This window comes from Aplidium turbinatum, chromosome 1 (assembly GCF_918807975.1).
Source record: "Aplidium turbinatum chromosome 1, kaAplTurb1.1, whole genome shotgun sequence".
NCBI classification, from domain to species: Eukaryota; Metazoa; Chordata; class Ascidiacea; order Aplousobranchia; family Polyclinidae; genus Aplidium; species Aplidium turbinatum.
The window spans coordinates 21,316,887-21,461,065 of record NC_137472.1 but is presented as its reverse complement, the minus strand read 5'-3'; the positions used below and the strand labels follow the sequence as shown (position 1 = coordinate 21,461,065).

Sequence of the window (144,179 nt, the reverse complement as noted above, 5' to 3'; positions counted from 1 at the left end):
TCTGGTGGGTTTTGAGGCTTAGAGATCGCAACTACTGAAGCTCTTCTGCAGATTTTTGGGGTTGTGAAGTGATGCAAGCAGGAAGAAAGGAATCGACGTACCGTAACCAGGTTTGAGGGCACTGCCAGCATGGAGCACAAGCTAAGGGCAGATCTTATTCGGCCCTGCAGACTTGTGTGGTTTCATTTGGCGAAGGGCGATGGTGAATTGTGCATCAAACTTTTTTTTTCTTTTTTTTGTGAATTTAATTATGCTTGTTGTTCAAATTGCTTTTTCATCAACTAAACGATTTCTTTGTTACTCATTCTTGCTAGGCGAAACTGTTTGAACAAGTTAGGTCTTAGGCTATAGTCACGATCTTCTTTAGGCTATATAGAGGCCAGTGGCGTAGCCAAGAGGGGGGGGTTGGGGGTTACAACCCCCCCTTTGGCACGCGTGTGACGCCACGATATTGAGAATGATACTTTCAGTCTAAAAATAAATTGCCTAATTTTATACAAAACTGCATCAAAAGAGCTAGTTTTGCCAATACCAAACATTCAAACATTTCAGCCAGGAATTAGCAACAAGAAAACATAGAGACTTAGCTTTATTTCCGAAAAATGCCGAAGAAAACATGATCTTATCCTTTTGCTATGCTTCCGGACAGCACCATTTTACAGGAATATTCATACCTACATTTTTGTTGAAACTGCTTTCAGAATGCACCAAATTCAAAGCAATTTTTCAAAATTTTCAGGAGGAGGTTCCCCAGACCCCCGCCGCTGGGTCGTCAAAACCCCCCCTTTCAAAATTCCTGGCTACGCTACTGATAGAGGCCTTGTGCACGTGCGATTGAAGGCAATGACTGGAGGCGTGTCACAATCAAGGTGCAATGCCTCGCGATGGCTTGCTTTGTATCTTCAACGAGCGTGTTGTTTTGGTTGTAGAATTCTGGTGCGATGTGTTATTATCGGTTATGACCTGAAGTAACCTCTGATGACGAAATCTGTATTATGTAACGTGTTTTCTACAACCTTCGGTGCTACGTGACATTCTGTAGACTTCTTTAAACTTGCTTGTTTATGCCGCTCAATGCTACGTGACCGACGATGAGTTCGTGTGATGCAACACTACGTAACCTTCTCGAAGTTACTAGACCGAACAAACCTTTTATAAATAGTGGTGTAATTTGCGTAATGGATTGTTATGATAATTATTATTGAGTTGGTTATGAGAGTTGTGCTATGAGTTGTGGATTGGTAGTTGATGCAGAAATTATTGGTGATTGAGACTTGAAGTAATTGAATACAAGTAGATGAGAATTGGTGCTGATATAAATTGTGTTCGAATTTAGAGTTATTGAGAAGCCGTTCGTTAAAGTTCTTCAAGAAGTCAGATTATCATTTCACTAGTAGAATTATTCGACATTTAATTGACTGCTTTTCGGTTTGACCCATTAAACTACGTCATTGAATCTTTCCAAGTCTTTTTCCTGGTAAGAGATAGAAAGAAATCGTGGCAAGGCGAATTGATTAAATCTGACACTTAGCAGAAACTGTGATGTTATAAGCATTTTGTTTCATACACGAGAATTTTATATTTATTGGTCCAGGAATCAGGCACCCTTTGCTTGATGATGGCTTCAACGAATGGCTAAGCCTATCAAGTTTACTTGTTAACATTCCTACATTCCTGTTAGCTTTTTATCATTGATTATGGGTCTTGAATTTTTGTTGCATAGGCCTATAGTCGTATATCTTTTAGCATGCATGTTACTTGCATGTGTGGTTTCCATGAAAGATTTTCATTTTGTGTTAGATCACGAAGCGTAAGCTGTCAACGCGGATCAAACACGATGGGTTGGCAGCTTACGCTTCGTGATCTAACATAAAGTTTTCGAATAATTTTACCACAGCTTCAACAGACAGGCGGTTCTGGTACCCAACATTATACGATCCTAACTTACGGTAGCAGTATACATTACAACTTATCACTTTCAAAAAATAGAATCCAGTCAGTTTCTGTAATATACAGACATCCAAGCCTAAAAAACAGTGGCGTACCGTGACCACTTTAACAGGGTGTTCAGTGACGGCAAAGCAACAGCGAGGGGTCTGGGGGGGCCTCCCCCAGAAAATTTTTAAAATTAACATTGAATTTGGTGCGTTCTGGGAGCATTTTCAGCACAAATTCTGAACATGAACAGAACTGACAAAAATAATGTTGTCGGAATGGAGAAGAATACAAAATAGATATTTATTTGACAGCGCCTATTGAATGATTGACTTAATAATATCAAACATTAAGTTGCATTTCTAAAGTCACATACTTCAGTTCAGTTTTTATTTCCGACCATCAAAACGAATAATATTACTTGCCATAACACAGCAGGAGTCTGAAAAAACGCGAAAGTTAAAGTGTGCTCGAGATGGAAATGATTTACTTCATGCAAGGATTAGGCACGGTCGCAACACCTTGAGAAATGTACAAGCGAATTTAAAACAAACATGTAGTAAAAACGGATGTAGTCTAAACACAGCTTTAGCCACTAGCCAATTTTTTTATTATCAGTACCGGTATCATTTTGTTCATTGGCTTCACATTTTAATATATATATCATATACCGTACCGGTGGTACACCCAAGACGAAACGAACATAGGCAATAATTAATGTGAGACAAACCAGGAGACACAGAAATCGACTTTGAGTCAGCTGGCACCTGCTACATAATTAAGGTGTTTCAGCAATAAGGTACAATACCAGTAACATACAAACACTCTAATTACAAAACGATTAGATGTGTTGTTTTAGAATGGTGCATCAATGATATTGGCTGCTGCCATAAGCTTTGTTGCAGATTCAGACAAGCTAGTCCTAATTTACTGGCACTTGGTGCATAAAAAACATTTTATCTTATCTTGTTTCCACCTCTGATCACCTCAAACTCTAATCCAACAAGCTAAAACTTGCTATTGCCTGGGATTCCCCCAATGACGCGCCAAGGTGTGCAGATCAGCGAGTGCACAGCCTGGCTGACCTAAAACCATTGCTTTTTTTGCTGCCTTGTGACGTCATTTTTCTTAATTGTTTATTTTAAATAGCACTCGCCAAGCTGTCAGTGCACACCCAGCTTAAAGGTAATGACCGAAAAAAAATTAAAGGCAATCACCTCAAACGTTGGAGTATTAAAATTAGAAGGGGACGAGTTTTGCAATTGAAAAGAAAGCAATCACCATGCAGCAAGATGTTCATGAAAGTAAAGAACATCGACAACCGATGGAAGTTTTCTTTTTTTCTGGATTTCTTGGGGTGTGCAGTGCACACCTTGAACACCCTGAATATACGCCACTGCTAAAAAACAGTAGCACAAAACGACTGCTGCAGTTGCCAAATGCCGCAAGAAAGACAGAAAGCCCGCGAAAAATAACTGCAGCCAGCCAAAGCATATTTATGACGTTACAAAGCCTTACGTATTACATAATACCCTGATACGATGTAACATTCAGAGTCAGGCCAAGGAAACTGATATTTTGTACTCTCTAGACAACTCTAACTCTAGGACAACAAGTTAAGCATTGCCTTTGATTTTTCTTCATCGGGGAGCAGCTTCATTAGTTTCTCACTGGTGGATAACCACTTTGTTAGTCTGAAGCCACCCATACCGAGAAGCTTTCGTAAATCATGGACCAATTTGATTCCTGTTCTTCGCTTTCCACCGTCACCAAGCAGTCATTAACGTAGAAACTTTTCATCACCACTTCAGCAATATGCGGGTCGAAGTACTTCCCGTGCTCTCTAGCGGTTTCGCGCAAGCAAAATGTTGCACAACTGGGGGACGACTTTGCACCGAATATGTGCACTTTCATCCGATAAGCGGAAGGATCTTTGGATAGGTCTCCGTTTGGCCACCAAAAGAATCTCATGGCATCGCGGTCACGTGGTGAGATCCTGACTTGGTAAAACATTGCCTCCACGTCTGAAATTATGGCTATACGTCCTTTGCGGAATCTCAGCAGGACGCCAACAAGAGAGTTCATGAGATCTGGGCCTTTCATCAGAAAGTCGTTCAGTGATCTTCCGCATGACGTTGCAGCACAGTCGTAGACTATACGAAGTTTGTCTGGTTTCTTTGGATTAAGTACAGGATGGTGAGGTATGTACCACTTGCGGCCGTCATTGTTGATTTCATCATGAGGAATGATCTCAGCATAGCCCTTGTCCAAGGTGATTTGCATTTGTGCTGCATACCTTTCATGAAGAGCGCTGTCACGTTGTAGGCGTTTCTTCAGGCTGTCTAGTCGTCGTAGAGCCATGTCACGACTGTCTGGAAGCTCGACGGTGTCATTACGCCATAGCAATGGTAAGCGATAATGGCCGTCTACATATTCGAGATGACGAGACATCATGTCATAAGCTATGGGATCTTCCCTCGAGAAATTCAACCCAAATTCTAGCAGTTCCTTGTGGGTTCGTGGCAGATTTATTAAACCTTCCTTGTCATAAAGGTCCGTGTCAGCTGTTGGAGAAAACGTTTCTCCTTCATCAGTGATTATTAAATCAGACAAGTCTTCTACATCGGTGGGCCACTTCATGCCACGGACAAGAAAATTTGAAATGTCAGATTCAGCACCGAAATTGCCTACGCCTGTCTCTTTTGGTCGAGTACCTCTAAGCAACCAGCCTAAGGGTGTCCTGACTGCATCAGGTCCTTGCTTCGGGTCAGGTGCAAAGCGGCTTTCAATGCACCGGTGGGCGACAGCATGGTCATTTCCGATCAACAGTGTAACTGTACCATGGTCCAGTTGCATCAAGTCAATGCCTTGGAGGTGCTTGTGCGTTTGCAGATACTCCGGAGAAGGCGCTGGAGTTGGCTTAGTAGGTATCTTGTCAACGACGATCACATCTGTCAGTTCTTGCACTTCGCCGCCAACTGCTGGTAGAACTTTCAACGATACAGTTGAAGAATTAAAGGAATATGGTCCACTCGAAGACAGTGTTTGCACCTGGAAGTCACCAGATAGCTCAGGTTTCAGTTCAAGCATCTCTACAAGTTTTTGTTCACAAAAGGTGCGGTTTGAACCAGAATCTAGGAGAGCATAAGTATGTATTACCTTTCCTTCTCCTGTCACACGTACGGGAACGATGTCCAAGTAAGTTGCCGAGTTGCTGGTTCTGGAATGGAAGGTTTCTACAACTTCATTTGTGTTCCTTTCTGATGGTCTTCTTCCGGGATCATCTGGCTGGCTATCATTTCTTCTATTAGCAATGGGGTTGGGGTGTCGTCTCTGGATTTGTTCTCCAGTTGTGACCAAGTACCGATGTAACAGAGAATGATGTGATGAGCTTCCGCATTCAGTGTATTTACCTCGGCTTCTGCAGTCGGCACGTATGTGATCTGGTCCAAGACAGTTTAAGCACAATTTGTTCTTCCTTACAAATTGCTCCCGTTCAGTGACGGATTGGGCTTTGAACTCTTTGCAGTGTTGCAAATAATGTGTATTATCGCACAGGATACATTGTATGAGTCGCTTGTTGCCAATTCGGAGCTGTCCAGATCTTTCAGTAGGTTTTGTCACTACGTTAAACAGTGCAGCCTTTTGTTTCCCTTTGGTGTCAGGCTTGTTAAGTTTGTCGACATTTGATGAAAAGAGTTTCACGCCATAGATTGAATTGGCAATCCTAGATTCGTTCGTTATGAAGTCAGCAAAGTGTTGGAATCCAGCCACTTTTCCAGTGTCATCATTGATTTTCAGAGCTTCAATCACCCACTTTTCTTTCAAAGACACTGGCAGCTTATTCGCAAGGCAGGTGATAAACTGCACGGTATCCAAGTTCGAAGCTTCGGTGTTTGAGCTCAATGATGAACAACATCTTTTTAACAGGACGGACAACTTCTCCAATTGTTCGGGTTCGTGGTGAGAAATTCTGGTAACAGCTCTCAAGCGTTCCTCGCAAGCATGCGCAGTAACGTGAGGTTGGCCATACCTCCGTTTCAATTCTTCCCACGCTTCATCATAGCAGTTGTGACCTTCGCTGCTGTCGGCAAGGTGCCTTATTTGTTCACAGACTGCATCACAGCAGTGCTGCATGAGGTAAGACATCTTCCTGTCGGGTGTCAACCAATCAGAAATATGGGACTTAAAACGGTGCCAGAAAGCCCAGAAATCGAGCGGGTCACCAAAGAATTTCTTAACATCTGGTTTAGGTAGAATTCGTTCTGAAAGATCAGGTTGTCGGCTAGTATAATAACAAGGGTAATTTACCTTTTGGTCTGGCATTCTTGCAGACGTTGCAGTTGGTTCTTGTTTGTGCCGCTCATCACCGTGATGCAGAGGTTCCAGGTGTGTGTCTTTGTAAGTGAAGGTTTGCTGTGGCAATCGTACGGGTGTCATTGATCCAACATTGATAATCGAAGAAGAATCATCTTGCCAGAGTGCGGCTTCAGTTTCGGCAGCTTTAATTTGACGCAGGTCTTCAGCTTCGGCTCTCTCACGTTCAAAGCGAGCTTTTTCCTGCTCCAACCGAGCTTTATCCTGTTCCAACTGAGCGAACAAGCGAGCTTTATCCTGTTCCATCTGAGCGAACAAGCGAGCTTTATCCTGTTCCATACGAACTAGTTCTTCTTCCTCTCGTCGCCTGGCATCATTCTGTTCTTTTGTCAAACGAGCTAGTTCCAATTTGGCGTGTGCTTCACGTTGACGCAAACTATACATTGTACTCGATGACCGAATACTTCCGGATTTGGAGCGATGGGAATGGGTACGCGAGGACGAGTGATGTGAGCGTAGTGGAGGAGTTTTAGTGTCTGTCCTCTCGCATTCCGTGAACCACTGTTTGGCTCTATCAGCAAATTCTTCTTTACCTTAATGTAATCCCGTTTGGTTGAAAGACCTCCTGGAATTTGTTCATTGTCAGGAACATCGACACAAAGCGCCATTAAAGAAGCATAATTTTTATCAATTTCTAACAGGATAATCTGTACTTCTGTGAGGTTTTCACGTTTGCTCATCAGCTGTTCACCACGCTTGTAGCTGTCTCTCAAAGTAACAGCTGCTTGGTGAATAGCTTCGGCTTTGGAATCCATAACTGTGTATGCAAATCCGCTTCGTAACAGCATAAGCTAACTTCAGCAAATGAGAGATGTCACATGACACTGATGGGAACTTGGTAAGTAAACGCAAATTTAATCGTCAGGTTGGTGAAGATCAGCAGTTCTGTACAATTGACGAAATCAGCTTCAGTTCAAAGATGGTTAAGCTTTGATGTCAAATTTGAAAAACGATGTTGTGTGCGACGCAAACACAACAGGTACGGTAGTTAATTGCGCCGGTGACGTCACGATTTTCCAAATCCACCCGGCATGACTGAGCACTGTTAAAGCACGCCAACTTGAAGAAATCACTCGGTTTCCAATGACTGCTTCGCAGCAATGAAGTTTATACGGTTTTTCTGTCAAGAAATAACACAACATAAGACACTAGTCACAATTCAGCAAGCACAACAGTCGAACTGATAAATGTACCAAATTTGTTGACAAACAGTTCTCAATCCACTGTACGGCACACAAGTTCCACAGGTTGACCAATGACGCACTGAATAAATAAATTCGCGATGTTACCTTTCACAATTATTACGTAGGCTACCGTACCGTACAACCATAACGCTAGGCCAATAATCATTAAAAAACAAAGAAACGTGGCAATTCACTTGGCCTAGTTAAGATCGATTTACGAGAATTAATTTCCATTAGGCTGACAAATTATTGGTCAATAATTCAGTAGAGAACATGAATCCACAATTCACGACACAAATCAATTGATCATACAATTCAGAATAACAAACATACAGGTAGTATGACCGGATCAGTAGCCTAATGCCAAATGATGCACTTGTACGCGAAGGATTCTATAGTGATTGACTCTGCAATATTTAAGTTTGAAGTATTAGCCTAACAACAATTTACGCACATCAGAGATACGTTACGTTTGTTTACGGTAGACAGTCAACATTCAGTTATACAAAACATTATTACATCACAAGTACGCTCACCAGTAAGTTGAACTTTGAGAGATAGCAAGCTGCAAATATGGAATTCAACCTACACGCAAATAAGTATTACCATAGCAGTTGTCAAACTTAAGCCCTGTAGAAATACATAACAGAGAAGCAGCTAACAAAGCATAAACATCAATCAATCAACTTTCAGTCACAAACTACAGTAACTAACAAGTTCGGCTAGCTAGCAAACTAGCAGCAAAAACGAAAACGTCTCGAAAGTTCCATAGACAATCTCGTGGTGAGTGTTGCCATTTGCAAATCAGCGATAACAATGAAGGGGAAACGACGCTAGGTGGCGAATACACAAATCAACGGGAGTAATGCAGTAAAACGAAAGGCAGGCTTTTCAAAGACCTGTTGAAAATCTAACATAAGTTCTAAATTCGACAGTTATGTTCAACTGATTCGGTGGCGCGTAGGGTAAGTCTCCGACTGGTGTTCCAAAAGGAATGAGTTCGATACTACGCGGAAGCGTTCTTTTATTTTTAATTTTTATTATTATATTTTTGCGTTTTACATACATTTTTTATTTATTTTTAACTTTTATTATTACATTTTTGCGTCGTTCGGCAAACACGGTCACATCCTCATATGACGAACGGAAAATTATCCAGAGAAATTCTTAAATTCAAGAAAATTAAAAAATAAAATTAAGTAATAAAGTTAAGAGTTTTTAATTTTCTGGAATTTGAGAATTTTTCTGGGTAATTTTCCGTTTGTCATAATTTTCCGTTGGTCATTACATTTTTGCGTTGTTCGGCAAACACGGTCACATCCTCTTATGACGAACGGAAAATTATCCAAAGAAATTCTTAAATTCAAGAAAATTAAAAAACTCTAACTTTATTACTCATACCGGTATCTGAAAAGACATAAAAAATTGGGCTGTAGGCTACTCAAATTAATAATTGACCACAAAAATGCAGAAGCCTGACGATTAGAAGCACTTCAGGTCAAAATTTAGTTAAAAATTTAAAAAAAAGCTTCCGATTAGTATCGAACTCATTCCCTCTGGAGCACCAGCCCGATACGTATCCTACGCGCCACAGAATCAGTTGAACCTATATGTTGAATTTAGAACTTATATAGGCACTCTTCTCGTCTTTTGCTTTGAAAAAGAAAAAAATGCTTATATAGTGACGTCATGACCGGTCAAATAATGTTTCAGATTCAAAGACCGGCGCCGGTCAAATAACCACTGCCTTTTAAAAATATTGATTTGGGTGATGAATTTGGAAGATACTTGGAAAAATGATCAGCAGAATGGAGAATTTTTTCAAGTAATTTAAGTAATTTTTCTGCCACAGAAGTAAAATATTCATTAAAGTGATTGCATTTTTGTGTAGCATCATTTACTACCTGACCATTAATGCTAATGGGGTATGCCTAGTATGTTATCCGCACAACGAGCAATCGTTATTCAAACGCAACCACTTGACGAAGCTTTTTTCCAATGCAGTCTTGAAGACGATTGGATCATTGTTCATTATAAGCCGCACCCCGGTTTACTGTGATCGGTGAATAGTGCCTCCACCAAATGTGCTGTAGCTTTCTCATTTCGGCTCAGATTTTAACAATTTTACTATCGTCTGAAAAGCACGATGCTTCATCTACCCGTATAAATTGATTGCTAGTCCAACGTATGCATTGTATTTATGTAGCACTAACTTAAATTTTACCATTTTGTACCAATTCTCAGCCATTTAATTTTTACAATGAAAATACCAAACCAACTTGAATTAAAAGAGTATGTCTTGCTTTATTCATCTGTTAACTTTCAGATTTATATCTATTCCACAAAACGAGCAATCGTTATTCAAACGTAACCGCTTGACGAAGCTTTTTTCCAATGCAATCTTGAAGGCGATTGGATTATGGTTTACTGTGATCGGTGAATAGTGCCTTCACCAAATATGCTGTAGCGTTCTCATTTCGGCTCAGATTTTAACAATTTTACTATCGTTTGGAAAGCACGATGCTTCATCTACCCAAATAAATTGATTGCTAGTCCAACGTATGCATTGTATTTATGTAGCACTAACTTAAACTTTACCATTTTGTACCAATTCTCAGCAATTCAATTTTTACAATAAAAATAACAAACCAACACAAATAAAAAGAGTATGTCTTGCTTTATTTACCTAAAAACTTTCACGTTCATATGTTATCCACAAAACGAGCAATCGTTATTCAAACGTAACCACTTGACGAAGCTTTTTTCCAATGCAATCTTGAAGGCGATTGGATCATTGTTCATTATAAGCCGCCCCAGGTTTACTGTGATCGGTGAATAGTGCCTCCACCAAATGTGCTGTAGCTTTCTCATTTCAGCTCAGATTTTAACAATTTTACTATCGTTGGAAAGCACGATGCTTCATTACCCGAATAAATTAATTGCCAGTCCAACGTATGCATTGTATTTATGTAGCACTAACTTAAACTTTACCATTTTGTACCAATTCTCAGCAATTCAATTTTTACAACAAGCATACCAAACCAACACAAACAAAAAGAGTATGTCTTGCTTTAGCCTATTTACCTAAAAACTTTCAGGTTTATATGTTATCTACAAAACGAGCAATCGTTGTTTAAACGTAACCGCTCGACGAAGCTTTTAACCAAAACAATGCAAACACAAAGCGATCAATTTCGAGTGTTCATTATAAGCCGCCCCCCCGTTTGCTGTGATCGGTGAATAGTGCCTCCACCAAATGTGCTGTAGCTTTCTCATTTCGGCTTAGATTTTAACTATTCTACTATCGTTGGAAAGCACGATGCTTCATCTACCCGAATAAATTGATTGCTAGTCCAACGTATGCATTATATTTATGTAGCACTAACTTAAACTTTACCATTTTGTACCAATTCTCAGCAATTCAATTTTTACAATAAGCATACCAAACCAACATAAATAAAAGCTGTGAGAAACATCAGTTTGTCCCATTATGACATTTATACTGTAACACTTTTGTCTTGAACGCGTTGCGACAACATAGCCTACTGTACAGACAATGACACATCACAGATGTAATACAACAAAAGCGGAGACATATAATTAGTACATTGACAAGGAGGTCTGTTTTTTGGACTCGGACCCGAGATGATTTGAGGGTCCCGCAACCCTTCCGAGAGGTCCTGGAAATTGAAGAAACCAAGTCGTATATTTATACAAAGCGCGTTTTTGTTAGAAGTGCTTTGATTAGGGGCCCGCGAATCTCATGGGTACCGAGCAAGGGCTCCGAGAGGGGGAGGGAAGTCGGCAACTTTCTCCCCTAGCAAAGCACTGTAAACGAAAAACGAGTAGTTTTTCGTTTATTTAAGTTTGAGGAAAGTCGCATTTTTGCCACAAAAATAATAGTGTACCAACTTAAAAAATTAACAAATTTTTGGATGAAATAGGCAGTTCCAAACATTTTTCGATCATGGTAGATGCTACTTCAGATGTTTCTCATCAAGAATAAATCATTCCGTAAAATGAGTTGACATTGGCCATCAGGGGTGACTTTGTATCAAACAAAAAAAAGGTTACTGGTTAACTTAGAGCAACTTGAAATATTTCTGCAATATTTTGGTCATTTGCATAGGTTTGTAAATATCATCTTTTGTGTGTTTTCAGAATTTTTTAAGAAAAATGTGAATTCAGTTGTTCACTCTGGAGGATCCAATATGGCCGCGAAATAACACCAAAAAATAACTTTGCAAATTTTTACCTGGCACGCCAGTGTCTGACCGTACTGGGTATGCCAAACATTGACAGAAAGTAGGTCTTAGCTCTAGGTTCAGTATTAATTATGTAATTTGACTGCTGGGCATTTGCTTCTTTCACTTAGGTGGCTATAATAGTCACCCCTTGACATGTAGAAAATATGGGGTGACTTTGGCCACTTTTGTATGATGTTAATCCACTTTTCATCGTTTATTACAGGATATTAGTTGTGTTAGTGATCCATTTTCTTCAATTTTGGCTTGATAGAGTGCAGATTAATATTTCAAAAATTGACATGCCTAGGAAATACAAACGGAAACCAGGTGCCAGGCCATATATTAGTGGTATATTTTCGTTCGATTAACATGATATTTGATACATAATCACGAGTGCTGATTGTTAAAAGTATTTTAAAAACTCTAAAAGGGGCCAGTGACACCCCTATTTGGGGTTGGCAATGAGCATGTCTTGAAAAAAGATTACTGCTTAGGCCTATAGTTTTTTTTAAAACACTGGAGTGAAAACCACTTGTAGGCTACTTTTTTTTTTTTAAACTGTACGCATGGACCAAATGACTTCAAACTTGGTAATATGTATTATGTACGGGCTCTTGATAGCCCTCAATATGGGTCATAATTAAAGATTTCTCCCAGAACCATTGCAAAATTAAAGTAAGCGGTGTCTCATAACTGAACCAAAGTCACCCCATTTTACTTCTCGTATTAAGATAGGCGATGTTAAACTGCTTCAAGACGTGAAATTTGATGCTGTTAAGACTACTGATTTCTGCATCATTAAAGGGTTTCTAGCCTATTGTTTAATCTTGAAAACTGGTGCTGCTGCGTTTGGCTAAATGTGTAGCCTACTATTTTTGCTTGACCAACTGAACCTTGACTTCAAAAACTGCGTAGGCCAAGCATATTGATCCAACATGTCTGGAATAATTGAAAATGTTCAAGCAAGATTCAATTAAAGGAAATTAGCAAACACTTTTTGCGTATTGTCTGCTTATGGATATTACTGCTTTAAGTCTGTTTGGAGTTCATGGTGTTGTCCAAATGTCATATCACTTTTGGAGTAATTGATGTCATAATAGCAAAGTTTAAGTTAGCGCTAGATAAATATACTGTATACCTTGGACATGCAACCAATTGATCCGGGTAGATGCAGTATCGTGCTTTCCAACATTAGTAAAATTGTGGAGGCACATTTGGTGGAGGCACTATTCACCGATCACAGCAAAATGGGGGGGGGGCGGCTTATAATAAACAATGATCGAGTCGTCTGAATGCATTGGAAAAAAATTCGTCGAGCGGTTACGTTTGAATAACGATTGCTTGTTTTGTGAATTAGATATAAACGTGAAAGTTAACAGATGAATAAAACAAGACATAACCTACTCTTTTAATTTGTGTTGGTTTGGTATTTTCATTGTAAAAATTGAATTGCTGAGAATTGGTACAAAATAGTAAAGTTTAAGTTAGTGCTACATAAATACAATGCAAAATATGTTGGACTGGCAATTAATTCATTCGGGTGGATGAAGCATCGTGCTTTCCAACTATAGTAAAATTGTTAAAATCCGAGCCGAAATGAGAAAGCTACAGCACATTTGGTGGAGGCACTATTCACCGATCACAGCAAACGGGGTGCGGCTTATAATGAACACTCGAAATTGATCGCTTTGTGTTTGCATTGTTTTGGTTAAAAGCTTCGTCGAGCGGTTACGTTTGAACAACGATTGCTCGTTTTGTAGGTAACATATGAACGTGAAAGTTTTTAGGTAAATAAAGCTAGACATACTCTTTTTATTTATGTTGGTTTGGTACTTTTATTGTAAAAATTGAATTGCTGAGAATTGGTACAAAATGGTAAAGTTTAAGTTAATACTACATAAATATAATGCCTACTTTGGACTAGCAATTAATCATTTCGGGTAGATGAGGCATTGTGCTTTCCAACGATAGTAAAATTGTTAAAATTTGAGCCAATGAGAAAGCTACAGCACATTTGGTGGAGGCACAATTTATCGATCACAGTAAACCGGCTTATAATGAACAATGATCCAATCGCCTTCAAGATTGCATTGGAAAAATGCTTCGTCAAGTGGTTGCGTTTGAATAACGATTGCTCGTTGTGCGGATAACATATGAACGTGAAAGTTTTTAGGTAAATAAAGCAAGACATACTTGTTACGGTCAATCTCTATACAAATCAAACGTCATATAAAACCGTTCAGGTCTACTGAATCTTACGTCATGGAATTTTTCCTAAAAATGAGCCAAAATTGCACCATCGTTCGTAAGACTTGTGTCAAACCTGTTTAAACATGAAATATTGCATCATCACCTTTGAACACCTGTTTGAATTGCGTGACAATGTCTTTCACTATTACGTCACAGTGCTGCGTACGTGAGTTTGAGATATTGATATCTATTCTGGTCATTCATTTTAAAATTGTTGCTTGAAGAGGTTGGTCGCATGTTTAACTGTTTTGCTTAGTGCTTGTCAGCTGGACGAAAATTTCCGTCTTTTATCCAAGTAATCTGTTCTGTAGTGACAAGTTTTTAGTGGTGTATCGCGTTGCACCCCATTTTCGACAGCTTTGAGGCTATTTTTACAGAAATACAATTCTCGAATAGACGTTTCCTGAAGAGTGTTTCTTTTCGGTCATTACATACAGGCGAACGGATCTGGGAATCTTGTGTTACAATTTTCCCACGGAGAGATTATGGTTTACCGCTGTGACCATAAAGAATAAAAGACGTTACTCTGTCTAGTGTTTGATACTGAAGCAAAAAAATAAAAGACGTGACTTGTTAGCTGGTAAGCCAAGAAGCACTAGAAGCACATAAAAAATAAAAGACGTTACTCTGTCTAGTGTTTGGTGCAGAAGCAAAAGAAAATTAAAGACATTTCTTCTCAGTTGGTACTGAAGAACTTTAAGCTAAAAATTAAAGGCGTTTCTTTGTTGGTTCTGAAGAAAAAACAACATTGACATTTATTGGCAAGAAAAAAGATTAAAAGACAATCCATCTGTGCTTGAAGATTCAAGTGGAAGAATCCAAGCAAGTTTTGTGGAACTTTAAGACTTCATTTATATACCCCAACAACTACGGTATTGTGCATTTAAATTCTTTTTGTATTTTTTACGGTCATTGCAGTTAAGTTTTTTACAACTACTGTAATAATTTTGTGTGTTTGTGTAACTTAATTTTTTTAATTGTTAATTTAGCCCCAACATTTAATATGTCTACACTCGGTGGCGACAAGGACTCGACCGCCGTCGACTCGACTGAGTTTAAGCCTGATGATGTTCTTTGCGGTCGGGCAGGCCATTCTGGGGAGGGACTCAGTAACGATGAGGCTAAGTCAATTCGAGAGGCCCGGCATCTTCGAAGGGATATTTTGACTCAAATTGGGAAACTTTCTGTAGCCCTAGGTTCTTTGAGTGATAAGCAGGAACTGTTAATTTTTCGATCTAACTTATCTACTCTAGAAGAGGAATTAAGGCATTTCCATGCTCTCTTGAGTAAAATTTTTAACTCTGCAATTTTGGTAGAACTTCGTGATAGGGTAGATCCCGAATTTAACTCGTTGAAAAATAACTTCGAACAAAAAGTAAGTGAGTTCTCAGATATGTTGGATGCTGACATACATCCTGAGGATAGCGCCTCAAATGTAAGCACTAGGATGTCTAAGAGTTCGTCTCGGATAGTGGCACAAATTAACCTACAGCTAAGACGAGAGGAGCTCCAGATCCAAGCTGAGGCCGAAGCAAGAGCTCCTAAGGCCATCGCAAGAGTTGAGGCCATACGAGCTGAGGCTGCTGCGAGAGCTGAGCCTGACGCGAGAGCTGCTGAGGCCGCACGAGCAGAGGCTGCCGCGAGAGCTGAGGCCGAAGCGAGAGCTGCTGAGGCTGCCGCGAAAGCCGAAGCTAGAGCTGCTGAGTTCGCACTCAAAGACGCTCAGTTGAGGGCTGAACAACGTAAAGAGGTAGTTTTAGCTGAATATCGATCAGAGTTGGGCTCCCGGCGTAGTTCTAAGAAGGGCTCTTCTAGCCATTCCAGAAATGAACATCAATCGCAGTTTAATTTACATAACCTTTTCCAGACGCCTGTTCAATCCGTGGGTGGACCAGGGCAATCCACACGTTTTCCAGCTGTTTCGGGAGGTCTCGGGGCCGCAGCTAAGGGTCTTCCGAAGGCTGTAGAGTAGGGTGTACCATTTTGCAAAAAGTTTTTAGAAATTTGTGCGGCTATGTATTACGGGTTTCCACTTCTATTAAAAAGTACTTTGGTAGAGTATCAGAATTTTCCCGCCAAAACTGTGGTTCTGCCGCCGTTTTTTCAAAATGGCGGCCATATAAGATATTATGAAAATCTACAGCCTAAAACTAGCGTAATGTGATCATATAATATGTCGATTATGGGGTTTTTGGGGTCACAGAACACGAATTTGGAGTCAAAAATGCTCTACGGCAACAATTTTGTAAAGTAAATTTTGACATATAGATGTGACCACACTGTTTTGGACTGCAGATTTACATAAAAAGAACATCTTATTGTCATTTTAACCTTGAAATGCATGTATGCATAAACTTTTCTAGTCGGTGTGGTTATATCAATCAGCATGAGGGGAAAATTAGCATGTACTTCACATCCGATGAAAACCTACTAACTAGTCCACAGTAGCCTGCAGCCTAGCCTACTTAGTTACTAACCTACCTACTTACTAACTAATGGACGGCAGAAGAGTTCCCCACGGCAGACCAAAAGGGTCGAAAAACCGAAGTGAACTCTCCCAACTGGGTAAATGCTGTACTTCTACACGACGAAGATCATCATTAGCTACATTGACTCGAAGAGTATAGCTAGTGATCGTAGCCTACGCAAGTTACAAGATTCGGATCCGTTGTGCCACTGAATGAGACGGCCGGTGAAGCACACCGATCATTGGCACAAAGACCAAAAAGAAAGTACTTCCTCATTGGGAACACTAGCAAAAGACTAGGAGTTTCTAAGCTTTCTAAAAGCTCCGACGTTCTTGCTAGGCTGTTGTTTCTCAGAGACGAAAGTCACAGAACGACCAACCAATCCATCGTGATAGCAAGGGAGGAAATTCGCCAGGCATGGAAACATCATTTTAGCGTGGATTTGGTAAGCAAAACGAGAAACAATCTGAACAGAGAAGGAATCGTGTAAGGTTATTGTTAAAAATGCGGAGAAAGACCGGCATGTGAAGAATTTGTATGAAACTTGGTATCAACTAGAACTTGATTCCAGGCGTGAGAGGAATAATAGTGATTCATTTAAAAAACGTTTGCATGATATGGAAGAAAATCTCAAGGATCCTCTGGATATTTGTAAGACTACTTGGTCAATTCTCATGCATTCTGGTATCATTGACTGGGAGACAGATCTGGAACATCTGAAAAATTAGCTCCAGCGAGATCAAGTAGGTTGCGCATTGGGACGAGATGCTCTGTAGAAGAGACGGGACAGCTAGAGAAAAACGACACAGCGCAGCTTGCGAAAGGAAACAGAAAGAAGATGTTGCTGACAATCTGAAAACAGTAAAGTTGGACTTAAGTACAGATGAAGAAACAGAAAGTGACAGTGACAACTGGAAAACTCCTGAAAAGAAGATAAAGAAAATGGATATTATGTCGCCTACAACTTTAACATCTGGTCGACTTGGATTGAGCTATAGGCAAAGAACAATGTTCGTGGCTGCTGTAGTTCAAGCGTCCGGCATACAAGTCGAAGATACTAATATCTCAGTCACAACAGCTCATAGACTGGCTAATAAGACTAGGTCCTCTCATTCCCAAAATGTCAGAGATGAGTTCCAGGCCCCTGATTTGGCAATAATTCACTGGAACTGGAACATTCTGAAAATGAGAGGAAATGTTTCATCAAAACAGTGCTGTGTATATGTGTCTGGCGTTAGTTTTGATGATGAAGGTAATGCAGAAATAAAGCAGCTGCTGGGGGTGCCTGAGCTACCATAGACGGCACCGGATCATCTCAGGAACAGGCCGTAATAAAGTTGGTGAAAGACTGGAGAGTGAAAGGTGCCATTGGTGGTAGGTGTTTGATACGACTGCCACCAATTCAGGGAAGTGGCAAGATGCTTGTAGCCTACATTGCTGGAGGCAGCAATTGGGAAAGCAATTCGGAACTTACTGATCAAGAGTGGCAACAAATACCAGTATCAGAATGGGAAAAAAATCAGTGATTAGCTATAAGAAACTAAACAAATTTGTTTTGAACGTAAGGGTGGTTAACGGTAGGCTATTGCAGAACGCGGGATTATGCTAATCACTGATTTTATAGACAAGTGTTCTGACAAGAGCCACCGGCAAGCTATCTTGCTTGTCGTGCAAAGGCACAGAGAACAGTTCTCTGATTACAAAAAAGCTACCTTAGCCAAACTCAATTGTTAAAGAAATGCATGAAGAATTCAGTGAATTGAGTGTTTGCATAACTGTGGTAGGCTATAGTGTTGATGAAATATACTGGAAAGTGAAATCAATCAGGACTGAAGAAACAGGGATGGATCATATTTGAGAGTGATTAACTCAATTTGTTTGTAAATGAATCGTGTTGTTATTTCAAAAGTTTGACAATATTTAAAGATTATTCATTCTGGGGTGAGGTATTCTTGGTCAGGTTGTGTCCATGTCATAGCATCTTTTCACAAATTGGGACTAGGTGGGCAAATTTTCAAAAAAGGGCACTTTTAGGGCGAGAGTTATGTTAAAAAGGGCACTTTTCGCGCGTAAATGATGAAAAAAGGGGCATTTTTTCCCCGAGGGTAAAACATGTAAGCTTAAAAATTTAGATTACTCAGGAAAATTGTCCGTAAAAGGTATATTATAGCAGTAGCGTAGCCAGGAATTTTCAATGGGGGGGTTTGACGACCCAGCAGCGGGGGGTCTGGGGGGCCTCCCCCAGAAAATTTTGAAAAATTACTTTGAATTTGGTGCATTCTGAGAGCATTTTCAACAAAAATGTGGGTATGAATATTCCTGTACAATGGCGCTGTCCGGTGGCATAGCGAAAGGATAAGATCATGTTTTCTTCGGCATTTTTTGCAAATAAAGCAAAGTCTCTATGTTTTCTTGTTGCTAATTCCTGGCTGAGATGTTTGGTATTGGCAAAACTCGCTCTTTCAATACAGTTTTTTGGCAATTTTTTTTTAGACTGAAAGCATCATTCTCAATATCGTGACGTCACACGCGTTCCAAAGGGGGGTTGTAACCCTCAACCCCCACTCCCCCCCTTGGCTACGCCACTGTATTATAGCCTACCTAGACTAAACTTTTGAGAACCATAATTGATTCCTATATTCACATTCCCCGCCCACAATATTTTATAAATAATATTGTAATAAAATTTAATCTAGCAACATTTAGTTGCAGAGGTCTCTTTAACTAAAGTAAAAAAAAGCAACTACGATAATCTATAAAACACAACTGCTAGTCTGCTAAGATATTATAATGAGTTGAATCTTTGCAGAATTAGATGATTCTAAATAGCTGGTATTTTATTTTGATGAAAATCAGGAAACAAACTTAATTTAGAATCGCACACAAAGTTTGAGGTACTCACAATACAAGTTGCTAATTAATCTGCTTGAATGGAACATTAAGGATATATTATAAGTAAGGTCAAAGGTAGACTCATAAGTTCTAAATGTATGCTGAAGCTTTCCATTTAGCTGTTCATTCTTTAACTTGGATCTAACTTAAACAAAAGTTAAGTCGTAAAAATTGCCCACCTAGTTTCAAACTAGGGGGCAAAGAAAGGGCTAGGGAGGCAAGAAAAAGGACTAGGTGGGCAATTGCCCACCTAGTTTATATGTGAAAAGATGCTATGGTCCATGTCTGTAGAATTTCACCATAAATTTCAAGTGGTAAAATTTCACTTCCCAAAATTGTTGTCGTAGAGTATTTTTGACTCCAAATTCGTGTTCTGTGACTCCAAAAACCCCATAATCGACATATTATATGACCACGTTACGCCAGTTTAAAGCTGTGGATTTTCATGATATCTTATATGGCCGCCATTTTGAAAAAATGGCGGCAGAACCACAGTTTTGGCGGGAAAATTCTGAACCTCCACCAAAATACCTTTTAACAGAAGTGAAAACCCGTAATACATAGCCGCACTAATTTCTAAAAACTTTTTGCAAAATGGTACACCCTACTGTAGAGCCAAGGCTTGCGAATTACAACAGAACTCCTCCCCCAGAGCGTACAGGTCACGGGGCCGCCATTAGCAGTAATGTTTTGCCCCCTTCACAGTTTTCTGCGCCGCTAGGCTTTGATCGCCCAGCTACACGTAATTTGGGTGGTTGTGAGAGGCGTGTCGCGTCTACTGATTTTAACTTGTGTAAGGAGCGTGATCAGGCTGTGCATGTAACTGAGCCCCCTCAGCCCCTTAAGGGATATAGCTTGTCTTCTCCCGTTAAATCGAGTTCTCAACAACAGGATTGCTTTTTTGAATGCCAAAATAGTAGGACATTTTTCGATAAGACGGCCTTGATTGGTTACGATGGTAATAATATGCCATTTATCTTCTTTAAAAATCGTGTTACGGCCTTAATGGCAGCTTCGCCCTTTAAAGGAACTCGTTTGACTTAGTTACAAGCAGCTTGTGTTACAACAGCTGCGCAAACGATTGCTAATTTGGTTTCCGACACTCCTGGTTTGTCAGAAGAAGACAGGATAGAAATGTCGTTAGCTCGCTTGTCCCAGCGTTTTGGAGTTTGTGGAGGTCTTTTCGCCGAACCAGAAATTAGAAAGTATCGCTATGGTAGCAAATTGACTTCGATCGTTTCCAGTGATTTGAAAGAGTTTAAAGATGAATTGTCGCAGTGTCTGCTTGACGCGCAAGCTTATGGTCAGCGTGACAAATTGGAAGGACGTTTTGTTTTGGATTTGGCTAAGCAACTCCCGTTTGACGCTAAGCAGCGTTATCTTGACTTTTTAGGTGATCAGTATGGTGGCACTGATGAGCCTACTTTTCAGAGTTTGTTTGAATTTGTAGTACGGGAAGAAGCGCGCAAGTCGACTGATTTTAGCATTATGCTAATGGGCGATTCTGGTGAGTCGCAGCATTTTAAAAAGTTTGGCAAAGGAAAATTGCCTTCTTGTCGGGTTAGGCAGACGTAGGTAAAACCCCATCATAATGTGATTTCAGGGAGTTCGCAGTACTCGACTGCTGTTGGCGCACCGCGTGGTGGTGTGGCCAGACGTAGTGACATACAGGCATGTTTTTATTGTTTGTCACGTGGTCAAGTTGAATATCATTTTTTGTCTAATTGTAAAGAATTTTTGCGCTTGACACCTAAAGATCGGAGAGATGTCATTGTGAAAGCTGGCAAATGCTTGAATTGTTTGCGCCAGCATATGGTTAGGGATTGCGTTCGAGCAAACAACTGTCGTAAGTGTGGCCCTAACAACGATAGGAAACACTATTTTCTTCTGCATGATTTTTATGTGACGTCACGTGATTTTCTGGATTCGATCGGCAAAGGTGATGCTGGTGCCAGAGTTCCTGTGCGTAATGTTAAGATTGGAAATGTTAAAGCAGCTTTTAACCGCGTTACTGCTGCTCGTGTTTTGAATCCAATGACTGGCAAATCGAAGTTGGTGTATTGTCAGCATGATCCTGGTTCGCAGTTGACTTTTGTTTCGAGTGATTTGGCGTGTGAACTTGGCCTTAAACCGTATGACAAAGCGTCGTTTAAAATGGATACTCTGGCTGGTCAGAAACCTACTTGTGCTAACCTTGTAAAACTCAACATCCAGTCGTTAGAGACAGATGAACTGTTTTGTGATATAACTTCGGTGGTTAACCCAGCTTGGGCTGACGATGTTAAAACTTTACCGCATAAACAGGATTTAAGTGGTTTCCGTCATTTTCATGACGTGAATATGTTTCATTTGAATGATTGTAGTACTGTAGATGTACTGATTGGCAACGACAACGCTTATTTGATGTGGGCAAAAGAAGAACGTGTTGGTGAAAATCGTAGTGAACCGCATGCTTTACTCACTCTTCTCGGTTGGTTGGCTTGTGGTAGTAAGTCACCCTTAGATGAAAGCGTTGCAAATGTGTGCAGAGTGCAGACGTCTTCAGAGTCGGATGTCATCTCTGGCTTTCAGCATAAAATTGAGTCTCGTGATATGGAAATAGCAGACCTGAACAAAGTCATTCAGGATTTGACTTTGCAAAATGAAACCTGTGATATAAGTTTTCCTGCCTTTTACTAAAGTTTCTGTAATTTTCCGTGTAAACTGCTCCCGAAGTAAATAGAAAAAAGGGAACAGAAAATAAAAGGGTTTGTTCGCCCTTTGACGAGAGCTCTATCAAATTGGACTAGCTCACATCAAACCAGCTCAGTTAGACCAGCTCAGCTCTCAGAAAAACATTAAATTGATTGTTTAATTAAAATGTAATAACTCGTGATAATGTTTCACGATCCTGTAATCTCATTATTCTGTACTGTTTAAATTCAAATTGTGTTATAGACCTACAACATTATACGAACACCTTCTGATAACTTGAAATTATAATTCGAATAACAATTGTGTGGAAATTAGATAATGAAGTCAGATATATAACTTAGACAAATGAGTGTGAATATCCTTGAGACAAACAGAGTTTCATCAGACAGCCAGTTACCTAATAAATTAACATTTTAAACCATCGCTTAACATTCTCACGCGTAAAATAGGTATAACTACATTGGTGACCCCGGATGTCAGTAGGTTTTAAAACAGAGCATTGGTAAGTACTTGTTTTCCTTATTTCTGTATTAAAATTGTCGCAATATCTCTTGTTGTGTATCTTATAATTTAATTGTAGTTTTAGCCTTGTATAATCTATATTATGGCCCCAAGAAAATCTCGACCCGAAAGCGAATATCGCGAACCCTCTGCTCAAAAAATTAAAATCTCTCCTGGCGAAAAGTTTTGCGACACTTTTTAGAGAGATACCCCTAGGTTGTGGTTTACGATTTTAGAAAATAGATTCACCACTTATCAGATTGATTGCCAACGTCTGAAAACAGACAAACTTGTATCGTGTCTGCCTTACGATATTATTGTAAACATACAAGACTTAATCAGCGCCGGGGCAGACTATGATAAATTAAAGGAACGCTTACTTCAGCGTTTCGAACCGACGTTGAACGAACGTATCGCTGACGTCATGTCACTGTCTGAAATCGGCGATCGACTGCCGTCCGAAGTGCTTGCCGAGATGCGAGCAAAACTTCCTCAAAATGTCGCATCGACGGAATTAATTCGGGAATTGTTTGTAAATAAACTCCCGAATCAAATCAAACTTGTTTTGGCCGGAAATCTCGAAATGTCATCAAACGAATTAGCAAAAGCTGCCGATCAAATGTCAAAACTAACAAACGTTTCCCATGCCACAGCAAACGCAGTGCAGCATACTACAGAACAAAATCCCAATGCCCAACTAATGCAACAGATTGATCGCTTACAACATCAAATGGAACACTTGTCAGCAAGTGTGTCTAATCTTCAGTCTGACCGAAGCCGTCAACCTGTTAACTCCTTCCCAAACCGACATCGCACATCATTTCAGGCGCCCCGACCCAACGTTCCCCAAAGACAACAAACAACTTGCTTTTATGATCAAAGGTTTAGCCACGCCGCCTTTAAGTGTCAATGGCCATGCTCATGGACCACAGCACGTCCTAACAATCCCCATTTGATGCAAAATAACAGACAGAAACCAAAAAACGAGGTGTCGGCCCTAAGGTAGGTATATCACACGTAGGGCCAGGTTTCAATAACAACATGCTATTTCTTGAAGATCTAAATTCCCAACAGCTATTTCTTTGCGATACCGGTGCTGCTGTGAGCTGCGTTCAACCTACTCGATTAGAAAAAAATTCTATTTCATTTTCCAACGACATCTTGTATGCAGCCAATAATACTAAAATACCGACTTACGGCAGACGTACCATGGACATCAAAATTGGGTACGTTCAAATAAAGACTTGGACATTTATAATCGCCAATGTAAAACAAAATATTATTGGTCTAGATTTTTTACAGCATTTCAATTTGTCAATTAACCCGAAGAATAAATGCATTATTGATGAAACCACGAAACAACGTCACGCACTGCAACATTTACGCAAACAAGCTAGTATCGCACCTATATCACTGACAAAGTACAACGAGTTTTCAGCAATATTGGACAAGTTCCCCGAGCTGACAGCACCACGAACCTCTGAATATGCCGCACGCGTTCCGGTGAAGCACAAAATTGTGACGTCGGGATATCCATGCTTTGCGAAGTGTCGACCGCTACCGCCGGAAAAGTACAATTGGGTGAAGTCAGAAATCAACAAATGGATTACAGATGGAATACTGGAGGTAAGTGAATCAAACTATAGCAGTACACTTCACCTCGTTGCTAAACCAGCCGGTAGCGCTGATCCTTCTAGATTATGCTGTGATCTACGCAATTTAAACAGGCAAACGGTCCCCGATCGCTACCCTATTCCAAAAATAGAAAATCTACTTCACCGTCTTGGAGGTTCAAACTATTTTTCTAAATTAGACTTTTCCAAGGGTTACTGGCAGATCCCACTCGACGAAGAAAGTAAAAAGTACACTGCCATGATTTCACCTTTGGGGTTGCATCAATTTAAAGTGATGTGCATGGGTTTAAAAAATGCTTCGGCTACTTTTCAACGTTTCATGGATTTCATTGTTCAACCTCTACCCCACTGTATGGCCTATTTAGACGACATCATTGTGTTCTCGAAGTCTAAACAAGAACACGCTCATCATTTGCGTGAACTTTTCGCTCGGCTGAGCAAGTATGGTGTTACCCTGAATCAAAGCAAGTGTGTCCTAGGCGAGTCTGAAATTCAATTTTTGGGTCATAAAATAACACCAGGCGGCATTTATCCACTGAGTGAGAAAATTGATGCTATAAACAAGTTTCCCTTACCGAAATCCATCAAACAACTTCGAGGTTATTTAGGATTGATCAATTATTATCATGCCCACATACCCAAATTAGCAGAATGCCTTGCTCCATTGACAAAATTTTTAACGAAACATTAGTTTACCTACTGTATGAAACAACCGCATGGTTTTGAATCATGTAGGCTACTGCATCTTTTTTATTTCTGTGTTTTATTTGCAGTTGCCGAACGACTGTTCAGACTAATGAACATTTACGATTTTGTGAATGATATTTAGACGTATCGAAGCGTATGTTCTTTTGTTACGTATTAATTTTTTTTCCGTATTACAAATAGTACCTTCACATTTCGTACAGGTCGACTAACAAACCAAGTCGACAAATATTTCTATAGTCGGACGAGTAATTGAATGTATTTTGCCTTTCTCAGAAATCATCATGAACAACCAAGATCAAAAACGCAAGTGTTCTGCCCTTTTCATCGCCTGCAACGAAAAAAGTGCTTCAGAGCCACTTGCAACCGACTCTCTAGCGCCTCACAGCGAATGCAAAGGCCGAATGTCAACGAATGTCAATGATCTCCAGCTGCGTTGATCTCTAGCAAACAAAAAGGAGACTAGGCTGCTGCTGCATTTGCATCAACTCAATCGGCATGGTCTGGTTTTCAACAGAAAGAGCCAGACAAACAATGAATGCCTGCTACGGTTTTCAACGGCGCTTACAAAACAATTAATTAGGCCTAATGTTTCTACGAGGTGGACTCTTCAACACAGCACAAACTCAGACATTCCTTTGCGGAAGGCGGTGGAACCACGCAGAATCACTTCGCGACACGATATCACAAACACAACACCACATTATTATCATAAACACTAAACATACCTATTTCACACTATGTCTGTTACAATTGTGTTAACGTTTTAACTCCTTAAATTTGAGCTAAACTTGGTACCCATGGTTCCAATTTAGCCCAAATTTGGGGGGGCCTCTGTAGCGATCAATTATTTCAACATATAAGTTTTCCTGCCTTTTACTAAAGTTTCTGTAATTTTCCGTGTAAACTGCTCCCAAAGTAAATAGAAAAAAGGGAACAGAAAATAAAAGGGTTTGTTCGCCCTTTGACGAGAGCTCTATCAAATCGGACTAGCTCACATCAAACCAGCTCAGTTAGACCAGTTCAGCTCTCAGAAAAACATTAAATTGATTGTTTAATTAAAATGTAATAACTCGTGATAATGTTTCACGATCCCGTAATTTCATTATTCTGTACTGTTTAAATTCAAATTGTGTTATAGACCTACAACATTATACGAACACCTTCTGATAACTTGAAATTATAATTCGAATAACAATTGTGTGGAAATTAGTTCATGGAGTCAGATAGCCAAATTAGATAGATAGAAATTTCATCAGGCAGTTATAGACAGCCTTAATATCAATTCAAATATAAACAAACCATTCTCATACTTAAACTCATACTTAAATAACCTAAATATAAATATAACCACAAGAGAACTTGTTGAACCGAATATTGAGTTGAAAGATGGTCGATTTGAGATACCCGTACCGTTGAAGGAAGATATTGATTTACCTAACAATTTTGTGTTGGCGTCAGATAGAGCTGCTGCTTTAAGGAAGAAGGCTTTAAAACAACCTGAACTTCGTCATTTCCTTACTGACACCATGAAAGAGCTTAAATGTAATGGCTATATTGAGCGTGCTGGTGAAGCAGAAAATGTCAAGGGATTTGAATGGTATTTACCATACTTTGTGACGTCACAATTAAAAAAGCGCATTGTTTACGATGGCAAGTCTGAATTTCGAGGAACTTGTGTTAATGATGTAATGTTTTCGTGTCCTGATTTGTTAAACCCTCTGGTAGATCTCTTGGCTAGATTTCGGCTGAGTAGATTTGGTTTCGTGGCAGATATGACCAAGTACTTTTTTCACATTTTGGACTCTTCAATACATAAGCCCAATTTTATTGAACTGCTTACGTACACCAGCAGTGCCGTTCGGATCGTGAACGAACACCCTTTGGTACCTTTGAGTGACGACCCTAGTGTAGAATTTTGACGCGAATTCTACGTTAAAGAATATCTTTCTCACTGGCGCCAAACAGTGGATTGGATTATTATATGCGTCGCTCAGTTAATACGGTTATGCTCCTACAACAGACAGAAAAACAAGCCAAGTAGATTGAATCTGAACGCGGTCTTGAGTTCTGTTAGTTTATTGTGGCAGATAGGTTGCAAGATTACAAGTCAGAAGATCACAAGGTCACAAGATCACAAGTTGCAAGTCGAAGGTTCAGTCACATAGGTTGCAGGTCGCAAGGTCGGCCACAAGGTTGCAGGTCGCAAGGTCGTTTAACAAACTTAGTGGGATATAGGCTACTTCAATTCTAGATAGAGCTGGTGATTATAGTTCAGACTCACCGAGACAGCAATCAGGGCTTGAAGTGATAATCCGTACAAACAATAATCCAATAATAATAGTCGTAACAGTCATACAGCAATTGATTCTACTAGTGCATCTTATTCAAATAGAATACAAAATTTACAGTTAGTAAATGGTCAAGAAATATTTAACATAAAGTTTCTCAATTTATGCTTTAAGAGTTAAGATTTAAACATCTCGTTTTACCAAATGCAGCTAATACAAAACTCAAAGAGAATTTCTGGTCTACGCTCTCAAACGTTCGCTTTGCTAAGCCTTTTATGCTGAATTGCTGATATTGCAAAACACAAAGAAGATGCGCTATATAAAGACAACGATAAGAAAAAATAGCTTCAGTAATATGCCTTGGTTGAAGAAAGCAAGCGGATAACAATCGTTCGCTGACGTTCATACAACATCTTTCAAGATGCGGCGAAAGCTTCGAAGAAATGTTGTGCTACACCAAGTATTTACAATTCACATACAGACAACGACATTTAGACGTTGAATTACCGTTGGCCGTGCTATGCCAACGTTTAAATGGATGATGAAAAACAACGATTAATTCTCAGCCCACAAGATGACATAAATTGTTTTTTAGAGCAATAGAAGTTAAAAATAGCATTTTAAAACAACACACTACAGATATTCTGGTGCCGTTTCATGAGTCACAATCCCTGCAAGCCCAGTCTCTTGTCTAGAAACTGACAGCAATTATTTAACTTGTTTTTTCGGGAAGAATAAGGAATTGCTAAAAATGTAAATTGTTTTTGTACAATTCGATAGACAACTAACTCCGTGGAAAGAGATATATGGATTTAAGTAAACACAAGCTTTATGTCTGTAAAAGTAACGTAATAATTCTATCAACACGAAAACACGATTGACGTTTCAGAGGTTTTCTTAAAACAACAAAGAATAGAGTGGCTGCTACTTGACATGTTATTCAAGTCGATTATAAAATTAACACCTAGGGATTTTACTGTCATCACCTCTGCCTCACTTTTGACCCCATACTTAGACCCATACTGTGCTGTTGGGCAACCACATGATCGTGACCAACTAAGAAGGGATTATCGGTTCAATTTGTCACTTTCTCAGCAGTTTTGGAGTAAATGGATCGATTTTTACTTGCCAGGGCTTCAGGGCCGGAAAAAATGGTTAAAAATGGCCGAGAATTTGGAGCCTGGTCAACTTGTAGTGGTGGGTTCTCTCCAAGACATTGGTAAACGTGGGAAGTATCAACTTGGGAGGGTGCATGAGGTAGTTCCACAAATTAGGAACGACATTTAGACGTTGAACTAGGGGCCGCTATGTTACGGCCAATCTCTATACAAATCAAACGTCATATAAAACCGTTCAGGTCTACTGAATCTTACGTCATGGAATTTTTCCAAAAATGAGCCAAAATTGCACCATCGTTCGTAAGACTTATTAGGACTTATTAGGAACGACATTTAGACGTTGAACTAGGGGCCGCTATGTTACGGCCAATCTCTATACAAATCAAACGTCATATAAAACCGTTCAGGTCTACTGAATCTTACGTCATGGAATTTTTCCTAAAAATGAGCCAAAATTGCACCATCGTTCGTAAGACTTGTGTCAAACCTGTTTAAACATGAAATATTGCATCATCACCTTTGAACACCTGTTTGAATTGCGTGACAATGTCTTTCACTATTACGTCACAGTACTGCGTACGTGAGTTTGAGATATTGATATCTATTCTGGACATTCATTTTAAAATTGTTGCTTGAAGAGGTTGGTCGCATGTTTAACTGTTTTGCTTAGTGCTTGTCAGCTGGACGAAAATTTCCGTCTTTTATCCAAGTAATCTGTTCTGTAGTGACAAGTTTTTAGTGGTGTATCGCGTTGCACCCCATTTTCGACAGCTTTGAGGCTATTTTTACAGAAATACAATTCTCGAATAGACGTTTCCTGAAGAGTGTTTCTTTTCGGTCATTACATACAGACGAACGGATCTGGGAATCTTATGTTACAATTTTCCCACGGAGAGATTATGGTTTACCGCTGTGACCAATACTCTTTTAATTTGTTTTGGTTTGTTAATTTTATTGTAAAAATTGAATTGCTGAGAATTGGTGCAAGATAGTAAAGTTTAAGTTAGTGCTACATTAATAAAGTGTATATGTTTGACTGGAAATGAATTTATTCGGGTAAATAAGGCATCGTGCTTTCCAAAAATAGTAAAATTGTTAAAATCTGAGCAGAAGTGAGAAAGCTACAGCATATTTGGTGTAGGCACTGTTCACCGATCACAGCAAACTGGGTGCGGCTTATACTGAAGTGAACAACGATCGAATCACTTACTGTAGGCAGGGATATCTATAACTACGGGATTGGAAACTCTATCCAGTGCTATACATCAGTAGGGTCATCACATTACTACGACTACAGAAAGATTAACAAAATACAATACCGACTAAAAGATATACAAAATTCGATTTTACAATAATAATACGAAATGTACACTCACATTAAAATTTAATTGATTTATAAAAGTGCAGTTACGCTGCTAGAAAAAAAACGATGAATCCAAAAAATGAATAAATGCAATGAGTCCAAAAACCGCTTACTGTTGTTCTTTAGCATTTTGCGTACTGCAAATCGGATCAGAAGTAAATGAGGAGTGTTCAGCAATCAGTGAAATGTGCTGTTGTATCATCAACTTGTTCACAGACCAATCCAGTACGAAACCAATACGTTTACGATGTTATCAGAACAAAAACCAATAGCTAGTCATTCTGGAAAGTTTTTAAGCATCAAACAAAATAAAACATGACTGCACTAATGGAATACAAACAAATAAACAAACCAGGCAAGCGTATAGTTCTTACAATTTACAGCAGGTGAATTGATTGTTACACTTTTGGTTGTTCGTTTAGCCTACCACTTGCTGCCCTTTGAGGTCAATTTATGTGATTATTTATCACAGCAGCGCACAAAGAAAAGTGACCCTACTGGTGTATAAAATGGTTTTCAGTTCCACAGAGTTTCCAATCCCGTAGTTATAGATATCCCTGACTGTAGGCTATTTGGAAAAAAGCTTCGTCAAGCGGTTACGTTTGAGCAGCGATTGCTCGTTTTGTAGATTAGATATATACGTGAAAGTTTTTAGATGAATTAACCAAGACATAGGCCTACTCTTTTAATTAGTGTTGGTTTGGTAGTTTTATTATAAGAATTGAATTGCTGAGAATTGGTACAAGATAGTAAAGTTCAAGTTAGTACTAAATAAATACATTGCATATATTGGACTACCAATCCATTTATTCGGGTAAATGAAGCATCGTGCTTTCCAACAATACCAAAATTGTTAAAATCTGACCATCCATTCCGCTTTCACTTCTATTCCTTTTTTTTTGCACCTTTGGCAAAAGTAGTTGCGTTTTTTCGCATGACGTCACATATTGTCATGATGATGTTCCTGACCAAGGCGCAAGGCGGCCGATCCTATACATACTACAGTGTTTCTTAAACAGGTGAATGGTTCACCCCAGGGTGAATAAAATTTTTGCAGGGGTGAACCAATCAAAAGGGGTGAATAAGGGTGAACCGTCAGAAATGGATGATAGCTTGCGAGCAGGGCGGACATTCCGATTGTTTCACCTGTTCAGTGAACAGGTGAGAATTTTCAAAAACAAAATCAATTCCAAGTTTTTCATTTTTTAATCAAAACTAATTGTTTTTTATAAATTTCAATATTTTTTATTGTTTAAATCTTTTATAAATTTCAAAAAACTAACTGAAAACTAAAAAGAGAAATGCACTGAAATGTGTGAACTCATCGATGAGATTGGCATTAGAACAGGGGTTCTTAAACTGGGGTCCGTGGCCCCCAAGGGGTCCGCGGAGTAGTTTTTTGAAGTCTATGAAGGCCCAATAGAAATCTTAGTGTATATATCATATAATTTCAAAAATGGAATAAAATTTTCAAAAGAAAAGAGATTAAGTTCAAACAACGCTGATGATTTCTAGTTTAGCGTTTCCAGATAATTGTTATAGTATTGTAGGCTACTGTTTTTTGTTACGTAAGCTACCGTAGCCTACGTTTATTAGCCCATACGTCACTTTACACATTGTTGTTTTTTCCGCTATTTGAACATTGCAAAATTTTATCAGTTGCAGCTAAGCTAGATGTCAGCAGGCTAGGCTAGGTTAAGATTGTGAAAGGTTTATGCAGATTCTCTTTTGGTAAAGACAGCCTATAATCTGCTATAATCTATAAAAGCTGCTATAACTTAATCCCTTTTGCGACTACATATTTATGTGAGTCAGGATTTTCATCCTTGATTAGTATCAAAACAAAGAGTCGAAACCGGTTGGATGCAAAGAATGACATGCGTGTTGCCCTATTAAAGACGAAGCCACAATTTCATGTTCTTGTTGAAGACAAACAGCAGCATCCTTCACATTAATGAAATTAAATCGAAGATATTGAAAAACAATCTGCATTCGCTATTTCTTAAATTTAATAAAACAAAAATTTTGTTACCTCAAATCAAATATAGTTACTACTCTCTGAACCCTTGACAGCCTGTTTCACCCTAAAAGGATGATTATCAGGAATGCCACCGATGTCGTCCCCTGGACATGTCGTCCCCCCGATGTCGTCCCCTGCCGATGTCGTCCCACGTCGATGTCGTCCCTGTTGCCAGATGTTCAACTTTTTTTGTCCATTTAAATGTAGGTAAAAATTATGGTTTTTCGAAACGAACTTATTCAAATCGAAACAAAATTTTTGCTACCTTTTTCTTTTGTTGGTTTTGTTCCTGTACTCTATTGTTAAATTTATCATTACTGTTTTACTCGTTACAATATTGTTCAACTTATCATCACTTATACAAAGAAAAATAAAACTAAATTGAAAACAAAAAAATCTTTCTTGCCCTGTTCTGATTCCTCATGAATTTCGCATTGCTTTTTTGTCCGAAGAACATGGATTTCATGTTCTTGCAATCAACACTGTGGCGTAGCTAAGGGGGGGGGGGGGGACAGACCGCCCCGGGCGGCACGTCTGGGGGTGGCACTTTAAGACTACGATTTTTGATTTTGATTATAATCTGATAAAAAAACGCATTTCATTTTCACATACTTTTTCTTGAAGGGGTGGCAAAATCTGAATCCGCCCCGAGCGGCACATTTCCAAGCTACGCCACTGAATCAACACTCAACTTCTTTTCATGAACATTTATTTTCACATCGCTAGCGTAGCCCACTGCAAATTGTTGGTTTTGAATCTTTATCCTCGGACTGATAAAGCCTTGATTGGTTATTCCTGGTATCGTAGTTACGCGTACTTGCAGTGGCTCTTGACGCAGGGCCGGTCACCGAGATTGGCAGAGTGAAGTTTTCCGATTGTTGATGTGTTGTTGCCGAGAAATTATTCCATTCACTGGGGCCCGCTGAATGGAGAGCAGTCCTGAAATGCGTTGCTCAAGCGCACATCCCGAGCGTCGAGCTTGCGCTGCGTGATCTTGAGCCGGCGCATAACTGAGCTAACGGGGCGGACAATAAATAAACGCAATAAATGGCGAAAGTAAACATATCTAACCTACGACAAAAAACACAGAAACAGCTAGCAAAAACATTAACTATGACATGCAACAAGTGTGGTCCTACGTTATCTGGTAATGTAGATTAGAGATGTGCTCAACTGTTACTTTTTAATAAGTAGCCTACTTTGAAAATCTGAACTGCTACTTTGAAAGCTAAAACCATGAAAACAGAAAAAATCTAGGCTAGAGTAAACCTCAGTTAACCCTTTGCTTTTCAACGTTTTTTTGGAAGTTAACTGCTCAAGGGGGGGCCGTTTTTGGATCAAATTCAATCAGCTGTTACGAGTTATCCGCTGATGCTATTTCAACAGAAGTTGCACTGGTGTGAAAGCAAATCATTTGTCTATAAGTTTGAAAAGTCATTATTTTAAAATTTTATATGTTAAACTTGATATTTCAATTTTTGCAAAGGTACCCAAAAACGACAATTTTGATTTAACTTGCCGCCTTTAATTAACCGTGCTAATCCGATTTCATGCAAACTTCTAAATAACAAAGAGCTCGATCGAACGCACGAAGTGTGTGTGCGGTGTGCCGAATCATTGCATTGATTAGAATTTACGACTTGCGAGCAAATCTTATTGTAAGCTACTCACTGATTCTAAAATAGTTACAGTCAGAGTAATATTGTTACACGAATTTGAAAAAAACAAAACTGCGTTTGTTGTCTTACATTTTTATCCTAAACTAATGCATTCCGAAACTCATGGCTAGCTTCTAGTTTTATGGAACCAAATTTCTCATAAGTAACACCTTAGCCTGCTTGAATAGCTGTTTACATCTTCGTTTGTGTATTTTAGGTCTACAATTGAGTTTGTAGTATGAATATTTTTAGTAGAGAGAAGACAATTGAACAAGTTGTTGAAATAATCTGAAATTTCTAAGTTCAAATTAGGTGCTTTTGAAATTGTGGATTTGTGTCAAGTCGCATCACAAATATCATGCAGGCCACATCATAAGTCATTTCGCTTACGGGTGTTTATAAACATGACTCATAAATTACATCCACAAAAAATACAGCATTTACATCAACAAAGCTAAGTTCGAAGCTCACTTTTTATTGAAGATTGTGTCAATCAATTTGAAAATACATTTTTAGTCAGCCAGCGTCGAAATAATGCAACAGCGAATTGAGGAACATGCGTAAACAAAGGAAATGTGAAATAACCCACAGTCAGCAAATCTACATAAATTTAACGTTTACAAATGTTGAATCAATGTAAAAGGACTGGATTGCTGACTGGGTCCTTATTGTTTGAAGCACTAAAAATACGCGTAAAAGCGACAACGTCAGCAAGGCAGTGATTATGTTTCTGGCCAAAAAAAAATAACGTTTGACTTCAAAGATAAAAATGATTATAACGAAGCTTCAAAGTTTGTCGTAAAACATTTTACTGAGATACAATAAACATAATCATTTTGTGCCAGATTGTGAGAAGACTTCCTAGATTCTTTCCAACCATTTGCATGATTGCAAATTATTTTCTATAACTTTACATTGCTAAAAAATGGCTTCTTTGTTGAAACAACGTGGCTACAATTCTATAAAAAATTCTTAGGCCTACTACATTGAAGTAATGAAATGTTTTTTTGTGATTTTGCTGATGACGTTTTACAATATCCGAGAAGTAAAAAATAATAATGATGAATTATTTTACAAAACCGTGGTTTGCAAGTGCTTCACAAAAAATTGTTGGGGGAAAATTTACTATTAGACGTAAAATGTTTGTAAAAGAAAATTGTCGGTTTACGTATTTATAATGTTTATTGCGCTGTTATCGAATTATAAACTGCCTGTAGGCTATTGTCTACCTTTGTGGTTGCCGGCCAGCTTAGAGCAGCATGCAAACTAAGCGTTTATGGTATTTGCATCGTGTTATGATTCTCGAAAATTTCCCACAAGGTCTTTATTTTTATCGTGATATTTTGTGCCTCTTCTGTCCTAAACTTGAAGTTATTGTGCAGCACTATCCACATCGGTTTTTAGACTCAGTCTTCATTGAAAATCTTTTGTGTGGTGCATCATTTCAAGTAGTGTCTTCCCCTAAACTGTTACACAAATCGCCCAGAACCAGGTTGATTATTATGTATCTTACAGCAGTTGAGAGCCCGTTATTGTATGTGTGGAATTATTACTGTAGATGTCTGACTAAATTCATGCCAAAGTCGAGCAAATTCTGCTTTCGGGATCCTTGCCGTTATTTACTGTATTTTTTGTTGATAAGTTTAGGCAGCATTTTTCCAAGATAAATGAAGACATCGGTATTGTTCGTCACTTAGATTTAGTTTTCTCAGCATTATTTATTCATTCTTTGATCCACTAGTTTGTCCCACTTTTGGTATAATCGGATCGTTTATAAATGGCGGGTCTTCACAATAGCCGGCCTCTTATACATTGGCGCAACGTATTCAGATGTTGAATCAATGATGAAGAAAGCTGATTTGTTGTTTGTCTTATGTGACGCCTAAATTTATGCCTCGTCTACAGTACAAAATATTTTGTAATGTACATTGTGTACATTGTACATTTTGTTTGTAGGCCTACATTACAAAATATTTTGTAATGTAGATGAGGCATTATCATCTTTATTTTGCGCTCTTTGGAACAAAACACAGTGCACTGTGAAACAAAAATACAGGACATAACAACAAGTAGGCGACATAAAGCAGTGAAGGGACGCCATCGAGTTAGCTGCTACGTGTAAATGGAGCCTATCTCATAATTTTGAGTGTATCTCACAATTACTGTTTGCAAAAACGCTATTTCTCCGGCTTCTCCCAAAAGCATTTGCAGTGATACATTTCCTCAATTGCAAGTTTTGTCAATAAGAGCATTTCCATTGAACGTTTATTTCGAAACCAGGTTTTCGTGTCTTTATCCAAGAGAAGATTTCTTATTGTAACGTTTTTTATTCGTCAATGAATATTATCTGCTTGAAACAACTGTTTTGACTAGTTTGTGGCCTCCATAGCCTACTATTTTGATCGTGGATTGCTATTCTTCTTTGTAGTGCTGATAACGCAAAAAAGCTTGCTATTATTGTTTCTAATTAACAGCTTTGCGATCACTGGCTTTTCTTTGTAGCATAAGAAATAACGCGCTTTGTATTATTGAGGTCAAACCAAACAAAGGAAAGCAAGAGGATGTTTCTCTCTGCTCGCGCATATCGATGCACGAAGCAATTATGAGCTTATGGCTTGTTATCGCAATGTAATCCATTTCACGCTTTGCTGGAAGTTAGCTAGAAATAGCAAAAATTCACCAAAATCTTGAATTTACAAGAAAACTACACAACTTTTAGCATCAAATTTAATATCATCAGATCCGCCTGGCAATTTTAGGAAAAGTCAAGAAAAACCAAGTGCATGGCGTTACTGTGCTTCAAATAATTAAAGGAAATATGAGGGGGGGGCCAAATCTGGCCTCCCTTTGAGGAGCAAAGTGTTAACGTGTGACTAAAAAAACAATTGTGTAAACCAGGGTGGTCCAAGACTGCAAACATGAAGGGCCACATTAGGGTCTGAGAAAAACTCCACGGGCCGCATAGTGAGAAATGATAACGCGTTGTTGAAAGTAGAAACGTTGTTAAATAAAAGCTTAACTGGGTTGCAATTTTGAAATTATTTTCTATAGATTTCGATATGTTTTAGCTATATTCTTACTGTTAGGCTTGACTGGGCTATTTTATGTCTTGATTATCATTCAAAGTATTACTTTTTTGCATTTGGCCTATTGCATGATAGCGAATCCAAGCAAAGAACATAGCGCTTCTGCTTAACAATAATGTTGAAAAAAGGTGCCACGTTACTGCACTGCATCGATGGTTCGCATTTGTTTTCTATATAGTCTATACTGCTTTCTATTTCGCTTTGTATTTCGCTCTTATTGTATGTCCTTTTACGCATCCCAGTTGTGGAACAAGTTTAGATCTTCTAGTATAAAACGATTACGTGTTGCTTACAATGATTCTTTTAGAATATTGCACAACTTGCCTCGTTATGTCATTGCCCGTGAATATCAAGTAATGTATAATATAACAACGTTTGATGCTTTATTGAGAAAAAACATGTTTTCGTTTATCAACCGTTGCATTCACTCCTCCAATCGCTTTATATCAGACCTGATGTCATCTGATTGTTTTTATCGCTCTGAATACTTTCAATTCTTCCAACGCTCATTGCATATAAATTTGTAACAGTAGATAGCCCATTTAGTGAGCTTTTAAACCGACGGCATCCAAGGTGGCTCTCTGTGATCTTTGTGCATTTTCAGTTTGTGTATTATTTCGTTGTTTTTGTTTTGGATATGGACAACTTTGTTTGACGCAAATAAATAATAATAATATATAGTCCGCCTTGTTCGCAAGTCAACATGGGTCTAGGACTAGCCTACTTAGAAAACAAAGCTAACTGTTGTAAGCAGACAGGTATTAGCTTGAAATTTATGCTGTAGGCTAGGTGAAGATATAAACACATAATGACTGCAAACTAATTTTAGAATTTGCTCTTCTTCATTTCTGTGATGGTAATTTTCCATTGATAACGTATTTTCAGACACACAATTAAACGGAAGTGAACAGAATTACAAGCCACATTTTTACGACTTCGTTCCCCTAGAGGCCGTAGCACTGCAGTGGTGTAGCATACCTAGGGTATGGCAGGCATGGCTCGAGCCTTGGGCGCAAAAATCGGTTGGTAAAAAATAAAATTTGTGAGTTATACTTTCTTCAAAATCTAATTTGCGCCCAACAAACATCAAAAAGGGTCACTTTTTACTGTAGCCATTGTCAATCAATGGACGTTGAAAAAGCAACATTGTGCCTCTCCTGGCTCACTTTACGTTCAGTCAGCAACAATTGGAATCAATCAATCAATGGTTTATTTGTCAGTAACAGGAACATAGTACAGTAGGCCTACATGTTGGAAATATGCAAGTAATATACACAATGCAAAAGTTACACAAGTTTCCATACCGACAGGGAGACAACGAGACGACCTAGTCATTTGCCACCCTACGGAAATGGCGATTTTGCCATTTAAAAATTGGAAGTTTAGTAAAGTCGCTAAGCAGCGATTAGTTGAAGCTTAGAAGTAGCTCCAGTACTTACTTATTCATTTTTATAAGAATTTATAAATCCAATCTGTTGTATGACTTCAATTTGTCCTGACCAGAGCACTCAGTCTGTTCTAGGAAGAAATTAGCATTGAAATATTATTGAGCCTATAAGCATCATTATGTGAAATTTTGAGACCAAGAATTATGCTAGGTATGATTTCTTTTACGTGCTGTGCTGGCACTGCCTAGCACTAAGCAGTCTGAAGTTTTGAGGTTCATTGACAACTTCACAAGCTGTGCTTTGTAAATATACGGTACCGTACTTTTACCTAACTTCCTCAAGTTGTCAAACGGATAAAATGAACGCAATTCTTAGTAGCTAGTAGCCTACACACAGGGATGGGAGTCGATAGTGAAAAAGTAAAGAATATTCCGATATTCGATAGTGCCAAAAAAAGTAAAGAATTAACCGATTTCGATACTAGAAAATAAAGTAAAGAATAAAGAATGTAGCTTAGTAATCGATATTGTGAAAAAAAAAACAATTATTCCACCACTTTTTCTGAATGCTCAAGGCAGTAACAAATTGAAAAAATTCAAAGAAGTAAATAATACTTCCCACTCAAAGGACTAGGAGTAACAAAACATAATTTTAGATGCAGTCATGCAATAATAATCCTTCTGAGAAGAGTCACAAACACAGTTTAAATCGATCAACCAGGGTTTTCCCCGCAAAAAAAAAATTTGCTTCTCCTTTCAATAGAATTTCAAACTCTGCCTTAATAAAATTGTGGAATTCGGTTAATATTTTACGTTGTTTATTTGTAAACTTTACAGAAAACTACCGAATATCGAATATCGGATTCAACACACAAAAAAGTAAAGAATAGCAGCTAATCGATACTTATTTGAAAAAGAAAAGAAAACACGGATTCGATAGTGACAAAGTAAAGAATAACGCTATCGAATATCGATTCGTAATCGATAGTCCCAACCCTGCCTACACACCAATGTTGGGATTGATTCGCTATCAGTTTCTTCAATCTCTAGTTAGCATAGGCTATAACCCAACGGTTACAAAACCCGCCGACATGCCAACAAATGTCGGCGACAAATTAAATTAATTAATATTAGTTTTTGAAAAAATCTGCCGGACTTGGGTCGTTTTATTTTTATCCACAGTTATCAGACAAAAATACCCCTATCTACAGGTCGGTCACCGCCGGTTGCATCAACATAGTGCTCTATTGAGATGAATTTTTAATTAAGTTGGCTAGGCCTACGTAAAAAACTAAGAAAACATTTTGCGTATACCTAGGCTATATATTGTAATTATCGACCAAGGATTTTTTTAATTTAACTTTTACTTGCCCTTTTAGACTCTGAAACAAACCAATACAAAGAAAAAGGAAAGTGGGGCTGAAGGGCGAAAGAGACGAGACTTGCAAGCAGCAGAAGCTGAAAAGTCAAGCAGACAAGCTTATGTCCGATTGATTTTGTCCAATAATTCACTTGGTAGTAGGTTACAGTAGACTATACACACACAGCGTCAGATGAAAAAGTAATAAGCCGCGTTGGCTAGTTTTTATGTTAGAAATAACTTGGAAAGGCGCAATAGCGCAGCATTCTATCAAATTGATTAGCTCTGCAGAGAGAACAAAATTTGCATGACGAAACAATCTCTCGTGACTGCCTTTGAACATTATAAAACGGCAATAATACATTGATTTATTTTCTTCACGATTTGTTCATAAAAGACTTGTATGCAATATTTAACTTAAATTGTTAAAAAGGGCGCACATTTAAACTTTGCCATGGGCGCCATTTTGCATAGATCCGCCACTCGTAGCAGTGGGCTACCGTGTCCGTAGGTTATGTTATTTTAAAGAAATAATAATAAATAAACAAACTGTTTACTCGTCAGCAACAAAATAATTAACCCTGGCTAGCGGACATTTGAAAAAAAATTAGCCTAGAAATTAATTTTTATTTTTGAAATTAAAATAATTTGTTTGTTCATCTGAACAAAAAAAAATTCTTTGTTCATCAACTAATCCCACAAGTTGTACCAAACTGAAAGAATAACGTGAGCATTGACGCTCGAGCTGAAATGGAACAGCCCGCCGCATTTTGAAGTCTGTTCGGCAGCGTGATTCATGATCACTCACTGGAGACGACATGGGCATTGACGCTCGAGCTGAAATCCAACAGCGCGCCGCATGTGAAGCTTTTTTTTGCTGGCGTAAATTATTGCTTGTCCCGATGTATGAGGGTACGACATCGGGGGTACGACATCGGCAGGGGACGACATCGTCGCCACCCGATTATCAGAAGGTCCTTATTCGAATAGAAATAAATTTTGTTACCAATTCATTTTAATTTTATTGCGTTATGTCCAATTCATGCTGATCAAAAATGTTTCTCGGACTAGGCCATTAAGGGGGTCCACGCAAACCAATTTTTTTTAAGGGTTTTGCGTTAAAAAAAAGTTTAAGAACCCCTGCATTAGAAGGACTGATTCAGCCGCGATTTGAAAAACTACTTGCGAAAGTTCAGGAGCATCCTAGTCACCAGTAAACAATTTTCTGCTGTAAATTGACTACTGAACTGTTGTTATTTTGCTTATTGTAATAGTTAAGTTGTTTTGCACTGAGTGTATAAGTACAAAAATTTGGTGACTGTGTTTTGTAGCTTTATATCTCTGGACTCGAGAAATTGTAGGTTGCAATGGTAAAACCTAGCTTGAGTTGATCTTAACAAAAATCGAAACAACCTTACTCATTTTCTGCTGTTGTATATAGACGAGATAGTTTTATTATATCATGAGACAAGGGTGAATGAAATCTGGACATAGATGCTAGGGGTGAACAAAACTAAAAAAGTTTAAGAAGCACTGCAGTATACTAGCACCAATAAGCCTACCATCATAGGTGAAACATATGTATTTGGTTCTGAATTTTTGGTAGCCTACAGTTGCCTGCCAAGAAACATTTGTTGATTAGAAAAGTATTCATCGTTATTGTGGAGGCAACACCAGTGTGATTAGCAAAGTACAATGCTCGCTGTTTTTTAGTGAGTATAAATGTATGATACTCATCCTTGTATAAGGTATCTCAGATAGATTGTTCCTTCTATATAGGCTACAGGCATACGTTATTTTTGCATCAATGAAATCCAACAATATTATCTGTCGACGACACTTTTTTGTTGATTGACATCTTTAAAATATCGTTTGGCATTTTCCGGTTTCTTTCTGATTTGGTAATTTTTAAAGTATATCATATGTATAATATACATATTACATATGATATATATACTTTAAAAATTACCAAATCAGAAAGAAACCGGAAAATGCCAAACGCCAAATATTACCGCCAAATATATTATATTTGGCGGTACCTCTAAATACCCATTGTCAGGCATTGTAGGCATTGTCAGGCATTGTCGGGCATTGTCAGTCATTGTCGGGTATAATCGGCTTTTCGGGGGGTTGTGGAGCATTTCTAGGGGTTGTCGAGCATTTGCAGGGGTATTGTTGGGAATTTCCAAGCATTGTCTAAGATTTCCAGGCATTGTCGCTCATTATCAGTGGTTGACAGGTTTGTTAGGCATTATAGAACATTTTCAGGCATTGTCGAATATTTTCAGGGGTTGTCGAGCATTTTCAGGGGTTGTCAAGCATTGTAGAGTAGCTACTTTCAGGCATTGTTTGGAATTTCCAGGCATTGTCTAGGATTTCCAGGCATTGTCTAGGATTTCCAGGCATTGTCGATCATTATCAGTGGTTGACGGGTTTGTTAGGCATTATAGAACATTTTCAGGCATTGTCGAACATTTTCAGGGGTTGTCAAGCATTTTCAAGGGTTGTTAGGCATTGTAGAGTAGCTACTTTCAGGCATTGTTGGGAATTTCCAGGCATTGTCTTGGATTTCCAGGCATTGTGTAGGATTTCCAGGCATTGTTGACCATTATCAGTGGTTGACGGGTTTGTTAGGCATTATAGAACATTTTCAGGCATTGTCGAACATTTTCAGGGGTTGTCGAGCATTTTCAAGGGTTGTTAGTCATTGTAGAGTAGCTACTTTCAGGCATTGTTGAGAATTTCCAGGCATTGTCGATCATTATCAGTGGTCGACAGGTTTGTTAGGCATTATAGAACATTTTCAGGCATTGTCGAATATTTTCAGGGGTTGTCGAGCATTTTCAGGGGTTGTCAGGCATTGTAGAGTAGCTACTTTCAGGCATTGTTGGGAATTTCCAGGCATTGTCTAAGATTTCCAGGCATTGTCGCTCATTATCAGTGGTTGACAGGTTTGTTAGACATTATAGAACATTTTCAGGCATTGTCGAACATATTCTGGGGTTGTCGAGCATTTTCAAGGGTTGTTAGGCATTGTAGAGTAGCTACTTTCAGGCATTGTTGGGAATTTCCAGGCATTGTCGATCATTATCAGTGGTCGACAGGTTTGTTAGGCATTATAGAACATTTTCAGGCATTGTCGAATATTTTCAGGGGTTGTCGAGCATTTGCAGGGGTTGTCAGGCATTGTAGAGTAGCTACTTTCAGGCATTGTTGGGAATTTCCAAGCATTGTCTAGGATTTCCAGGCATTGTCGAACATATTCAGTGGTTGTTAGGTTTGTTAGGCATGAAACGGTTTGAAAATCAGATCTGCCTCAGACTAAGATCATGGAAGCCTTAAGAATCAAACGTAACAATCCATCTCTCAACCGGCAGTTATTCGCCTGTGGCTCATCGTTCCTTTTGTGTGTGTTCTAATTGTTTTGTCCAATGCCTGTAGTCTACACCTCACGTGATCTGTTTCCCACCGCATAATTTACTCGCAATCATTCTCGTATCATTTGGTCAGTTTGTGCTTTTAGTCCAGAGTGTCGTTACAGTTACAGTGCATAGTCAAATTTATCTTACGATTTTTCATTTTATGTATTGCAGATTTAATTCCTGATGAGGACACACGTACGTGTCGAAAACGTTTGAGTTTATTTTATTTAATGATGTTATATTTTGTGTGAAATAAAGTATGCTAAACCCGCTAAAGTTACTATGTTTTATTTCTCTATGGTTCAACAAAGCAAACTCTCTACCAAAGCTTTATGTATTAAAATCAATAAAATAGGATTATAGCATAGCTTAGTGAACATACATTTAAAGTGGTGATCAATGTGCTGAGCTATTCAATATTTACTGAGAATACAAACTAATTGTCCAGTACAGTAATATGTCAATGAGACCAGAACAAGGACTGGAATACTTAGAAAAACATGGCATTCCACACTTTCTTGAGGTAAGTGTAGAATGTAGATAATTACAAATCTTGTTTGATTTGGACTAAATATTAAGAAAGTGAAATGTGGTTTGGTTAAATTTGCATTAAAGCAATCATTGTAAAACAGCAACAAAAGTGCATTAAATATATACTTCATAAACAGAAATAGAAAGTGTGCAAATATTTTTCACAATTTCTCATTAATCTTGAAAGTGACCCTGATAACTGTGAAAAATGTTTGTACGCTTTCTAGGCAGATGCTGTATTTCCCGTATATATATATATTGTAAATATTACCTCAGAATATATTCACTCGAGCATGACATGCACAGTAGTGATGCAAGCCGCGTACGCGGCCGCCGGCCGCTTTTGACTTTTTTGTTGCGTGCCGCGTGGAAGGTTGAAATGACAAAGCTGCGCCGCTCGGTCCCACGAATTACCCATAAGTACCCATAAGCACCATAAGTACCCATAAGCCCCATAAGTCGCGTCGAATTACCCATAAGTACCCATAAGTCGCGTCGAATTACCCATACGCCCCATAAGTCGCGTCGAATTACCCATAAGCCCCATAAGTCGCGTCGAATTACCCATAAGCCCCGTAAGTCGCGTCGAATTACCCATAAGCCCCATAAGTCGCGTCGAATTACCCATAGGCACCATAAGTAGCATTGAATTACCTAGAAGTAACGTCGAATTACCCATAAGCCTGTATAGTGTAGAGTGTAGTCTATAGCCGTCTAGAAGCCTAGTAGTCGGTTGCATAGCCGAGTGGTGAGGAGCACTGGCTGGGCGTTCCAAAATATAGTTCTACACCGCTCAAGAGCAGGACACTTGAAGGCATGCCTAAAGGTGGACACAAAGATTGGCTTCGTTGCCTTCCCGTCCGCTTATGTGTAATCTGCAGTTTGCTGCAGCAGATGGAGTGTTTTGTCCGATAAAATACCTTAACATTGGACAATTTTCCCTATGAACCAGGTGACTGCAGCATAGCAATCGTTCTCGCACTCAGCCAAAGACTTAATTCTTGCTTTAAACTTGATAATTAAAGAAAAAAAAGAATAATGGCAAGGGTGGGAATCAAACCCGTGTCACCAAATTCAATAGCCTTTGCCTTTACCACTCAGCCACGCAAGAGCTCGAGAAATCTTCGCTTAATTTGTTTATATGCGTAATGTTTCGAGAACGCTCACAATATTATCAGTTTAGTTTGTTTTTATTTCTGACCATCACAACGAAAAAACAATACACGACAAACTTAGCACAGATCTATAAAAGGTAGAAGCGACAAAACGCGGACGTTATAACGTGCACAATACCAAAGCCTGCAGATTACATATACGCTGACATGAGGCGTAAGTAATTCCACGTTGCTTATGGGTAATTCGACACGACTTATGGGCCTTATGGGTAATTCGACTCGCGTCGAATTACCCATAAGTCGCGTCGAATTACCCATAAGCAACGTGGAATTACTTACGCCTTCATGTCAGCGTATATGCAATCTGCAAGTCGCTGTTGCGACTTGCGATCGTGTCACTTAAACTGATTGTCCTGCTTTGGTATCATGCACGTTATAACGTCCGCGTTTTGTCGCTTCTACCTTTTATAGACCTCTGCTAAGTTTGTCGTATATTGTTTTTTCGTTGTGATGGTCAGAAATAAAAACAAACTAAACTGATAATATTGTGAACGTTCTCGAAACATTACCCATATAAACAAATTAAGCGAAGATTTTACGAGCTCTTGCGTGGCTGAGTGGTTAAGGCAAAGGCTTTTAAATTTGGTGACACGGGTTTGATTCCCACCCTTGCCATTATTCTTTTTTTTCTTTAATTATCAAGTTCAAAGCAAGAATTAAGTCTCTAGCTGAGTGCGAGAACGATTGCTATGCTGCAGTCACCTGGTTCATAGGTCTATAAATGGTAGAAGCGACAAAACGCGGACGTTATAACGTGCATGATACCAAAGCAGGACAATCAGTTTAAGACAAACAAACAAACAAACAAGTTACACGATCGCAAGTCGCAACAGCGACTTGCAGATTACATATACGCTGACATGAAAGCGTAAGTAATTCCACGTTGCTTATGGGTAATTCGACGCGACTTATGGGTAATTCGACCCGAGTCGAATTACCCATAAGCTCCATAAGTCACGTCGAATTACCCAAATGCCCCATAAGTAGGGTTGCCAGATATTTTTCCTCAAAATAGTGAACATTTTGAAAGCGCGTGACCGCATCCTCAATGTTCTCAAAGCAGTGGCGTAGCCAGGAATTGTGAAAGGGGGAGGGGTTGACGGCCGGCGGGCGAGGCCCGACGGCGTCTTCGCCAAAGGCGACACCCAGTGGCGGGAGGTCTGGGGGCCTCCCCCAGAAAATTTTGAAAAATGACTTTGAATTTGGTGCATTCTGAGAGCATTTTCAACCAAAATGTGGGTATAAATATTCCTGTAAAATGGTGCTGTCTGGTGGCATAGCAAAAGGATAAGATCATTATTTCTTGGGCATTTTTCGGTAATAGAGCTATGTCTCTATGTTTTCTTGTTGCTAATTCCCAGCTGAGATATTTAAATGTTTGGTATTGGCAAAACTCGCTCTTTTAATGCAGTTTCGTTTAAAATTAGGCAAACTTTGTTTTGAGGCATAGAGACTGAAAGCATCATTCTCAATATGTCACACGCGTGACAAAGGGGGGGGGAGGGGGGGTAGTAACCCCCAAAACACTTCCCCTTGGCTACGCCACTGCGCTCATCTGTCCATATGTTACCCATAACACTGAAAATTCTCTCAACATTGGCATTAAATACAGGGATAGACATTGTATACTGGACAAATTTTAACAATTTAGGTACAGTTTCTTACAAACTAAACTGATAATATTGTGAGCGTTCTCGAAACATTAGCCATATAAACAAATTAAGCGAAGATTTTACGAGCTCTTGCGTGGCTGAGTGGTTAAGGCAAAGGCTACTGAATTTGGTGACACGGGTTTGATTCCCACCCTTGTCATTATTCTTTTTTTTCTTTAATTATCAAGTTTAAAGCAAGAATTAAGTCTTTGGCTGAGTGCGAGAACGATTGCTATGCTGCAGTCACCTGGTTCATAGGGAAAATTGTCCAATGTTAAGGTATTTTATCGGACAAAACACTCCATCTGCTGCAGCAAACTGCAGATTACACATAAGCGGACGGGAAGGCAACGAAGCCAATCTTTGTGTCCACCTTTAGGCATGCCTTCAAGTGTCCTGCTCTTGAGCGGTGTCGAACTATATTTTGGAACGTCCAGCCCGTGCTCCTCACCACTCGGCTATGCAGCCGACTACTAGGCTTCTAGACGGCTATAGACTACACTATACAGGCTTATGGGTAATTCGACGTTACTTCTATGTAATTCAATGCTACTTATGGTGCCTATGGGTAATTCGACGCGACTTATGGGGCTTATGGGTAATTCGACGCGACTTACGGGGCTTATGGGTAATTCGACGCGACTTACGGGGCTTATGGGTAATTCGACGCGACTTATGGGGCTTATGGGTAATTCGACGCGACTTATGGGGCTTATGGGTAATTCGACGCGACTTATGGGGCTTATGGGTAATTCGACGCGACTTATGGGTAATTCGACGCGACTTATGGTGCTTATGGGTACTTATGGGTACTTATGGGGCTTATGGGTAATTCGTGGGACCCGCGCCGCTTGCCGCGTAAACTTTCAAGAAATAAAACTTTTGTAAACGTGAACTTTCAACTTTTCAAGAAAATTAGTTATAAAACTTCAAATTTCAATTAGAAACACGGATCTTTTTTTTTCCTTCGGAAACTCTAAGCTGGTAAGCTATGCAAATGGCTTGCAGTTGTCAGTTGACAGGGTTTTGGAGCTGGCTTGTGAGGGAAGCTGTACGAGTGTTTTTGGTTAATAGCCTGGCTGATAAGCTCAGCTCCCAGTTACCAGGTTATAGGCCTAGCGCAACTACCGCATTAGTTACTATAACAGTTAGCCCAGTGAGTTCAGGCTATAAGTTTTACTCAAGTGTGTGTAGTTCATACAGCCACTGACATTAAAATTGCATTATTGCTTACAAAAAGTGTTCAAAAGTCCTGATACTGGGTCCAGGAGCATTTTATTTGAAAAAGCATGATGTCTTAGAACTTAGATGCATTGCTGATAAGAGAATTATGATCTGGTTAGTGGTTAGCCTAGTCAATTAGTGCACAACTGTACTGGTAGGTTACCAGTTACATGCCATGGGTGCTTTTTGCCGCAATTGACTTTCTAAAAAATAACGCGTTAAAATATTTTTTGGAAAATTTTGTAATGTGCGGTGCAGTGTCTAAGTTCCAGATAAATTGCGGTGTGCGGATAGATGATTCAGTTGCGGTGCGGTGTGCGGATAAAAATTTTGGGTTTGCTGCAACTCTAATGCGCAGTGCGTTCTCAAGCATATCGTTGTGTGAATTGCAAGGTTGTAAATTTCAAAAATACTTTCATTTGCAATTATCTTGAAAGCTTGGTGCCAATTTTTTGTGTTGCCCTGTGTACCGTATGCAACATACGTATGAAGATGGCAAAAAGAAAAAAAGTTATCAAAAGTATTATTTCTACATAAGGGGGCAATGATTGCTACATCTGCATCACCATGCAACACTTGATAAATGATCCTTGACGATTTCACAATTGCCATGATGCCAAGATGAGCAGCAAGTTTGACAGCAGCTGCCATTAACTCTGTCTCGCACATTTTCTCCTCTGCTTTCACTTGCACTTACACATTTACTGAGACTATCTGTAGCTTAACTTTGAGAACAACATGCCGTTGTGAAACCGAGTTCGTTAAACTCAGGGTTGAGACTGTCTTCCGTATTTTTGAAAAAAAAGCTTCTGTGCTGTGGGCGTGGCAAACACAAGGTCCCATTGGAACACTTGACTGCAGACTACAGACAAGCCATTGAATCTGCTGCAGAAAAACTACCAATTTAGGGCTAATAAATTCAGCTTTCTTCTTCATTGAAGAGACGAAAGAAAAAAATGCTCGAGTGACCTACATCCTACGGGGAATATAGCCTCAGCCGTGCGTTTCTCCTGCAACTATCTTTTGGAGTAGTAGCTTGCATGACAAACTGCTTTCAGTGTTGCCTGGCTTTGTTCAACAGGTAAATTGATCATTCTAGTTGTCTATAGGCTGCATTAACATACCAATATACCTTTGAAATTAACCGTATAAGGATATGTTACATAACCAAATCTTTCAAATTTCTATCCAATAAGTAAAAATTGCACATTACACCACCACTTACGACAAAATCACATAGAAACTGGAATATAATCCAAAAGTAGGGATGGGCAACACAGAATACCAAATATAGAATAACCGGTTGAGAAGCCTAATCTCAGTAATCGGTTTCAAAATGCATATGAAATCGTATAATTGAAACCGCTTTAATGATCGACTTCGTACCACTCCGTCTGGTCACAACGAATTCGCTACAGCAAAAGTAGAATTATTTATCGATTTGGTGCAATCCGGCATAGGAAAAACGCACGAGTTTCGTTGTTCGCATTAAAGAGATCTTTCTTGCCAAGCGCTTCTCAGTTCTCACAGTCTTGCGGAAGTACGTACGGGACGGGTAGTTGGCTTTATCTTAGCTTTTACTAGGCCAGTACAGTGACATGGACGACTTGTTGAGCTGTGGGATTGAAGATGCTACATGCAGTAGTGAAGATGAATCAGCAAATCTGGTTTCCCCACCTTCAGAAATAGCTATCTATCTCACGTTGTTGAAAGCATCCACTACATCTGTTGAAAACGCCCTTGTTTGGTGGAAAGCAAATGAAAACGAATTTTCTTGTTTATATCAGTTAGTTTCAAAATATTTTTGTGTACCTACCACATCTTTAGAGAGATGTTTTTCAAATGCAGGTTTACCTGCCACCAAGTTGAGATCCCGTTTGACTGGTGAACATTTAGAAAGCCTAAATTTGTTACACTGCAATAAGCAATTTTTGTGATGTTCATTGGTTTTGTAAACTCATAAAAATTATTAAAATGTGTCGATAGTAAAAACAGTCAATTATTCTAGAATAGATATCTGTATTCTATATTCGGTTTCTGTATTCTAGAATAGCTAATTATTCTATTTTGCCCATCCCTACCCAAAAGATGAAGAAGATTTGATCAATAGGAAGAATAACAACATTCTAATTAGCTTAAAAGAAAAATCATTGGCAGAGTGGTATTGCCAATATTAATATATATAGAGCAGAAATGTGGTAACTGGTAACCTTCAAAACAAGAAAACTGGCAGCATTGCGAAATAACATGAAAAGAATGATATTAAACATATTGGAAAAGACAACAATAGAAATAAAGTTGTCGGAAATATCAATGATGTCATTAAAACACCAACAAACTAAATTGGCAATAGGCAGGACATATAGTAAGAATACCAGACAACAGGTGTGTGAAAATAGTCACAGACTAGGCAGTGGACATCAAGAGAAGCGAAAAGAACTAGAGGGAGAGCAAAAAGATGATGGTGAGATGACTTTGAAGAAAAGCTTGGTATCACCTGGATGAGAACAGCGAAAGACAGAGTAGTGCAGAAATGTATATATGTGGATGCCATCTGCCAACAGTATGACTGGAGTGGTTGATGATGATAATTACATTCCACAAACACTGAAATACTGTGTAGAAATGTGGATTCCTTGTTTAAAAAAGTGATACCCTATTTAACAATAATGGAAGGAGTTCGAAACATATTAGCTGAATTATATGAGTTCGGAAGCATATTGCACCCCTCAGAAAAAAAATATAATGCTTCTGAACATATCCATTTTTTGAACACAAATCACTCTTTCATCCAGAGAAGCAATCCAACATTAAGAAACAGCAACAGGTTTTCATCTGAAGAATATTATTGAACATATCCACTTTACCAAATGAAGTTGTATAATGTATACATACAGGGCTGCGATTTTTTCTTGTCGAACAACCAAAAATTCTCCATTTATTTGTCGAATAGTAATATGACGTCACAAGAGTCAGATAAGCGCTTGGCTGCAAATTACTGCACAAGTTGTGTGGATGTATTGTACGTCCGAGTCACTTACTTACGTTTTTAATCGCACGCTGGTTGAGTAATTGCAAAGGAGTAGGCTATCCAGCGCTGAGTTATGTAGCCTACCTACCGGACATGTATTGTATATTGTTTGTTTTGCTCCAGGAAGAAAACTGTTGTAAACGCGAAACTGAGGATCGCAAAAGAAAAAAGCCCTTAAGCTATACCGCTAGCGTAACCTACTGCGTGATAGAGATTTTTTCATTTGGCATCTCTTTAGTTTCGCTTAATACGTAAATGGTTGAACCGACCGAACTTGAACTGCTTGTTGATTGCTTGGGCAAACTCAGAAGCGTTATCACTGTCACGTCGAGAAAAGAATGTATCGCTGTGTTGTTCCTTATGCACTTAAACGGGCTTATCTATAAAATTTTATTGTTGAAAAATGAAAACATAGTAGGCGCATTTTATTAAGCATGCTTTTGCTTACCACTATTAAACATGTTCAAAATTGAGAATGCTTTGCGACGTTAGGCTACTAAACGCTATTGGCCGGAAGTTTACCTGAATGATAAGTTCCAAAGTGACATGGCAATGCTTCTCTCGATATCTCCTTCGAACAAATCCTCACTTCACTCGCTGTTTGCTGAACCTTAACAGCTTCTCGGTAAGACCGACCAAAGCTTTTGCCATCCGTGTTTTCGGAGGATTCTTTCGTTTTTTAGTCATTATAGAATACTGACTAACTGAAGACTATCCTATCTGTAGTTGGGCAAAGCTATGCTGTTCTTACAACTTGCCTATTAACTTGCCTTGTCCATTCTCAGTGACTACCTACTATTCTTCTAGAAGCGAACTCTAATTACATAGCGACCTTTCTTATCTGTGTTTCTGATTCTGAACATCTGGTTGAAAACTAGGCTATTTTTTTGATGTAAAAAACTTGCGTAATAAGTAGGCTTTATTGTGTTCTTTTATTGTGTGCTTCTGCGATTATTTTCTTCTGCATCAATTACCTGCTTTAAGTTATATAACGGAAAGGAAATCTTAATTTGTTTTCGTCATCATGCACTGGCTACATAAATCCATCATTGTTAAATCTTTCAAAGGATGGCATCTCGCCTGAGTGCGAGACAAATTTCCTGCAGATGTTCAGACTTCCCAGCCACCAAACTAGTTTATACATGTCATGCATTGTGATTCAACGTCTGGCGTCTGCAGATGTATTAATGTAAAAACGACGGGTTTTGCTAGCTGGGTTGTGTGCTTTTGTGAATGTGCAAAATCGCCCATTACGTAACCACAGAAACTCTTTTAGTGGAAGGAAGTCGAGTTGCAACCGTGTTTATCTGTCTACTATTCTTTATTCACATTGCAAAACATTTTTGCAATCTTGGAACAACAAGTGCATAAGTCAGACATAAATACAAACTTGCAAACACGTTGACAACTACAAGTAGCCTACTTCGGTTATTTTATCTATGAAAGAAACTCGTTGTGTCGAATAGCACGAGACGTGTGTGGCAAAATGTTTGATGGCAGGCGTTAGAACTTCGATCAAAGCATTTTCTTGCAGTGTTCAAAATGTTCTGGACCTTTCCATAAAAATGGCGGCTTTTTTCATCTGTATTTCTAAACATCTGGTCGGAAACTAGGCTGTTTTCTACATGTGAAAAACTTTCATAGCAAGTATCCAACAGTCATTTTACCAGAGCAATATTGTTAATTGGCTCAAACGGCGAAATACAAACTGGCATAGGCGTTGACAACTAAAAGTAGTCGCGGCGCTGGCGCCTTGGGAGTTTCTCGTGTGAAGCGTCGCTTTTCGACCTTGCTTTGCAGTACCTGGCGCAAGAAAGTCTACGTAAGTCAGCACTTTTATAATTGCATCACGTGATGCTCCCTCCCCCCGATTGTTCCTCGACCTGACGACGTTTAGTCCTCTCTCAGTTTTTTTCCTTTTTATTTTTTTTCGTAAGGCACGGCGTTTGTCGAATAGTGATGGCGCGTGTCGAGTGACCTCGTCATCGAAAAAGGCAAAAATCGCAGCCCTAGTACCTGGCGCAAGAAAGTCTACGTAAGTCAGCACTTTTATAATTGCATCACGTGATGCTCCCTCCCCCCGATTGTTCCTCGACCTGACGACGTTTAGTCCTCTCTCAGTTTTTTTCCTTTTTATTTTCCTTTTTTTTTTCGTAAGGCACGGCGTTTGTCGTATAGTGATGGCGCGTGTCGAGTGACCTCGTCACCAAACAAGGCAAAATCGCAGCCCTGAATGTACTGTATATAACATCTGAAAACTTAAATACTTTCAAACACAGCTTAGATAATTTTTTTACAACACATCAATCGTAAGATTCAATGTGTGATGGAAAAACGTTTCATAATGTATGATTTTTTTTGCTAGATATTGTTGTAATAGTTTTCTTTATATTCAAATGTCATTCCATTTAAAAGTTTTGCTTTCTGTGGATGATTATAATACAGGAATTACAGGGTCATCAATAATTAACGTTACAAAAGGGTCATTCCAGCCCAACTCAACCAGTGCTTCCATGGGTACCGTCTCAGATTTTGCTCAAAATTGCACCAAATGTACCCCTATGGGAGCAATGAAAAATCCCCAAGTTTCAGATGAAAATTTCAAGCAGCTTAGATTTTACGGTCGTTTAAACTTTAAGGGCCTCATCCCTTTTTCGTTAACAGTAGACCGCCGCGTTCATTTTCAATGGTTTTTGAAGGCACATATCTTCATTTTTATGCATGCAATATGCCTGAAAATTGGTATTATGGGTATTTCTGGGCTGCTCTTTCAGAATCTGCTGTTATAATTGGACTAGGATGTGTTGATAAAAAGTTACAGGCATCTCAAAACTGGATTTTTGTTGGTCAAAATGTAAATTTTTCACATTTTGACAATCAGCTGTGAGTCCCCCTCTTGGCCAACATCACCAAATTTGTGTAATTTAGGCAATAAGCATTGTGTAGAAGCAATAGAAGCAAAATGTCTTGATACAAACATGAAATAATGGTTTAAAGGCTGCTGAAAATGGTCACCACTTAAAAAATACCCCTCGGGGCCCCTTTCCGGGGGGGTAGATAGCCATGTAGATGGTACCCCAGAGTGATGAAACTTTCACTACTTAAAGATACATGTCTTGGCTATGCCTGATATAAATTAGAAGATCTCAACTCAACTCCTTCTTATATTACTCAGCTATTGAAAAGAAGCAGTTTTCCTGTACTCGGCCTGTACATTTTTAGGGTCATTCCATATCAAAACAGCCAATATGAAGATATCTTGTATATGGTACCTCTCAGATTTTGCTGAAAAGTTGTCATACTATGCTTTAGGCTACCAAACGAAAGAATCCTAAGTCTTAGATCAATTTGAATTTCGGGCGCTACCCTCATTTTTGACTTGGGGGGGTAGCAAATAGCAATTTCAGCCATTTTCAGAGCCCCATAACTTTTATTGTAATTGTGGTAGAAGACTAAAAATTGCTGTGCTAGTTCATTATAAACTATACTACACAATTAAATAGTAGAAAAACAACATCTCTTGATGCATAAGTGTTAGGTGGGTCATCAAAATCCTGCTTTTTTGCCTTGTTTAAGTGCTTTTTTCAATTTTCAAATGCTTGTGCTACCCAAACCAATCAAAATATTTCTCTAAAACCTAATTATTTGTAATATTAGGAAACTTTTCTTCTGCCAACTTGAATTTGGGAGTTGTGGTGCCATTAACAGAGATGTTATGGGAGTTTGAAAACCCTATCAGGCAGAAATGGCCCTTTTTTACCCCTATGTTTAGAGCCCCAAATGACCACATGGGCATTTTATGGTCATGCTGAAAGTCATACCAGACAAACACATACATTTATTCTTTCATTTCATGAAATAAAATCTTTGATTATCAAACTCGTTCACTATAAATTTTATGTCTTTAAAATGTAACATTTTGGTAATTTTTGGCGAATAATCTCAAGTCCGTAATGTAGGTCAGAGAAAATTCAACAATAATTTATCATGAAGACAGTGAAATTAATTAGGTACTGTGCTTACTGATCATAAACATTGGAATGCTGACACTGTTTACCATTAATATATATATGTTCAAAATGATGCTTTTTTATCTAAATTTTATCTCCACATCATAGTTTACTGATAGCAGGTGGGTACTTTTTCATGGGTGAGAAGGGGTGAAAGCATCATTTTGAACATAATTTAATGGTAAACAATGTCAGCATTCCAATGTTTATGATCAGTAAGCATAGTACCTAATTATTTTCACTGTCTTCATGATAAATTATTGTTGAATTTTCTCTGACCTACACTACGGACTTGAGATTATTTGCCAAAAATTACCAAAATGTTACATTTTAAAGACATAAAATTTATAGTGAAGGAGTTTGATAATCAAAGATTTTATTTCATGAAATGAAAGAATAAATGTATGTGTTTGTCAGGTATAACTTTCAGTATGACTATAAAATGCCCATGTGGTCATTTGGGGCTCTAAACATAGGGGTAAAAAAGGGCCATTTCTGCCTGATAGGGTTTTCAAACCCCCATAACATTTATAACATTTCTATTAATGGCACCACAACTCTCAAATTCAAGTTGGCAGAAGAAAAGTTTCCCAATATTACAAATAATTAGGTTTTAGAGAAATATTTTGATTGGTTTGGGTAGTACAAGCATTTGAAAATTGAAAAAAGCACTTAAACGAGACAAAAAAGTAGGATTTTGATGACCCACCTAACACTTATGCATCAAGAGATGTTGTTTTCTACTATTTAATTGTGTAGTATAGTTTATAATGAACTAGCACAGCAATTTTTAGTCTTCTACTACAATTACAATAAAAGTTATGGGGCTCTGAAAATGGCTGAAATTGCTATTCGCTACCCCCCCCCCCCCCAAGTCAAAAATGAGGGTAACGCCCGAAATTCAAATTGATCTAAAACTTAGGATTCTTTCGTTTGGTAGCCTAAAGCATAGTATGACAACTTTTCAGCAAAATCTGAGAGGTACCATATACAAGATATCTTCATATTGGCTGTTTTGATATGGAATGACCCTAAAAATGTACAGGCCGAGTACAGGAAAACTGCTTCTTTTCAATAGCTGAGTAATATAAGAAGGAGTTGAGTTGAGATCTTCTAATTTATATCAGGCATAGCCAAGACATGTATCTTTAAGTAGTGAAAGTTTCATCACTCTGAGGTACCATCTACATGGTTATCTACCCCCCCGGAAAGGGGCCCCGAGGGGTATTTTTTAAGTGGTGACCATTTTTAGTAGCCTTTAAAACCATTATTTCATGTTTGTATCAAGACATTTTGCTTCTATTGCTTCTACACAATGCTTATTGCCTAAATTACACAAATTTGGTGATGTTGGCCAAGAGGGGGACTCACAGCCAGGCTTTTTTTAAGGTTTGGTTTGGGTGACCGCTAAGTAGTTTTAAGAAACCGCAAGTGTTTCATTTAAATACCAAAAAATAGCCATAACTACATACAATCAACGCAACATAAAATGAATTATTCGACAAGGCACAGCTTAAATGATTGTGACAGCGACCAAACAGCCTGCCCAACACGGCCGCCACACAAGTTTGCTGCACAATCAAACAAAGTGTGCTTGTTGGCTTCTGCTTGTTATGTTTCCACACGTAAAAACTGATCATTATGCGCCATGAATCAGAAATAAACATTGACGAGTATCGAAGGTGCACTTCTTTTCTGAATAACTCTTTGATTCAGCTGTTAGCTGTACCTCCACTTATTCTTTTTTCCGGACGTGAACTATTGATCGTAGGCTATATTCGTATTATCGACAAGACATAGCGAGAAACAACCATTACTTTTTTACTGTAGTTGCAAGTCCAAATTTTGGGAAACCGCTGGAGAAATTTGGGGGACCGTTTCGGTCCCCCAAAACACCTTAAAAAAAACACTGCTCACAGCTGATGGTCAAAATGTGAAAAATTTACATTTTGACCAACAAAAATCCAGTTTTGAGATGCCTGTAACTTTTTATCTACACATCCTAGTCCAGTTATGACAGCAGATTCTGAAAGAGCAGCCCAGAAATACCCATAATACCAATTTTCAGGGATATTGCATGCACAGAAATGAAGATATGTGCCTTCAAAAACCATTGAAAATGAACGCGGCGGACCGGCGGTCCACTGTTACGAAAAAGGGATGAGGCCCTTAAAGTTTAAACGGCCGTATAATCGAAGCTGCTTGGAATTTTCATCTGAAACTTGGGGATTTTTCATTGCTCCCATAGAGGTACAATGGTACATTTGGTGCAATTTTGAGCAAAATCTGAGACGGTGCCCATCGAACTTTTATTAATGTTGGTTGAGTTGGGCTGGAATGACCCAAAAGAAAGATCCAATTCATAAACTGGCAAAGGAGGCAAACATGCCTATTGCCTATGGAACCATGTTCACAGTTCTCAAGGATTTGAAGATGAGTCCATTCAAACACATGAAGAAACAGTTGCTAAATCCCAATACCATTGAGAAACGTTTCTCCAGAGCCAGAATTATGCTCTCACACATTGAACGAGGAGGCACGCTGCCAAACTTTGTGTTCCGCGATGAGAAGAAATTTGATGTCCAGCATCATTTCAACAGTCAGAATATTTATGTTTGGTCAAGAGATGGTGACATGGAACCCCGGGTAGTCACTCGGGAACAAGGGCCGGCATCAGTGATGGTGTGGGCCACAGTCAACGGATCAAGAAGGAGTCCATTGATTTTTGTGAATCAAGGAGTGAAATTGAACCAAGAAAACTACCGAAATGATATTCTTGAGGGTTAATTGTTGCCTTGGGCAAAGAAACACTCCAAAAAACGTAATTGGTCATTCCATCAAGATTCTGCCCCTTCACATGGAGCTAAGAGAACGCAAAACTGTTTTTCAGCCAATATGCCGTTCTTCATTTCCAAGAAAAAATGGCCTCCTTCATCCCCAGACCTGAACCCCCTAGACCTAGACTTTGGCATCTGGTGTTACCTGGAGAACAAAGTTTCGACCAAACACTACCAAAGTTTGAAAGCGCTGAAGGCTAATCTGAAAAAAGGATCTAAATGCCTCAAAGAGTTATTCGTGATTCTTGCAGGTCCTTTTCGAAGCGTCTCCGACTTGTTATCAATGCAAATGGCGGACACATTTAGTAAAACTTTTTTCCTAAATATTTATTTATTTGACAATAATATTATATGTTAATTACTCAAAAAATGTCTACCATTTGTTAAGTACAGTTACTTTGAAGTAAGTTGTAATATGAATTATTGATGGCCCTGTATTGTAGAATTTGACACCTCCACACTGCTTTATCTACCCCTTTTGTTTCAATTGATGCCGTACCAGTTTTATTGTATATAGATAAAGAAAAACACAACTGATACTGAAATTACATTAAGACCTTGAGATCGGTAGCCTAAAAAATGGAGAAATATTTTGTAGCATTAAGCACCGTACTGGAACCTCAAATGTTACATCCTCAATATTATACAAATAGTAAAACAAGGAATATTCGGCTGAAAAATATCAGCAAAATGTTTGCTACCAGTTGATGAAAAGTAGCACGCTACCTCTAGTCTAGTCGGACCATTTCAACGTCGTTATGCAAACAATATTCTTAGTTTGCAATTTTTTATCAAAAATCCCTAAAACAATTAATTTTTATTTTCAATGAAAATTAAGAAGTTCCGGAAGTACGATTGAAGCAAATGTAGCGCCAGGACGGCAGCCACTATTCTCACAAAAATGTATAATGTATATAGTGCCTCTATGGCTACCAAAAAGGTAGCGGTGCTACAAAAGTAGTGTGCTACTGCCCATCTCAGCATTTTTTAGAAAAAACTGTTGTACATTTTTTGTGATCTTTAGTGTCGGAACTGATGTTTACAATATAAAGTTGGTACAGGATTAGGTGTGAGTACTTATTGGTACTTGCATGCATTATGTCTTATGACTTTTGTAACTCGTGACATCTGTTTATTTTTATACAAGTAGTTGATTAAAAACAGATGATGAAAAAGTTGGAAGGGTTTTTATTTACCACTCACTAGGCTTACACTATTTTAATTAGCTGTCATTCGGGCATGCTGCATACAGATAGTGTTGTTGGTGTTATTTGAACAGCGTCATAAAGACTTGTTCCTCTCCAAAATTACATGCCCATAGTTTAATTAAATTATTTTTTGACACTTACAATTTAGAGCATTATGATTGGGCTTGTGCATGACCGTCCTGATGATCCACTATCTTATGTTGAGGCATGCATTGAGAAAGCTCGTGAGCTTGGGGGAACAACTTCTGTTTTCTGGGATTCTTTCCTTGCTGATTCTGAGGAAATACCAGAACCGAACCAAAAACGAGAAAGTGGTTCAAAGCCAGTATTTCCTACTGGTAAGTTTTACCTGTGCATAGATGAAAATTCTTACCAGTACATTTATTACATGAAATTTGCAATGCAATGACATATGAAGCATTGAAGCTACTGTAACTGGTCTATCAGACACCATTTTTTTTCTAGAAACAGCTAGTTGCAACTCTCTGATGAATGCAAAAGCAAAAACATACGAGTTGTTTTATTGCTTTACGAACTTTTCGTGCACCATGACAAATGCACACCTTTTTAGCAAATAATATACATTTCAAAATTATATACTGCAGTGCGGTTGTTTCATTATATAAATTTTTGTTTCTAATCAGTTTCTTGATCGGTCAGTAACAGGTAATTAACTGGTATTGTTTTATAAACTATGACTTAGGTAGAGAGGTTACTTTTTTTCAATCATAAACAGACATAGCTCTGCAACAATACGACAATTAACATTGTAACACAAAAATAAAATGAAGTGAACGTTTTCGACTACACGTATAGTCCTTTTCAAGCCTTTAAAGCAAAAATAATTATATATACATTACAATTGCATAAGAAAATAATAGAGAACCGCACGGAATGGCCCGTTTCGGCTAGTCCGATTCGGCTAGTTCCCTATTCGGCTACAGTTTTGAATTCTATTTTATTCCACAATATCGTTTCTTTTGCATTTCGACAAAGAAAAATAAATTGAAATGAAATTTAGCGCAAACTGTTTGAACTATTGAATTGAAATGTTTGCTCACATAAAATCGACTTGTATCCTACGTCACCATCTGTATACAAACTTAGAATATATTAGAATCCTCTACTATTACAAAATTCCGAATCCAACGACGTCTTTTGTTTATGCAGTAGTTCTTAAAATTTTTGAGACACGCCTCCCTTTTACAATTCTAAAAACTTTGCGCCCCACCTTGTTTCAAAATCAAAAAACATTAAGTAGAACAGCAATTCATTTCCAGGTAAGTTGCATTAATGCGAAGGATGTAACTTTTTAGTGGATACCAAATGTTTAATTTGGGGCTTAGTTTGTTTCTAGATTTAGTCTTTGTGTTCACGAGAGTAGAAAAACCATTTTCGCACAAGTAGGCTAAGTGGATGAAAATGGAAGAAGTGTGCGTATAGCCACAGCACCCACACCACACTCTTGTAAATGTGCACATATTTCCCCCAAAACTCTATTAGTGGCATTGCTTCAAGGACCTCAAGATTGTCCCTTGCAGCAGAATTTCATTTTAGCTTTAAGAATTCCTCTTGTAACTTGTCGGAAAGAATTTTCTCATTTAGATGAAAGGGATTCCTTGTCATCTACCATTCTGGAAGTTTGGTGTCATTCAAGTCTGGAAAATAGCGTTCAAGTTCTTGTTTCCAAAGTTGAAGGTGGCACTCCACTTCGAACTTAAGCTCGCCCTTCAGTTCAATTTGGTTTTTCTCAAGGACAGTATCAAGGTTAAAAAATGAAGCTGCGATTCCTTTTTGAACTCGACGATGCCACAGCCTCAGTTTTGCCATGAAATCCTGGATGGCATCACAGCCTTTGATGCGATTAGTATTCTTGCCTTGCAGGAGCAGATTTAAGTTATTAGGGGCTTCGAAAATGTTCACGAGGTAGGCCAACTCGACGATGCCATATTCGGAAAGACGCTTCTACAACTTCCGCCGACGACGATTGGCGAAAGCACTCGCTACTTGCAATCTTCATTTTTTTTCTTGCATTGAAAATAAGCTAAAGGTTTACTTTGGAGGTCAAGGTGTTTTTTTTTTCAAGATGACGCTGTGAACGAGTTAGTCTGAAACCATCATTGCTAAGATTTTAAAAACATATGACGCATTGTGGTACAACCATAGGCGCCGACTTTTCAAAAAACCTTGGGGGGGGCGAGAAAGGTGATGACGTCATAACCGTAACGCTATTTTACTCAATTAAAATAGTCTTTGATTAACCTTACTGTCTTGTTTATACTGACACCTAGGTCGCAAACCGAATTTATTAAAACCGCTGCTTGAAACGATTAGTTTTATGGATGCAGGACGCCTAGACGTAAAAAAATTGATATTGTTAGGTCATAATTGGAACAGTTGGAAAACAAGCCGATTAATTTCCTTTCCTGCGAGGGCATAACAACGATCAAGACAGTGAAGTTATCAAAATAAAACGCAAAAAATCATGATCAGCTATCAGTTTTATTAACCTCGTTTTGCTAATTACTTATCTTCAAAGCGTTAACAACGGCGAAGTGTTTTCTCTTGTTTTTTATCGAAAGTCTTTATAGTCGAATACTGTCGAGTATAGGTCGAGATGTTCGCAAGTGATGTTCACCTCAAAAAGACAGTTGAACTTATACACGGAACAAGCTGTTTTTTCCAGGCAGTTTACAAAATGAACGCATTTTTGCTGCGGGAAATTGCCCACGTAGATTACGGAAGGTGAAATGGCGTCGGCGGAAGCGACCAAGTTAAACACCTTTTCTTTTATCGGTTTTCGATTTAATTCTTACACATCGTGAAAAAAACAATGCGTTCTGTTGAATCAGAATTGATCTCACAGCGGGAAGACCTCATTGAAAATTGCGCGTCTAATTTAGCTGGTTTACTTAATATTGCAGTGAATAGTTACGTGACTATTCCAGCAGCGTAAGTTACTCTACCTTCTACTTTGAACTTTCCATACCGTATGAGAAAGCCATGCGATCAGCTGCTGTTTTGCGAGCAAGAGCAACGTAGGCTATATTTCGCTTTCGGCATTCTTTAAGTCTGTTTAAATGATCTAAATCTCTTTCGCAAAGTGTTTTATCTTTGAAACACCACTTGTAATAACCATTTTTGTTGCCCCTCAACCATAAATTTACGGGGGGCGCCGCCCCCCGGCCCCCCTGGAAGTCGGCGCGTATGGGTACAACTTAATCATTTACTATGACACCTATAAAGCCAAACTTCAGATAATTTTTGTCATACTTTCTCCTCTTTTTCCCCACTCATTTTTTGTCAATAGAACTGATTAATTAAAAATAAACCTAATTAAATTAATGCTAAAATATTAAAAAAAATAGTTTACGCATGGTACTATAGTAGAATTGGGGATACTGTTGTACTTCTAGCCTCTGTCACTTGTTGGTCAGTCGTTGCCAACTAAAGCTCGAGGCTGCTGTGTCAGAAAGCCGTAGTTATTACGCTGTTACGACATAGTTATTACACTGTTACAAAGCCGTAGCTGTTACGACAGTTAAGGTGTCGCGCAAACATTTAGCAACGTATGAAACATCACAAAGAATGCGAGATGTGACAACAACACGCTCTACAAACACTGTGCGACTGTAACACAAAGTTTCATCTTCAACAATCGACTGTCCAGCGTAGTTGTGAAGACATGTTTAATCATAATTCATGCAGAGTTTTTCAATTTCTTGCGCCCCCCTTGTGAGCCTCACATCCCCCCAGTTTAAGAACCACTGATTTAGAGAATGTTGTAGTTTATTCCACAATATCGTTTCTTTTATAGTTGAAATTATCAAAGCATTAGATGAGTGGGGTTTAGACCTAACCACTGAGATCTTAAAACTAAATAGCGAGTTAAATTTATTTTTGAACTATTAATGTTTGCTCAGATAAAATTGACATGTATCCTGCGTCGCCGTCTGCATGCAAACTTAGAATATATTAGAATCCTCAACTATTACAAAATTCTAAATCCAACGACGCCTTCTGTTTATTTAGAGAATTTTGTATTTTATTCCACAATTTCGTTTCTTTTATAGTTGAAATTATCGAAGCTTTAGATGAGTGGGGTTTAGACCTAACCACTGAGATCTTAAATTATATTTATGACACCGGAAACATTCCTAGTGATATGGTGCGTTCCATATTCATAACTTTACCAAAGAAACCGGAGCAACAGAATGCTCACTCCACAGAACAATTAGCCTTGTGAATCATCTAACAAAGATCTTACTCCGAATCCTGATGATGAGATTGAGACCAAGACTAAAATCGGAAATTTCAACAGCTTTATTTTTTAACTTTATTTTTTGAAATATATGACTTTGATTTAGAGCATTAAATTTATGCTAATCTCCGTAATTAATAACTCGTATGCAGAAAAGACTGTAACTCGTACGTAGAAACAGACTGTAGCCGAATAGGGAACTAGCCGAATAGTAGCAGACCCAGAAACGCAGTAGGTCTATACCATCAAAATTATTGTTTAATCTTAGAAGCATTGAAAGACTGCATTATCCCGGAATGGCCCGTTTCGGTGAGTCCGATTTGGTGAGTCCGATCCCTATTCAGTGATTTTTTGAATTTTGTTTTTAAATTATTGGGTACTGTAGCCTAATTATCATTGCCATTTTATGGTTAGAGCAGGGGTTCCCAACCTTTTTATGTTCTCGTACCACTTAGCCACCACGGATTGTCAATACGTACCACTGTTTTCAAAACAACTAATTTGATCCAATATTAAATTATTTGCAAGATGATGAATCTGGATGTAAAGTCAGCAAAAGTAGCAAAATTACCAACAAAACAGCACAGAGTCCATTACACCACACAGTACAGAACGCATCAGAATAACAAAGAAAAAGACACAACTAAACACAAACACAATACAACTAAATTTAATGAGATTTTTGTTTTTGTTTATCTTTCACCAGTTGATCGATGCGTGGCATAACTTTGCTAATAGCACATCTGAAGTCATGTCCAGGGGCACTTAGTCGGTTTCGATTTTTTGATTTGATGTTCATAAGAATAGAAAATCCCTGCTCGCATTCCCAAGTAGAAGGAAAAATAAGTAGTTGTGGAACAGCGTGGGAAGCTAGCGTTGGGTATGAAGAAGCCATACTAAGCCAGAAGTTTATTGCAGAACATTCTTTGCGTTGTTTTTTTGCTGTCTGATCCTCCTGCATGTCTATCAGTTCCTCTTGTTCCCCTGTACCGACAGGTTGGTCGGTTGGGTCCACTGAGAAAGGATCTGTGATGTATGGGCAGCTTGTGGTATCTGAAAAGTAATGCTGCAATTCAGCAGTTAGCAGCGAGAGGTGCTGAGTACTTTCTCTGGAAAAGTCATCACTGATTTCCATTTGAAGGTCTGACAGAAATTTAAACATACCATTGCGCTTGTTTTCAACATTTTTCCTCCATAATTCCACCTTTCGGATAAAAGCTGATGTGTGATCCATGCGTTGTCGCTTCACGTTCTCCCCAAGTCGCTCAAAATAACTCTTATCTCGATTCATCTTATCTGCATGATTGGACTGAAATGCCGCTTAAGCAAACTTGGTTTCAAAGCTGCATTTGAAAGGGTTTTCATACAGATCACGCACTGAGGTAAGCTATCTCCACGATGTTCAATAGCAATGAAGCCATACTTAATATAATCTGCGCTATACTTTCGCTTCGACATTTTCAAATATTTAGACAAAAATGTAATGCTGTTCAGGATTCAGCCACTACACGTCGGAAAACCAACATCAGAATCACTGTTGCCACTCCCTTGTCATGGAAAAGTACTAGATTTGACTGAAAAAAACACTAGATTCACAAAAAAAACACTAGTATCATAAATACACGATCATTTACATGCATAATGTATAAAAATGACAGCCAATGGCATTAGTGAGTGTTAAAAGTCCTTAAAATTTCAAAATAGAACTGAATTTCCTTGAAAGTGAGAGCCCTGAAGTCATAGCCATTGCAGAGTAAAACATTTTCGGGGGGGCGAACGAAATTGCCCAAATTTGGCTTTTGCAAATATATTGTCAAAAACGCAATATTACTCACAAGTCACAATCTCTGAGGTAGTGTACCGGTAGTCTAAGAACTCCACACTCATCAAATGTAAGCCGACGAAATGTAAGCCTACCATAAGGTAGACTACGCTACCTACTTTAGTCTAGGCCTACTTTGAACACTTTTAACATTCATTTGTGCGTATTTTTTAAAGTATTTATGCTAAATATCTCAAATTTGGTCATCATTGGGTGTAACCAGACAAAACACTCGCTGTCCACTTTGAAAAGCACTACAAACACATTGATGCAACCAAACAAAAAATAGGTGGGGCTACTATGAACATTGTCTAAACTTATGCACACCAACATAGCCCTAAAAAACACTAGATAGCAAAAAAAACACTAGAACGCTAGATGGAATCCAAAAACACTAGATCTAGTAGTGTTTTTAGGAGTGGCACCACTGATCAGAATAAACGCAATTCTGCAATTGCACAGACCACATTGCACACGTAATAGTTTCGTCACAGACACCATTCACATTGCACACATAATAGTTTCGTTACAGACACCATTAAGTTCGCACAGCAGCATTGTATTAAAAGCAATGACAGCAGGGAGCAAGATCGACAAAAGTAGCCTACTGAGTGCAGAGAATTTAGTACGGAAATAAATAAAAGTGTTGTTCGCATATTTTAGAAACTCAAAATTAAATGCTTGTTGCAATAGGCCTACTTTATTTGACAATACTACTACATATCGCATGCAACGGAGAGCTGCTCGCGTACCACCTGAAAAGCTCCCGCATACCACTAGTGGTACGCGTACCACCGGTTGGGAACCCCTGGGTTAGAGGTTAGGAACTCACCGAATCGGACTCACCGAATAGTAGCAGACCCCATTATCCTGCTCCTATACAAAATGACTATGCAACATAACGGATTAAGTTCAGAGACGTATCTATACAGATTGCGCAAGCTTGCCTAAATCACAAAACGATATAATTGCACAAAACAAAGCAACAATGATTGAAACACGTGACAGTTTAATCACAGACGGTTAAGAGATAGGAGGCTCCGCCGGCAAACAATTGCCTGTTAAGCCCTGGGAAGAAGATTTAATGATTAATGCCTCGTGAATATTTGTGTGGAATTCTGACAAATCATTACGAACAATCTCGAAAGACTCTAATGAGAGTTTATTATTTGAATACGATTGGCAGTTTTGAATATGATCTTTAATAGCACTATTTTTACTAAAATTAGCTAAATTCAGATGCTACCCCACTCTCGTGGCCAAATGTCGTGTGGTCAACTGGTCATACCCATCACTGGTCATACTAATGTATGTAGAACTCGCATCATGCGAGCAAGTGAACTTATACACGGCGTTCGAACATACGCAGAAAGAGGTAAAAGACTTCAATTGAAAATAGTCACCTGCTTTAAATGTTTTATAGACTGGAAAAATCTTGAATTTAAATTTCATTGCAATAAATCTTGACAAATTTGTCGTAAAACGTTTTCACTCCTTGCCAAGAAATGGGATTGTTAGAAAGGTTCCTTAACCAGAGAAGTAGTAAAACTCGAAGTTTTATAAACTGGTCAGAAACAAAATTAAAAAAAAATGGAACAAATTGCCATCAATGCTCTACAATGGAAAGTTGCTACATCAAAATCCGCCGTTTAGCACAGTTTGAAATGTCGCCATATCTTAATTTTGCCTCAAATGTTTGTTTAATTGCTTCAGCCTGTATATGTTAACATATAAATGCGATAACACATGCAATCAATTTACATACAACGATAAGGAGGCACTGGAAGGACTTTCCAGTCACGTGGTCAAGCAGCCACCTTGTTTAATAATTTTATCGCATCCGAGGATTGGAAAATTATTTTATTTTACTTTCAGTTGTGCAATCACAATTATTTTATACCTTATCAGCTTTTTAATTTTCTTTTTAATATGTGTATGTTTTGATAAATGTAATCAACAAAAATTGCTAAGTTATTTTGTTTAGAAACACCACTTCGAATGCTGACATCACAGGATTGCCCAGATCACATGCATGAGGTTAGTGCAATAACATAAAATGGTGTAGCCTACAGCAGGGCTGCGATTTTTTCTCTCTTGTCGAACGACCAAAAATTCTGCGTTTGTTTGTCGAATAGTAATATGACGTCACAAGAGTCAGATAAGCGTTTGACCGCGAATTACCGCACAAGTTGTGTGGATGTACGTCAGAGTCACTTACTTAAGTTTTTAATCGCATGCTGGTTGAGTGATTGCAAAGGAGTATCAAGCGCGAAGTTGTGTACTTACCGGACGGCGGACATGTATATTATTTGTTTTGCTCCAGGAAGAGAAATGTTGTAAACGAGAAACTAAGGATCGCAAAAGAAAAAATCTGTTAGGCTATACCGCCAGCTATAGCGTAACCTACTGCGAGATTTTTTCCTTTGGCATCTCTTAATTCTCGCAGTCTCGCTTGGTACGTAAATGGTTATGCACGTACCCGCACACAAACACAGTTAGCAGGGCTGGAAAAAAATGCTTAGCTCCCGGGAATCTGTCTTTTAACAAAACAATTTCCCGCGGCTTACAATCACTATAATGACGTCATAATTACACCGTTTACACGTTTTCCGGCGAAAAGCCTCACGCAAAAAGTATATTATAGACGGCCATCTGTAGCTTCATAGTTCCAATAAACAGTCTTGGTATCGTATTTTATTCGTAAATAGGCATGGTGCACTGTTTGTGCCTGATGTGCCCACTTTGATCGAAATAATTGGTACAACAATAGGCTTAATAAATTAGACGCCGCATGCTTACAGATTAGATCCACTGACTCATCGACCACCGTGTGAATGTCATGAAACAATACGACATCACGAGCCGCTTGTTACGTACTTGACAAGTTGACAATAACAACACTTCATGCTCGAACGGGTTGATAGTATGTGCAATGGGCATGAATAGCATAACCAATTACGAAAAGCGATATAGGCATGGTGCACAAAAAACGGCCAGACGACATTGCGGCCAGACAGGACATTGCGAAAATTGCTTCTGTAACCTACAAAACAACCTGTCCGCTACACGAAGAATAACGAAACGCATTAATTAACTTGACAACAAAATCAAAATTACGACGCTAAAACAGCTGTTTTTATAAATCATGCGAAATCACTACAAATACATTACTGGGAAATAAAAGATAGTGACGATTTCTTGTTTGGTCTATCTACCACAGCAGACACTTTGTACACTTTCGAGCGAACGTCTTAGTACTAAGATGCCATGGTTTTCCTTTGAAATGTAGATTAAGAGCCTGTTTCACGATGCTGTTACACTTTCTTATGTGTGGCCCATTCCAGTGCATGAGCAGCTCGTCGCTGATGTATTTATTTTATTTTTTTATGGATGTTTTTGTATCTCCGCAAACATTTCGAATTTTTTCAATGACACTTCCCATGCTTTTTACGACGCTTTCGGGCGGACTACTGCAGTATATTTGTGTAATTTTACTAAGAACATGTTCAGCTCCGAGGTACAAGCTGGAGGTCGTAAATACGCAGTGATACAAATCAGTGTCGTAACTGCAATGTGTCAGCAAATTACGATGACGGTTCACGGTGAATGAAAGACGTTAGCAACGTGATCTTACGGTAAAAATTTCCCGGGAATTTCATTCCCGGATTCCCTATTTTTTTTTCAGGCCTGACAGTTAGGAGCGAAATATGCAAGTTACCAAGTGTTTGGTGCCAAGCGTTAGAACTTCAATCAAAGCATTTTTCCGCAGTGTTCAAAATGTTCTTCAGGAAGAGAACTCCTTTCCATAAAAATAGCGGCTTTTTCATCTGTATTTCTGAACATCTGGTCGGAAACTAGGCTATTTTCTGGATGTAAAAAACTTGCGTAATAGGTATTCCACTGTAGACGTCAATTTATTGTGTTCTTGTAGTGTGTGCTTCTGCGATTATTTTCTCCTGTATCAATCACCTGCTCCAAGTTATATAACGGAAAGGAAATCTTAATTTGTTTTCGTCATCATGCACTGGCTACATAAATCCATCATTGCTAAATCTTTCAAAGGATGGCATCTTGCCTGAGTGCGAGACAAATTTCCTGCAGATGTCCAGACTTCCCAACCAGCAAACTTGTTTATACATGTCATGCATTGTGATTCAACGTCTGCAGACGTTGAATCAATGTAAAAACGACGGGTTTTGCTAGCTGGGTTGTGTGCTTTTGTGAATGCAAGTGCAAAATCGCCCATTACGTAATCACGGAAACCCTTTTAGTGGAAGGAAGTCGAGTTGCAACCGTGTTTATCTGTCTACTATTCTTCATTTACATTGCAAAACATTTCTCCAATCTTGGAACAAGAAGTGCATAAGTCAGACATAAATACAAACTTGCATAGAAAGACACACGTTGTGTCCCAAAAGCACAAAACGTGTGTGGCGAAATGTTTGATGCCCGGCGTTAGAACTTCGATCAAAGCATTTTCCCGCAGTGTTCAAAATGTTCTGGAAGAGAACTCCTTTCCATAAAAATAGCGGCTGTTTTCATCTGTATTTCTGAACATCTGGTCAGAAACTAGGCTAATTTCTACATGTGAAAAACTTTCGTAACAAGTATCCAACAGTCATTTTAACAGAGCAATATTGTTAATTGGCTGAAACGGCGAAATACAAACTGGCATAGACATTGACAACTAAAAGTAGTCTAGGTTATTTCATCTATGAAAGAAACCCGTTGTGTCGAATAGCACGAAACGTGTGTGGCGAAATGTTTGATGCCAGGCGTTAGAACTTCGATCAAAGCATTTACCCGCAATGTTCAAAATGGTGGCGCGTACGCCTTGGGAGTTTCTCGCGTGAAGCGTCGCTTTTAGGCCTTGCTTTAAAGTACCTGGCGCAAGAAAATTTACGTAAGTCTGCACTCTTATGATTGCATCACGTGATGCCCCCCCCGATTGTTCTTCGATCTGACGACGTTTAGTCCTCTCTCAGTTTTTTTCCTTTTTTTTTCGTAAGGCACGGCGTTTGTCGACTAGTGACGGCGCGTGTCGAGCGACGTGGTCCCCCAAAAAGGCAAAAATTGCAGCCCTAAGCCTACTGTGCTGTAGTAGAGTCTTACAAATGGTTTATTTTGTTGTCTGAACAATAATTAGATGCAGCAGTTGTTGCCAACTTTTTTGAAACATCCCTCTCCCCTTTGTTGATTTAGATCTTTTTAATCCTTTTCTATTGAGCTGTGGGCAGAATCAGTATACAACTTAATGCCGCTGTCGATATTGACACAAGCACGAATGACGCGATCTTTGGGCGGCAAGGCACAAATAACACAAGGCACAAATGACGCAAGTCCTGAATGTCTCAATGCACGGACGCAAAACCCGAATGCATTAATGACGTGAGATTTGATTATTTTTACTAAAATTAATCGTTCTTTTGAATACAGTTAATTTCAGTAATTTCATTTATCACGGTAGCAATTTTCATTTTTTATACAAACAAAAACATAGAAATTGTTTTTTGCACTTAACAAAATAAAGACGATACGTCATTTCTAACTAAAGCCAACCGTCTTTCATTTAATACTGGAGTAGGTTCATTTGCATAGAAGATAGTGGTAGCAGTAAAACTATGGCTTTCATAGATTTGTCTATTTTTCTTTATCAGCGTCAATAGGCCAACAAATTACACTGTGCTGCGTTTGAAAACTTTTTCGAAAAGTATAAAAATGTTTTGACTGTTTCTGAATCATTTTTTTGGGTTGAATTAAAAAATTCGATCAGTTTTTTTCAATCAGGACATGTTGTTTCTCCATCACATTTTTAGTTATTCTACCTTTGATCGTCATTATGCACAAAATTCTTGCTGTGATATCATGAAAGCTTAATTCAACTGCTCAATCGTTTTTATGACATCACTATTCTCAATCGCAAAGCCATAAAGCTGTCAAAAATTTCAAATGCGATTTGCCAGAAATCTAGCTCTCATGAAAGAAAACAGATAACATTTTTGGATTCAGCATCGAAACGTACACTGGGAACCATGAACAGTTTAGCAACCTTAAAATTTAGGCAGAACAGTGTTATTTTTGTTCACATAGAGACGTCAAGGAAGATATAAATTTTGTTCTGATATCAGAAATTATAACCAACGAGTTTTCTATAATGGAAAAAAAGTAAAAATGTGTGATTGATACAGAAATTTCTAAATTTTTTGCCCCCTTGAAGCTATGTTTTTGTTGTTCATGAGCTAAGTGAGGCTGTATGATAAAAGCAAAACTAAATTACTGTCTATCCAGGCAAACCACCTACTGGTGTAGGCATGCATACTCATACGCGCCGACTTCCGGGGGGGGGGCGGGAGCGAAATTTGTTTTCCCACGAGATTTCTGTCTCATTTACATATTTTGGTAAAAGTTTGTATTAAAACCGTGTGAATGCAACAATTTCTCGTTGGCACGGTTAGTTCAGTAGTTTCATCCTCTGCCTGGTACTCGTGAGAACGAGGGTTCGACGCCCGTCGAAGTCAAACTTTTTTTTTTTTAAATTAATTTTTGCGGTGCACAAGAGTTTTTCAAAAAAAGTAGGGTTAGGGAAAGCTTATATTTTATTATCATTGCAGAATTTCATTGGCAAATAGTTATTTCGCAATCTGAATCAACCAATCTCTCAAAACACTTTCGGAAAATCTTACTTTAGAGCAGTGGTTCCCAACCTTTTTGTTGTCACGGACCCCTTTAGACAAATTATTAATTTTGCGGACCCCTACATAAATTTTGCCTGAAACTCAATTAACATACTATTGACTCTTGTAATAATTATGCTATTCAACTACTGTACTGTGTCATATTGCATTGCGGCTATGACTCCTGCGGCAAATATCAGGTTAAACAGTTGCTCAAATAAGAAAATGAATGAATTGTTCAAGGAATGTCAGCAGTATTTGAATATTAAGGTGACCCAATGTTAGGCCTACCATAGTTTCATCGCATAAAAAGAGGACACGTTTCGCCAGCAAGTAGAATTTTACGCTTGAAGAATTGTTTACATCATTTTAGATCAATACAGTATAGGCCTACGCAGCAAAAGTTCCCATAAAAAAACAAAAAAACATATTGACTGAACGTTTAACTTATTTTTTCTCATTGTTAGTGCTGGACAACAAACGATTTTATATTATTAAGAGTCAGCAAAAAGTGAAAAAAATACCTAATTTTTAGCCAGTTTCAGTCAGACAGCCATGATCGCAAAATCTGCAACATGTGACAAATCAGGCACGATCTTTAGGTAGCCAAGCCTTAACTTTTTTCAACAAGGAATGGTCAGCCTTAACGAAATTGTTAAATTACTTGCAAGAAATATGATTAAAACAGTAGTCTGCACATATCACCGTTAAGATGCTAAAAACGAAGTGAACTAAAAAGCTGTTCCTTTCCTTGCAAAGCTGTAAAGGCCTATCCATTCCACGATTTCTTTTGCTAGAGGTAAGGTGTTATACACATTGCACTTATAGACATTCGTTTCGATTTGTTTCAAGTAACAAACGAACCAAACTGAGTTGGTAACCAGCAATGTCTATACCAGCGTTGTAATAACTTAAAACGTATGGGGATAAATGAATATTTTTTGTGAAAGTGTGAGGTGAGCATGGCCTTTAAAATGTCGTTTAATATCTTACAGTGAACCAGGCAATGAATATTCAACAACAGTTCCATGAACATTCAACAACAATTTATAAATCAGCATGTTACATTGGTAGCCTATACAAAATGTTTAGAAAACATATATAGCATACAAGCTGTCGCTAAAACGTCATCAAGCAATATAATCCCGTTGAAAATATAAGCATGAAAACCCAAACTGTCAAAAAAGAGGACATTTGAGCATTTTTTATTGTCCTCGGAGGACAGTTCATTTTTCTTGAAAAAAGAGGACAAATCCTCTTAAAAGAGGACGTATGGTGGCCCTACCCAAATGTGCCATGCCGAAACTTTTTCAACGTAAGCAAATTTGATGAGAGGGCTGTTGTTGCCTTTCCTGAACTAAACGACTGAACTTTGGTTGCACCGCATGCTTTCTATTACGTAATAGACGAGCCAATCCTGATTTGACTGTAATCGACATGCGTTGTGGTAGATGCAGGCCTAGTTTAAGGTCAATGTAGGCCTACGCACTGTAGGAAGCAGCATAGATTTATTTTAATGCATACCGGTACAGTTTATTCTCGCGGCTTTACCTTGACACATTTACGTTTAAAGAGAAAAATGAAAGTAAAAAGATCGCTTTTCGTTTTTTTCCCAAAATTCATTAAGGTAATCACGAACCCCCAAATGCTTTCTCACGGACTCCCAAGGGGTCCGCGAACCCCAGGTTGTGAACCACTGCTTTAGAGTGACTAGAATCAATGAGACAGAAATCTCGTGGGAAAAAAATTTCGCGGCCGGGGAAGGCGCGTAAATTTATGGCTGAGGGGCAGCAAAGATGACTATTACAAGTGGTGTTTCAAAGATAAAAGATTTAGATTATTTAAATGGGCTAAAAGAATGCCGAAAGCGAGAAACTACTTTGCTTTTGCCCGCAAAACAGCAGCTAATCGCATGGCTTTCTCTGGAACGTGAAGTGCTATTGAGATTCGCACGGCACGCACGCTCACCAGGGCCTGATTAAGGCTCACGGGGGCCCGAGGCGCAGCTAAGTTTAGGGGCCCCTATTGGCAATCGCTTTCGATGCAGAGCAGGAGTGCTCAACTGTTAGCCTACTGCAAAATCGTTACACAATTTGAAATTGTTACTCAAAAATAACAAGTGTGCACATACTGGCACAACAACTTTCGCTACCTACGCCTACGGTAGAAAGTGCTATAAAGTGGACCGGCTGATAATTTGGACCACTGCTGTTTTTTCAATGACTGAAGTAAATAATTTCATGGTTTGTGAACAGCTTGAATTAACCTTTCTTACTGACCTAGTTTTTACTGTTTCAGAATTCAGATTCAAAGGATTGAGCTGGTTCTTTGTTGTTACTAGAGAGGTTTTGTGTTTTGGGGGTCTGCGATGTTATTTTGCTGGTTCAAACTATTGAGAATTTTTCAAATATTGCTACAGTTACAAAAGATTATACAAAAGTAATCTGCAGGAGAGGCATTACTAATGACTATGTGCCAAAATCTTGAAGAAATGTCCACTGTTTGGCTTAAGTTTATTAATTCTAAATGACACCAAGCAACATAAGATTATGCTAACTGTAATATGGACCACCTAACTGTTTGGTAATATGGTCCAGTGGTCCAGGTTATGGTCAATTGGTAGAAATTTGTTTCTCAGTAATGAAGACAGGCATAGAAATGAAGTTCCATGAGATTTATGCATTTTTTTCAAACTTTTTAGAGTGCATCATAAAGTATATTTGTAACTTGCTTTCTTATAGTGATAAAAGCTATTACCAGTAATTTGCATAATCACTTTGATATTACAAACAATTTGATTAAATTCTGATGACATGTCTAAGCATGAAAATTGGATTTAAAATGGATTTAAATGCAGTAAATGGATTTGAAAAAGCAGGAATTTACCCCATTAATCCTCTTGTATTTGATGAAAGTGATTTTCACTCAGCTGAAGTTACTGACAAGCCTCATGAAGTAGACACCTCTCCAAACAATGTATTACCGCTGATAATTGATGATCAAGATATGTCTACTCAAGATGCAATTTCTCGAAACATTTCACCTTTGTCACAAGATGTGGTAAACATTGAGAAAGTGGCAAAAAATTCTATCATGTCAACAGAATTAAATGCTGGAACTTTAGCTGATGCACCGTATGAAGCAATCTCACAAGCACCAGGACCATCGTCATTGAGTGTTAAGAACTTACAACCTTGTTCAGTTAGCATTTCATGCAGGGTATCTGTCGAGGACATGAGCCCACTTCCAAAACAAGTTACGAAGGGAAGAAAACGTAGAAAAACTACAAAGGCTACTGTGCTGACAGATGTACGCCACTCAAACATAAAATCAAGTTCACAGAAAAAGCTAAACCAGCAAAACAAGTGAGAAAAGGCTTAACCTTTTAAGTTTTCAAAAAAGAGAGGTATTCCAAGCAATGCTGCTTCTGCATGCACTTGTCTTGTGTGTGTGTGACGAGTCCACTGATGAGGATTGGATTCAGTGTTGTCATTGCAAGAAATTGGCCCATGAAATTTGTGCTGATATATCAAATGCTCATTTTTACTATTGTGACAACTGTGCCAACGATCAAAGATTTGAAACTTGTTTGAGATGACTATCATGAACGTTTCAGACTATTTTTAGTGTTTGTGTTCTATTTCATGCCTTTGAAGTTTGACTTCCTTGATATATTTACTTTCACATGACAACTGTCCATATTACAGTATGGTGGTCCATATTATGAAACAGGGTGGTCCATTTTAGAAACTGGGTTGATAATAATTATGGACCGACCACTATATAAAAAAATAATAATGTAGTATTCTTTGTTTGTGTTATGTTTTTTTGATTGGAATTGTTTTTGCAAACCAACTAGCCTGTAACTAATCAAGTAAAGTTAGTTGCACCCCAATGTTGTGGATTTTTATAAAAATATTAAGATTTTTCATTAGGTGGTCCAAATTATAGTACTTTCCCTACTAATGTAAAAAATAATGGGGGCCCCCAAAACCAGGGGGCCTGAGGCCTGTGCCTCGTGTGCCTCATGGTTAATCGGGCCCTGACGCTCACAGTCACACACTGCTTATCTTCCCGCGCGTGAGGAGCAACTTCAAAGTCAAAACGCGTGGTAGCGAAAAAGCGAATGCGAGGTTGAATGTTTGTTCTCACTTCACGAGTTATTCAAAGGTCCGTTAGATTTTTTGTGACTTCAAACATGAAATCGATTGTAGCAAACTTTATCGAGTTGAAACTACGACACAACGAACAATTACGTAAATAGCCTACAGGTTAAAGAAAATGTGCATTTTTCAAAACTGCTATGCGTGTTTTGCTTCAATAAGCACTGTATTGATGTATATGTTGTGAAAATATATACATCTCGTACACTCATCTATATACACTCCTGCACTTTCGATAAAAAAACAGAAAGGAAAACACTTCGCCGTTAGTAATTAGCCAAACGAGCGAAACGAGGTTAATAAAACTGATAGAGATTTCCAGTTTTCCACCCTGCTTGAGATCATGATTTTTTGCGTTTTATTTCGATAACTTCACTGTCTTGATCGTTGTTACTCACTCGCACGAAAAGGAAATGAATCGGCTTGTTTTCCAACTGTTCCAATTATGAGCTAACAATATCAAAATTTTTACGACTAGGCGTACTGCATGCATAAAACTAATCGATTCAAGCAGCGGTTCTAATAAATTCGGTTTGTAACCTAGGTGTCAATATAAATAAGACAGTAAGACTATTTTAATTGAGTAAAATAACGTTATGGTTATGACGTCATCACCTTTCTCGCCCCCCAAGGTTTTTTGAAAAGTCGGCGCCTATGTGCAATTGTGCTTACTACATAGGTCTACTGGTGAGTTGAATCTACAGTACGGTATTTCGTCTTGGTAATTATACTACAGTATCTGTAGCAATTTTTCCAAACCAGTTTGCCGAATAAAAAAAAGAGTTCTGGTCTAATTGCGCATATGGTTTTGTTTTTGTCTGTTAGCCTATAATTTTTTTTCGTGTTGCGCATAAAGTGAAAATGGCCAGATGTAATTGCAAATGTGTTTATTGGATAATGGGTAAAATTTCACTTTAGTTGATTCTTATATTTTGTTTGATTACTTCGGCATTTACCTTGGCAAATTCGAAGGCTGGCTACGCCTCCGCACTCCTGATTAATTCTTTGAATAAACAGATGCCATCATGGGCTTTCGATGCTGTTGCCATACAGACAGTTATATTTTAAACATGAAACGCTGTTTGACAGTGAGTCCAAACCTAATCGGTCTTTGAAAACTGGGTAGTGTGACTGACCTCCTGTGTTGTTCCTGAAGCCGCAAATATCGTGATTAACTTCGGAAGCCAGACTTAGCCTAGACTTCGAGTTTGCCAAACGTTTCTGATTAGTAAGAGTTCCCTGCAGAGTGCAGACCTGTCCATTAAGATTAGAAAGCAACAAATGAACTAGTGGCAGCTTCATTTGTATTTTCCTAGGTGAAAAAATCTATTTTTATGTTTTTCTTCATAGAGAAAATGAAAATTGAAATTGCTCCCGTGGCAAATGAAATTACTGTCGCATTAAAAAAACAATGAAGTTTTAGTTAGAATAAACCAAGTATCATCCTTATTTTGTTAAGTGCAAAAAACAAGTTTTATAATTTTGTTTGTGTAAAAAATAAAAATTGAAATAGCTACCGTGCTATTTTATTTGTATTGTTTATAATTGTACCGTATATATACTTATCTCGCAACAGACGAAATAAAAGGTTTCTCACTTTTCGTGACTAATGAAATGACTACCGAATTCAATTAATGTTATTACGAAATAATCAAATCTCGCGTCATTTGTGTTTGCATCATTTGGACCAGGGCATAAACTCGTGTATCCAGGTAGAATGGCTAAAATAGTGAAGCGTTTTTTTTAGGATGACTCATTATATTGTAGGTTGAACTATCATCCAAATCGTCCCTTTTAGTTGCACCTTAGGATAAGCCACTGCAATCATAACCAAGGTTTTCAGAACTATGTGCTGTTGCTTTAGAACAGAAAAGTGTGTCACGAAAACTTGCATGCAAATTGATTGGATATTTCAATCAATAATTGTAATAGTTTTCAGTTTGGCTGAGTAGTGAGAGCATCAGCTCGACACTCGAAAACGCCGTTTGGAATGAACGTACAACTAATATATCATGATACCATGGCCACCTAAAGATATGGCCTGATTTGTCACATTTTCCCGAAGTTTCCAGGTTTTTCTAACTTTGGACAAACGTTTAAATAAATTTTTCTAAAAATTAGATTTTTACGCTTTCTTTATTCTTTTCACCAGATGGCACAAAAGGTTTTAACATGCTCACATGTTGAAAAACAAAGAAAATTTGATTTTGTAGATTTTAGTCAGACTGTTAATTTTCAATAACAGTCTGATTTTGCGTTTTTCAACTTACTTTTTCTCATTTGCTACTGCTTCCCCAAGGCAACAAAAAAGTTTTTTGTCATTAGGAAACTGCAAAAAGTAAAAAAATCTCAAAAAATGTCAATCAAACACTAGCAGTAGCTGTAATCAAAATCTGCAAAATGTGACAAATCAGGCCGCATCTACAGGTGGCCATGATGATACTTAATTTTGTGTGAAGCTAGACACAAAGATAGGCATCCCAATTATGCAAGTTCTGAATTTTTTTTTGGGTACACGACATCTTGTGGTCGACTTGTCGCTGATGCTCAGTGGTTACGTTAGCTCAGTCAGCGAAGTGAAACTTGACGCAGGGTAACATATAAACAGATTTTCGAAGCAATTTTACAAATACTGCAGGAGTAAACCTAAGGGAAGGCGTGGTAAAACGGACATGTTAACTTCAAAGACTTATAGAGCACTTGTTTAGTTAATTTAAAATGTTAATTTGTTTCGCTGTTTTCAGTTCTTTCGTTGGTTGTTATTTGATGTTTATGCGTGTGATATTCTGATATGACTGCACCTCCGGTAATTTCTAAAACTCTACTCTTATGTAATGTATCCAACTATCCATATGTCCGTTTTTCCCCAAAGAAGCTACATAAAAAAATTATTTAATTATAAGAAAAACAAAAATATGTGGAAACCTCATTTTTGGAGGATGATGATCCAATGTTCATAACTAAAAAAGAAGCAGAAATTTTCAAAATACACCTAAATATCATCACATTTTAGTAGACTAGTTTCTATAACAAAGTACTGAGAAAGATATTTCGACCTCTTTGCCACCGAGTATCGCACGAAAGTTTCGATTTTTTTTTGTGGAGTATTCATTCAAGTAGATTTAGAAGAGAGAAACAAAGTGTTATTTGCGTTGGTATTTTTTTCAAAAAAGCTAATGTCGGTTTTGCCTCGCCTTTTTCTATCTTTATATTTATATATCTACTCAATGTAGTAGAACATTAGGACATCGGTCAAAGGAAAAAGAGTAGTTGGAATGAGCAGCTCCACATATTCGGAAGTTTGCTGATAAAATTAAAAATATGGTGCTTATTGCTGTGGGATTTTCTCTGCGGCGTGGGAGACTTGATTCACCTGTAAAGTTACTTCTTCTAGTAGTTACACCCGTTATTCTAGTGAGAAACACAAACAGATGGGAGGAACCAAGTTTTTGCGTTCACTCAATATTATGAGACGTTAGAACAAGTGGAAACCTGGAAAATCATAATGTTTCGAGGTCAGACAAGAAAGACCATTAAGTCATAACTTAATGAAATACGTGCTGCTATATTTCTTTTGTACAGCTATTTTTGCAGCAACTAAATTGATAGATATGAAAGTGTGTATTTTTCTATTGTGGATTTATTTGATTATTGTATGACTAGACTTTTTTCGGACATTTTGTCCAAATTGTCTTTTTTCATAACGTTTTGCTAAATATCACCTATTAGCCATCAAACGACCGAAAATATTTACCTGAGGGTCAATAGTATCAAAGTTAGGCCTACTACAGGTAACTTTTACTGTTTTTAGGTCTGTTTTTGTTTGTTCGATTTGTTTCATACTTTTTAACATAATTCTTCTGCTTATTACATTTGAATGATTTGATCATTGCAAAAATACTTTTACACGATGGTACAAAACATGAATCGTCAAGTAATTGTTCCTAGCTCCGGTAGCAGCTGTGTGTTGCCTGCTACAACACATTGCCAATCAATGACAGGGTGCAGTATTTGAAAGCTGGCTCAGCTGTTGGTGAAAGAGATTTTCTGCCAGAAGAAGCTACAAATTACATGCAAGTGCTTGTTAATTTAAGTTTTGATTCAAAAACTTGGACCCTTTCATTGATTTGTTTCACTTGTTTTTTTGTTAAAAAAATACTGCTAAAAGCGAAACTCAATCTATTGTAACGTGAATACAGCTGCTTTTTCAGAAGATTAAAAGACACAAAATTTATTATAATATATAGTAGAAGGTTACAAAAGTTGGTTATTACCAAGTAAAAGATCGTTGTTTTATGTATTCTATATAGTTTAAATACTGCTCAGCACACAAGTACGTAGCTATCAGGAAATGCTAATGCTCTGTGTGTTGAGGCTAAGATTAGCATGTTCACAAAAAAACGTAGAGGAAGTATAGAGTGCTGTGGTTGTTTGCTGACAGCCAGCTGGGACCGCAACAAAGGCATTGTCTTTTTTTGTATGGGAAACTGAGTACACGGCACTCATGGCAGTGATGTTCTGGTAAAAATAGAGCAACGCTTGTTGTATATTGCATGGTCAGATGCTATATTCAGACAGTGATACATGCATTGACATGCAGCTGTTCTGTTTATGAGCAGTGAATTACTTCGCTTCATGTCGTGTAGTGGCTTATCAGTGGTAGTTTGCAGCTGACAACGATAAACTTCCATGGAGTAAAATATATTTATATTTTTAGACAGAGTTAGACGGATCTTGCCCCTCCTGTGATAGTGAGTACCACGTGTTTTCACTGTGTGCTTTCCCTGCAAAGTTACTGTTAGTTGATCTAATCTTTAGCGGTTCTAAGTTCAGCGTTCCACGATTAACCCTTAGTTTTTTTTTTCTTGCATCTACCGTTGGACATAGTAAGCTTCAAATGTGTAGCTTACTTGAATATTATGAAAAGCATAGGACCAACAAAGACAGGTTTGGAATTTTCTGAAAGGTTCTAACAGACAGGATTGTATGTTACTGTGTGTGGCGTCAAGTAGGACACAGTTAGTATAATTTGCTGGATAGCAAAGAGACTTTGAGCAGAGAATCATATTTTCATTGATCCGATGTTGAATAATAACAGTGAGCTTATTTTAAGCATGAACCGCAATTTTTTTGAGTAAAGAAACGTATATTCTTAGGTGAAGAAGTCTCTTCTAATTTTAAAACTTAGCGCTGAAGTTGCTCATCGTTTGTAGACGAAACTTAACATTAAATTAACATAGTATGCCATGCATATTCTCATTTTCTGGAACATTTTGCTTAGACTGCGCTTAAAAATTTCACTTGCAATATAATATTTACCTCATAATTCCTTTAGTTCTACTAGACTACTAGAGAAATGTAGATTGTAGTAGAATATAGCATGAAAAATATAGAATCTGTTTGACATACTTCGATCTTGATTCTTGCATACGTACAATTTTCAGTAGTTGATTTGTTTTGGCTGCTGCAACACAAGCTTTAGATCAGACATGATCGGAAAACTAACTTTTAAATCGGAGCACGATATTTTGACTTAGCCCTATTTGTAATTTCAATTGCTGCACCTAATAGTGATTGAAAACAAAAAAAAGTATTAATACTACAAAAAGTGCTCAATGCTAAGCAAAAAAGCAAAGCAGAGCGAATTAAATCAAATATAGTTATTACTATCTGAATCCTTAACAGCCTGTTTCACCTTTAACGGATCATCAGAAGGATCTTATTCAAATAGAATTTCTCTAAGTAATAGTGATTGAAATACATTCACTGCGGCCCACGATATTTTGATAATGTTACTTAAGATAATGACGATAATGTTAAACAATAAAGGTTACTTAGTTACCAGTTTTTAACTATTTGCATTGAAATGTGTTGTATTAAGTGGATGGTTAGTTGCCGCCATACAAGGTGTTTTTAGTGTACACTGGACAGGTGACGTTTTCTGAAACTTATAGACCTTCTGCATATTACCAACGTAACAACACGAAATAGTCGTTCACCAAACTTTGTTTCTATTTACTGTATTGCCGCAAAACGTAGATGAACTAATTAAATTTAGCATCGGCAATGGCGAAAGCCAGATCCAGATAACAAACCAGAACATCACACCTCCAGTTAAAGTTACATCTTTCAAAGGAAACCTATCGGTAACGGACTATTCGAATACCGCAAAGAATTCACCTCTAATAAGTTTTCCTTCTACTAGCCTACTACTACATGAGAATTAGATGTTTGCGTCAAACTATAAATAATTCAAGCCGGTTTACAGAACAGGTTTTTTGCTAACGTACTTCTAAGGATGACGCAATCAAATAATAAAAATAATAATTTGAATGATCAACCAGTGACGCACATGACGTGACGTCCAGCCAGGGGGAATATTCTGGCTATCAGTGCATTTGAACTAAACTATTTCGATTAATAGACACTTAGAATCACTTTCACTGGATAAGCTGTTAAATTATATATTCTGCTTGTTTGATAAAGGATGTCTTGTAGCAGCTGCTTTTAGTGACTTTCAACAGAGTCTAATACATTTTTAAGGACCATTAAGGTATTTTCAACTAATACCGCTTTGTCTTGCTTAGAACCCATGGATGACGTAAAGATCATTTTCGTCATTGGTGAGTGTGTTTTCAGTTGAATATCATTTTTTTTTTCTATGTCAAGGGTTCTGAACTAGTGCTCCATCGACCCTAAAGGTTCACTGCAACCCACTGAAGGGAGTGAAGGGTCTGCAAGATTTTTCTATTCAGTGATAAGTAGGGTTAGTCCGGAAGCTGATGTACAATAAAGTAGTTTGTAACAGCAGTGGCGTATCCGGGAGGGGAATGGCCCCTTTCGGCGAGTTCGATTCGGAGAGTTTCCTATTCGGAGAAAGCCCTTTTCGGGGATTTTTTGAAAATCCAACGACGCCTTCTGTTTATTTAGAGAAGTTTGTATTTTATTCCACAATATCGTTTCTTTTGCATTCCGACAAAGAAAAGTAAATTGAAATGAAATTTGGTAAAAATAAATTTGAATTTGATATTTGGTAAATTATGTTCTTAAATTCGAATTTGGTAAGTGATTTGCTGTATGTTCCAGCCAGCAACACTGGTCCTTTTTACATTGATTTATTGTCTGCAGACGTTGAATCAATGTAAAGAAGACCAGCTTTGCTGACTTTAGAGCTTGTACGATCAAAGCATTTTTCTTGCAAACTGCGGCAATTGGACTTCTTTTCATTTCACCGATCTCTGTGACGTCACAACGCGAACTTTGACTGTTGAAGTTTTTGATTCAAGCGTGCTATTTTTAACTCCGCACCTGCTGTGTAGTTTTGAGTATAGAACGTGGCCTACGAAAATAGAGGAATGGTAAACACCACTCACACACACTGTTCGTTTTGAAATCGCAAAGTTTTTTTTTCAAGTCTTTTGCGCTGTCTCAAATAATTAATTTGCAAAGCCAACTGAGTGATTCAACGTATTCAGACATTGAGTCAATGTAAATACGAACTGTTAGGCTAATTGGGTTCTTTGAACAAATCGAATGGCTTTTGTAAATGTTTCTCAGTTACAACCTATACCTGGTCCGCAAAAGTTCCTTTTTGTACACGATTTCAATGTCTGGCGGCGTTACAACGATGTAAAAATGACGTTTTTGCTGGCCGGTAGTTAGGCTGTTGAATTTAAAAATTCTTCGACTGTTTTGAGTTACAGCTTCTTTTTGTAAAAAAGGTTGTTTTGAAGTAAAGCAAATATTTTGAACAATCTGTTCAAACTACTAACTTACAGGCTGAAGGCACTCAAAAGTAAACACTGGATGAGATATATTTGAAATATCATATAAAATCAACAAATAGCTAATTTAAAAAAATGAATGACATAAACATTAGGGTGGAGTGAAAAATTTTTTTTTTGATTTTTGCTCTGTAATAGCGATTAAAAGTTGTGGTGTGGCTTGATTAATTAGCTTTGCAAATTTCAGCGTTTTAAAATAAAGTTTTCGTTTGCCGCAAGCAAGTTCAAGATTACAATGGACCAGCAGATTAAATATCACGATTTGCTTCAGAATTTTTCCCATAGCAAAACCATCGCATGTGACGTCATAGAGGATATTTCTTACGATTCAATTAGTCCATTCAAGCAACATAATCGATAATATGCAAAGAACCATTAACCACGATCATCTGATAATAATTTGTGCTGAATGTCTCTTTAACTTACAGGACAGATGTAACTTAAGTTCAAAGTTGTTTTGTAGCAGATTACTATTAGTTACCCCGCAGTGTAGACTGGAATCATTCTTTGTACTGTTTTGTTTACAGGAGAAACTTAATATGTCCGAAAAATCAAAAATAGGCACTAGAAAGAAATTACAATGCCCTGTATTTGGTTTACACCAGGAACTAAGTCAGGTGCTTCTACCCACTTTTGCTGATATGATGAAATATTACTTCTATGCAAGGCATCAATTGACGGAGGTGAACTTTTATAAGAGAAAACGCCCTACAGTTTATGAAGTGGCAGAGGAAGTAGCAAAAAATATAGAACAACTTTAGAAGTGAGCGTGAATTCCTGTTGTGTGTCGCCGTCGAGTCGTACAGATTATCATAGCGTATCACAATAAGCATCGGAATTTGCTTAAGTCTTATAAAAGTAGACAAGGACAGCCAATATTTATGTCAAAAATAGAAAAGTTTCAAGAAGAGTCAAAAAACTCTTTGATATAGCAGCATGCAAGTGCGAAGCAAATGATATTTTCTGCTCATGCTGTAAGGCTATGAAAGTACCGCCGGAAGAAAGAGCTTTCTTAGCAGACCAACGTACACAGAGAAACATGATAATAGGCATCATCGACAAAGCCAAAACAGTACAGATACAAAACAGAACGAAGCGAAAACTGCTAGAGCAAGAGGGTTTGATGAAGAGAATCCGAGTTGAAGAGGATGGTGAGGGCAAGATAGGAGCTGGTTATGATTTCTTGGAAGATGATGAAAATTCAATTGAAAGTGGTATGGATTTTTTTACTACTCTTCCATCATGTTCACAAGATATAGTTACAACTGAACCTCAAAATAGACATGCCCTAATTTCACTTGCTCAAACCTGTGATCGCTACGGAGTTTCAGACAGAGCGGGTGCTGCTATAGCATCCGCTGTCCTACAAGATTATGGGTTAACAAGCGAATCAAACAGAACCAATGTTATTGACAGAAGTAAAATTAAAAGAGAAAGAAAACGAAACCAATCACACTTACAAAATATGAACACTAAAACTGTCTTTCACGGATTGTACTTTGATGGAAGAAATGACAAGACTATGGTAATACAAACTGATGTATCTACCCGCATGAAAATTGTAACAGAGGAGCATATTTCCTTAATTGGGGAACCAAATGCAACCTATGTAGGTCATTTTGCAGCAAGTTCGGGAAAGGCTAAGGATATAGCCGAAGGTATATTAGAATTTTGGGCTTCCAATGTTTCTTCTGGTACTCTATGTGTCATTGGTTGTGATGGTACAAACGTAAATACAGGGAGCAAAGGAGGGGTGGTGCGAATTCTTGAAAAGGGCCTGAAAAAGCCATTGCAGCGATTTATATGTTTGTTGCATTTTAATGAATTACCACTTAGGCATTTAATGCAATATCTTGATGGAGTTACATCTGGTCCACAAAGTTTTTGTGGCTCCATTGGTAAAAAACTTGAAGACTGTGACAGTTTACCAGTCGCTGAGTTTAAGACTATTGATATTCAACTGCCTTTAATTGACGTGAACTTAAGCACAGACCAGCAGTACTTGTATGACATCTGTAAAGCCATTAGCTCAGGGTGTTGTGATGCCAAGCTTGCCTATCGTAATCCAGGAAAGATGAATCACTCCAGATGGCTGACAACAGCCAATCGCATTTTGAGGCTCTATGTTTCACAAAAGAATCCCTGTGAAAATCTGAGAGCGTTGGTGGAGTACATTGCCAAGGTATACGCTCCAACGTGGTTTGCAGTGAAAACGCAACCTTCCTGTACTACTGTAAAGGAGCTCAACATCTGTTTCAAGTAGTTAAAAAGTCGCGCTATCTTAGCGCTGAACTAAAAGCAATAGTTGAACCTGTTATCAACCGAAATGCCTTTTTTGCTCACCAAGAGAACTTATTGCTGTGCATGTTGGTAGATGAACGTCTGCACATCAGAAAATTAGCACTGCGGAGGATACTTGCAGCCAGAAAACAAGGTCATGGAGATGCCATTCGTCTCTTTAAAGTTCCACTCTTGAACTTTGAAGCAAACGAATACTTTGATCTGATTGATTGGCAGCATACAGAGAGATATGAACCACCACTAACTCGAGACATACCGGACAGTCAGTTAATGTCCTTCATTGACGATGCTACAGCTCCAGAGTTTGAATTTCCTAGCTATCCGTGTCACACGCAAGCCGTGGAAAGGTCCGTGCGCCTCGTTACTGAAGCAGCATCTGTGGTGTGTGGGCAGAAACAACGGGACGGATTCATTCGAAGTAGACTGCAGTCAAGATTAGAAATGCCTGCATTCAATACAAAACGGCAATTTTTGGCAAATGGAGTGCTCAATGAGATTTGAATTCATGGAAGTCCGCAGAGAGGGGCACTTGTCCCCTGGATTTGGGTCTCATAGACGTTTTTTTTCCTTATGAAAACGATATTTCAAAAATGTTTGGCTTGAAAGATGTTTACACCCCTGCAATTTTTCTGCCAACGCCCATGTATTGTATAAGCTGATGATTTAAACGCGTTTACACTATTTGTATGGAATCAAAAGTAAACAGGCAACCGAATTCTCACCATTGTTATATTAAGAAAAACACTTTTTTACTGTAGTTTGATTTGCATTCATTGCACATACTTGCTTAAACTGTGCTGATAAACCTGTGGAAGGAACAGAAATTTGAAGAAAATATCTTAAAATCTGTGTTTTTTTCTTGTCAGTTGATAATATACACGCAACAAGCGTTCTACAAGACGTATTTTCCACTGTGTTGCAACGATTTATGTGTAATTTACAACTCTGATATTGTTAGATAGAAGTTCCGAAGGTAAAAGTGAGATAAAAGTGACAATCTGCTAATTTTGATGACGTCATAGCTCCAAAATACTAGAGAAAATTTCAATGGACTTGCGGCAGACGTAAACGATGATCAAAATCGAAAATATTTCAGCTTGTGAATACATCTACCAGACCACAACTTTTAGTAACTATTACAGATTAATTCTATCAACTTAAATTTTTGACCCTATGTTTCACTCCACCCTAATAAACATGACACAGGGAAGGTGGATGAAACAATATCGATTCTATAGCCCAGAATGTGTATGCTGTGAAACGGCTGCACGGCTAAAAATGTTTGGAAACTACTGCCATAGCTTATGCATACAGAACGATCCAATCCATCAATGCATTAGAAACATCAACAATCCAATTCTTCATTTCATTCATTATTATCATACATTTCTCTAAGTAAGCTAATTCCTTTCAATATACATATGCCGCTGTGGTTTTACAATTCTCCGAAAAGGGCTTTCTCGGAAAAAGGCTGTCTCCGAATAGGGAACTCTCCGAATCAAATTCGCCGAATAGTAGCAGACCTATCCAGGAGTGCAATGAAAGAGATTACCCTCCTTAAACCAATTCTGATTGAAAATCTGATCTGAAAACTTGATGTCTTGTCTAAAACTATGGTGAACTGTTGTTTCAACAGGATGTTCTCCATGTTATGACTTTCGGCTTGCACCTACGATAATAGGGTCAATTTATTCCTTATCATTGATACTTTTGTACAAACACCCATACCTACTGCCCTAAAGCAGATTGTAATTAGAAAGAATGTTGGTTAATTTTGGAATCTTTATCCTGGAACTGACAAAGCCTTGATAGGTTATTCCTGGTAGTTTCGCATACTTCTAGAGGTTTTTGTCTTGTTTTTGCTCACAATTGTGCAACTTTGCCTTTCAGGCGGCCCAGGATCGGGAAAAGGTACGCAGTGTGAACGCATCGTCAATGGATTTGGTTACACTCACTTTTCGTCTGGAGATTTGTTGAGAGCTGAAGTAGCGTCAGGATCAGAACGAGGACTCGAGTTGAAGGCGACCATGGAAAGAGGAGATCTCGTTCCTCTGGTGCGTGAGACATTGTGCAATCATCAACTTCCATAACAAGTTCAATATAAGTTTGTTTTTTCATCTATATATTTGCAGTTCTGATATCATACTTGTTCTTGTAGATTTAATTGTAATCTTATAGAAATGGACTGTTTTTCTTACGGTAAGTGTTTGGCACCAAGAAGAAAGCACCTGCTACACTATGAATACAGTATTACCATAAACGGAGAAAGATGCCAAAACCTTGTATGGTTTAAAATATGCAACAACTGTTTCAGTAACATGTTAAAAGCTTGTAGTTGTACCTAGCTCAGACACACAAACAAACAGCGAACAGGTAGCTTTGTGGCACACACATACAACAACAATAACATTTTTAAGTATACAAAATATTAGTAGCCTACCATATACCGGTAATATATCTTTTTTATTTAAAAGATGCTTTGTGCTTTTACAGAGTACCATCCTCAACTTGATAAAGGATAACATTTACTCACATGCCGATAGCAAAGGCTTTCTAATTGATGGTTATCCCAGGGATGTTGCACAAGGAATCGAATTTGAAAAAACGGTAAGTTAAGTTTATCACGGTTTGAATTGTTGCTTATTTTGAAATGTTAAAACGAGGACAACACACTGCGATGTTTCCTTGATAGGCACTTTTACCAAAAGAAATTACACAATGTAATAGAAAACAGCAAAAGTTGTTCCGTGACTCACTCTCAAATCTTAACAAAAAGTTGTGAAGAGCACTTATTACAATAAAGCAAAAGATAAACTTCAGTGATTCCATTATTTGAAATGATGTCTTTGTTTCGGTTAATTCAATACATCACGTTTGGAGAAGACATGATTTTCTTTTGAGAATCTTTGCACACTATTGACGCATCAGATGACGGGATATGAATGAACATTGGTGAATTGATATAAATTTTTGTTTGGTTTCTATTTATTAATCTTTTTAAAAAAAATAATGACAGTTAAAATTGAATAATTTGCTCAAGCTTGACGAGCACAGTTCACCAAGTGCAAAAACAGCTTCAATGATACAATGTGAATATAATATTCCTTTGAGTATGGGATGGAATGGAAGACGTTTTTTCTATCTTCCATCGTGAGATTTTCTTCCATTCCATCTCAAAAATTTCTTCCTTCTTTCATTCCATCTGCAAGTTTTGTAGCTAAAAATTTTACAGCAATATTTTTCTGATGATTACGTACCGTTTGGTGTTAAAAGTTAGCCTACAACTAAAAGAAGAATCTGTGATCTTGAGAGTGGTCTTGTTTCGGGGCAATTTCAAATCTTGTTGTGCAGGAAGCACAGCGAGGTGGAATGCGTTGGGATGGCTGTTATTCGTGTTCAATTCGTGGTCAATTTATGTGAACATCAGAGATACCTCACGTAGAGAATTGTTTTTTTTCGATGCTTACAGGCTTATTGTCAACAAGTTTTTGCGGTTTGAGGTTGCTTTTGTTTGTTTTGTCTTTGCGTTGATTACTGTCTCGAGTGTCTCATGTGTGTTTGGATTGTGGAGTTTACTTACTCTTTCTTCTATCACTTAAGTTTTATTTAAAGTTGTGGAGTGGGGGGGGGGGGGTTAACTTACATAACTGTATGTTTTATTGTGGTGCCTCCACGGTGTGACTTTAATATGGATAAAATTTATGTATTTGATGTATTAATTTATTACTATGTACCGCACAGGTATGTGAAGCTATCGGCTACTAAAATAATCTTGATTCATTGATTTATTTTTATTAATTATCACATTTAGCTCTTTGCATGCTTCCACATAATGTTGTTGTCTCTCTGAGTATTTGATTAACTGTTCAAGTGTTTACAAAAATAAACTTATTTAAGAGCGATGTACTTCAATGTAGTGCATATAAATTTCTGAACTTATGTGAAAGTATGTTATAGGCCTACTCACGAAGTGTGACTATTGTTGACTTCACTTCCTTGAAGAACTGTCCGCAACAGCCACGATCAATACACAAACAAATCGACATGTTTTCTATTTAAAAAAAAACATAATTAGACGGAAACTTTTACTCAATATTTTACAACTTTTGTACGTCTTGATGAGGCGTTACAAAGTTAATGCAATGGAAGATTGTCTTCCATCCCATCATTCAAATCTCCCATCTCTTTCCATCCTTGAAATTTTCCATCTCTCATCCCATTTCTTGACAATGAGTGACAAAGGAGATAAGATTTATACGAAGAAGAAGTTTGCAGTTGCTTCTTTAGAATAGTTACCAGATTTTTTGTGAACTCACTGACTTCACACACATAAGCGTCGAAATAGGGTGGGCAAAATATGTTTCGCCCACCCTGTTTTCATGACGTTTATGAAGTGTTCGTTACAATTATTTCGTTTTTGTTAAACACTGAATTATCCAACCAACTGCAGCGCAACTTCTTGTTTTACGCTGTGTCTCTCGCTAGGTATCCGACAGAACAAAGCAATTCCACAACAACGCTGCGTTGAAAAAAGGCGTTTGGGCACGATTTGATATCAAACCAATACGTTGTAAAACCGCTGAACTCATCTCTCTCGGGACGTCGCACGTTGAAAACCTGTCTAGAGAAGAAAGCCAAGACAATTAGAATCCGCGTGGCCTAGCTTTCGTGGTAATCGAAATTGCGCTGACAAGTGTGTCATCAAACTTCAGTTCCGGGTCAGCGCAAGAGAATATGAATATGACATCATAATGAACATGGCAATAAAATAACCGATACAAACTAAAGACGTACTGAAACAATCGCTTTTTACAAATCTTTCCCATCTCTGATCTTTCCTCACAAACCTGTTGCTGGGTATAAATTGGGGCATCGCGCGATGTTGTCATTTCATTTGCTTTCGGGTATGTACGCCTATTTCCAACAGGTTACATTTCTTTTCGTCTTGGTTATGTTTGCTTTTTTGTATTAATGTCACGCTGCCTCTTGTTTCCATTTCGGAAGTTCTGACTACATTTTCGCCAAACGTACAGTAAGTAGCGTGATCAATTGAAAAATTATTTTGAATCTAAAAAGTTGGTCGAATAAACCTTTTTCTGTTCAGGACTACTTTACAACTGAATTCGTGCTGCGTGTTTGAATGATCACATTGTACGACTTGCACGTAAGCTTGGCGCAGTACAAAACCGCAATATCCGCACAGTCAGCAGTCACCTTTCCGAACATTTTGCGGCAAATCCGAAGGCGCCACTTTGAAGATAACAGGTCACGAGTCACGCGCTTTTTAGGTCGCAAAGGAAGTAGCGCTCAAATGATCGCAAGGCGCAAAAAAGCAAACATCAAAAAGCTTAATTGCTGCAGCGACGCTAAATGCAGTTTTTGTGAGACAGACTAACCGTTGCGAATTTGCGAACATATACATTAGGGTTGTTCAAAAAAAACACTTTTTTGCCGAATTTCTGTGGAGACCCCCTGGAATTGTTAGGTTGCATCTAAAAACCCCACAAACCAAATCTGAGCACGTTTGGTTCAGTATTAACCGTGCAACGTCAATTTGAAAATTTAGATTTTGATTAAAATTTTCGAAATTTTTTTACCCCCCTCCTGAAAAAAAAATTTTTTTTCAACTTTTTTTGCATTGCTTGCAATGGAATAGCTGTAAATAAACCTGTTCACAGTTTAAAAGCGAGTAGTCATGGTATAAATGTCACATTTTAACAATAGTTGTGAGGTTGTTTTATGCAAAAAATGGCTTTTTTACATGTTTTCATGAACTTCGGATAAGTTTTGAATGTTGATACAATTGTGTGAATATTAACTGCACTATTTTTTGATCTTTGACATCACAGATCATTGTGAGTTGTCTCTCTCTTGTATAACATTATGTTGAACTTCAAGTCTTGTGTGTAACTGATAAGCTGCAGTCAACTAATCTTTTTGATTTTCTCATTTAGATATTATTCTAGAACAAAAATTTGTGAAAAGTGATAGCTAGAGTTTGTTTCTGATTGCATAAATACTGTACAGTGCTGTAATTCTGCAAATTTGTTTACCTGCTGCCATGCATTCCTCACGTTCAAAAAATGTGGAAGTATTTTTAATCGGAAAGCCCAAAGATCAACCATTCTCTCAGTTAGGCCTACAATTGCCAACAAAGAGAGCTGTTTTACAAAGGTTTCTTTTCTATTTGAAAATTCAGAAAAAGACAAGACAGGATGCTGTGGCCACTACATGCAGTGAGATTGAATTCCTGTGGAAAAAGACCTGTTTTCAGACCAAGAAAACAATCAAACTGTGGAACGAGCACAGGCTCGTAAACATCCCAAACAAGGTAATACGAGAAAAGAACAGTTTGACGCTGATTTGGATACCCTTTTTGATATAGCAAAAGCAAATATTAAAGAAAAACTTAATGAAGAAGACTATGCTTTCGTGAAAGATCAACAAGGCCAGCGAAAGTCTACATTTGGATGCAAAGCTAAAGCATTGGAAAAACGCCTTCTACGGAAAAGAAGAGCAGAAGTTGAACTGGGAATGAAAAACAAATCGGTGAAGGAGATGGAAGTATTAAATTCTGTGGAGACTGACCTTGATTTCCTAAGCAGCAGTGATACTGATGCCAGTTCAAGCTGTGTGAGCAGAGAACATTGGGAAGGTACATCCAACATCCCAGCGAAACCACAATCTGTTTCCTTAGAAGTGCCAAGGCAGATAACTAAACTTCCACAAGTTATAGCAGCTGCTGATCGCCATAAGATCTCTAATTAATGCAGCTAAAACATCATTTAATGCATTACTTGAGATCTTATGGCAATCAGCAGCTGCTGTGACTTGTGGCAGTTTAGTTATTTGCCTTGGTACTTCTAAGGAAACAGATTGTGGTTTCGCTGGGATGTTGGATGTACCTTCCCAATGTTGGATGTACCTTCTCGTATTACCTTGTTTGGGATGTTTACGAGTCTGTGCTCGTTCCACAGTTTGATTGTTTTCTTGGTCTGAAAACAGGAATATTCAGGTGTGGATTCTCCAGAGATCTTTTTCCACAGGAATTCCATCTCACTGCATGTGGCCACAGCATCCTGTCTTGGCTTTTTCTGAATTTTCAAATAGAAAAGAAACCTTTGTAAAACAGCTCTCTTTGTTGGCAATTGTAATCCTAACTGAGAGAATGGTTGATCTTTGGGCTTTCCGATTAAAAATACTTCCACATCTTTTGAACGTGAGGAATGCATGGCAGCAGGTAAACAAATTTGCAGAATTACAGCACTGTACAGTATTTATGCAATCAGAAACAAACTCTAGCTATCACTTTTCACAAATTTTTGTTCTAGAATAATATCTAAATGAGAAAATCAAAAAGATTAGTTGACTGCAGCTTATCAGTTACACACAAGACTTGAAGTTCAACATAATGTTATACAAGAGAGAGACAACTCACAATGATCTGTGATGTCAAAGATCAAAAAATAGTGCAGTTAATATTCACACAATTGTATCAACATTCAAAACTTATCCGAAGTTCATGAAACCATGTAAAAAAGCCATTTTTTGCATAAAACAACCTCACAACTATTGTTAAAATGTGACATTTATACCATGACTACTCGCTTTTAAACTGTGAACAGGTTTATTTACAGCTATTCCATTGCAAGCAATGCAAAAAAAATTAAAAAAAAAATTTTTTTTCAAGGGGGGTGGGTAAAAAAAATTTCGAAAATTTTAATCAAAATCTAAATTTTCAAATTGACGTTGCACGGTTAATACTGAACCAAACGTGCTCAGATTTGGTTTGTGGGGTTTTTAGATGCAACCTAACAATTCCAGGGGGTCCCCACTGAAATTCGACAAAAAAGTGTTTTTTTGAACAACCCTAATATACATGCAATGAAATCTGTTTGAAAACTCTCGCCCACCCAGAATTCCTCTCTTCTAAGAAAAAATCGACGCTTATGTATTGTTCACACATATGTTCTGTTGATTCTATTGTGCTTGTTGATACTTTTCTAACACGGTTTGTAAACTGTATATTATTTCTGCCTTCCTGTAATACTGTGCCATGTACTGTGCCATGTACTGTGCTTACTCACGCAGTATTTTTTTTAAATTTTACTTGTGGTTGTAGGTTGGCCCGTGTTCTATGGTCTTGTGGCTCGACGTATCCCAGGATACCATGGTGAAGCGGCTGCTCAAGAGGGGGGAGACCAGTGGTCGCGTGGATGATAATGAGGAGACAATACGAAAGAGACTGAAGACGTTTGTGGACGCCACGGAACCTGTCATTAAGTACTACCAGGAGCAAAACAAAGTTTTTAGAGTAAGCTTGTGTAATGGATAGGTAGATAAACGTGCAGTCGACAATATAATTTTGGATCACCTATTACATATAATCCCAAACGTACTCGCCAACAGGGGTTGGTGTGTTGTAAGATGAAATGAAAATTGAATTTTCCAGATTTCATACCTAATTGTAAAATCTTCCATTCCTTTTTTCCTTAGCTATGAACTTTGAAGCAGCTTGATACTTAATAAATTCCAAGTTCCATAAAAGCCGGTGTTGAAATATCACAAACTTAACTCTGCTGTTCTGTTAAGAAGATAGTAAAGCCCGCATAACGTATTGAATCAATCTTACCTTCCCAATTTTTCATGTCAGAATATAGTGTTGTATTACATGTCACATTCTTCCTAGTTGTGAGCACAAAAATAAGGGTCCGCTGCATCAGCAACATTGCCTGTCGCCCACTATGACAATGAGCCTCGATGCTAGCTGTGACAACAGCATCATGATGCGAATGCATCATGATTATTAGTCGTCGACATGGTCTTTAAGATGATAGGCCCGGTACCAATGAGATCATCGAGTCCCAATCAAGACACTTCTAAACAAACGCACTATATCCAACGAATGCACGGTGGTTTCTTCAAGTTTCTTCAAGTTCCCGGGCTTCTTGGAAAAGTTGCGGGCCTTTGTATCATCCCGGATCCTAAAATACCCCCTGGACCCCCCCTGTCAACGGTACTGACTAATCATCGGCCATGAGACGAGTGGAGTGGTGGACAACCGTTTCGTCATATATGAGCCTCGATCTTATCCAATATTCGTCCTGTGTACAGCAGACAGCCAGACATCAACCCGTTTTATTTTTAAGGTTGATTCTGAGCGTGACGTTGAAGCGGTATTCGAAGACGTCAGAAAGATGTTCCATTAGCAGCAAGTCACTGTACATTTTATACCACTTTAAAAGTTGTTTGCGTTGAATCTACATAGCACAATGATTTTATATATTTTTGCCACTGAGCTGTAACTTCAACACTGTTTTAATGCTGTACAAGTTTACGCTAATGTGTTTGCTTAATTTTGTTCACGCAGAGTTTATTAGATATTAAAGTAAAGTTGATTATATAACGCTGTGTCTGCTCAGTTGCGCAACATTTGTAATTTAGAACGAACGCAATTTTTTGTGGTTTGCTATCACCATGCGGCTTTTTCTTTCACCAAAATACAGTTCCATTCAACATAGTCTTACAGAAAACTACTTTTAGTGGGGGGGGGGGGGGGTAATTTTAACTTTAGCCCTGATTTTAGAATACAACAGTACATTCTACGATCTCTAAAAAAAAAATTTGAAATTTCGTATAAACCATCCCTAACCTGAAAATTATTTTTCGCGTAAAATTGCATTGGCGTCACTTTTTGTTCGTGGGATTTAAAGTTCAAATATTATTTACTACTATACCAAAACACGTCAGTAATGTTGCAAGACAGCCGCAAACAGTTTTTCTGGTCTTGGTTCGTTGTGAAACATAGAAAAGTGGTCATTTCGATTTGTGCGCAATGAAGAAATAGACAATATGCTACTACATTAAATTGATTCAAGAGTATTGTACAGTTTTTGTCACACAAGTATGCCTTAAGTGATCAAGGATTGCATCGTTGGTGGGACAATCTTCCCAACGAGTGCTAAGCATTTGCCTCAGTTTCCTCTGCTGGAAATTTGATTGATGTCACGGCGGTATAATGTCCACTTGTCCAGGTTTCACAAATACAGAGAAGGGCGGAGAGAACGACTGCCCGGAAGACCATAATTTTTGTGCGGATAGGTATAGCATGGTAGTTAAAAACACGATGGTTATGTTTTCCATAGGCGCAATGTGCTGCTTTTATGCGGTGTTCAATATCCTTTGCACATGTTGGTGCTGTTGAAAGTATGCTACCAAGGTAGAAGAAGTAGTCTACTTCACCTAGTCCTAGAGGTCTTTCGTTGATATTGATCTGTGGGGAGGTGTGATCAGGTGGCGTTTGGTTGAGTATCCTAGTTTTATTAATGATAACTTCCATTCCAAAATGCTCATAAGAGTTGTTGTAGATGCAATCCTTGATCGCGCTAGATTGCCCAGTTTAGAAGCCACCATATTGCAACAACGCCTTCGCTGGACAGGACATCTTGCGCGAATGAACCCAACGATGCTACCTCGAATAATGCTTTATGGTGAACCAGACAGGGAAAAGACCCCTCGGAAGACCAAAAAAAACCTGGATTCATGGGAACAACTTGCTAATGGCAGATCACTTTGGAGAAAAAGAGCTAGAGAAGACAAGGAAATTTTCGATAAAAACAGGATACAAAAAGCCCAAGAAAAACGAAACACTAGAAAAGAAAAGTTAAAACTACCACGTCCCCCACCCTCCATACAATCTGCCTTTTGCCCATGTGTCTTTTCCATCATAGATTGGGCTTCCAAAGCCACAATCATACGACATCACCATCCAAAGGCCAAATTCAATTTGAAGGCAAACCAATGCTCGGACACGAGCTGGAGCCGACATCATTCTTATAAAAGCAGAACTTTAAACCTTCTTTGATATAATTGATAGCTCATGTAGTCACTGACGAAGCCGCACTTGTGTGACGAAAGCTTCACAATGCACTTGAAGTTATCAATTCAATGCGGTAGCAGCTTACTCTCTCCTTTGATTAATATTTGATCGCAGTACGCGCCCATTTGGATTATTGGTAAGTTTAAAAGAAGGTTGAAAAGTTTATTCACAAGTTTTTATTTTCGAATTTTGTGTTGAGCTGGCCAAATTGATTGATTGAATCTTTATCCTCGGACTGGAAAAGCTTCTTGCAGAGCTTAAGCCTGGCAGTTTCGCATACTTGTAGAATGTAGAGGCTTTGAATCATTTACGCAGGCCCGGTCACCTAGATTGGCAGAGTGAAGTTTCCGATTGTTGAAGCGTTGTTGCCTGGGAATTCAGAGCTGTCCTTTACGTGCGTTGCTCATGCGCACACCCCGAGACTCGAACCAGTGCCGCTTGATGTTGAAGCTTCTTGGTCCAGAAGTCACGGGCTAACCAATTGAGCTATCGGGGCAGACTAAATATAACAGGGCTAGATTATAAATTAACAAATAAATATAATCATATCCACTTCGAAACTTTGATAAGTGCGTGAATATTTATACTGTATTATTTTTTGCGAATCGGTTAGCCTACATGTAAAATTCTACTCCAGATTAAACCACCTGACGGTAAGATGTTTACAATAGGCCTAGCCCAGGGCTATTCAACTGGCGGTCCGAATCCGGGCCTTCTGGGTGTTAAAGGTGTAACCTCACTGCCACATTTTAGGGCCTCTTTAAACAGATTTCCATTAGGGAAAAGCAATTTTTTGTGGTTATCCAAGAAGCTAGGGGCTTCTCCCCCAGACCCCCAACGTTTTGCCGTCTTTTCTGAAGTGCGATCCACGCAGCTACACTACTAAGAAACACAATAGGCCTACATTTTTTCTTTTTTTATTTATTTGTGTGAAGACAAAAATCCAAGTCGTGTTACATACTAGGCCTGAAAAGTGTTTCGGTGCTCGTAGGCTACTGGTTGTTTAATTTTTGTGGTTGCATATAAAATATTCACCGGACCTCAAAAATATTCAACTTGTCAAAATGGACTTTTGCTAACATTATTTGAGTAGGCCTAGCCTAAGCAATTCTTTTTCCCACGACAGAAATAGCCTACTTTGGCGCCGCAAATAAGTCTTCGTGCAACAACGTCAGATTTCCCATGGCCTAATACATTATTTACCTCTTTTTTTTAAACTAGAGCCTACAGCCGTTTAATCATGTTGTGATTGTATCATAAAATTACTTTTTAGTCAAAATGTGAAAAGTTTACAAAACAATGTGAAAAGTTTAATTAGCTTGGGTCATTAGACCTGTTCAAATTATTTAACTTTTCGCATTGTTTTGTTTGTAGCCTATTAGTGCTTCCGGCATGCTTTTTATTCCCGGAAGCACTAATAAAAACAAAAGACAGAACAAAATGGAGGCAGTTCATGAGGGAGATCACAGCTGATCAAACACGATCAATCTGTTGAAGAAAATTGTTTCCCATAATTTTGACCATGCGAAAATGACAACCATTTTGCTCTCAGATGATGGAATACCCTGCCTAAAGAGGCCTAAACATTTTCATTTTGCCTAAATCACCCGTTTTTGACTTGTTTTAAAGAGTTCCTCATTTTTTTATCCAAAAATGAGCAAAAACATGTTTTTTTTTTAAATAACTTTTTTTCTGTTGCAGTTAGCGTTTCATATTGTATTGACAACAAATAGGAAAATTGTCCCTTCCGGTCATTTTGGCGCAAGTTCCAACTCTCTCGCTTTTACCATATTCGTGATAAGGCCAAAGTCGCAAACAATCCGCTAGCTGGCACATCAAGATGACGTCATAATATAAAATAACGTCGTTTTTTAAATAAGTGACGAAAATGCAGTCAGAATTTGACACGAACCTAATTTTCCTGAAAAGTCGCCTAAAAGTGGGACACCCTAGCCTACTGCACAGGCTTATAAATGGAGTAATGTGATAATTTTAGTACTGGAATGTAGGCGCTTACTTTATTGAGCTTACATAATAATGACATAACATGGTACGGTAGTTTAGTATCGAAAATAACATGTATTACATCCAACTGTAGCACACCCACCATGGGGCTAAGGGGGGCTCAAGCCCCCCCCCCCAAAAAAAAACGCCACCAAGAATGAAGTTTTTGTATGTTTTCCATATATACCTTTTGCTTACAGGTTAGATATGAATAAGTACATTTGTGACATGATAGATAGGCCTATAGACTCTGTACAATCATAAGTGATGGTTCGCTCTGCCTAGTAGTCAAATATTTTTCCAAGGGAGCTTGAACGCTCTGCTGAACTCCCTGAAACAGGTATCGGCAACCGGTGGGTTGTGGGCCGTGAGTGCCTTTAAATATTAACCAAAGGGATGGGCATAGGCCTATTGTCACTGTTCCTATTGTTGCAAATCACTCGGCCGACATTTATGAATTAGCCCCCCCCACTAATTTTTTCTGGGTGCGCTACTGACATCCAAATATACAAGAATGAATTTATAGCTTTCATTGTCACAGTGCAATGAGATTTGGTAAGTAATGTTTAAAAAAATCCTGGCCCATAAAATTTAGTTATTTAAATTTTATAGGCTTACATGTGGCATGACATGGTGGTTTAGTATCAAAAGCCGGGATCAAAAGTAACATGTACCGGTATTGCGTCTAAATATATATAGGCTACTTACTAGACTAAAATTATAGGTTTCTATTGCCATAGTGCAATGTTGAATATTTAATTGGCACGCGACGGTTTGGAAAATTCCGGGCCCCCAAAATCATTCAGGACTCGGGCCCCAAAGTATTCCCTTGACCCCCCTGTTAACGCTACTGATTGTGCTTCATCAGGTATGGTCCCCCACCCAGGCTTACACACCTACGCCCTGTATTAGCTTACCCACTACGTCAGGGGTTCCCAACCTTTTTACACCGTGGCCCCCTTTGAAAATTTAAAAAAATTATGACCCACTATTTTTTCAACCAATTAAGCAACGTCATTTTAATTAAAAAAGTTGTTTATACATTAACCGGTAGTTAAAATGATATAAATACAACACACAATAAACATGATAGTACATTAATTAGTTATTACATATATGCAGTTAATGTGATGGTTATGTTATGATGATGATGGAGTGGATTTAGAGATGATAAATTAAAAAAATATTATTTTTAAAATTTTTCCATGGCCCCCTTGAAAAAGGCTCATGGTCACTAGGGGGCCATGGCCTTCACTTTGGGAACCCCTGCACTACGTAAATTAACACTATACACAGCGTAAACACGATGTAGGAGTAGACAGTAGGCTATCCGTCGATAAGGTGAACCAAGGCTAGGGTTGGCTTAAGTAGGGCTACCATACGTCCTCTTTTAAGAGGATTTGTCCTCTTATTTTTCAAGAAAAATGAATTTGCCTCCGAGGACACTAAAAAATACTCAAATGTCCTCCTTTTTGACAGATTGGGTTCTCATGCTTATATTTTTAACGGGATTATATATTGCTTGATGACGTTTCAGCGACGGCTTGTAGGCTATTTGTTTTCTAAACATTTTGTATACCAATGTAACATGCTGATTTACAAACTCTACAAGGAATTGGCGCATTTTATGGAACTGTTGTTGAACGTTCATTGCCTGGTTCACTGTAAGATATTAAACGACATTTTAAAGGCCATGCTCACACTTTCACAAAAAATGAATCTTTTACATACATAGCCTAAGTTTTATATTGATACAACGCTTGTAGACGTTGTTGATTACCAACTCAGTTTGGTTCGTTTGTTACTTCTTACTTGACACAAATCGGAACAAATGTCTAAAAGTGCAATGTGTATAACACCTAACCTACAGCAAATGAAATCGTGGCATGGATAGCAGGGATGGAGGAACCATTTTAAAAGTAGGTGGGCCCAAAGGCGTAGCAGTCAAAGTTAATCAAACTTCTGGGGGGCTTCGCCCCCCAGACCCCCCATAACATTGCTGCATACGTAATACTTGCAATCGCTTATATATTGTGTTTTCATGATTGCCTTTTGTGCCAACCAGCAAAAAATTTCCGTTTTTGGGCCCGATTTGGCTAAACCAATTACAAAATTGTTAAATTGCTCTACAGCGCTGTACAAAATATGGCGATTTACACACAAATAAAAAAGCAAAAATACACACACAGTTAAAATACCAACCTGGGAGAAATAATCTGCAGCATTATACAGTAGGCCTACATGCAATCGTGCATGCACTGCATAATATGTAATGATATCATTGTTTTAACATTAGAGAGAAGTTAGATTGATTTATAGATTACTCCACCAATCACACGCAACCACGCCCACACGTGCTGCCCATCAATAGTGGGCTCAACAGAAAAGTTTGAAGATTAGATTTCATCATTGAGCTATCAAAGATAGCACAGGTAAACAAAAATTTTTTTTTAAAAAGCCCGGCATGTGAGAGTCATTTTAGGGTATTTCGAGGCTCCTGATTCAGAAAATGCACTTGTTTTTTCGAATTGGCTCTAGCTTTTGAGATAGCCTAGCCTACCGCAAAAACATTTTTTTTGCAATTTTGAGCCCCTATAGATTTAACGTCGTGTCGTTTATTACATAGATAAAACTGAAAGTAATCCCAGGCACATTTCTGAGTTGTAAAAACGCTATTTGGAACCAATCACGTTGATTACAACTTAAACGAACGGCTATTTAACGCCTACTGGCCTAGTAACAATCAAAATACGACGTGAAGCAAGCCTTAGGATACAAGATGTAGAATAAACAACTTGTGCTTTGCCTTAATGTATTTGTTGAATTCAACAATATGAGACTTACTAACTAAGCTACTAAGTACAAACAAAATACATAGGCTACATTGTTTTGCTTAACAAACTAGACGAATAAGCAAAACAAAGCCATCGATTAACAAGCGCAATTCTTTATTATGGTAGGCTTGCTATACTGAGCAACACCCATCAAAGTACAAAGGCCATTTATGTAATTACAGAATACAAAGTTATGTTCTTCAGTAAAGTAGCTGCTTGAAATTTTATCCTTGTTACGGAGGAACGTAATCTTGGTTCCAAATTCAATTCCTTGTAGTTTCGAAAATTCAAAAAAACTGAGTGCATTCTTGGAATCAGGGGCCCTGAAATACTCTAAAATGACTCTCACCTTTGGTCCCAACATTTTTTGCTGGCCTGTGTAATCAAATTAAGGTGTATTAAATGATTGAAGAGCTTTTTTTGGGAACTCTTTCTCTAATTTGCCGTTTTCGCTACCTTTTCAAAGAAACTTGGCTTTCAAAAGTGGGTGGGCCAGGCCCACCCAGAAAATAAAGTAGGTGGGCCCAGACCCACGAGGCCCACGTGGTTCCTCCATCCCTGATGGATAGGCCTACAGCTTTGCAAGGAAAGGAACAGCTTTTTAGTTTACGCCATTTCTAGCATTTTAACGGTAATGTGCATTGTGCAGCCTACCGTTTTAGTTATATTTCTTGGAAATAATTTAACAATTTCGTTAAGGCTAACCATTCCTTATTAAAAAAAGTTAAGGCTTGACCTGGGCTGGAGGTCGTGCCTGATTTGCAGAGATGTACGTATACGCCGCATACTTGCGGCATAGACTTTTTGTTTACGCTAACGCTTGCGGCCACATTTTTTTGGATAGTTTGCGCTTGAGGCTACGCCGTAAAGTTTTCGCGGTTTTTTAGCGCATAGCGTCAACGCATACTTTTTAATGTATTTTTTTCGCTATAACACGCCAATACCTTCCAGCGCTGCAGTTGAAAGAATGTTTTCAATGGGCAAAGACATATTGGAACCAAAACACAGCAAAATGTCAGATGAACACTTTCAGATGCTTGTGTTTCTTCGTGGAAATTCAAAATAAAACTTGTTTGTTTCAAGTGGTTTATACCGTGTGAATGTTTGGCACCTAGCAAACAAAATGAGTTTGCGCTAGTGTATGCGCTAACGCTGACGCCGCCAACATTTTTTACAAGTTACGTTGACGCATACGGCGTATGGTTTTTCGAACGTTTGCGTTTGCGCTGACGGCGTCAATATTTTTTGTATGCGCGTACATCACTGCTGATTTGTCACATTTTGCAGATTTTTGTGATTATTGCTGTCTGACTGAAACTGTCTAAAAATTAGGTATTTTTTTTCAGTTTTTGCTGACTCTTAAAAATATAAAATCAATTGTTGTCGGAAGCACCAGAAATCTGTTTTCTTGCTTTTTTTTTGTAATTTTTGCTGCGTAGGCCTGTAGCCTACTGTAATGATTTAAAAACATGTAAAAGATTCTTCAAGCGAAAAATTCTACTTGCAGGCGAAACGTAGCCTATCCTCTTTTTATGAAAATAGCCTATGGTAGGCCTAGCTTAAGCCTTCAAAGAACATGGCATCAGTCTATCCAACGCTTAATTGTGACATGGTGTCTACGTTTGAAGATTCTCGCTTATTTTGTTTGCACTGAACAAGGAAATAGACTACGTTTGTTTTTATTGTATTTCAACATAAGACAAACATAAGACAAACATAAAAGCGATTAAAGACAAAGCGACATTTTGAAGTGCAAAATATAACAAATATCCCCCAAAAAACATCGAGCCTACAAACTTTCGAAAAATTGATTAAACTTTTCACTTTAAATGATCCACTTTAGTCACTTAAATAAGCAAAACAGTCGGTATTAACATCTGATCAATGTTTTTGCCACTAAGCAGGTATAGGCCTATGAGCAAAAATGTTAATAGCCTATGACCATTGACCAGTTGATAAATTTTTCCACCGTTTCAAAACTCCTGCAAATCTAGAGAGAGAAAGAAGTTCTTTTATTTGCATCAACAGCACATGTGGAAAAAACAATACAAGATTACAATGTGAACTAGGTTGTTTTAATGTTTGCTGACGATGATGGGAGTGGCAGAAGGACCGAACTGGTCATCAAGTCTGCCACACCCATGTGGTGTCATAGCTTATTTGACATGGAACGGTGTCGGAGTTGAACGCAAATATATATTGTATACATTACAAAATAAAAAACAATACACACACGAAATTTAACAGTAGGCCTACAATATAAAACAGAAAAAGCGCTTTGCGCTTGCTATTATGTATAGGCCTACTTGTTGTTTATTTATAGGCTTCTGAGTGAACCAACTCACTGATTTCAATCAATAGTTACCAATGTGGAATTTTTATGTTGAAAATAAAATAAGCGAGATGTAACCCGCTGGTATGATCTCTTATAAATGCCTTCGAGCGGTGTAGACGTGTTTAGAGGTCTGACTGTTTTTTTACTTAGTTATCATGAATCACTGTTTTACCAATGGTTTGCGGTGGCTTACAAGCTTGCCGCCGTGACATTGCTAGCAATATAAAAAAGAAGGTTTTTATCAAAAACAAAGTACTTGTTAAACGCAGAGTTCATAAACGGATTGAAGGCAAACAAATAAATTTATTCGACAAGAAAACAGCAGTGAGTTGCACAATACACTAGGCAGGTTTCAAAGCGAGTCAGTTATGGCTCTGCATACGTTTTACAGTTTTAGGTATTTTTATTTAAAAACACGCTGTTTTTTGGTTCAGTTCTTTGAAATGGCTTACTTCAGAATTTTGCAGTTACTAATCTAGCCTACACAGCCTACAGTTACTAGCCTACACAAGTTTTAATGTTAATAAATAACTCTCGTGTAGGCTATTATGGCGCTGCATTTCAACCAAGCTGTTATGTAATCCGTCAGCTGTTTTACACATGACGGGCAAGTTTATAGGCCTACATGACAGTTTTTATATTTAAGTGCGATAGCGTAAACAGATATTTGTGTATGAAGGAGATGCTGAAAATATTATCTCTTGCAATTAGGGTTGCCAGATTGGGCGCTTTTACGCTCAATTGGGCTAATTTTGATTTCTCCAGGCGCCAAAAATTCGCGTTGGGCGCGCTTTTTCGGCTGGCGCCCAATTAGGCTACTTTTTTAAAAATATGATATAACTTTTTATGTAAAAATTGTATCTATATGTTTAAGATTTTTACCTAATTCGTAGTTATTTCATTGAGAAACAGCGTTTTTGGAGGCCTCGGTCAGGCAGGTTTACCAATTTGGTATAAAGGTGCCAATTTTCAAAAATATGCATGTTTAAGCTTTAATATCTGGCAATCTTGGCAACTTAAGTGGTCCAGATTTTCATGAAAATGCAGTGGACATCAGTTCAGTTTGTTTTTATTTCTGACCATCACAACGAAAAACTATACAATTATGTCAAACATAGCAAGGGTCTAGAAAAAGGTAGAAGCGACAAAACACGGACGCTATAACGTGCATAGCCTAATGCCAAAGCAGGACAATCAGTTATGGCATGGTCGCAAAACCTTAATAAAGTTTTTACAAATGTAGAAAGATGAGAAAAAAAAGGCTAGTGAATTTTTTTTTAACAATTTATATGAGTAAAAAAAAGATAGTTTCTACGTTGATCGACCTTGGTGGGTTATCAAAACTGTTGATGGTTTTAAGGGGAACACTCTTGATGCGTTAGCTCATCACGAAAAGCAATTATACCATTTTTTGTGTTACTTGGTGTCATACCGTTACTTGTTTGTAGTTATTTTAACAAACAGTTGAGTGAATGCCAATCTGTCTGAAAGATGTGAAGAACTGGAAAAAACACTTATAATTTGGGACTGATGATCAAGCGCTCTGGAAGAATTTTGTAAAATAGCCTATCTCTTTGTTTGGGCTCCATTTTAGAACCCCCAAAAAATTGGGCTACTTTTGGGCTACTTTTTGCATAAGCTTGGGCTCTTTTTTATATTAACCTCTGGCACCCCTACTTGCAATGCTTAATTGCTGTGCAAAACTGTCAGAACACACACTGACGCACTTCATGTAATGTCTTCAGAAACGTTTTGTGTTTTTTTTTTGTGTGTACTTTTAATTCTTGCATGCAATGTTAAAGTTACGTTGGTCAAAAGTAACCATTAATTTGTTGGTAGTAATTTGTACTTTAAGATGTAGCTTAATTTCGTTATTGCTATTCCTGGTAAGCACACAATGATGTTTGCAAAATAGTTTATATAAATAATCGTTAGCCCAATGTAGGTTTTTGTGTGTGTTAAAATAAATACTTTGAACCCGGTGATGTTGCTTAACATTATAGGCTACGTTTTGGAAAATAATTTGCAAGTTTTTAGAAAAATTCCAAGTAGCCTAAAACGTCGTCACTAAATTTTTCATCAAAATCAATGATCCAAAAGGATGCGTAGTATGATAAAAACATAGCCGTAGGGGATGGGGGAGCAGAGGGGGCGGTAAATCTCCCGCTGAAAAAAAAAAAAAACGTTGCTAATTTGAGCAAAAATGTCCATTTATTTGGACTAATCAATCTTACGATTATCATGGATTTTGGAACTATTGCATGTAGTATTGCAATTTGGGCAGCATGATAAGTTTCAATTTAACATTGGCAAAAATTAAGTGTAAAACAGCATAATTGGCCAACAGAGTTAAGCTTATGCACTAGCACAGGGCTACTCAACTGGCGGACCGCGGTCCGAATTCGGACCTTCTGGGTGTTGATGGTGGACCTTGAGCTTTTGGAAGAATGACCTCATTGCCACGTTTCAGGGCTTGTTTAAACAGATTTGTACTGGGAGGAAGCAATCTTTACTGTGATTTTGCTAGTTGCTGGCTTCGCCACCCTAGACTCCCCAACACTTTCTCAGAAATACATTTTACCTAAAAAAGTGGTTTGGTACAGATAATTTAATTTTCGTAGTTGCGTGTGAAATAAGTTATTCACCGGACCGCTGAAAATACTGAACTTGTCAAACTGGACCTTTGCTATGATTAGTTGAGTAACCCTGCACTAGCATGTAGGCTACATTTCTTCACGAGTAAGATTCAAAAACCTGCTGGGTAGCCTACAGGTAACTTTAGAATGTAAAATTTAGCATCATCAATTTGGAAGCTTTTGCATTTAGTATTGCAATTTGGGCTGAATGTTAAGCTTCGATTCAGCATCTGCATGTAAAAAATGCAATTGGTAAGCATATGTTAGCTTATTTCAGATATTGATTAGGATACTAGCCTACATTTCTTTTTGGTACCGGTACGATTTTGCAAGTCTGCTTAATACTAGTAACCTTATATGAGGTTTCTATTTCAGCAAAGGAAACCTGCATAAGTTTTTTGACTTTTTATCCATATCCTACTAATGCAGTAATGTGTAAAAATATTTGGGCAAAAATATTTAGTTATTAACGTAACGATGGTACTGAAAGAACATTAACTTATGATTTCATTGTAATGTTACATTAAATACTAAAAAGTAGTTTTGTTCAAAGGTGCAAGTTTGATGCAAAAAAGATTCAATTTGATGGTTTATTTACGATAATTCGGACACAGACAGGTCTATGAATTCAGCTTAAAGTTAAGTCGGCCTTATTTACCTATGTTGAATGTTTTGTTGCGTGTGCTTTCGTACGCTGCCAAGTTGATGATTGTGAACTTGTGGAGTTATTAGACCAGGGCTCGGGAACTTCGTGACGCTCACAAAAAGTTTTATCTTAACTTTTCAGTAAAATTTAAATCTGAAAATGTACTAAATTAAATACATTTTTTCAAATTTTCCAGGGGACCTCCCAAAGACTCCCGCTGTTTTTTTCATCTTCAGTAAACACATGGCCCCACTTTTACAACTCATCACCTGCCACTGCATGTTAGTTGTATTAAGTGTTGAAGCAGTTCTTAGAGAAATACATTTCCAAAAATGTGGTTTTCACTGCTCTCTTACCTAAAAAGATACCTGACTCCTGTATTAGACTATACATTACCTCACATACTGTGAGTAATGCTGTGTTTTAGAAAGTATATTTGCAAAGACTAAATTTGGGCAAATTTTGTTTGCTCCCCTAAATATTTCACCCTCCTACGGCTATGGATAAAAACAATCAAAAAAGTAAAAAAAAATATTTGAATAAGATTGTATGATGATGATGTCAGATGATGATGCCACACTTGTGCGACGAAAGCTCTATGATGAACTTCAATTTACCGATTTAATGTGGTAGGTTAGGGGAGACCGTGGATAGCTCGGACGATTTTTTGAAAATAGTCCATGTTTTTTTTAAATTACACAGCAAGTTCGTAAATGTTATTTTGTTGTAAACCGTAAAGCTTTGCCGAAAAAGGGTAAGGAGTATCGTTTGTTTCAGCAAACCGGAAATGCTTATAAAAAGCATAATCTCTACGGTCTTCATCATGCCTGGGGTCATCTCGGACAGCAATTTTATGCAGATGTTTTGATTTGATTTGACAGTTATTATAGAATATTTGCTTTTCTTTTATATGTCCGAACCATTATGTCTTTATAATCCAATAAATTATTTTAAAGATCCGAAAATAAGATTTTGTTTAAGTTTGATTTTTTCACTGGGATATTTCGGCCATTGTGTCCGAAATATCCCCGACCACGTGACTACACGTAAATGAAAAAAATATGGCTACCCGATTGACTGCTGGTCAAAATAATCACTTGCTTATCGGAGTATTGCAAATCAATAAAAAGTTTGTTTTGGTTAACTGCAACGGAATTATGATCTTACATGTACAATTTTGAAATCTCGATATCACTGATAAAGTTACTTTTTCGACCTTAACTGTCTAAGAAAACTAGACATACTTGCAAACTTTATCCTGGTTTGTAATGGAGCCACAAAGCTTTGATAAAGGTGACTTAACAATACTTTACTGTGACGTCAAATGCCTTATCCCAAGTATCCACGCGTCCGAACTATCCCCGGTCTCTCCTACTCTTTGCTTTTGGAAAAAGTTAGCAATGCAGAATGTGGCGTTATCTAATTTGAGGTTTCTGGTTTTGCCGACATTTCAAAAAAGAAGGATTGGGCAGAATACTGACGTAACTTCCTGCCACAGGCAAGCAACGCAGCAACAATGGTTACAAACTGAAAGCGCATTCTCATTGTAAGCCTGCTGACAAGAAGTGATCTTATTTTATGCCAGAAAAAATGAACTTTGCTTTAATCGAGATATTTGGATGCAAAGATATGCTGAGTTAAATTTACTTTTTCAGCAACTTTAATCGTTTTCGTCTGGCAGCATTTTCTTTACTTTTGTCAATAGCCTAATATAAAAATCATGAAATGTTATGACAACAATCCAAATTAGATCAGAGCAAGACTTTGTTAGTTTGATGTTTGACATTTCACCTAAACCTACGTGATGCGATGTCGGTGTTTAGGCTACTGTTGAAAAAAAATGAAGCTGGTCATCCAAAGGTCACAGTCAAACCAGAACAGTGACAAAACTTGATGGTCAGAACCACAAAGGCATAGCAAAGAAGGAAGCGTAAGACTACTATGGCACAAGCAGTAGCGGATCCAGGCACGGGGGGCACTTCATCAAGTGCTCCCCTTCAAAATTCAGAAAAAAGGTAAATTTTCTGCGCTTCTGCAATTTTTTTGCGCTCACTTTGCTCGCTCAATCATATTTTGTTAAGCTAACCTAGAGCTTCCCAAGTTTTGTAGCCACAGGCCGCATTTTGCTGTTCACGAGTTTCGGTGGGCCGAATTAAAAGTTTCACTCATTTTTGTGCTTGAAATTCAGCCTAAGCTTTAAGATTGTACAGTATATTACGGAAACGCCAATCACAAAATGTTTTTAATTATAGGCCTACAGACAACACCGCTTAATCAACCTGTGTTTATTTGGACTATTTTTTTGCTGGTTTCGAATCAATATCGATTTTTCTGTATAACTTTCTCCGCTTAATCAGATTACCACTACCCCACTTAAACGAACAACCCTCCCACCAAAATAGGATTTATGGTTACGGTTTTTGCTTTTTGTACATGGGGTTTGCAAGATTACGCATGAAGAGTTGACGGTGGGCCATCTGCTATGTTCTCACAAAGCTATTAGAACAGTGGTTCTTATACTGGGGGGGGGGGGGGGGGGGGCGCAAACGTGGTAATCTGTTGTAGCTTACTAGTATGCTAGGCTACTGTAGGCTATTGTATAAATCGTGAACAGAATCATTGGTAACACCCAGTGGCGTGTTTAGAAATTTTGTTAGGGGGAGGCCAATGACATTGTGTCAGTCAGCAGCGTATAGCGATTGATTCGGCGGCTAGAGGCCGATGGGGGTCTGGGGTAGTACACCCGGGTAATCTCAACGGTAGTACACAAAAAGCTCAAATTTGGTGAAAATGGTTGTTAGGCTAATTGGTTCAAGTTTTTTCTAGTTGGGTTGAAATTAGACTAGTTTGACCCTTTAAATAGGAGAGCCTGGAAGGGGATATACCAAAATGTCATATGATGCGTCAAAACGGGGGAGGAAGTTAGCTGAAACCGTCAGATAGGGAGGAAGGGGGTCCAAAATCAAGAGCGAATCCGCAAAAGTAAGTAACTGTTTCAATCAATGAACCAACAAAAGATATCAAACACTTCAGAACATAAACAATAACTTAGTCCTTCCGACCTCGAATACCTTTTGAACATTCTCAGCGATTCGCAATGACAATTAGGCTACAGTTTAATGCGATGGCTGCTCTTGGCAAATATATCAATGAGTAAATATATCAATTAGTGAACTGAAACATCAGAAATGGGCTGACTTTGAAGGCTAGCGAGCAGTGCTCATTAAATCTCTCGTGAATTTGTCAAGAAAAGAAAGAAAAACTGTTCGTTTGAAATAGCCTAGATCTCCGCATATTTTTAACTTACTGAAATCAATATTAAACTAGAAGTTAATTTGGAAACTCAGAATATTATTGACAATTTAAATTAAAAAAAGTATGGCCCCTTCCTCTGCGCTACGATGAATCATTCAAGCAATTACGTCTTGCGCTACAACTTTTTTTGTTGTTGCAACATTTGTATTTCTTTTTAGTTTTTTTTACTTGATCATTAGGGGAAGGCCATTGCCCTTTATCCTCCCCTCTAAATACGCTACTGGTAAGACCTTACCTTGTATCACGATTATTGACTGGTAGTTCAGTATAGTGCTGTAATATGGCCTGGTTTTACTTTAGTTCCCAGCGCACGTTCTTGTAGTTTTTGTTTTGTTCATTCTTCGGCAGCAATGACTGTTTGTAATGTTATTTGTGTAAAAGTTGCTTTTCTGCACTTGCAAGCGTGAGGACATTATCAAGGAACAAAATTAACTGTGAACCTGACATGCGATATGCATTGTCTTGTCCGATTAAGCCACAAATTATGCTGCTGGTTTCAAAAAGCAGCTACATCCTTCTCATTAACGCAAGGAAATGTAGCCTAAATTGTGATCCACTCAATTTTTCATATAGCCCCCGTATAATAGAAAATAAGCGTTGTTTGTTTCAAAATACAAAACATACATTTTAAAACTTTTGCAATTTGACTTTGATTTAACTTTAATCAGATTTTGATTAGCAGACAACATTGTCTGTTAACTGCGTTATTGTAGCTTGTTTGGGTTACGCTGGTTGCAAATATTGTTTTTGCGGGCCGCACTTTAGGCACCTCTGGACCTAACGGGTGGCAATGAGAACGCATGGCTGTATCAGTGGAAAACTTTCAACAAATATGTTTTTGAAATCCTTCTGTAGTGAAAGAAAAAATATTTAAAACGTAAGACAAATTCCGTTTTAACTTGATGAATTTAATACAAGGTGTGCGTCTTGATAAAAAATTGTTATTGGGGCTCAAAATGCACAAAAAAAAACGATCAAAACAAGGTTTTATTTGTCAAATTTTTCTGAGGGGGAAAACCCCAGACTCATACTAAACTATTTACTTACTTTGCCTGAACTTTAAATTGTTTATTTTATCTTGCGATTTGGTATTATTTGAAATATCTGTTACTCTCTTCAATTTTTTATACATCCGCAACTGAGGACAAGAGTAATGGAGGGTTATGTTCAGTGGCGGATTCAGAACGTAATTTATGGGTGGGCCTAAGAAGTATCTTGGTGAGCCTTCACCAACAATGCCACGGCGGGCCAGCATACAAAAACTTAGTGTTACCGCCACCGGATCTTCTACACAAGGCCACCGCCACCGGAGCTTCTACACAAGGCCACTGCCACCGGATCTTCTACACAAGGCCACCGCCACCGGAGCTTCTACACAAGGCCACCGCCACCGGATCTTCTACACAAGGCCACCGCCACCGGAGCTTCTATACACCGCCACCGGATCTTCTAGGTTTCGAGTTAAAAAAGTTGATTATGTCATCATAATCCGAACTGTCAATGAGTTGTCTTTCAAAAGTGTCAAGTTGTTAAGGCGTCCAGTCAGCATGGATGATCTCAAGCGCGTTTGGATCCTGTTTGTTGCGGAGAAAAGTCTCTCAACGCTGCAGGACGTGGAAGGCAGTGTTATGATGGTCCTTAAAACACTGTTCATGTCCGGGAAAATGTCAGCAGGGCAGCTGTCCAGTAGCCTACTTCCATTAATGTAGGAAAGTTTTCCCGATCCATTTTCCGTCTAATGTGTTGAATGAATACAGCATGTTCAGCATCTGCGATCTCAATGCCATACAGTGCACACGGACCATTTAGAATGTTATTTTTGCCAAAAGTGGCAGATCCAGGTGCGAAAGAGGCCGCTGCTCTCATTGATCCATACGTGCCGTCCACAAAGCGGCAGTTTAACTCCGTTATCTGCCTGTCAAAAATACAGTTCCACAGCGCCCTTAAATCCTCATTGCTCTTGACAGTCGACGTTTTTCCCAGCGTTGTGGTGACAACAGACTTGTGAAACTTCGAAAGCAGCTTGCGTTCACGAGGAGCAACCACGTCCCAGTTAGTTAGGCTATCTCATGTTTTATCATCATTTCTTCTGTCAGTTTGAGCACGTCACCAAAGTCAATCTTCGAATCCTCGCGGAAAGTTGCATATGTAGCTTTCAGTGTTTCAATCAGTGATATACAGTCTGTCACACAAACATATATAGTCTGTCACATACACGGTGTGAACCATCAAAGACGACAGTAGCGAAAGGCTAACTTTTTTTCTGGAAAACATCGCTTTGTGTAAATTGTTTATGGGCTGTTAAAGTGGTATCATGGTGTGAAATAGTGATGCAATAGACAATTCAGTGTCACTTGGTTGTTCTAGTGTTAAGCATTAATATGTTTTTTTCATGAATCTGATTTTGGGTGGGCCCACTGTCAATCTGGGTGGGCCTGTACCAATCAGGCCCACCCGGTAGATCCGCCCCTGGACTTATGTTACCTTGAAAACATCAGTCGTAATGTGCTGAAACAGACAGCACCGTGTCCGAGAGCACACTGCAGCAAGAATGATAAACAAACGCGAATACGCCTGCACACATTCAAGCTACACAATAATGCAAGCAAAAAAAAAATCGTAGGATTAACTTCAATGAGTTGTTTAATTTGGGTTTTTCAAACTTTTCTCAATTTATAAAACCCATACCACTAGTTTAAAGAGTAATTGGATTAGACAAGGTTGATTAGCTAGTCACGTTTGAACTGTTTAAAGAATGAAAATTAGTGCTTGCCAGTAACATCATCCTTTCGCTTATGGTAGCTTTACAATAGCCTACTAATGCCCATTGCCCATGGTTGGTGAGCTATTGCCTTACAGCAGACAAATGGGATCCACATGAGGCATTTGCAGACAGAAAAATAACTTGCAATTTCTTACATACCGGTAAAAATAACTAACTTAAAACACTAACAGGTTATCAAACCCAAATAAAGTAAACCATTGTTTGGAAGAAATAGATTAGGCTACTAAGCAATGAAAAATGTTAGATGGGTGAAGCCTAGCCGGTGATCTTTAACCTTTTTTCTCGTGATATACCTTTTATAATTTGACAAGAAGTTTGTACACCTCACAATTGCAAAATTTCAATGGCACTTGGAAAATAATCCAAAAATGAAAACTAGCTTTAGGTAGACCTACTATACGTCCCGGTTTGGCCGGAACAGTCCCGGTTTAAACGTCTGTCCCGGTTAGCAAAATGTCCCGGAATTTTACTTTAGTGAAATTTTTAAAATTAACTCCAACCTGATGCAAAATTATGAAATAATTCCGTCCCAAAAGGCATAACTTTGCTTTAACTCGAGGCTTATTCTAATATCTTAATTTTTTTAGCTTATTAGGTTGAGTAAAATATCGCGCATAGCGTGAGAAATCCTTTAGTTAGGGAATAATGAGTGACGTTTATTGCGTCATTATTCTATTGACTTCAATGAAACTACAGCAATTGCTGCATTAGAAGCCATTTTAGGTACCGTATGCTTGGAGTTGGAGAAGGGAGCTTGGAGTCAAACACAAAGCTAATTTACAAGTAGCCGCTGAAAACGTCAGACTTGATAATTTTTTTAAAAAGACTCTGCTAGATGATGGCGACATGTTAATTGCGGCCAAAGAAGCAACATTTGCTTACCACAGTGCAGTTCATAACTTAAGTTTTAAAACTGCTGATTGCTCTCAGGGGCGCCGGAACGATTTTTGACTGGGGGGGCAAGATTACAAAAAAGGGCACTTTTGTTTACTAAAAGGCCAATTTTTTTTCAAGTTTTAAGATAAGATATAGCGATAATGCTAATTTATCAGCTCACTATGTATTGAGTAATGATAGCCTACAAGTGTTCGGTATACAAAGAAGGGCATCATGCTATGTTATAATGATGTAACCTACTGTCAAGCCTTAAAGCAGTCTGCGGCCATGGCCGCTAAGTAGTGCTTGAATGACCACCGGTGCTACCTCCTCAATCGGCCAAGTTTGGCCGCTGGTCTTTTCTTCTAGCCAATTATTTAATTTCGCAATAGAATGATTGTGGATTAACTGTCGAAAATATGTAGTATCAAAGAGTAACGCAAAATTAGGTCAGCGCATCATAATCGCCACTGTTGCATTGTGCGGGAATGTTTGTTATTGATGGAATATATCCATCTGCGATCACCATCGCTGTAAGTCTTGTTTGTAACTCCCGACGTTTATTTTAACAAAGTCTTAATCCAAAGTGCTAACTTACATCGGCTGGCAATATTGTCGTTTTTATGTCGATTCGATGTTGTCGGACATTGAATCGTTGTTAAAAAGGAGAGCTAGGTTAGTTGACATCCGAGGGGAAAACATTTTTTGATCATATTTTGCAAAAATCATGCTTCTTTCAGTAATATCCTTTACATCATTGAAATACTTATTTTATTACCTTGCCGTCATCGTCAACACATGTCGAACGTTGTTTTTCGTTGCTATTCTAGGGGAGTGGCGAACTTCTTTAAAATCAGCCACATTAGAGACACTCGTGCGAGTGTCGTTAGATGGTCCCGCAGTACTGGATTACAATCCCGATAAAGCAGTTGTTGCGTGGTGCAACGATTCTATTGTAGGACGTCGCCCAGGCAGGGCCTCTGAGAGAAATTTTCACTAGGGGTACGAACAGTCACTCCGGGCCCCCCTCTCACTCCGGGCCCCCTTTGTCTTGGGCAAAACGCGTGATGTTTGCTTAGGCTATTGCACACCATACAACATTTTACTGAAGAATTGGACATCTGTGCACAATAATAGTATCAGGCTGCAATAAAATTATTATTATTTAATGTTTGGTGTTGTGCATATCATGTGATCTGTCCCCCGCCAATTTGTGCATCCTGCATTGAACTCGTGTGTCAGTTTTTATGGTGCTTTTGGGAGGTGTCGCTTGTACAGCTTTAATGTAAAATTTTTAAATTCATTTTTTTATTTCTCTTGGATGTAGCGTAGGCTATAATTATTCCTGATGAGGAGTGAGGACACTATGTGGTGTCGAAAGCGTTGGATTTAGTAGTTTTTTCTTGTTTTCTTTTTTGTGTATTTAATGTTAAATCCGTTAACGTTATTGAGTGTTATATGACTGTATCTGGTACAAGCCAAGCTCTCTACCAAGGCTCAAACATAACATCTTGTTAAAACATAATCAAGTTAATCATCTGACCAATAACCTTTCTTCATTAACTTTTGCATTCACCACATTAGCAGCACTAGCAGAGGTGAACGACAGAAGTCACTTTTTTTTACTCCGGCTCCGGTCCTGCTCCGAAAGTATTCTCCGGCTCCTGCTCTAACCCCGAAATTCATTCTAAAGTGAAATAAGCGTGAAACTACCTTTTTCAAATAGGCCTAGTTTTTAAAAAACACAAAAAATCCAAAAACACCCGGACAGGAGAATAACTAACTTTTATGCTTTAATTTAGGGTGCTTTTAACAAAACATTTTTGCACGTAAAGCATTAAATTACCACTTTGGGCTCCTAATTTGCTCGCAAAGCACTCGATTACCTTTCTAGGCCCGTTTGTTAGATTACGGGCCCCCAGAACTAAAGAATAGCAACTTTTATGCTTGAAATTAGTCGTTTAGGATAGTTTTTACCAAACATTTTTGCGCGTAAACTATAAAATCACAATTTCGGGCCCCCCAACAAACACAGACCTGGGCCCTCAAGGGTACGCCGTACCCTCCGTACCCCCTCTCATAGGCCTTGCACCCAGGCCCAGACTTCAACAACGCTAAGTGATCATTTTAGCATTGTTGCAAGTTTAATTCTATTTACTTGTGCTATTATTTTTATTTTGTATTTTGTTATCGTTATTTTTATTTTGTATTTTGGCCTCCAAGCACGCAGATTTGGCCGCCGAGAAGAAGCTCCCGGTAGGCCGCGATGACTGCCGAAATAAAAACGAGTTTTAAGGCCTGTACTGTGTAGCAAAATTTTGTGCCGTAAATATTATTTTGAGGCAAAAATGAAAGATTATAATTACGCTAAAAGCAAATAGCTGAAATTGTTATATTGCAAAATATGCAGTAGCTTACATGACTTTAAAAGGGCACCATTGCCCCCCTTGCCCCTCCATCTGCAGAAAAATTGAGGGCAGGGGGGGCGTTCGCCCCCCCCCCTGCCCCCCCGCTTCCGGCGCCCCTGATTGCTCTTCTAAACTGATTGCAAAGTTATTTAAGCCTAAGTTTTCTTCTGCTAGAACAAAAACTGAGGCTATTATTTTGAATGCAATTGTTCCATTAGCAGCAGAAGAATTAAAGAATGATTTAAAGGAGATCAACTTTGTTACCCTTACCGCAGATGCATCAAACCGAAAAGATGTCAAAGTAATACCTGTTATGGTGCGATATTTTTGGCCAGAAGAAGGAGTAAAGTCAAAACTTTTAGATTTCCATTCTGTTCCTGGAGAAACAGCTGATATTATAACAAATTGCTTAGTGTCGACTTTGAAGAAGAATGATTTAACACAAAAAATTGTTGCTTACTGTGGTGATAAATGCAACACAAACTTTGGAGGGGTAAAGCGAAAGGGGAAAAACAATGTGTTTACCTATTTGAAAAAGGAACTAGGCAGAAATATTGTCGGTGTTGGCTGTGGTGCTCATATTGTGCGTAACTATTCAAACTGCAGTTGATGTTCTTCCTATTGAAGTGGAAGGCTTGGTGGTTAAGATTTACAAATATTTTTACATATACACTGTGCGTGTTACCCAGCTAAAAAAATTCTGTGAATTTGTGGAAATTGACTACAAGAAAGTTCTACAACACGGAAATACACGATTTTTGTCATTGTTACCTGCTATAGAGAGAATTCTTCAAATTTATAAAGGACTGAAGTCATATTTTTGCTCCCAAGAACATTGCCCTTTGCTGATAAAAAGGTTTTTTGATAGTAAATGTGGAGAAATTTATCTACGGTTTGTTCATGGACAGTTGGGTTTGTTCAACAAAACTATACTAACCATGGAAAAAACAAACGCAACTGCAACTGATATTGTGTTGGAAGTTAATAAATTGAAAACTAACCTGAGAGAAAGACGAGATAACGTCTTCATTCCACATGGAGCCAAAAAATTGCTCAAAGCTCTAGAGGAAAATGGAGAATGTCAAGAAGATTTGATTAGAAAAGAATTTTCCAGATTTTATGATTGCTGCTTGTCATATATTGAATTATGGGAAAACAGTTTTGGAGATGATGAACAGTCTATTTGGTTAGCAAAAAGTATTTTCGATTGGTCTGACATAGAAGCAGCAGCAGAAAAAATCAATGAAACGTGTGCACATGCAGTAATTAATATTGATGATCTGTTTGATGAAGTGGTCCTAGCTAAAACTTTTTGGTTGTCAAGATTGATCTGTTTGATGAAGTGTTCCTAGCTAAAACTTTTTGGTTGTCAAGATCTGCTGAAGCTGAATGGAAAGAAAAAGATTGTGAAGAAAAATGGGTCAAGGTTTTCCGTCATTTTAAAGATCAAAATATATCTGTGGCTAATCTTAGAAAAGTAATGGAATATATATTTTGTCTACCAGGCACTTCGGCTTTTGCTGAAAGAGCTTTTTTTATGATTAAAACTATTTGGTCAGATGAAAGGAGTGGGCTACGATGCAGAAGTTAACAGTAGAGGGTTTATTGATTTGCAAACTCAATATTGGCTTGAGCTGTAGCGAGTTTTACACAAAAATAAGAAATAATAAACAGTTTCTGAGGAAAGTTGATTCAAGTGAAAAATATGAAAGGTCAAACACAAAAGCCAATGGTTTCTGAGTTAGTGTTTGATTTGTGAGTTAGTGTTGTTTCTTTGTTCTCAGTGTTTGTTCTTTCTTTTTTTCTTATAAATGTCTGATTTGTGACTTAGTGTTGCTTAAATTAACATGTATTTCCCTTTAAATAAAGTAATAAAATTTTTTATTCAATCTAAGTAGAATACTTTATTACGCAATATTAAAGCTTATAAATATGGAATAAAAATTTGCCAAGCTCAGGCCTTCAGCCTTCATTCATAGTTTTGAGTTTGTCCCGGATTATGCCCAAGAAATTATGGTAAGTCTAGCTTTAGGTGGCTCGGAAATGCCTGAGATATTTCATAAATGTCCACGTTGTTGTAGCTGAGGTGTCCTGCCTTATGAAACAAACGTTTATCTTTTCTCAAAGAAAAAATTTTTTTTTTGAGATGCTTTACTTTTTGAGGTCCAGAATTACTGGCATGTCTACAAAATCAATCTACAGACGATATTCTTCGCATATCCTTTAGGCTTACTGCGCTGTAAGCCTAGCCTACATAGGCCTACCTTTAAAATAAATCAACATCATCTTTCTGGTACTTTTCACTTGTGAAGTTTAGCCTACTTTAAAAAGAGTATTTTGCCAATAAGCAAGAAAACCACAAATTTAAATTTGTAAAATTCGTACAGTAGAATTCGCCTATAACGGCTTCGTTTATAACGTCAATTCGCCTATTACGTCACATTTCGCTCGGTCCCGGCAGAATTCCTATCTTTTACATACATTGTAGTTCGGCTACAACAGCATCGCCTATAACGTCAATTCGCATGTAACAGCACCCTTTATTGGTCCCCAGACGTCTTTTGTTCGTTTACAACGTCACTTTAAGCCATCACCTTCACCACGAACGGTCAGTCTTTTAATCCAGTTAGCGCTGCTGCTTGCAAAGTGTCTTCCCTTTATTTCGCTATGTCGTTCTCAGCAGGGACTTTAACTGAATTAACTTTTTTCCCGCGTGAAAAACTATCACGTGTAAAAAGCAGCTCTACAGCTGACCTTTAAACAACTCAAAGCAACAGTTGTACAATGTACGTGCAGTACTGTATAAACTAATTAACTTTTTTTCCCGCGTGAAAAACTATCACGTGTAAAAAGCAGCTCTACAAGAGTCTACAGCTGTGTCAAATCCGTGTCAAAACCGAAACAGCTCAAGATCAATGCCTTTTTTGCTAATAAACAATGAACTTTTCTACTACTGTATGTAACGAGCTGTATTGCGCAAATTTCCTGTAGCCTACCTTTTGCTGTAGGTTATTTTTTTAAACAATTTCTTTGTTTACTGTATTTTCTGCGTGCCTTTTGTCAGTTTGGTGGTACACAGTAACCCTGATTGGATTATACACCTCTTTCTTTAATCAAAAGACAGTTGTGGAATAGTTTGCGGTAGTTCGTCTATAACGTCAATTCGGCTATAACGTCAGTTTTTGCAAATCCCCTAGAGGTGCCGTTATAGGCGAATTCTACTGTATTTCCATACGAGCCTACCAAACTTGCGCTTTCAAAGCATCAGTGTAGGACTCATGTTGCCAACATCCTCTTGGTTAGCCCCGGTAGCCTAATTCACGTTTGTAAAGCGAATGGCCACACCAGAGACCGCAGCTTAATACAGCAACAGAGCACTTGCGGCAGTAAAAGGGTAAATCCTCGACCCCGGTGTCCAACGAAAGGAACTCATCCTGAGCAAGTGCAAGCAGCTTCTCAGTGCAGGCAGCTCCACCAGTCACAACTCACAAGGGTCTTATCAAAACCTTACCAAAGCAAAATGCAACATCTTGGATCTCAAACGCAAGAAGAAGTGTGACTCTTATTTTTTTGTCCTTTAAAAAGTACAGTAGCTATAGCCTAACCCTGAAATTCGTGCGACAAGATTCGAAACACGAAAATGGGCTTATTCAAAGAAAAATAATTTCAAAAAAGTTACAAAACTACTAGATGTAGACTTTCTGAGAGGGCTGTTGAGTGTTTATACAATGCTGGGAAACTATTCCACAGAGCATTGATAGCACGATGTGAGGACGCAGCACAACGCACACTGAAAATTTTACCCACTTTCCTAAATTTTAAGGCACATGGATGGGAAAGGCTATTCAATGCAAGAGTCACATCACACGCAGACATATAGAATGTCAAAAGAGTCACAAAATTTGTTATGTCATTCTTTATTGCTCGATTTGTAAAAAGCTTGATTTACTATACATGTAGATTGCATGATAGACTTAAGCTAACTACACGGGACCTAATCATGGAAAACGGCGATTGCTACCAACTTATGTTCGTATATTTTTACAGTTCTATTGTGAGAAAGCTGTTAAAGTGTTACTTGTTCAGTCGATAAGTTGTGGAAAGATGGAACCTTGAACGAGCCCCCTCTGAGCCCCCCTACGTCAAACCTTTTCATATTTCGGGGGGCTGAGCTCCCCCGATCCCTCCCCCCCCCCAGGAATGCAACCCTGATTGTGACTGTCATATTTTGGCTTGCTCGTTTATTACTTTCTTAGTTTATCATTCACCAACTTCAGCCAGTTGCTCAAATGTTGCTAGCTCAGTTGCCACTTGCTGAGTTGTGGCTTCCTCAACTCACAACTGCTGACTTGTAGGAGACAGACTCCGACTCGTATAGTCAATGTAGGCTATGCTACTATTCTGGAATGACGCAGCTCTAGTTTTTCAAAAACTTTTCATTTGTTACAAACCTGACACGAACTAGCTTAAACTACTTAGGCTACCTCTCAATCAAGTCAGGCCTAGACTATTGCCACTTATATTTTGTCGATGAATCATCTGTGAAACGTAGGCTACATCGGAAAAATTCAGTAAAAGGCTAGTCGGTTTGCTTAAAAATCGGCTCTTTGAATTCATCCACCTTAAAACGATTTTAACAATTTATTGTTTTGGCAACAACAACACCAGTGTTTCCACTTTTAGGGAAATTTCCCTAAATTAGGGAAAATTGCAGTAAATTTTTGGCTGTAGGAAAATTTTTAGGGAATTGCTTGTTTTAGGGAAATATTTAGGGAAATTTAAATTTTACAAAACGAAATCAATTTTTTTTATAAATTAGAATTTGGCTGGTAATTTTTGAAAAGAAAGCTTTAAATTTAGGTTTTTTAATTTTATTTTGAAACACTGGAATTTCGCAGGAAATTTTCAGTCCAGGAGTCAGCAAAGTTGAAAATTTAAATTGCCTTGCAATGATTCGCTACGCCGCTACGGTATAGAATTTATCGAAGCTGGCTGCTGCTGCGAAGTGCCTTCAAAAGTTCAAATTGTGTTTTAGGCAGCCCATCTTTAAAAACGTGTTTGTTTAAGTATCACTTGTATTTTGTTGTAAGGTGGAGTCTTCTCTGACATCAGAATTCATGTTTAAAAATGGCTTTGAAGACTCTCAAAATAAGAAGTTCAGGAAACTTGATATATTTTTAATTTCTTTTCAATTTTATTTTTCATTGCTGGCACAAACATGTAGTGAACGGAAAAGTAACAAAAGGGAAACTAGAAAAATAACAAAACGTAATTTGCCGATGCTTGATATTTGTCACATTAAGAACAGGGAAGCAGCTGACTCGATGACTGATATAGTCTTTTGCTGCTTCCTGTCTCTTGTGGTATCTAGATCGCTATGGTGCTATCTTATTCATATTGTGTATAATTGTTCCGTGCTATTCTCGCAACAGTATAATTAAAGTTTTCTTTCTCTGTATTATCAATGAATTGATATTAAATGGCTTCACACAGTATGAAGAGGCAAGAGAACTCAGAACAAAATTTTGGCTGGTTTGTTTGTGTACCGTATATATATTGTAATTTTGTAAATGCATAATTGTGGCAGTAGCAGATCTAGAAACAATTGGATAATTTTAGAAATTTTTGTTGATTGAGCGAAATTCTTTTGTTCAATTTTTTGCCATTTTTTTGTGTGCTTATCAAATTCTCATGTGTATCTATCATTCGTTGTTTTTTTTTTATCTGTCGCTAGTCGCTACATATAGAAACCTGTTTTTTTTTATGCTTTTTCCAACACATATTTGTTCTTTTATTTTAGGGAAATTGTTAGGGAATTTCAAGGTTTGATTTAGGGAAATTTAAGCAAACTGTACACTAAATTTAGGGAAATTGAAAATTTGAAAGTGGAAGCACTGGGCAACACCCACAGTAGGCTAATTAATCTGTTATAAGAAGATGGTGGATGTCTCATCTGGACGAGAACAGCGAAAAATAGAATGGTGTGGAAACATGTGTGGAGGCCGTCTGCCAGCAGTGGCACGACTAGATGATGATAATGAATCACAGCAGTTCCTCTTGCTTTCGTATTGACTTCGTCATAAATTGCGAGTTTGTCACAACTTGGGAATTTGTCGCAACTGGTCACAACCCTTGAAACTTTCGAGGTCTAAGCATGGTCTAAGGGCTACCGCCCATAAAGCTCATGCCTAAACTAACCTTGCTTTATCAAGTGCTGTAGCTGCAGCCATAATTTAAGGTTCAGTGAAAAAGTGTGGGCATGTAACAAAATCCTGGGAAAGTTGAAAACCGATCCAGGCGGTCCAATTGCTCAGCTTTCTAGTCTACTTTTCTTCAAACCAAGTTTAGCTCAGTTTTCAGTCTATTTGTTATTTAGTGGGTTTGCTTGGAAGCCTACTGTACAACTATAATGTTAATTGTTCGATTTACTGGTACCGTAAACCGGGGCTACATTGAACGCTTTTTGACTTCAAAATGAAGTGCATCAGCGGTTTCTTAACCTATCCGCACTAAATTGCAATATGTTAGGGGGACCAACTAGGTCTCTAAATAGCACAAACAACATTCAGTTTTAATCTCTATCTTAACCGCTTTTTTTAGAAAATTGTCGGTGTTCAAAGTAACCCCGATCACGGGGTTACTTTGAACAGACGTGAATTGTTTACGTTTGTTCAAATTTGGCTGTATATGAGGTTACTTTAAACACATTGAAAGTTTTTAAAAAGCCTTTTTGATATCGGTACCGTAGTATATTGACAATAAACAACATATTTCACTGAAGAGAACATATTTACACAAACTGGTACACGAATTGGCAATAGCAATTATTATGCTACAGGAAGACAAGGAATATGGCTCAAAACAGTTCATATTAACGTAGGTTTTGCAACTACTTTCCCCACATGTATTCGAAGTCAGGAAATCGAAGAATATTTCTGTTATTCAGAGGAATGGCTTTGGGCTGTACTTTGACAATATCATCCCACTCATAGAGCATCTCATCTTCGGTTTGGGGCCATCTCCATCCATTTCGATTGCACTTTGTCAATGTCGATACCACCGCTCCTTCGCTCTCAACACTTGTCACTTTACCGGGAAACTGTTGCTCTTCGTATTCAACAATTATGTACTCTCCAATTGCAATATATTTTTTGTTAGATTCTTCTGCTTCATTTTCTTCAATATCATCATCAGAAACCGTATCATCCTCTGAAGCACCATCTTCTATGCTTTCGTCCTCATACGACTCATCGCCTTCCGATTCATCTTCACCGTCCGTACCGGTAACTGCAGTTGCACTTTTAGATGTGCCTGCAAAAATATTTATCCAGAACAGCAGTGCAATGAAATCGAATGAAGTTAATGATGTGCTTTCATAGCAGAAATATATTAGACACCAATACCAGTACTGGTACATAAAATTAAGTTATTTAACCTTTGCAATAAAACTAACAAAACAGAGGATTCTAGAAATAAAAGAATGGTTACCGGTATGTGCTCTGGTGCTCACCTGCTTCTGCTATCTCATCACATGTGATGCTTTTCCCTGGAATGGTATTGATCTTCTTTCTTCTCTTCTTTGGTCTGTCCTCATCCACATCATTCTGAGCACTCCAAGAACTGCATCTGACACTCTGCGAGCTGTGTCGGTACCGGTACTGGCATCGCCATTTTCATTCAAATCATAGTCTGGAAGCCGTTCCAACACTTTTTGCGGATCGAAAGGATGAATACCGCATTTTCGAAATCCACTTTTGACGTTCAAAGTAACCCCAGAATACTGTTCAAAGTAACCCCATCTAGCATATGACTCAAGCTTTTCAAAACTACTACAAAAAAACTCGATGTGCATATTGATATAACTTGCTTATGACTTACCCTTCAATTGATAAAAAGGTCTTGGCCAAAAGCGTTAAAACCACTCAAACACACAGTGAAGTATTCTTACCTTGCCAAAACTGATTATTTCCCTCAAAATCGAGGTTGAAAGCAAACTAGTCTCAAAGCAGCAATCTTCTTTTTTTTCGAACAGAAAGGGTTTCCATAAATAGTTTACCATACACTATTTACAAATTGACTGCTAAACAGAAAAATAAAATAAGCGAAGATACGTTTTTAGGTAAACATACAATGAACAAACAAAATAAAAAAAAATGTTCAAAGTTACCCTGGCGTTCAAAGTAGCCCCGGTTTACGGTAGCCTTCATTAAAATGAAGTTTAGTTTTTTGGCCTACGTCACCGCGCACAATCAATCACTTTGAAAACTAATAGGCTACAGCTCAAACCTCAAATGGTTCACTCACTGAGTTAACAGCGCTGAGAAAACACAGCACTACAGCAGCCTTTTTGAAGAGAAAACTAGGAAGAATGAGATTACTGCTTTGATTAGACCTACAGTCACAGTGAGTTTCTATTGTAATACGGTTGATAGTAGGCTGCTGTAGGCCATTTACCTGTTTACCAGCCTACTTATGACTGTTTTTGTTATTTATATGCTATGGTAAGTTACGTGGCAGCCGCAGACTATGGATAGGGTTATGCAAATGCATTAAACTTGGCAACGACCTATTGATCTTAAAACAACAGACCAGGGATTATGCTAATCTCTGTTTATTAGTTTGGTGTTCTGGGAACACCAGAAAGAAAGGAATTTAAACATTTGGTATTTTTGTTGCTTGTGCAAACCTTCTTTTTGCTAGTGGCTGACAATAACATACCGGTACTGGTCCTTCCCGATAAAATTTTCGTTGATAAAATAAACACTATGTCGATTTTGATACATTGAAGGCTACGTAGAAAATCGCTCTTTTATTTATCAGAAATGTGTTCTGCCAAACCCTGCTTATGTTGACAGTTGACCCTACTTTACGTAGCTATGACAACGCTGCTTCTTTAAAGATAATTTTGGGAATCTGATTTGTGAGTGATGACTTCTGAGTGACGTCATTGTAGTGTAATTTTTGTAGTCGAGCTGGTGGTTTGGAGAATTTCTTCTACTGTATTTTATTCATCCAGTTAATTGATGACAAGCTGATAAAAGGTTAGGCTATAGTACAATCATAGTATAATGTAGTCAGGGTTGCCATACAGTCCTTATTTCTAAGATTTGTCCTTATTTTTAAGAGCAATATCTTAGAAAAATTAATTGTCCTTATTTCTAAGAAATGTCCTGGTTTTTGACTTGAGTCCTTATTTTGTCTTATTTTTAACAATCACAAATCTTCGATTTTTTTTGGAAATATATCAATGAATGGTATCAATTTGAGAAGCATCCAACATTCCAACACACATCAACTGGAACCTGCTAAGAGATCAAACAATTGAGTATGAGAAAGTTAAGGGGTTAGCGAAACAAATTGATCCGCCAATGGCAATGAAGCATGAATTCTTTGATGAGGTATCGGCTATCATTGCTCTGCTCAAGAAGATTCCAGATGTTGTGTTCCGCAAGGATGAGCCTGAGGACAAGTGGATGAAGATCTTTACTAGAGACGAATTATTTCTGTTGCTCTGCAAGCTGGTTAACGTCATTGTCTCTTTTCCGGTCAGTAATGCGTTTGTGGAGCAGATGTTTTCTCTTGTTTCGGCTCAGTGAACCAAGAAACGAAACACACGTAGTGAAGTTTGATGGTGTCGATGTTTGATAGTGTCGATGGCAACCCTGATTATAGCAGTCACACGATTTCACAATTTTTGCGTTGCGCTTCGAGTTGTGTTTTGATTTACAAAGCCGACGGTGTCAATGCAGCGTATAGCAGTGTTGAGCGGAGTGCGACTTGTTCCACGATTGTTATTGTTCCACGATTGTTATTGTTCCACGATTGTTTCCACCATTTGTTCATGTTCCACGATTGTTAAGCAATTTTAGAACCAATACATCCAGTACATAGACAAAGGTGGGCAGTAACTAGTTACTTTTTGAGTAACTGTAACGGTAACTTCGTTACTATTTTCCAAAAGTAACGAAACGCGGTAACTAGTTCCTATTTTAGCACTTTTTCAACAGTTACAAGTTACTTTTGCATTGAAAATTCAGTTTCTAATTGCCGTTTGTTTTTCTGCACGTGTTTGTGTCTTGCTTTGTGCATGTATGATGCGCTTTGCGCATTAATGCATTTTCTCGCAGCTGTATCGGCGCAGCACTGCGCATGCGCGGTTCTACTTTTGTTTTGTGGTCTTGTGGAGCAGGGTTGCCATATTGGCGCATTTATCGCCAAAATCCAAAAATCTGGCAATTTTTTAAAACGTTTGGCTTCATATTTATGATTTGGCTCTTTTTTGGCGATTTTTGATAACTGACTTGGCTAAATTAATTGTTTTTGGCTATTAATCAATATGTACCAAAGACAGGCAAGACACAATGAAATGATACAACAGGGTTGAGCATTACAACAAAATATTTTACATATTTGCAAATAGTTTAACAGTCAAACGTTTTCGGTTTATCTTAAGCCCTCATCAGGAACCTGAAAATATTTATAAAAATGCAGTAAATTTCAACTTCTTGAAGGTAACTAACTAACTGACTATAAGCATCAAGAAACACCCAGCGATTAAAAGCAATTTCTTGATGCTTATAGTTAGTTAGTTAGTTACCTTCAAGAAGTTGAAATTTATTGCATTTAGTGTAACGCTTGCAATGCCTCTAAACAGATTGTCTGACATCAAAACCAGCAACAGCATTGCTGATTGCTTGCCGTTGGTGGACGTTCTTGTGGAAGCAATAAAAACCTTGTTCATCACCAGCACTTGTTCATCACCAGCACTTGTTCATCACCAGACTTTATTCGTTCATCCCCGACCTGAGTGTTTTTTTTTCGCTGAGACTTTTCGGTCGTTTGTCCGAAATGACTTGAAAAAATTCGGTCATTTTTTATTTATTTCGGTCATTTTTTCTGATGAAAATATTTTCTTTTAAGTATATAGCTGATACAAACCAAAATTTGCACTTCCTGACTAGCTACAACATTAAGTTTCGCTGAGGAACGTTGTTTTTTTTCGGACCTTTTGACCGAGTTGACTATATATTTTGCTAAAAAATCGGTCAATGACCAATAAATGACCGAAAAAAAAACAACAGCCCGACGCCGACACACGCCTCATCGGATTGATACTACCAAGATAGGCATGGGTGCGCCTCAACCGTCTCCGTACGGGCGTCGGGCTTTTCCGTTCAACCATGCCCTGAGAGTCGAACCAGCGCCGCTTGATCTTGAAGCTTCTTCGTTCCAGAAGTGACGCGCTAACCAATTGAACTATCGGGGCGGACATCATCAATGACTGTACCATCTTCAAGCCACCTAACGGAGTGAAAGGTCTGAGTGTCATGGATGATGAAACCAAAGACTGGCTGCTCTCTAGTAGGTCCAGTGTAGTCCGGGAACATTGTGAATCTGGGTGGGGGGGGGGTAAACGGATAGACCCTCGGCTCCAGAGGCTCATACGATGACGACGATAGGGCAAGGACATTTTAAAGCCCAAAAGGCAGGCCTAAGTGACGAGCACTTTGAAATGCTCGTATTTCTCAAAGGAAATAAACATATAAGCCACTGAGTAATATTTTTTAAATAAAACATTGTTGGTTTTGTACTTGTGTTGTTATGTTAGCATGGATGGCTCTAACACTATAACTTATATCAAACATTGCGGTTAAACTGGACTTGCATGCAGAGCTGGCCAGGTGCAGAATGTTATGTTAGATTTGTGAGTAACTGTTTGTAGCTAGTTTGTTTTATTTGTTTTTGTCATTGTTTTCATGTCGTCAAGTTATAGCCTATCTATTTTGTGAGTCGTGCAAGGCCTATGGTGCGTTGCGCTTGAAATGGCTTTGCCCGTGGTAGGATTTCTTTGTGGGGTTTTCTTTGCCTGCCTTGCTCTTCTTTGCTATGAGCTGAACGCATCAAGACGTGTTCCCCTTACAACCATCAGCACTCTTGATAACGCACCATGGCCGATCTTCATAGCAACTGTCCATACAAATCTTAAATATATCAGCTAAAGCTATGTGGGCTAATAAAGCTATAGCCTAAATATATGCTGTTTTTGTTTTGTAACATTTTTATTTTTTTTTATTTTCCCTTTATATCTTAAATTTTTTTGAAGGTGTTGCGACCGTGCCAAATTTCTTTCAACTCAATAACTTACTTCGGTCTCAAGCACGTTTTAACGTTCACGTTTTGTCGCTTCTACCCTTTTCTCGACCTTTGCTATGCTGACGTGTATTGTTTTGATATGATGGTCAGAAATAAAAACAACTGAACTGAACTGAAAGTAACTAGTAACGGTAACTAGTTGCTTTTTAAAATCGGTAACTGTAACGGTAACTCAGTTACTATTTTGGCCAAGTAACTGTAACTCAGTTACTTTTGAAAGTAACTTTGCCCACCTTTGTACATAGATCACCATGATTCTGTAGTATTGTGACGACATTCTCTATTTTGTAGGCCTGCTCCACAGTATGTCAATCCATTGAGCTTCAGTCCACTTTCAATACAGAAAATTCAAAGAAGATATATATATATATAGCCTAATAACAATTTATGATTTTTATGTGCAAAGTGATAACAAGTTATTTTTATGTTTTTTATCAGGTCAAACTTGTTTGTAGGAAGATGAAAATTTTTATCATTAATTTAATGAGCTTTGTGATTTTGACGCTGTGTGACGCAAGCAACTGCCATCTGGAACAAAACATATCTGAAAATGATGACGAAACTACATGTGACTCCACTTCGAATGACTGTAGTAAGTTGACCAAGCACTCTGTTGTGCTGTCTTCATGGAAGCCTTTCGTTTACGAAACCGATAAACAATGGGTGCAGCTGAAAACTATTTTTCCTCGATATGTGAAGTGGCACAAGGAAGTGCTTCATGACTCGTCTATTCCATGTGAACAGAAGAAAGTTTTTATATTTAGTCCAAACGCCGGACTTGGAGATAGCATTGGTGCATTAACTAGCGCCTTTTCTTATGCTATAAAAACGGGGAGGTGAGTATGCTTCTTGTAGATGTGATATTGGTGAATAAATTTACCTATATATATTTTGCAACCACGTTACATTTATACTTACCGACAAAAGATTGTTTTTCAAATTGTGAAAACTATTCCAATTTAAGAATACATTAAGCGTACGGTATGCGTTAATAACTTATGTCATAGTCATAGAAATATAGCTTAACAGTTGATGGTGGTTGAATTCTTGACAAGCTTCTTCAGAAGCTGAATTATTGCCAGTTGAAGTTTTTTGTTCTATGACAACATCCTCCCCGATTGCTTGGCTTTACGAACAAAGAAACTGCAAGATCAAGCGGCGGCACTGGTTCGATTCTCGGGTGTGCGGTTAAGCAGCGCATTTCAAATACTCCTCTTCATTCAGAGGCTACTAGTGGATGAAATAATTCACATACAACAATATTTTAACCATCGGAAACTTCATTCTGTCAAACGCGGTGATCGGCCCTGCATCAGTAGTTCGAAACCTCTACAAGTATGCAAAACTGCCTGGATTAAGCTCATAAAGAAGCTTTCTCAGTTCGAGGATAAAGATTTCCTTAATCAATCAATCCTTTTTTTTTCTTAACCAGGCTATTTTTTATTGATTGGAAACCATACAAGTGGACGATTGGCTTTAGTGCTTTATCTTTTGACTACGATTACTCAACCGTAAAAAATTTGCTGGATACTGTCAATCAGCGTCCTTTATTGTGCGTGGAAAAATCGAACCCTCTGAGCTCTTTCCTCGAAGGTCACGTAACCAACCAGCATCCAATTGTTGATGAAATTCCGATAAACGATTTCGTGAGTTCATGATATCGTACATGAGACCAAACTGATAATACGATAAAATAAAGCAACGACGTGATTCAAAGTTTATTACCTTGTACAGTCTATACCTGTCTAGGGTGTAGTCAGGGGGCGGCAAAGAGTGCGATTGTCCCACCCAAAAAAATATTTTAAATAAACATTTTATCTTCTGTTACAGCATCGTTTGACAGAGTTTTACTATTGGTTGAGGCCAGTGGTTCCCAACCGGGGAGCTATTTACTTTACAATACTCCGGGGTACCACGAGCTATTTTTCATATTCATTTTTGCATATGTCTTCAAGTAGATAACTATAGGATCTTTGTTGCTGATGAAATGTTCACGTACCACTTTTTTTTCTGACATCGCAATGTTTTGTCATAGCTTATGATTTTTCATGATCAAAAATTTGTAGTGTAGCACTCTTCTATTTGTCATGGCTTTATTAATATTATGTCACAGTAACTAAGCGACTAGCAGATAGAGTAGGCCTGTCAAGTGAAAAATTGAGAAAACTTGGCATCAACCAAGTAGAAATGTTAGTGCGGTGGAGGAGACTCCGTTGGTGCGGCAACGTACAACGAATGGAAGAGTACTCTTGGCCTAAAAGTGGAAGAGCGTAATCTACGTGAACAGCCAAAGAAGAGGTAGTGCGATAGCGTATGGAGCGACCTCCGAAAGGGGAATTTTGTTACGGTCAACGTCAAAAAATAGCAGTACTTGAAAAGTCGCCATCAAGCCGGTTCAAAATTTGCTCATGTCCAATCTTCGCAATTCGGGGAACAAAAGACTGAAAACTGTGAACTAACTAACAGTCAAGGTCTATACAAGTTGCGCTGATTGACGATTGTAGCGTAGGTACCGTACTTCACTAGATAAATGCTGTTCATGGAGAGGTTTTTACCTGTTTTTTTCTGCTGCGGGAAGAGCAGTAGGCTGTGGTAGTTTCACACTTCCTTCGAAATAGCCTAAGTAAGCTAAACTCTTACTTTTTTTTCAAAATGCAGTTTCACAATGGCATTCAATCTCTAAGTAAAATTGCTGTGTTGCTATTATTATGTTGATTTCTAAATGTGTGTTGTTGTTGATTGTCTCTCAAGAGCACAACAACGAACTCACCTATTATTCTCTACTCTGCATGAGAGCTAAAAGTCCAGTACAGAGACTATGAATAATATTTTTAAAGTCTTTAGTATGAAACGGTTAAGGTGTATTCCAATAATGTGCTGCATTTTAAAGGAAATGTTGTTGGTCTGTCACGGGATGCCACAAACTATTTGTATCTTCTGTAGAGTGGCATAAGACTAAAAAGGTTGGAAATCACTAATTAAAGTTGAAAGTACTCTCAGAATGGGCAATTTTTATAACTTTTTTTTTCGAGCAGAAACCCCCTCTTTGAATGCTTTAATAACATTTACTTGCGGCCCAGAAATTTTTTTCTGGCTACGCCCCTGTTTGTACCTTATACCATGGCCACCTAAAGATACGGCCTGATTTGTCACATTTTGCAGAAATTTCCAGGTTTTTCTAACTTTGAGCAAACGTTTAAATAAATTTTTCTAAAAATTATATTCTTACGCTTTCTTTATTCTTTTCCCCAGATGACACAATAGGTTTTAACATTCTCACATGTTGAAAAGCAAAGAAAATTTGATTTCGAAGATTTTAGTCAGACTGTTAATTTTCAATAACAGTCTGATTTTGCGTTTTTCAACTTACTTTTTCTCATTTACTACTGCTTCCCCAAGGCAACAAAAAAGTTTTATGTCATTAGGAAACCGCAAAAAGTAAAAACATCTCAAAAAATGTCAGTCAAGCACTAGCAGTAGCTGTAATCAAAATCTGCAAAATGTGACAAATCAGGCCGCATCTCCAGGTGGCCATGCTTATACCTATGTATTTCAGCAGGCAATAAATAGAAAGGAAGTTTGTTTGCGATAACCTAACGAGGCCTATATTCTTATTGTTATTACAGTACTTCAGTCAAGAAGAAATAGTTCAAACTTTCCTTCAACCATCGCCAGAAGTTGCAAAGATTGTTGATCAAGTTGTTGAAGCTGGTTTCAAAGAGAAAAACAAAGATGGTGTTATCATTCGCTTGGTGGCGATAGTGATTCGAACTGGACTTGGCGAATATAATCAATTTTTGTCAAAAGGAGATGAAGAAAATTTTGTGAAATGTTTTATAAATTTTGCAAAATCGTTTGTCCAAAAATCAAAAGCGAAAGTGATGTTTCGCGTTTTTGTAACGTCCGACAACGAAGTGGTCAAACAACACGTGGTTGATGAGTTAAATGGAAGTAGAAAAGAGAATCTCGACGTCAAAGTGATATCTTTAACCGACTCAATTATCCACGTCATGCATGTGCAAGAAAAAGACAAAAAGAAGAAATTAGTTCAAAATAGAATTCAAAAAACATTTGCTGAATATTTTCTGCTCAGCCGGAGCCAAGTTATGTTTCTCACTCATGGTAGTTTGTTTGGACGTGCAGCAGCCGATAGAGGGCGGGCGAGAGAGGCTGATGTTCACTTTCTCAGCGACAGTAATTGTGACGGAAAACGGGAGAAATATTCTTATTTGAAATGTCACCAACCTAAATATCCATCTGTGTGTAATTTTTCGTGACTGCACTTTACTACAAGCTCTATATGAAAGCCACCGCTGTGATAGGCGGGAGGCACTTTAACGTAGTACACTGTCCGAATTCATAACGCAATCCATGCGTAACATATATGACATTACTGGTGTTTAGTCACAATTTTTCTCATAAACTCCATTGATTGCAGTCACTACGATCCTTCTTGCACTCAGTTCAGTTGCAGAAGAAAAAATAGTATTAGCAGAGGGTGGGAATCGAACCCATGCAATCGAAATTGCTTCTCCTTTGCCTTAACCCATTAGGAAACGCTGGTTGTGGCGATGAATTCAGTTAAATTTCTTTGTATCAAAATCTTTCGATAAAGACGACCAGATAATCACGTGTTGAGTCATGTCACGCATGATAGCGCTACCAACATCAGCGATGTCGTATGTTACGCATGGTTGCGGTTGCCTTTTCGAGAAGTGTAATAGAAATACGTTAAAATGCCTACCGTGATAGGCTAATAACTGTGGGTGTTGCCAAAAGAATAAATCAATTTCTCTTGAATTGCTTGCAAATTTTTATTACGTCGTTGCACTATATTTAAAGTAGACTACTGCGTGCTCAATGAGATAAGCCGAAAAAGAAAGCAAAAATTGAAATGAAGCCTTTAATATTGTAAGAGTAATAATTTCATAATTATAAAAGCACACAGAATAACCTTCAGTTGAAAAAAACTGGACCCTGTCGTACAAAGGATCACACCATTAAACAAACTAAACTACCTCAGATGTCCCAGACTCAGAGAACACATTCTTTTTATTTCTTTGGGATACGAAGGCTCGCAGCAATTTCGTTATTTTCACGGCACTAGAAGGGCAGTAGGCTAATTGGTACCGCGTTAAACATGCGTTTGTTTTAAAAATTAGAAAAAAGTTTTGTAATGCAGCTGGTCGTTGGCGTAGGGAAAAGTTAGTTTGTTGGGGTGCAAAAAATTCTTGCCCAAATATACAGTAATTAGAAATGCGCCCAAATAATTTTTGCAACAAAGCATAGACCACCTGATTAAAAATTTTACACTGCTCCCAACAATCTGGGATGTAATTTGTCAACTGCAAGTATCGCCCTAATAATGCAACAGCACCAATACACATAACTCAATACAGAAAAAAAAACATTTCACATCAATAAAATAATAATAGGCTTACATGTACTTCAAAATACAAATTGTTACAATGACCAAAATCTTAACCAGTTAAAAGTTATTTCTAAAATTTTATAAACTATAAACTTGTAAACTACATTTTCAGCCGAGCATTTCGCTCTTGTAAGTTAAGCCTACAACATGTGTTTAAAGCATTTGGTTTGGTTTGAATTTTTATCCTCGGACTGACAAAGCCTTGATAGATTATTCCTGGTAGTTTCGCATAAGTTACTTGTAGAGGCTGTTGACGCAGGGCCGGTTACCCAGATTGAAAGAGTGAAGTTTCCGATTGTTGAAGTGTTGTTGCCGAGAAATTATTTCATTCACTAGGTGCCGCTGAATGGAAAGCAGTCCTTAGAATGCGTTGCTTAAGCGCACACCCCGAGAGTCGAACCAGCGCCGTTTGATCTTGAAGTTTCTTTGTTCACAAAGTCACGCGTTAACCAACTGAGCTATCGGGGCGGACCAAAACTTTCATCACCAAAACAAGCATCACTTTCAAAGTCAATATTGGCACATCTTGATTAGGATAAGATGCTTGCAACATTCGGAGTATAATTATAGATAGCGTAGACCAAGGATTCCCAAACTTTTTGGATCACGACCCCTTCTAATCTAGTAAAAATTTTCGCGACCTTTCACAGTTAAAATGATAAACAGGGCAAAATATTTATTTTTGATATTTATGGAACGGCTTATCTTGAACAAAAATTAAAAACAAGCTGGCGGTACTCAAAGCCCAATACTTTAGTCTACGGGAAACAAAAGCAAACACGTTTATTCAGTGTGATGGGTGCGACTGCTTTCTGTTACAAAGCAAGTCCAGCCGTGGCTCAATGTTTGTCCATGCTGGTCTCAAAGCGGTTTCAATGTTGCTTAGACTGGAATGGTATTTTGTTTTGATTGTCGTCAACGTAAAACGCTGACTCGCACAGATACGTAGAGACAAAAGGCAGGAGTTCGAACACTTTTCAGTGAGATAATTATAGATATTCCGCTTTAACGTTAAAGCCAAAAAATCTGAAGATTTGTTTCGAAAATTTAGGTCAGACGATAGATCACCAAGTTCTTCCGAGGATTTGAGAAAGCAGTGCTCGGTAGGCCTACGCTACTTTGTTTTTGCATTGCAAATAAGTTTAGGATCCAATTTTACTTGGTAGGCTACGGCAGTGCTTCTTAAACTTTTTTAGTTTTGTTCACCCCTAGCCAGTGCCGGATTAACCGTTAGGCAAAGTAGGCACGTGCCTACAGGCCAGTCAAAAATCCAGGCCACTTTAAAATCAGTAGAAATATAGTCATGTTTCAAAATAATTATTTTCTAAGCTAATAAGTATTTATCTTAATAGCTCTGTTTTTCACAATGTTGAAACATCAACAATGTGTCAACAACGCCTTGGTACACAGGCACTTTTGTGTATTGAAAGCGATCTACTCCGTAAGATTGACCTCCAAAAACTAGTTAACGCGTTTTCAATCGCAAAAACGCGCAAAGTTGCTATTTAGTTAGGCATATGACCAAGTTTTTGCACGGTACCCTGTGTTATAGTTGCAACAACGATCTTTGTGACAATCTTCTTCTTGCTTATGAGGCAGCAATTCAGGTAACATCTCCCAATTGTTGCAACCAGAGCAGTGTCTTCATATCAGGGTCTATGAGATTCACATGTTCTTCAGGTCGAAACATTGGACAGTGATTTATGATGTGCTGTTTGACAGTCACCATTTGTGACAATGATTTGGCAACACTGATAATTCTAATTTTTTAGTTGGCAACCCTGATATTCGGGCCACTTATAAAATGTGCCTACAGGCCAGCAGACCCTTAATCCGGCACTGCCCCTAGCATCTATGTCCAGATTTCATTCACCCTTGTCTCATGATATGATAAAACTATCTCGTCTATATAGCCTACAACAGCAGAAAATGAGTTAGGTTGTTTCGATTTTTGTTAAGATCAACTCAAGCTAGGTTTTACCATTGCAATCTACAATTTCTCGAGTCCAGAGATATAAAGCTACAAAACACAGTCACCAAATTTTTGTACTTATACACTCAGTGCAAAACAACTTCACTATTACAATAAGCAAAATAACAACAGTTCAGTAGTCGATTTACAGCAGAAAATTGTTTACTGGTGACTAGGATGCTCCTGAACTTTCGCAAGTAGTTTTTCAAATCGCGGCTGAATAAGTCCTTCTAATGCAGGGGTTCTTAAACTTTTTTTTAACGCGAACCCTTAAAAAAAATTGGTTTGCGTGGACCCCCTTAATGGCCTAGTCCGAGAAACATTTTTGATCAGCATGAATTGGACATAACGCAATAAAATTAAAATGAATTGGTAACAAAATTTATTTCTATTCGAATAAGGATCTTCTGATGATCATCCTTTTAGGGTGAAACAGGCTGTCAAGGGTTCAGAGAGTAGTAACTATATTTGATTTGAGGTAACAAAATTTTTGTTTTATTAAATTTAAGAAATAGCGAATGTAGATTGTTTTTCAATATCTTCGATTTAATTTCATTAATGTGAAGTATGCTGCTGTTTGTCTTCAACAAGAACATGAAATTGTGGCTTCGTCTTTGATAGGGCAACACGCATGTCATTCTTTGCATCCAACCGGTTTCGACTCTTTGTTTTGATACTAATCAAGGATGAAAATCCTGACTCACATAAATATGTAGTCGCAAAAGGGATTAAGTTATAGCAGCCTTTATAGATTATAGCAGATTATAGGCTGTCTTTACCAAAAGAGAATCTGCATAAACCTTTCACAATCTTAACCTAGCCTAGCCTGCTGACGTCTAGCTTAGCTGCAACTGATAAAATTTTGCAATGTTCAAATAGCGGAAAAAACAACAATGTGTAAAGTGACGTATGGGCTAATAAACGTAGGCTACGGTAGCTTACGTAACAAAAAACAGTAGCCTACAATGCTATAACAATTATCTGGAAACGCTAAACTAGAAATCATCAGCGTTGTTTGAACTTAATCTCTTTTCTTTTGAAAATTTTATTCCATTTTTGAAATTATATGGTATATACACTAAGATTTCCATTGGGCCTTCATGGACTTCAAAAAACTAGTCCGCGGACCCCTTGGGGGCCACGGACCCCAGTTTAAGAACCCCTGTTCTAATGCCACTCTCATCGATGAGTTCACACATTTCAGTGCATTTCTCTTTTTAGTTTTCAGTTAGTTTTTTGAAATTTATAAAAGAATCAAACAATAAAAAATATTGAAATTTATAAAAGAATCAAACAATAAAAAATATTGAAATTTATAAAAAACAATTAGTTTTGATTAAAAAATGAAAAACTTGGAATTGATTTTGTTTTTGAAAATTCTCACCTGTTCACTGAACAGGTGAAACAATCGGAATATCCGCCCTGCTCGCAAGCTATCATCCATTTCTGATGGTTCACCCTTATTCACCCCTTTTGGTTGGTTCACCCCTGCAAAAATTTTATTCACCCTGGGGTGAACCATTCACCTGTTTAAGAAACACTGGGCTACGGCCTACGGTATTGTCTAATTCTGGAAGAAAATACTTCTGAAACTGTTTCAATAGCTTTTTTGACAAATAGTCGACAATCAAAGGCTTAATAACGTTTGACTTGTTAACCAAAAACTTCTCAGTAATCGAGAATATTTCAAACAAATCATTTTCAACTTTGATGTTTTCTCATTGGAGAGACAAATTTAGTTCGTTTAGTTTTTCAACAAAATCTGATAAATAGCACAATTTCAAAAGCCAGGTGTCATTGCGAAAATGGTGGACCAAGTCTGATTTTTTTCCGTTGGAAAAATCACAACTTCAATTTTCATCATTAGGCTAATGGCCTTTTTAAACTTGTAACTTTCAAGCGACCTCACTTCACAATGCAGTAAAATGGTTTTAAACTCCGATTCCATTTCACCAGATAAATTTGCAAAAATAAAAGAATTGAGTGCGCGACTCTTGACAAAGCTAATAAGTTTTACATCATCTTGTAAAATCATCTTTGTCTAGCGCAAAAGGGTCAATTAGGATGCTTTGTGGAAAATTGGTATACTCTCAGCTACCCCTGAAATTCTTTACGCGACCCCTTGTTGGGTTGCGACCCCCAGTTTATGAAGCCCTGGCTTAGACAATGGTTATGATTAACTGTAAACCTATCTAGCCTCCTAGTAATTATACTCTATTGCAGTGCGTGCCGTGACCAGCCTATACTTTGCCGTGGTCAGCAGAGCCTAATTAAGGCTCACGGGGGCCCGAGGCACAGATAAGTTTAGGGGCCCCTATTGGCAGTGGTGCCGAAGTAGGGGGGGATGGGGGGATATATTCTCCCCAATATTTTGGCAGCATCCCCCCCAATAATTTAAAAAAAATATTTGCTATGAAGTTTTACTTCGATTTAGTTGTTTGCAAGCATCTCGAATTGCTGTTGTTTTTCTATTAGGCTATTGATGTTTGATCACAGTTCTAAATTGTCTTGGATTGGACGCTAGACAATGAAGGACCTTTATTGAAGGTATTAAGGACGATATGGACCAGGTCACTGGCCACAGCACTGCAGTAATGAAGAAACTGCAGAAACATATTTGGGTCGTGCTGATTTTGAAGCCTTTGGCACTAATGGAGCAATTTAGTATCACGTTGCAAGGAGAAAAGCTTGACATTGACTCTTGTGAAGAGCTGTTTCAGACCCTGAAAATCACTATAGAGAAATGTCGTGATTTGGAGTTTGAGAACAATTACAAAAATGCAGTTTCACTTCCGGAAAAATGTGCTGCTAATTTTATCACACCTTTGCAAGCACCACGGCAAAGAAGAGTCCCTGAAAGATTGGGTGGAAGCTCGATGGCAGCTACTGCAGACACTTTTAACTGCATTATAAAGCACTTTACAATCAGTTTATGGACAGAGTTATCTCTGAACTGACCGAACGGTTTGAAAGTAGCCTGAATTCCGATTCGGCAAAGTATAAAGAACTTGCACGAATTTTCAAGACTGGCCTAGTTCCTGAAAATGGTCAAAAATCATCCAGAGCTGAATAGACAATCAATGCAATCGATGAATTATCAAATTGATTCATTCAGAAAGGCAACAGGAGCAAAATCTCAGTATGATGCTAAAATAGCTTACCAGGCATTGTCCGGGTTGGAAAAACCTCTCCATTCTCAAATACTCCAGCTGATTAAGGTCCTCTTAATTTTCCCGGTGAGGTCTGTTGCTTGTGAGAGGTTGTTTTCCAATCTTTGTAGATTGAAAATCTGGCTGCGAGAAATACTTTGGGACAGGAAAGGTTGAATGCTAGCATGGTTTGCAACATTCACCAAAACATTCCTAATGACATCAGCATAAGTGACATTGCTAATGACTTGTCAATGCACACTACCGTAAGACGCAATATGTTCGGTTGTAATAAGTTCTTGTGATGTGTTTGAAAGTTATTATTTTGTCATAAATTTGCAGATATTCTTCTGTAGCTTCGATTGTTTTCAGTCTCCTGACTAGTGACTTTGTCCTATAGTGCACTAAGTCTAAGTGTAGTGATTCTAGTGAAGGAGGAGAGGGCTAGAAGAAAAGTATAACTTCTGTTTTTGTTTTTTTTGAAAAACTAAGTATTCATTGGAAGGTCATAGGTTCGAATCCCGCTGGAGGTACCAATTTTTCTTTGCTTGTTTCTTAGTCTTGCAGCAGTCATTCACAAGAGCACTGGTAGCACTTTTATCTACATGATTTCTCATCTGTATATTATGCTGTTAGCAGCTAATTTATCAAAGTCCGGTGATTGTTTAATAAACTTAATACCAGTAGCCTACCACTAAAATTGTGTATAAGAATATGCATCCCCCCCAATGTTCAAAATCGTCTAAAATTTGATAAAATTTTGATTTATCCCTCCCAATTCTCAACTAACTTCGGCACCACTGCCTATTGGCCATCGCTTTCGATGCAATGCAATGTACTCTCTGCGAATGATGAAATATGGGTTAACAAATAGTAGTTCAAGCAAAACTATAACTTCATAAATATTAATTTAGCCAATTTACCTACAACTTTCTAACAGTATGAACACTCTTATACTTGTTACAAAAATTATTGGATGAAAAATCTCTCTAACAGATTGGAAATTGAGCGCATTTCATACTGGAAACATTAGCAAAATATACACTTGAATTTGAACTAGCAGAGCTTATTAATGGTTCCTTGAAACTTATCAAAGTATTGGCTTTTTTATATATGATAGAAGGTTGGCATATTAAAATTCTATAGCAAGTATATATATATATATTAATTATGGTTGTCTGGTTTGGCACTAAACATCACTTAAATCACTAACACCAGTAGGCAGTAACACCTTGTAGTAACACAAACAAGCTAACCAATTAAAAACTAAAAGCAGTAGTCATCAAAGAAATAAAAAACAATGTTTTTCACACAATAATTGTGCCAGGCCCCATTACGTAAACAGTCATCATAACTCTTGTTGACTTCATTACTATTTACTGTTTTTGAAATGTGAGCTGATTGACAGCAGGATTCCAGAATAGTACAAGAAAAAATACAAAGTATTCATAAAAATATTATGGCAGGCTATTCCAGAAATTATTAATAGCCTATGCAACTAAAACTAGTTCCATTTCATTGTGGTACCAGTAATAGAATGTTAAAACAAACACACCTCTGTGCAACGTTTTACATGTTTTGCTTTTAACTGAATAGCCTACCATCAGTAGAAAATTGACATAGCTACTGGCACAGAAATAACCTTTGATTCGATTTTTATTTTTTATCCTCATTCTTCCTGCATGAGAAAGCGAGTTGTATCGCTATATACTGAGATGTGTGAATCATACAAAACATGGCCTACCTTATGGTGCTGAAATCCAAGATCCAGAAAGAACACTACCGTAAACCGGGGCTACTTTGAACGCCAGGGTAACTTTGAACATTTTTTTTTATTTTGTTTGTTCATTGTATGTTTACCTAAAAACGTATCTTCGCTTATTTTATTTTTCTGTTTAGCGGTCAATTTGTAAATAGTGTATGGTAAATTATTTATGGAAACCCTTTCTGTTCGAAAAAAAGAAGATTGCTGCTTTGAGACTAGTTTGCTTTCAACCTCGATTTTGAGGGAAATAATCAGTTTTGGCAAGGTAAGAATACTTCACTGTGTGTCTGAGTGGTTTTAACGCTTTTGGCCAAGACCTTTTTATCAATTGAAGGGTAAGTCATAAGCAAGTTATATCAATATGCACATCGAGTTTTTTTGTAGTAGTTTTGAAAAGCTTGAGTCATATGCTAGATGGGGTTACTTTGAACAGTATTCTGGGGTTACTTTGAACGTCAAAAGTGGATTTCGAAAATGCGGTATTCATCCTTTCGATCCGCAAAAAGTGTTGGAACGGCTTCCAGACTATGATTTGAATGAAAATGGCGATGCCAGTACCGGTACCGACACAGCTCGCAGAGTGTCAGATGCAGTTCTTGGAGTGCTCAGAATGATGTGGATGAGGACAGACCAAAGAAGAGAAGAAAGAAGATCAATGCCATTCCAGGGAAAAGCATCACATGTGATGAGATAGCAGAAGCAGGTGAGCACCAGAGCACATACCGGTAACCATTCTTTTATTTCTAGAATCCTCTGTTTTGTTAGTTTTATTGCAAAGGTTAAATAACTTAATTTTATGTACCAGTACTGGTATTGGTGTCTAATATATTTCTGCTATGAAAGCACATCATTAACTTCATTCGATTTCATTGCACTGCTGTTCTGGATAAATATTTTTGCAGGCACATCTAAAAGTGCAACTGCAGTTACCGGTACGGACGGTGAAGATGAATCGGAAGGCGATGAGTCGTATGAGGACGAAAGCATAGAAGATGGTGCTTCAGAGGATGATACGGTTTCTGATGGTGATATTGAAGAAAATGAAGCAGAAGAATCTAAGAAAAAATATATTGCAATTGGAGAGTACATAATTGTTGAATACGAAGAGCAACAGTTTCCCGGTAAAGTGACAAGTGTTGAGAGCGAAGGAGCGGTGGTATCGACATTGACAAAGTGCAATCGAAATGGATGGAGATGGCCCCAAACCGAAGATGAGATGCTCTATGAGTGGGATGATATTGTCAAAGTACAGCCCAAAGCCATTCCTCTGAATAACAGAAATATTCTTCGATTTCCTGACTTCGAATACATGTGGGGAAAGTAGTTGCAAAACCTACGTTAATATGAACTGTTTTGAGCCATATTCCTTGTCTTCCTGTAGCATAATAATTGCTATTGCCAATTCGTGTACCAGTTTGTGTAAATATGTTCTCTTCAGTGAAATATGTTGTTTATTGTCAATATACTACGGTACCGATATCAAAAAGGCTTTTTAAAAACTTTCAATGTGTTTAAAGTAACCTCATATACAGCCAAATTTGAACAAACGTAAACAATTCACGTCTGTTCAAAGTAACCCCGATCACGGGGTTACTTTGAACACCGACAATTTTCTAAAAAAAGCGGTTAAGATAGAGCTTAAAACTGAATGTTGTTTGTGCTATTTAGAGACCTAGTTGGTCCCCCTAACATATTGCAATTTAGTGCGGATAGGTTAAGAAACCGCTGATGCACTTCATTTTGAAGTCAAAAAGCGTTCAATGTAGCCCCGGTTTACGGTACTGTACTGAATATGCGGCATATTCATTAGTGATTTATCGCTTGTTGGCATAATGCCCATAAGCGATAAATCACAAACAACAGGTAGGCCTATAAGGACTTCTTAGGCCAATTGGCTCAGAAGCATTCAGGCTGCATGCCATGTGATGAAGAAGAAATTTCATAACAGTGAAATCATCTCAGTTGTAATCACTATCACTAAATCACTATCCGGCATGGCTGACATAGCATTGCATATGTGTGCATACAGCTTTACATTAACATACAATACCATTTCTGACCTTGAAATCTGCAGAGACTAGGGCAGCAAACTAAGGATGAATGCATTGCTATTGTTCATGACATTAAGAAATACCAACTTCAAAATATAAAAACATTTTATGCAAAATTGACCTTAACACGCAAATTTAAATATTTCATCGGGCCCCCTGAACGCAAAAAATTGAAAATTTTGTTGTTCTAAAAAAGGGCATACCCATGAGGGGGCCCAATCAAAATACAAAACTAATATAAAAAACAATATTTTATGCAAAATTGACCTGAGCACGCAAATTTAAACATTTTGTCGGGCCCCCCTAAACTCAAAAAATTGAAAAATCTCTAATTTAAAAAAAGGGCATAGCCTAGGCAACCCATGAGGGGGCCCATTCGACATACGGAACTAATATAAAAACAATATTTTATGCAAAATTGTTGAAATCAATCTTTTTATCGTGTGAATTTAAACATTTTGTCGGGCCCCCTTGAACTCACCGGCCCGATGCAATGCACCGGTTGTCCTCCCGTCTTGTGGGCCCTGCCTAAGGTATTAATGTAAAAAATTGGGGACCCCCAAAACCAGGGGCCTGAGGCCTGTGCCTCATGTGCTTCATGGTTAATCGGACCCTGGTGGTCAGGGATTTCTAGCTGAGGGATTCCTAGCCTGGGTGCTCTCTTTTTGTTTTAGCAAGGTCAAACATGTAGACTACATTTGGTCTTTTGGATTAGTGCCAACTTTTAAGTCCCCGATAAGTTTTATACAGACAATATCCACATAAGACAACATGGACCTGACACAATAGCCTATGGTGACACAGGGCGAGTTAACTCAAAATCCCTACTCTTGGAAACAAATAATCCATGTTGATTTGGTAAAGTGTCCTTTCGGCCAAGTGTCCTTTCGTGAAAGTATTTCGGGACAGTGTCCATTTATGATATTAATTCATCATTTGCAGTTAACACTGATTTAGTATGGTTATTTCTTTATTGTTCTACACACCGGCTTAACGTGCCCTATGCACGGCCTAATGTACCCAAGGGGTGGGGGCACATTGGGTCGAAAAGTTACCGTTTTTTAAACCCTAATACATTTTTACCTGAGGGATTTACAATAAATTCAAAATTCAGAAAGAATTACTCGAAGAATCAAGATCATAATGATGCATAAAGTTCTGCAATCGAGTTAGAGTTGAGTGATCTACGTTCAAAAATGTGAAAAATGGCCCAACTTCCCCCAGTCTTTCCTAACCTACAAACACCATGCTGAAGCCCTCCATGCAGGCGCGGATCTAGGGTTTTTTTTGGGGGGGGGGGGCAGAAAATTTGAAAATGAATTAAAAAGTAAGAAAAAGAAAAAACAGATATGAACAACCAGTGGCGTAGCCAGGAATTTGGGGGGTTTGACGGCCGGCGGGCGAAGCCCGACGGCGTGTTCGCCAAAGGCGATACCCAGCGGCTGGGGGTCTGGGGGGCCTCATCCAGAAAATTTTGAAAAATTACTTTGAATTTGGTGCATTCTGAGAGCATTTTCAACAAAAATATGGGTATAAATGTTCCTGTGAAATGGTGCTGACCGGTGGCATAGCAAAAGAATAAGATCATGTTTTCTTCGGCATTTTTTTGGTAATAAAGCTAAGTCTCTATGTTTTCTTGTTGCTGATTCCTGGCTGAGATGTTTGAATGTTTGGT

The 144,179-nt window shown here is 38.1% G+C and overlaps 4 protein-coding genes across 6 annotated transcripts; 2 read left to right on the top strand and 2 right to left on the bottom strand.

Annotated features, from left to right (window-relative positions):
- Positions 1–3,624: 3,624 nt before the first annotated feature.
- Positions 3,625–6,591, bottom strand: LOC145788224 (uncharacterized). Its single transcript, XM_082599982.1, has one exon. It carries the CDS (start codon positions 6,589–6,591, stop codon positions 3,625–3,627), a length of 2,967 nt encoding a protein of 988 aa, XP_082456108.1.
- Positions 6,592–42,906: 36,315 nt separating this feature from the next.
- On the top strand, positions 42,907–94,787 carry LOC145770718 (adenylate kinase isoenzyme 1-like). Of its 3 annotated transcripts, none has more exons than XM_082582426.1 (9): positions 42,907–43,115; positions 58,466–58,598; positions 66,328–66,380; positions 79,898–79,931; positions 81,768–81,803; positions 87,156–87,319; positions 87,759–87,872; positions 93,388–93,579; positions 94,415–94,787. In XM_082582426.1, exons 1-9 carry the CDS (start codon positions 43,050–43,052, stop codon positions 94,472–94,474), a joined length of 852 nt encoding a protein of 283 aa, XP_082438552.1. In that variant the 5' UTR covers positions 42,907–43,049; the 3' UTR covers positions 94,475–94,787. The 3 variants fall into 3 exon arrangements, with proteins under 3 accessions (XP_082438552.1, XP_082438545.1, XP_082438558.1); XM_082582419.1 differs by having other exon boundaries at positions 58,409–58,598; XM_082582432.1 differs by lacking the exons at positions 42,907–43,115; positions 58,466–58,598; positions 66,328–66,380; positions 79,898–79,931; positions 81,768–81,803 and adding an exon at positions 83,503–84,178.
- LOC145770738 (zinc finger BED domain-containing protein 5-like) lies at positions 63,192–63,683 on the bottom strand. Its single transcript, XM_082582443.1, has one exon. It carries the CDS (start codon positions 63,681–63,683, stop codon positions 63,192–63,194), a length of 492 nt encoding a protein of 163 aa, XP_082438569.1.
- Positions 94,788–117,957: 23,170 nt separating the features above from the next.
- LOC145774321 (uncharacterized) lies at positions 117,958–132,925 on the top strand. Its single transcript, XM_082585540.1, has 4 exons — positions 117,958–117,999; positions 128,575–128,972; positions 129,569–129,782; positions 131,763–132,925. The coding sequence occupies exons 1-4, from the start codon at positions 117,997–117,999 to the stop codon at positions 132,411–132,413; spliced, it is 1,266 nt and encodes a 421-aa protein (XP_082441666.1). The 5' UTR covers positions 117,958–117,996; the 3' UTR covers positions 132,414–132,925.
- The last annotated feature ends 11,254 nt before the right edge of the window (positions 132,926–144,179 follow it).

Coding starts and splice junctions, on each gene's coding strand:
- LOC145788224 (XM_082599982.1), bottom strand. CDS start 6,591: ATGGAACAGGATAAAGCTCGCTTGTTCGCTCAGATGGAACAGGATAAA.
- LOC145770718 (XM_082582419.1), top strand. CDS start 43,050: ATGTCAATGAGACCAGAACAAGGACTGGAATACTTAGAAAAACATGGC. Junction 58,599..66,327: donor AAAGCCAGTATTTCCTACTG/GTAAGTTTTACC, acceptor TATTTTGTTTAG/AAACACCACTTCGAATGCTG. Junction 87,320..87,758: donor GAGGAGATCTCGTTCCTCTG/GTGCGTGAGACA, acceptor GTGCTTTTACAG/AGTACCATCCTCAACTTGAT.
- LOC145770738 (XM_082582443.1), bottom strand. CDS start 63,683: ATGTTTAAATTTCTGTCAGACCTTCAAATGGAAATCAGTGATGACTTT.
- LOC145774321 (XM_082585540.1), top strand. Junction 128,973..129,568: donor TATGCTATAAAAACGGGGAG/GTGAGTATGCTT, acceptor TTTCTTAACCAG/GCTATTTTTTATTGATTGGA. Junction 129,783..131,762: donor AAATTCCGATAAACGATTTC/GTGAGTTCATGA, acceptor TTGTTATTACAG/TACTTCAGTCAAGAAGAAAT.